This window comes from Rhipicephalus sanguineus, chromosome 10, assembly GCF_013339695.2.
Source record: "Rhipicephalus sanguineus isolate Rsan-2018 chromosome 10, BIME_Rsan_1.4, whole genome shotgun sequence".
NCBI lineage: Eukaryota > Metazoa > Arthropoda > Arachnida > Ixodida > Ixodidae > Rhipicephalus > Rhipicephalus sanguineus.
Genome location: NC_051185.1, coordinates 85,599,126 through 85,731,806, shown reverse-complemented (window position 1 = coordinate 85,731,806; position 132,681 = coordinate 85,599,126). Strand labels below are relative to the sequence as shown.

The following is a 132,681-nucleotide window of genomic DNA, read 5'->3' as shown; positions in this document are numbered from 1 at the left end:
ATAAAAGTACAATCGTGGCTAGGGCGGCTAGATGTTTTAACGCGGTAGCATTACTCGGGCACGCCCGAAGAAAAACCCGTTCTTTTTTCAAAATTAGAAATAACTACATTTTCCCGCATTCATTCCCGCAAAAACTTCGGTAAATTTGTTTTAGTGCCATAATAGTCTCGCTAATTCGAGTTGATGACAACATTAATCCCTATGGGTACCTGCCAGGGAATGGAAATTTCTTCGTTAGGTCGGGAAACTCGTAAAATCGAGTTTCGTTAGACCGAGTTTTAACTGTATATGTAATCTCACTGCGACAGAAGCATGAATTATGACGGGTACGCATATTGGTATATAAGAGGGGAAGTTGGGAAATAACTCACGGCCTCTCCGTCATCCGCCTCGAGACGCCTGATCTTGAAGATGGCGAAGGCGGTCGCCGCTGCGGCGAAAACAAGCGCGAGGGACATCAGTGCCAGCAGCCTCGGCAACGTGACCTGAAGAATCCTTGGTGCGGTAGGCATCCAGCCTTTCAGTCGAATCCTGGGGCTCATCGCTCTGGCTTTCCGTCGAACTGGTCTTCGTCGCCGAGGCACTATGCCAGCCCCTGAAGAACACATTTCGATATTGACCAGGTATAGACTATATGTAGCTTATATAGGTGATGGGATTTACTGGATATAGGTTTACTGCGCGCAAACGACGTGCATATATCGTGAAAAAAGGTAAGGCTTTCAGACACGCACGCAACTAGGAGGGAAGTAGACAGCACATACGCCGACTGATGAAGTGAATAGCGCGCTTTGGGAAAAAAGGGAGGTAGAATCATCTGTGCATGTTCAGGAAAGTCAGCGCCAGCTTGACAATCAGGCACACGTGCTGGTCTACGCGAGAGTTAAGTGTTTAGGCAGTTCGTTTATCGTGTATGCAAGGTTAATCGAATGCTGAATAACGTGTGTGCTTTGAAGTTTTGGGGACATCTGTGCGTGGCGCCATCTCTCAGCGGCAGCAGCGCCGTCCTTCTGTAACTGAATGGGAAAGAGGGGGAAAGAGTCATATCTGACGAAAAAAAAAACTACTAACCAAAATGGACTCCCGGTTATATGCAGCAGAGACCCACTGGAAGATTTTGGTAAATTTAAGTATCGCACTACAAATTGTGTGGCTTCGCAGGACAATCAAACACCGCCACGGAGGAAAGAGGACTGAGGAGGGGCCCTGACGTCACTCTCGGTGAAGCTTCGGCGAAGCCGGAAGTCGGCCATATTGACTGAGCCGATTATCTTCTCTTGTTTGGGTGCGAACAGCGCAGTATAAACCACGTCGCTCTCCCATGCTCGATTGGGGTGCGCAACGCGCTTGCCGTGGCGATCCGAAACCAACTGAACGGAATTCAACACGCTGGGCCAGCGTGATAACGCTAGCGAAATAATTTCGTGCGAGTATTCTGTTCTTGCGCTGAAAGTTTATATGAGCATTGCAAATTAAACCGTAATATCTTGCTTTTATTAGCTTATGTGAAAAAAAAAATGATTTATCGGACTACCCAAATTATTGTTCCTATGACCAAGCGCCAGCAATTTGGGTAGGCTTTTTTAAACACTTTAATTGTATGCTGCTGTCTTTGTTTTCCTCTGTTAGGGCTTTCAGCCACAATGCGAGCTAGACGCGGCGATAGCATACGTATCAAGTCCGCGCAATCTCACAGCACCTAAGAATGCTCAGCGATGACCGGCAGAACTTGTACTTCACGTACCGTACGTACATTCCGGCATATAGATCCATGGGTAAACCAACGGCGGTTTACGAGCATAAACACATGTTTTGTTCATGGCTTGAGGAATCGCTTTAACTTACTGAACAAGCCGGCCATGCAACCGGGAAATCTGGCGAGCAACAGCTCACCTACAAGGAAGCAAGCACAAGAGTACGCCGCGATCTAGATACACTGACTACGACGTGCGGTGTCAATGTATTTACGACATCTATTCACGCACTGTACAGAAAACACGAAAACATGATCGGCTGTGCGCCGCCATCTATGTTTGCATTCCGTCGCTCACGCGGCGCCCGGTCACCTGCCCGTGTTCCACGTAAAAGCTCACCAGCGCCATCATTATGCCACCGCTGACCTTGTACACGGTGCGCGCGTGCGAATGACACTTTAACGCGGTTACTCTAATTCCGAGACTACATGTGCACTGCTAGAAGCGAACATCGTACGCATAACAGAAAAGGTGTTTTAATACGCACAAGCAAGTTGTTACTGTAAACATGTCGAACACGAAGCTATACATATGTGATGTCCTCATTTCATCTTGCGAGGCGCAAATGTTTCGTCCACTGTCACAAGCAGGAACATTACACAACCGTCACTGACCTGCAAGGCGTTCGTCGTGGTTCGTTTCTATCAGTGGCTCCGTTCTGTCATGGTGCCCGATTTCGCTAAGCACTTCAAATACTTCATCCTGCTTCATCCGCTGCACGGTACGTGATACGCTCTCGTTCCACGCACTGTTGAGACCCCGTGACTACCAACAGGTTTTGTAAACGTTCCTTGGTACAATAACCACCGGTTGAACACTGCGTAGCTAACGCTGCACCAAAGAATTACACCATGTCCCGCTAAAGGGGACCATGAGGCGATGCGAAGCCGGAGCACTTGCACGATCGCATTCCGTTAGCGTTCGTTGGGCATGCTACAGACCTCGGGCATGCGCCTCGCGTCGTGGAACTCGAAGAGGAACACTACGCGCGTCGTCTATTCCCTCTAGCCTGGCCGCTAATTCTCACAGGGCGAGCGGGGGACGCGGTCGACAGGCGCGCGAGAGGGGGGCAGCGTAGGAGAGGAGAGAGAGAGGGAGGGGCCGCCCATGCGCTGGCGCTCATCGCGGCGCTGCGAAGGAGAGAATTTCGGCATGTCGAGCCCGCATTTCAGAGGAGTCAACCGAAGCAAGCGCTGGACTGAACACGCGCAGCGCTGTACCACTTGAAGGAGAGGAGACTAGAGGAGGAGAGTAGCGCATGCGCCGCGAGAGCAGAAGCGAGAACGCAGGAGAAGCGCAAGCAGGCGCTGGTAGATAAGTGGAGAGGGTAACGCGCAACTCTTGGAGAGAGGGAAGGAGGAGAGTTGCGCATGCGTGGTGTGAGTGCGGACTACCAGGCCAACGCCGCGGGAGATACCCCTGAGCATGAGATGCTTCGCATCTGAAACGAATTTTGTCCGCCACGGTTCGTTACGAGGCCTACGGAAGCGCACATGCCGCCGCGGCTACACCAACTACACTGCACAACACGACGGGACACGTAACCATAGCAAGGCACCATTGTGCCCAGTGGATATGGCCGCTAAGACGTCATTTCCTCCGCACTTTTCTCCCAGCGCGCGGGCTGGGCGGGGTCCTCTTTTGAGTTCTTTCCTTCCTCCGTGAACACATATCATTAGAAACGCATGGTGCCCCATTGTAAAATATAAACACTATGGGAATCCGCGCGGTCTGTATTGCAAAACTAATTTTACCATAATGTTCAAATAAGTATCTGCTGTTTAAAGAACCGACAGTCGTTTTTGGTAAATAGCTTTTGTTCGTCAGATATAGTTTTTTTTTTCGCATATTTCCCACTCAGTTACGGCAGGCCCCCGCTGTCACCGACTACAGATAGTGAGTGCTACGTGCACATCTCCCCAAATTCCTGGTTGTGCACTAACTATCTATATATGCGAAGCCTCAAGCATTCCGCGCATCATTTGTTCTTGCGTTGGGAGAAAACTGCGAAATGATTCGTCAAATTTTGCCGTTCGCTTTGAATGCCGATAATGCAGCAAAGAATTAGTTGGCGATCCTTCAGGTCAGACAACGACCTTTTACGCTCCATTAATGTCTGTTTCGCCTTATAGGCAACGCGTGATGCATGCAGTGATGAATGACGGGGGCTGACCATTTTTGAGCATGCGCAGATAAGGTTTGTGTCTACCTTGTATTACGCCAAAGTGGATCTTTTGAGGCGATAGTAGGCGCTTCTGATGTGTGACACACTATCCCTGTGTCCATGTCCGCAAGCCTTACCTTCTCCAAAGATGACCCGCTTAGACTGCGGCTATGAAGCCATTCCTGCCAGCATTACCTTAACCCATATATCTCCAGTGTCCTACATATAGGACGCTTTTTTGATGCACTCTAACATCGCTATTTCTTTAGCTGATGACTAGCGCCATCTACAGCACATCAAGCAGGCCCCATTCTCAACGTATGCAAGCCCAGACATTCCTTGCTTTTCATGCTGCCGCGTGGCGACCACTTTCTCCGAGCAAACGCGTGCTTTGTGTGAAAGACGTCATGGATAGGAAGAAGTGCAATGTCGGTGTGCACGCGAAATGCTTCAAGGCTTACCACGCCCGCACATAGCACCCCTAATGCCCAGTGTCCTATACGTGTTAGGCGGCTTGAAAAACAGTGTTGCGTTTACGTGGCAGTAAATAAAGAACTTGTGCTTTCTTTGAGGGTAGAAGTAGACCTTTTGTGAAAAAAAATATTTGTTTTGTCAATGTTTCTGTGTTTGGGCATATATGGGTTAATAGTTGCTTCAGCTTTGGGAAGGGCTATGCGCTGTCGAATGAGATAGACCTGATCGCACGTTTTGATGAAAACACGTTCAACAGCTCAGTAGTCAGGCGTTCGAGATATATGAACTGAACTAACAAGACACAATTGGATACGCGACAATACTTACACTCCTCGAATGCCGCTAGCTGAGAAAAGGTGGTCCCGAATCGATTGCATGCTTGCTTCGGTTGGGGATGCGCTCCTTGTTCTTGTCCGAAATATATGGCACCTGCCCACTACGGCAACGGCTGACGCCTTGCTTTCTTGCTTGTTCCTCAAACCTTGCTACTACCCACTAATAGGAGACTGGCCAAGAGGAGGAGGAGGAATAAACTTTATTAGGAAAACCAGCCAAGAAGCCGGCGGTTAATGTAAATGAAAACATTGCGTGAAAGGCAAGCAAGTGGCAAAGCCACATTTCTTTTTTGTAAATAAGATAATGTAATTTTAGTGACACGGAAAAAAAATAAAATAAAATATTGAAGATTTCTACGAATAAAATATTATAATTCATAATACACGGTCAAAGAAACTTTTTTTCGTTTTAACCCGAAGCAAAAAAAATTACAGGCACATTGCACTAAGTCACGCAAAGCTTCGCACAGCGAAGCAGGGACCCATCGCCGCTTGTAGTCCCCGTCGACCGACACGTCTATTTTCGAGATGCGCGGCTTGCTCATCGGGACTACGCAGCTAGGCTAGGCACTATAGAGCTGAGGTTGCGCGCGATGTCTTCGTCGGTGGGCGTGGCTTAGGTACTGCGCATGCGCTGCTTGGCCATGCGGTGCGGTAACTGGTCACTAGACGACGCGATGCTTGCATCCTCTTTCTTTCTATCTTTCTTTTTCTATCTTTACTTCTTTTTCCCTCTTTGATTGATGTTCTCTGTCTCTCTTTCTTTTATGCCCTTCAGGCACAGTGTCCCGCATACGTGGACACAAATTGTTTTTGCGTGTTCAGTCGATAAGTTGTCACGAAAGAGCAAGAAACACGCACATATGAATTAATTAAACGCTCGTCGTATTCAGTGTGCTTTCACATTGCTTTAACGGTGCAGCGTGTTCCTGCAGAAAATCCGTTTTCTGAAGGCATTACGATATTTGACGAGTAGGCTAGCGTGTTACGTTCCGGAAGCAACGTCAAAAATATAATTTTCGTTGGCTCACAGTGAATACAACCAGTATCAAATTGCACACGTATTTCAAATCTGTCTTTTCATTCTTTTCGTGATAGTGTAGAGCACGAGTCACTTCAGAATGAACTTATATTTATTTAGACTGTAATTACAAGTAATTACTGAAAATGTGCATTTCGACATATTACCATATTCTCTCCCTTGCAATACAATATAGAATGCCTCACAAGTAATTTGTGAAGGTTGGACGCATCTACAGGCATTGCAGGAATTGTGTTAACCCATGTAATATAGCGTTGCAGAACATAAATAACAACCAGTCATCACACTACGCTAATTAGGCTACGAGTGTGTGGTTTAATGCTTCCCACCCACTGCAAAGTCTCAGCCATAATCCTTCATTGTCATCAGCCACATACATCATCAACAAAGTCCACATAATACCTTACAGATGTGTAGCGGGTACCTCGCTTATCTGCAGAAAGACGGTTAATGGCGTACTGGGTGCTGTCCTACTTCAAAAAAAAAAATAAGGATTCATGGCGTAGTCAATAACTTGCGGAAAGTAAAAAGTTCAAACACAGTTGGCCTTGCCCCAACACGAAGCTGCGCTCAGAATTCGCATTATGCAGTAGCGTAATCGTCGGTGAATTTTTTCTGTCTGCATTTCATTCTCTCTTTCTCAATTTTTCTGCGCTACGCTTTACGCTCTCCCCTCCTCCTTATCATCATATCTCTCATCCTCACGCTCACTTTTCTTTCCCATCTGCTTGCTACGCAATACTCTAGGCTTCTAAAGCAACTTCGAGCCGCGGGACTGCTCTTATCGCAACTGGGGGCATCCACGGCCACAACACTGCCGCCCCCGCTTCCGCGCACGAGCAGAGCTCTCGGATTGCATCTGTGATGCGTCACAATGTGACTATTGCTGACAAGCAGTGCTCTGGGCCGAATGACGAGCGCATGCGCGCACGTGTTTCTGCCGCCGCTGCCGCTGGCAAATCCGGCGACAAACCGCCATCGCGGGCAGCGTCTGCCCCCAGTAACGCATAGCTCGGCCGCGCGAGCGTCGCGCCCAAACATGAGCTTGGTATCCCTGTACAAGGCTATGTGATGCTCTGCTAGCCTTCCTGGAAGCAGAGTGGTTAAGACGCTAGCCTTCGGATGGAGGGTACGCGGGTTCGAATCCCGCCTCGTTGATGACTCTTTTCGCCAAGAAATTTGGTCTTTCTTTATATATTTCTTTCTCTTTCTGTTTGTTTCTCTCTTTTCTTTTTTTTTGTCTCTCTGTACTCTTTCTCGGGTAGCCGCACAGTGGCACGTACCCGTTAAGATGATGATATGATGATGATGCAAACTTTATGTGGTTCCCAAGAATACGCAGGAGACTGATGGTTTCTGCGATCGACTCACAAGCAACGATTTGTTAAACAGTTTCGCTGTTAGTAATGGTTACCAATGAATTAACAAGGTAATCTCTTTGTGTAACCCAGGAAGTCGCAGAACGCCCGCAACGTTCCTCTTACTATATTCCAATGAAGCAGCCTGAAAGGAAAGAATATTTACAGGTACTCGTGGGGTTAGAAAGACTTTTTGAAGGAAATGTCGAAGTGTTCTTTTTCTTGATTTTTGGCTTCATGGGAGTTCAAAAGAAAGATGTGTAAGTGAAAAAGTCATAATATCATTGGAAGTACAAAATTCAAATGAGTAACATAACAGCCTTGCTGTGAATAAAAAAAAATGCGGACTTTGCATTCAGCGCAAATGCAGTCTTCTCTATATTTCTTTTTGAACTGAAGAAATGTTTTCTTTTACTCTCGCTGCACTTAAGGACCGGTAACGCAAATAAACAAGTGAGGTAACCACGCTCGTATTGACTTCTACGTGAAACAAACGTGCAATGACCACTTTGAAATTTCGTCCCGTTGGGAAGCTTTCATCAAAAATTCACAAAAAATTACAAGGAATATTTAAGTTCTCGTAAAGATGGGCGCTTTCTACGCCCACATAACAAAATTTAGTCTAGTGTGACTAAGTCCTTGGGTTAAAATTAATCACTTTTGCACTCTCTTCCCAATATTTGGAGTGCTTGACAATTATTGATATCGCATTTTAGACAAAGAAATCTAGAATATATCTTCGAAGATGTAACCCAAGCTTTTGTAATGCGTATCGTGGTAGCAAAAAAACATGGTTGATCCCTCCGTTATAGGAATCGGAATAACACGAAAGTAAAACGTGCCCTTATAGAAGTAACTGAATGTTTACTGTAAATTGATATAAGAGAGTTTGCACAATGTATGCTGATGTCTGACAGCTATAGCACCGTTTAACGTGGATACACGCACTTTGATGCTTGGTGGTACATCTCCATGCCGACGACTAACATCCATGTTCAATGATTAAACAAACGCTTGTGGTAGCTGTAGTAGTTAACGGTGAAAGCGTAATCTTGAACCAGTTGTGATAGCCGAAGAGCGTCGCATATTGGTCGCAGATCTTGGTCGCCATCCTGCGGGCATGTTAATATGTGATTGAACACCACGGCCACACTAGATGGAAACGCAAAGCGCGTCGTGCCGCTCCGGTAGCCCGGCAGCAATTCTTCTCGGGGCGAGCGCGTACGCGGGGAACGCGGTCTGACAGCCAGGTGAGGCAGACGCGCGTCGCAGAGCTATTTTAGTTTGATTAGCGTGATGCTATGAACGACGGCCGACGCTTTTACGACGCTTGCGTTAAGGTCGCCACCTCGCGATGTGTTAAGGCATTGACAAAATTGTACTTTTATTGAAAACGCGCCGAATGGGACGAACGTGTAACGCGTTGCTGGTACTAATCGCGGAAGCCACAGTAATGATGATTTACTCTACTTTGCCGCTCCCAGAGGGCGACACCACCCCGCCGACCGGGAGAGTGGTAGCTATAAAAGGTACGTTTGTAAAGCTTCTAGAGTCTGTGAACGTGGCGCAGTGGATAGCGCGCCCCGCATCTGTTGTTGCGGACCCAGCGGTCGTGGGTTCGATGCCCGTTGACGCAACGTTTTCTTTGCCATCTGATCGTGTACATTTTTGACGTCATTTCCGTGACGGAAATACGTCACTAAAATCTTGGTGGACCCCGGCATAAAACACTTTCGTGTTAATATAAAAACAAATTTAGTTCAAAATTTTTTTTCTTGCCTCCTTCTATAGTGTGCATTAAAGACTAGTACTATTAAAGTTCACGTAACTATACCCGGCCCCCCTTCCTTCTACTCTACGTGGAGTATTATCTGCGCAAAATTGATCGTTGTTAATTGAATGGTTAACCGAAGTCGCGAGAGGTGGCTTATCACGTTGGAAGCAGTGCCTTGTGTAGACGCATTTTTGCATGTGTACTTCACCCGCACCCGAAGAGAGGCTCCCTCAAGGGATGGAGGCAGCCTTCCCGTTAAAACTATATTCGCTCCACAGGAACACCTTCGATTTTTTTTTTTGGGGGGGGGGCGTAATTTGCTATTTGCGCCCTATTTGCATGCTATTTGTGCGTGACCCTTATTTACAGTAACCAAACGTGGTGTGCAGGTTCACTAATAGCCTCACCAGCAACTGAATTTTCTGAAGGCATCCACTACTGTCTACTGAACCTATTTGACCCTGCAGCCAAAAGTTTCTACGATCAATTTACGTAGCAAAACGCGTAGTCTTAGCGCGAAGAGTTTTTGTACCAAACAACAAAAGGAAGGTACACAGCAGACTCTATATATGTGGAACATTTACCGACATACTCATACCGAATTCAATTGTACAACGCAAAATACAAGACGAAAGACGAAGAAGCACACACACACAGCGCTTTCTCTCAACTGAAGCTTTATTGTGTAAGGTACAGGCGTGAGCGTGTAACGGCACGCGCAAAAAAAATGTGTTATGAGCAAAAGAAAAAGAACCCGATAGGTACCACAATCTCTTGACCAGCTGTGCGTGATATTCAGGGATTCACGCTAACATTCTACCCGAAACGTCTGTGCTGGCAGTACGTGCCCGGGCCGCAGAAGACACTATTGCCTAAACATAAGCTCATTCCAAAGTGATTAAAGATGGGTTGGCTGTATCTTTGATACGAACGGCCGTATCCAAATCATGCGTAGACACAGTGCAGAGCAGTTGTTATTCTCAGATCCAGAGACTGCAAAAAGGCAGGGCGGTCAGATTATGGAGTTACTAGGTACTGCGAGAAGGTGGCGAGATGGATCAAACAGTCCGGCCAGCGCGAAGACACAGATAAAGGTCAGGCAAGCCCCCACTGCCCCATGTTCACAAGCTGGTGCAGAACGTTAACAATGGCGCATCCAGATATGACGTGACAGCGATTCTTACGGCTCCCAAGGAGCTGGACAGTATTTGCGCGCGTGTCAAGCACATGGCAGAAGGCAAGATTAAAAAGAAAGGTGAATGTGCTGTGAAACACAGAAGCCCGTTGGTACTGTGTGCAAGAGAAGTAGTTTACAGGATCCCTTTCTCATGCGGCAATAGCTATATCGGAAAGAATGAAAGATGCGCTAATTTAAGACTACAAGAGCATGGGAAAAGAATGATCGATTATCAAACTTGGTTGCTCAGTGCAAGAAGCATCAGTGCAAGCCACTGTTTAATTGAACGCAAGTGCTACATAGGCACAGTGACACGAACAAATGACTCATCCTAGAGACTTACAATATTAACAAAAATGGGGCGTAGTGCCCAGCCAGCCGTGCATCTCCTTAAGCAATGAAGAGATTGAATTCCTGAATATCACGCACAGGCGGTGAATAGATTGGAATTCCTCTCGTGTTCTTTTATTTGCTCATAATCAATTTCCTTTGCGCATGCGGGTAACGTTCACGCTTGCATTGTATGCGATAAACCTTCAATTGAGAGTACAGCGCTGCCCGTGCGTTCATAGTCTGTCTCGTATTTCGCGTTGTGCAATTTAATTCGTTCAAGACGAACTAGCCCGGCAGTACTTTCTGTTAACATAACGAAATAAATGACCCACCGATTTGTGAACCTGATTGACGAACCACCCGAGTTTCTTGAACGGGCGCAGATCCAAGGGCGCGAGCGTTTTTCTTTGCATTTGTCACGGTAAAATTCTGTCCACGAAAGCTGGGTTAAACCAATAACCTCGTTCGCAGGAGTGCACCAGCAATTCCAGCGTAAAAAAATAGGCCTTGTTTTACGTGCCGGAGTCATGATAAAAGAGGCATGTCCTTCTACATAACTAATAATTTTGGCCAGCGGAGGTTCTTTTGAGTGCACTTAAATTTAAGTACGAGGATGTTCTTCGATTTCTCCGAGTGTTTAGTCCGCACCACTCAAATATAGCCAAAACAAAAACGACAGCAACGTTTTAAAAGAATGATATGACGAGTTCAAGTCACTAAAATTTTATTCGACAACAACTGCCAAACCTTTACAGTGGCATGGTAAATGGGCCAACATTCAATACACAAGTCTCACTAAAGAATCTGCATATACCTCAGTTGCATGCTTACATAATCGACAACATAAACATACACAGTTACTTAAATTGGGTCATAAAAAAGAGAAACCGCTTTGAAATACCAGCTTGAAAACTGTTGCTCAGAAAAAGCGGATACAAACCTGCCAAATGTCAAAACTAGCCGTCGCTGGTCGACAAAAACTTCAAGGAAAAAACGAATCAGTTAAAACGTCAACACGTGCATTCAATGCAGGAGTTACACATTCAGCTAAAAGTCAACAAGGAACCGCTCTCACAGATAAAAGTACAGCGTCCCGTAAAATACAAAGCTCGCTTTGCGAGCACGCGCACGTGCACGCATTTTGTTGGAACTATCTATCGGTGGTGAAATCAGATATCCCAGTGCAGGCCGACGTGGCATAGAAGCAGCCATGCAGTTGACAGGGCGGTTGTGAGCACCATCAGCGGGAAACCAATCCTTTAAAGAAAGAGATATGGAAGGTGAATCTTTGTACGGCATAGTTTCTGCGCTTGCGTAGAAATCAGATACAAATGATTTCATTGTTTCATAATAGCGCAAGGTGCTACAGCCCACATGAATAAAAAGGTCTCAATTTACAGCATGCGAGATTATTATATTATTGCTTATCACCGACTTCCTAAAAAAACGGTTTCTGCGCAACGATGAAGCAATGAATGAGACAGCAACGACTTACAAATTTCTACGAAAAACGATTAGCAACCCACGCCTCTAGCATCCATCCTGTCATAGCTCAACAGATTATCGGCGTAAAGAAACGTGACCGCTGTAGCGAGCGAAGCGATTTTTATTGCATATATTAATTCATCGCAAACCGAGCGGTGAGAAGAACGCGTACAAATGCAGAAGCCGTCTGCTGATCCCTGCCGAGATAAAGCGCGCGCGACCGCGCCCGGCCGGCCGCGCCCGCCGTGCAATGGATGTGTGCAACTACATCCAAATGTTTACTCTCATGAAATCTGTCCGGGGAGTTATCAAGAAATGGAACGTCTTTTAGCATTGTCTACAACTTCTACCAGGCGTGACATACCTGAAGAACTCGAAGAAACTGAACTTGTAGCCATGTTGTTCCGCAACTCCAGCGCAGACGACGTTGGCCGAGGCTCCAATGAGGGTCCCATTGCCTGCGAATAGCAGTTATTCATTTACGTTACTCACTCCAACTGTATTTTAGTATGAGCATTAGGTCAACATTGTAGTATATTAGTACTAGGTTGCAGAACGTGCTTCAAATATTAAATTTGCAACGGAAAAATTAGACGTGGCTAATAACAATGCAGCGATTCTTTAGACTTGTTAAACCAAAACACGTACTCTGCTTCAGATGTCGAGGCACCTGTAATACCTTTTTCGGCGTAGAAATGATTTAATACATTGCGTGGCGCTACAGGCACAGGCAGACGAAAGGTCGACGACCTCTTGGTCACTTGAGAGTCTACGCTGTCATGTGTCCTTCATTCTTTTAGTGTCCTTGCATTTGCGCCATGTTCAAGATGTTGAATTTGCGAAACACGTTGCGTGTTTCCACAGTTTCTGGTGACTCGTGCGTAAACTAGTGGAGAGGCATGCGCCACCGCCGCCGGGATGGCTTACTGGTTACGGTGCTCGGCTGCTGACCCGAAAGACGTGGTTTCGATCGAGCCACGGCAGTCGCATTTCGATAGAGATGTGGCAAACTTTTCCTTTTGTCTTTCAGCCGCCTCTAACACCACCTCATGCGTTAACCAGCGACTTGTCAGAAGAAGCAGAAAAAAATTCACCGCCATATCCACGAAATAAATGATGTTAGAGGAGCTTGCTCGGAGATGATCGGGTAACCCGCGAATCCTCCGTACACATTCCCCTACCGTCATATATAGACGTGACAACGTTGTTATATATGCATTACACACACAATGCTTATTTAGGGTTGGATGCAATATACATTTTGATGAATTATATGTACATTTGGATGAACTGTAAACCTTATATATACACAAGAGATGTTTTACCAAGTTCAAGAAGGGCGTCCCTCGATTAGTTCGGAGACTGGTTTCCCTTTAAATATGATTGCTTTATGGTCAGTAAAGTAGGTTGCCAAGGGATCATCGATGATGGGACGCAATGGAAAGTTCGAGAAGGCAATATCGATACAGGTGCCCCTGATGGTGGTGGGAAGTTTGCAGTCGTTCTATACGCATCGGAGAGCGTAACGTGACATGTGTTGGACTAGCCGGTCGCTTTGCTTGACGTCAACGTTCAGATCTCCGACGAGTACGAAGGGACCACGTTTGAACTCGGTGCTGTATCGATGCATTGCCTTCTCGATGTACTTGGCGACGTCTCCTTGTGACTAGTTCGTGCCAAGTACATGACCATGACTACTATCGCGGATGAGAGCTTCACAGCGGCGTGCTCCCCGTTATGGCTGCGGCTTGTTATTGGCAACGCAAGATCTTCCCGAGCTGCTGCTGCGTTGCGAGCCCGTCGCGCTGCTGCCTTGGCTGGGGTGTTCATGCTGCGGAGCGCCAAGGAAGAGTGTTCACTTAGTGAGCTCCCGGCGAAGAGAAAGGAAGCGAGCCAAACGAGAGGTGCGGCCCTCGAGCAGTCACCCAACTAGTGCTTGCGCCGAGCGAGGTATGTACCGATGATAATGATTTGAGACTGATCCCTTATGTGGCGGCGCGCCATCTAGTGAGCGTTCTTGAAATCACCGGAGAGAGCGCAGCTGCGCTCCTGGCGGGACCAATGAGAGGTAGTGTACGCGCCCTACACGGACTAGGCGCGAGCATAAGAAGCTTGGAGAGCAAGCTCCTAAAAGTTTGACACACCTCCATCAAAATGCGACTGCCGTGGCCGCATCACACCCACGTCTACCGGTCACGGTGCAGTCGAGCACAATGACCGGTAAGTCACCGCGGCGGCCATGGTACATGTATTTCCACTAATGGAGAAGGGCAGTGCTTTGGACTAGTTCGTCCGTCATAACACTAACTGATGCAGCGTGGAGCAAGCCTTCTTCACAAGCTTTGTTCACCAAGATAAGCGTATGGTTAAGTGAAGCACCAAAATCGAGGAGCGAAATGTGCGCGGAGGGCCGTGCCTAATTTGTGCACAGGATTCTCTTCAGACATAGTCCTTGCTATGTGGGCGAAACCAGCAGGTGTATAAACCATCGTCAGTGACAGCATGAAAAAAAATCACACCACCTCCCACTAAGGGAACCATGTGGGGATGCGAAGCAGCGCATAGGTCGACTTAAATTTCCGTTCATCACAGGTACCTTGCCCGATGTTGACGCGTTCTTGCAAATGAAGCACACCATGAATTCACTGTAGTTGCTGTTCCTGTTACTCGTCGTGAACACTTGTTGGAGCACGCCACGCGGGTTCATCGCGCGTCTGCAGAATCTCGTTCCCCGAAGCCATAACATGATTGCTGAGAGAGTGTAAGGGGGAGAAGCGACAGCGTCTTACCCAGCCTCTTACACAGGACCGAATGCGCTAGCAAGGTCTATCCAAATAGGTCGCGAAGCTTCGGGCGAAAAGCGGTTCAGATCCTATTGTCAGCGACATCAGCATGGGGAGTTATGGGAGTAGCGATTGAAGCGCGACTAGGTGTGGTGGGAAACAACACTAATAACAAAAAACCTAATTCATTCACAACAAAATAATATTTATATTTTATGACCGAGATTTATTTCAGAATAACATTGTATTTAGATCCAGTGTACAAAGAATTCATGAAAATGTATATGCATTATCAAAAATCTTCTTATAGCGCCCTCTAAAGAATGACACATGCCATTGCTCTGCGACGCAGTCCTTGTAGTGTTCGGAAAGACGCGCGTAAAGTTCGTCCTGCGGCGACACACCCCCTCAGGTGTGCTGGTGTTTCGCACTTGCATGCGTGCTGTGAATTATTGTGGTGAGAATTTGATTTTTGTGTGCGCGAAAGTTGCGATGTGCCGTTTTCATCATTGGTGAACGTGTTGGCTACGTGTTCACCGGCACGAGGCGGCTAAACATTGCACGCCGAACGCTTTCCTCGGTACTAGCGGAAACGATGTGGTGTTCCAAGGATGCAATAGCAACACGCGTACGCCTGGCGAGCCCTCTCTTCTAGATAGACACCGGGGCAACGGTTCGGAGTAGTGTGCTTGCTGGATTTTCATGGATCAGTATTCCTGCTGCCCGGTTTCCTTCGTGAACATGCGGTGCCTACTATATTCCGGTTATCGGTGAGCAGATCGCTAAGTTATCTGTCGCGCTACGATCGCTACAATTCGCATGTCTTGATACGTTACACGGAAGGTTATTTATCGGAACAAAAGGCAAAACATAGTGCACGTAGTGTACGCACCTTTTGTACTTATGACATTTGTTGCTCATTGTGTAGGGTGTGTTAATTGCTTTATTGTGACCATTGAATAAAACTGAAATATTAGTTCGGCGTGACCAGGCGTCATTTTCTTCTCGTTAGAACTGAAGCACGCATGCAATGCGCTCTTTAAGTCCCCTGCGCATGTGCGAAGCAAATAAGCAACGCTGCAAATATGAATGTACGCTGCTGCCTACGTTATTCACGCTGTGGAAGATCACACGAACGCAGAATAAAAGCTCAGAGAATAAAGTTCCTGGTAAAACCAAGGCGAATTCCACGACGGTACACTTAAACACGGCTGTTTATTCACGGTCGATACTAGTTTAGCTAGCGTTGGCTTCAAGCGCATTCGCCAGGGCTTGCCGGCTCGCTGTAGCGCGAGTCCTTAGTGATCAGGGGCCTAGGAAAAATATTTTGAGGTCAAATTTCGCGCTAGTGCCAACAAAATGACGTTCACTTTTTTACCGGATATTGCGTCACATCCGCTTTATTTTTTTGTTCCGCCGGAAGTGTTCCCTCCTCACACAGATGGCGCCAAGCCCCATGAGCAGCTGATGAGCAGCCATTTTCTGAACGTATGGGCTTCTATGGAAGCTTCGCTACCATTTACATTTACCTTGGCGCTAGCGCGTGCCAGCACACATGGTTTTGTCTGCGTTACGCCAAGCTAGGACAGCATACGGCAGCCCGGGCCTCTAAAGTGCTCTGCACGTATCATGATCAAATCGGTCGAATAACTAGAGGAAGAAGACTTCTCCTTGGCGCAAGCGCACGCTCAGATGGCCATGCTAGATGGGACGGTCGCCAATGGAACCGAACGCAGCCCAGCGCAAAAGCTGCTTCGCATCTAAAACGTTCGGAACGGAATAAACTGTTTCCTGAACCCTTCATTGCAGCGCATTTGAATGAGCAGCCGTGTTCGAGCGCGAAAGATTCATTTGAAACAGACATTTATTTGCATTAGCATCATCGATGAAAACCAGCATGACACGTGAGACAGGCACACGTTCATGACTAAGCATCGACTGTCGTATCATAGAGGGAATTGGCGTTTTTAGACAATGCCAGCGCGATGAGTTGGCGAACGATGGGCCGTAGTGAGATTTTTCTTAACACCGAAGCTGTTTTTGCTGTCAGTAATTTGTGCTGCTTTCGTAGAAACTATCATCAACATGAACCAGAACGCGCTCTCTGCATTCTCTTTGGAGTGAAGCTGTTTAAACTATCGGTAACTTGTGCTCCATCGTGCAAAATTTCGCAGGTGGGTATGTGCCCCAGGAATTGGGCAAGCCCCACTACCGTGTACAGCAGGTGGGAGTGTTAAACGAAAACGTTACAGAGAGAGAAAAGATAGAAGATAAAAATAAAGAGAAAGAAAGAGATGGAAATAAGAGAACGAAAGCGCAAAAGAAACTGGAGAGAAATCAAATGAATAAGGACATAAAAAACAAAGAAAGAAAGCTATAGAAATGAAGGGGAAGAGAAAAATAGAAATAAATGGAGTAAAGGCATAAAAAGATAGAAAGCCATAGAGATAGAAAAATATAGAAAGATAGAGACACGAAATAGAAAAAAAAACAGACAGCTAGAGAGAAAGAGAAAGAAAGAAGCAGAGAGAGAGATAGAAAGGGAAAAAAAGATAAAAAGTGCGAGCAACAGTAATAAAGAAATAGAAAGAAAGATAAAAAATTAGACAAGCGACAGAGAGAAACAGAAAGAAGAAGAAAGAAGGAAAAAATGAAGAGAAACAAGGACGGCCACCCAGCTGTGCTCTTCCTTCAGGCTTGGCACCACTAGTTCGAAGCCACCATAATGTTTTTTTAGGTCGCAGTTTGCGCCGTTTTCTATATCGCAGTATAAACTTCCGTGCCAAAAGATGAAATTTAAGCTGGCTGTCTTGAATTTTATTTGCCGATCTGTCTTGACTTTGGCTCACGCTAGTTCCCTTATTTTCGTGAAAGTGATTGCTTTGAGAGGACGTTGTACAGTAGACTTGTCAGTGCGAGAGGAAAAGTAACGCTTGTATCAAATGTCCTTACCTCCAAGGCAGGCTCCAAAGGCAAGAGCGTAGATTAGTGGCCCCAGCTTGAGGCCTAAGTCGCTTTCACCAAGGCCATTGACAATTTTAATCTGGAAAAAGAGTCCGCGACATGAGTACAGCTTAGATACATACAGGGGACACTGGCACCTCGGTATATCATTGTAGCCAATAGTTGTACGTTTAACGTACACGCAAGCATTGCCACTGCCGTACAAACTACTAATTTACACGAATATTCCATATAACTATATCAGTATTCCGCGGAATGACAGCAGGTCTTGCTCGTTGCGAATGGAACGCCAGATCCGATGACCTCTTTGTAAACGACAGCGCAAATATTCTCGTAAAAGTTAGGCATGCAGACAGGGAGACCAGGAAGCGGCAATGAGGGGAATGATATCAGCATGTTTCGTGATGACCAGCCTGCAACTGTTGAGCCTGCAAGTGATCGTAAGTGGGCGCGTAAAAAACAGCTGGGTGATAAAATATTATTATTACTTCCCAGAGCGCGCAATGTAAGAAGCATATTCAAGCAAAGCGCGATCATTGAAACAAGCATCTGCGACATCTATAGAGGGAAGTACTTGACCAGAATACGCCCTGTTTAGGAAATCGAATCACGAAATGCACCCACCATGACAGTCGTGAAGGGTATGTTGTCCACGAAGGAGGAGGCTAGTGCGGAGACCCAGGTTATGATAATAATTGAAACAATAAGTCGCGAGTCATGGTGCACGCTACGAATCCAGTTCTGGGTCAAGTGTCCACATAGAGCAGAAGCTTCAGTTCGACAAGTGCCTGAAAAGAAAAAAAATAACAACAATAATAACAATAATAATAATATTAATTGTTGGAATTTAACGTCGCCAAAACACGATATGATAATGAGAGACGCCCTAGCGGAGGGCTCCAGAAATTTCGACCATCTAGGGTTCTTTAATGCGCACCTAAATACACGCACACGGGCCTCTAGCATTCTAGCCTCCGTCGAAATATGGCCGCCGTGGTCAGGATTCGATCACGCGACCTTCGGGTCAGCCGTCAAGCCGCATAACCACTAGACCACCGCGGTGGGTAAAGTAAATACAGGTCATGGAACAAGCAAAAGACATAACTGTTGGGGTTCCACGTCCTCAAAACAACAAGCAGAAGACAGAGCGTAATAATTTGTTTCCTTTATAACCTCTAACAATTGTTTTTTCCTTTATTATTCTGCGAACCTCAAATTCTATATTACAGTGACGAAATAGCACCCTGGACTGGCTTTCGAAACCAGACAGCACCGCACGCACCCATCGCTCATGGGTAACTACGGGTGGTTGAGTAACGGTAGCTTAGTAACACGATCTCACATACCCTATGTTATAGCGGCGTAATGTTCACCCCTTACCTCCATGACAACAAAAAGGGCTCCGAAAAATATCAGCGTGGTCCACTCCACGCGAGCGATTACGGCGTCCAGCTCACGTGTGTCAGCCAGAACCATGAGCATCACGGCTCCAAGAATTGCGATCCATCCTAAGGGTGCAGAAAATGTGTGTTTAACGTAAAAAAAAGTTCAACGTGTAATCTCCACACCTTATCTGAAATACAAGCTCGACGTCTTCGATTCTATGCAGGTGGAGCACAACTGTCTTTAGAGAGCAGCTGAGTCAGGAACGATAATATTTGTTGCACTCCAAAAGCCACGTTTTATCGAGCGTGTCAAATATCTTATGCAAACCAATACACCTGTAAAAATTTAGGTTAATTTGTAACAGAGTTTACTTCATTCATTTTTTATTCATATGCTCGTATTTCAGAAACGAGCATGCTCGTGTTTGTTATCGTTGACTAAAAACTGAAGCAATATGAGGTGCCTAAGTCTGTGACCCAACGCATTCTATAGACTGTGTACTATAAGCTTGCCGGAAACATGTATTGCAGGCGCGTCGGCTTTGTGGAAGCTTTGAAGGGGCCATGACACGGTCACCCACCGAATTGCGGTTTTAGGCGAAATCTAGAAGTAGAGGTTATTGTGCCTGTGCATGTATGAAAAATGTACTGTAAAAGAATATTTCATTGCAAAAAGAGCCCTAGAAGTCGCCGGATATAAACCCCGCCCACCGCCGGCGCCCGCCATTTTGCCATGGCATGTGTGACGTCATGTGCTTCATGGAGCGGAGCCGTCGTCTTCTACCAAAGTTTCAGCCGCTGCAAACCGTCCCATTTTCAATGCCGGACTAAATTAAGCTCTAATAGCTCCATTGTACGCGCAGCTGACCACGAAACAATGTAGTTCACCGGAATACAGACGCCTGCAAAATAAGCGACATTTTACGTCATGGCTCGCGAGTGTTTAGCAGACCACTGTTACCAGACACTCGGGCCGCTCGCATGTTTATAAAAATGCTCGTTATTATACAAGTTCTCGAACAAATGATCTGAAATTTCGCCAGCTTGTTTGGGAACACCCAAGGGTTAACCAACATAACAGATATTGAGCGAAAATTGGGTGTCATGGCCCCTTTAGTAAGTGAACTATTGTATATGCATTTCAGAGCTATGCATAACATGGCCAAATTGGGAGACTGATATGCATAAACAAAAAAGAAAAACACCATGTACGCATTGCTTTAATGCAAGATACTGTGTACCACGCCTACGCTTCTGAGAACAACAAAATGATTTTTTGTTCATTGTACAGATAACCTGCAATCGCGGGTATACACCGATAAATGGGAATTTAAAGAAAACTGACCGGAACCGTCTTTGTGGATTTCTAACAGTTTAACTTCACCGTTTACACGTAAGTAAATAAAATTTAGTTGGGGTGATGCAAACTGGATAACGGAATCTTCTCGAGAAGGTAAAAAAAATAAGCATGCTAATGTATTTGCCCCATTGAGCTTTTTTACTGCCACGCATGTTATTTTGTGTTATTTTACGAATGCGATGAAGATACTGCTAAAATTCTTCAGGACAACAGACTTGCTCTGGCGGTTATGATTAATCGTGGTATCGTGTGCCCCCACAAGATTGACGGAGTGTGTGGTGTGTGTTTCCCTCTCTATACATTTCATCACACTCCTAATTTTCAATCCTCTCCCATCCCTTTCCTCAATGTCGGGTAGAATACAGGTAATGCTAAACTGCCTAACATGCCTATCATGTTCATTCCGTCCTTGTTCTACATGCAACCAAGGTTTACGAAGCGCGTTCCTGCTCACTTCTGTTCTAAATGAAAAGCTTTGGAGAGGTTGACGAGCATATCTTCTCGACTACTCCACTTGATTACCTTTTGCAGAGCACAAAATAATGGTTACACAAAACCAAAGAAGAATTAATGATAAAGGCATATAGCAAACTGAAATCTTAGAGCCAGTACTTCCAACGTATCTCAAAGCCAATCAGTTTCATATGACCCATGGCCCACATTAGAATATGCCGCGTGCACGTGCATCATATTAGCAAAAAGCCTTTTAAAGGCTCAAACTAGTGGGCCTTTTAAATGTGCAGACCAAAGTCAATGAAGGCGTCACTCACCAAGCGTCAAGTGAATTGAGGGTATGCTCTGGAGAAAGAAGAGCACGATGACGGAGACCAAAACGACGGTTGACTTCACCAGAAGCGCCGGTTCGCGAATCCTGTACTTCTCGCTCAACGCGCGCAGGTTTTCCCGGAAGTCAGCTTCCGCCAGCCTGCGTTACGCAGCAAGAAGCTCATGGGCGCCTGTTATGGCATCTCGACCTAATGTCCAGGTGATGAACACTAAATGGTTTGCCATCCTAACATTAAATTAGCCGCGCAGTGATTAATGTTCACGCAGAGTTCTTACTCTAGAAGTGGATTCAAGACGCACGAGGAAAATGCCAGAAGGTTAATGGGAATTACATCTGGTTTGCTATAGGCGTGCGTACGTGGGGGGCAGGGGAGGCGCCTCCCATGTCCCATACATCTACTCAGCTATGGCCACGCAGGTATTTGACGATAATGGCGGCCCAAGGGCCCTGATGTATGTTGCATTCCAAGAACTGTTTGCTTTCCACCTGTACTTCCGATCAGGAAAGCCTGGGTCCAAAAGCAAGCCATTGTGACAAGCACGGCATCGCTGAATTTTCACTGTTTTCATAGATTGTGAAGCAGGTTGCCCTTTGGGCTCCCACAAACGAACGAAGCGGGGGGGGGGGCTGCGATTAAACTCAGCCCCCCCCCATCTAATAGAGAACTCTGCGCGCGCCTATGTGGTTTGCTTGGTTTGCTACCCAACACTAAAGGGGAGGGGAAAAGAAATGAAGGAAGAAGCACAAGCGGACACGCAAACATACAGTAAAGGGAAAGGTGACGAACAGGATCTTTATATTTTGTCTATAGCCATTCGAAGTGTAGTATTGGAGCAACAAAAAGCAGAGCAGACCGACGCCCAACATTTGTGATGCCTTTGTCTAAAATGCGCGTGTGTGCTCACATCACACGAATCGACTCGTTCTACCCCCCACTATCCTCTAAGGATACGAAATCTAACGAAGAATATTGTATAATTTCTTGCGCGCCACTATTTCGGGTGCGCGAAGCTCAGTCACCGTACGAATGAAGCTTAAAAGCGAATGATATTTGATTTCATTTTAACACACTCCAGGGCTAAGGATAAACATAAGAAATAATTGCAAGTAATGTAAAAGATGTGGGTTTGCGAGATATTACTTTAACAATTCGCGCACCGGTCAATCTGATTATAAGGTGGACCATATGGGGCAGTCCGTATTAATATTGACATCAGGTAGTTTTATTAAGATACCTTGACTAGAGCGAGTTGGTTCAAACTAAAAACAAAATGCAGCATGACTTAAACGACAACAGGAGCGACATAGTCACAGACGAGCGCTCATCTATATCTGTGTCTCCTGTCTTCGACTAAGCCGCGCTGCACTTTATTATTAGCCTGTTCCGATTTATTAGCATGTTCTTAAATCTTTGCGCGCACACGACTTTTCATTTGAGCTCGCACGGAATGAGGCTGCAATGGTCGCGTTTGGAAACGAAACCTCAAAGTCAGCAGAACAGCGGTAAACGTTGACTGTGTTACCGCGGCGAGGGTTTAGTTCGAAGCTGTAGCGGGAAGAGGAGGAGAGCGGAAAGAAGAGACTGTGTGCCCTCGCCTTTCTCCCTGATAATTCGCGCTGAAACCCTGAAGTGAAAGGGAGTGCCAACTAGTGTTCCAGTATATGCTCCCACGAGGGGCAGAGTTCCACATAGGTCACTACTTTGTTCCAAGGTTACGTGGTAGAGTGACTCATCGCACGCGCAGGAGCCAAAGTTGGCACGCGTATAAGAGCTTATCCGCCACGCTAATTGGTACGGTGGCGCCAATTGCTCGGCTGCACTTTGCAACTGGCAGACGGGAGCCACGGGCATTGTTTCCGCACGCCATTTCGGAGGTCACGACGGAACGCGGATGTCGCGTCGTGTCGTCGAATCTGCAGCTGCCTTTTTGAGCCACGCTGCTGTAGACTCGACGTCATTTTGTACCTCGTGGAAGTACCAAGAGTAACAGCCCAAGTAAAAGACCGGCTCAACTCTGCTCCCTGCGGAAAGATACACTTGAACATAAGTACTTAGAAAAAGGAGAAACGTAGGAGGGAGCGTCATGTAATTCCGATACTCTCGGCAAGGCAAGCTCCTCTGGCGCCACCTCTCCCGGCCCCTGAGCTGTGCCTCGTGGGAAGGACAATGCTCCCGCAGCGCCCGCAGCAGGCGGTAACCAAGCGATCCGACGTATAGCAGCACTTGCCTGTCACGTGACCAGAACATATATCACGCATTCTTTTTTTATCACTAAGCTGCATGACTGTCACGGCACGCTCCCTCCTAGCTTTTCTTTCCTCCATGACAAAATACCAACTATCCATAAGCGCCATCCTTTGAGGATGTATTGCGACGTTAAATCTCGCGGACATGATTGCCCGATGACTGCTTTCCTTGGTCCGGCAACAGTCCGCTCTCCTTTACTCCCCCTCCCTCCCGCCAACGGCACTGCCCGATTTTCCCTGATAGTTTGCAGAAATCAGAGCCGTCCCTAACGTCAAACCAACATTGTCCACTCCACTTACATGTAAGAGGCAGTCTTGCCGCCTGCAGGCGTCCGGTCCGCGATCGCGCTGGGTGGCGGTGGCAGGGTGGCGGAACGGGCGTAGTGGCTCCGCTTGCTCTGCTGACGCACGAGCTTACGAACCTTCTTGCGCAGCACGTGACGCACGTGAGTCTCGTCGCGCGAGTACTCTGCCAGCGAGAAGACGGCCTTCTGCCACACCTGGATCTCGTGAGCCATCTCTGCGCGACCCCACAAAACACGAATGCAGAAATCAGCAAAGACGCTCGCGAAATAATGAAAGCCGAAAGTGTCCGAAGTTTGGGCGATGAGTTTTTTGGACCTCCACGCCCGATAAAGGTCACCATTGTCAGGTGAGATGCTAATGTTTGTACTTGAGGCTACTGACACTCGCAATTCTAAGCGGAAACGCTTAGAATTAGGACACTATTTCCGAGAAGGAATGCGGTATCGTTGTTCTGCATTCATTAACCTAAGTGCTGCATGTATTTTGCATGCATGCGCAGCCCGCACTTTCAAGACGCGAAGTAGATCGAAGGTTCATAACCACGCACGCTCATTCTGAACGTCTCGGAATGTTATGGCAGTTGCGGTATTCGGCGTTTTGGTTTCGCTGACGAAGTTCGTAGAATTTCATCACACGGCTAAACTTACCGGCAACCGGTTTTTTGAAAATATCAGAGCGGGATTGATCTCTTCAATTTCACCATTCCACCTGTCTCCTCTAAAGAAAAGGTAATTATGTAAATTCTATATTTACTGCCGCTATTTTTGGTGTTATCTTCGGATGACGCTTAGTCACCTGAGTTTGGTATTGACATGTGTGCTAACGGAAAGTACCTACTCAAGCCTTGTTGACGAGACTCTGGCTTCACTGTTTGCCTAAGCTTGCTGTGGCAAAGCCCATCTTGCAAAACCTTGAAGCCCAACGTTTTCTAGTTTGCATACTGTGGCTATCTCTTATAGTTGTTGCGAGAGTTATTGCACCTGCCACTTCACTTATGCGGCGAAGGTGCAACACGTAACGTAAGACCAAAACACCGGACATTTGAAACTCGAGAGGGAAAAAGGTTGCATACCTAAGTAATCTGAGCACTGTGCCAGGCGAAGCTTGTTGACGTCCCGGTAGAAGACACGCAGGTAGATATATGCCCCCAGCGCGCACAGTAAGACGCCGGGAACCATGTGCGCCGTGAACATAGTGAAGGACACGCCCTGCGCAGTGTTTCAAGAGGGCAGTCTGCTTGCTCGTTCCGTCAAATATGTTGGTTAGTAGTCCCAAGTGCACTATGTATATTGAGGACCTCAACCTTACGCGCAGAGACACATTCAATATATACCCACGCACACTTTTTTCCTGACCGGGTATCACCGGCTAAGGCTCACACACGTTATCACTCGCCACAAGCCTCGTCTGGTTGCATCGGATCGGTCGGCACCTTCTGAAATGTTGTCGAATGTTCTAATCAGATTCTTTGCACTATGCGAATGGTGAAATGCAACGTGAAATGTACGCGAGTGCTAGAGATTATACCTACCTTCCCCAAGCCTTCCTTCCCGCTAGAGCCTGCCCTTCGGTGTGTTCACAACCGATTAAAGAACAAAAGATATCCTACAGGAGTCTTTTTTTTTTTTTAGTGAACTGCGCTCTCAGCGTTTCAGCATGCTAGCTTCGGGTCTCGGAAAGGTGAGCTCTCGAGAGAATAATGAAAGGGCAGAAAGCGTCATTTCTCCCACACCTTTTCTTTTTATCTAAATGCCCCTACGAGAGGAGAGTAATAAATAATATCTGGGGTTTAACGTCCCAAAACCACGATTTGATTATGAGAGACGCCGTAGTGGAGGGCTCCGGAAATTTCGACCACCTGGGGTTCTTTAACGTGCACCTAAATCTAAGTACACGGGCCTCAAACATTTTCGCCTCCTTCGAAAACGCAGCCGCCGCTACGAGAGGAGAGTAGAGTAGTCCTTCCTCAAGTTGTGTACGGCGCGTACACGGTACAACGCGAGCAAGGCTTGTACCTCTTCAGCTTGTGCCCCTTCAACATTTCGTTAAGCTGGTTTCATGGCGCAAAGCCGCCCGGGACTATCATGCACCAGATAAAGGGCGATAATGTTTTGCTCTCAAATGCAGCATGATCTTCAGCACTTGAAATTTATTTGAAAAACATGTTTCATCTCTAAAGATGAACAAGTCCTTATGGGGTACCAGTGAGTCCTCTCCTGAAATTACCATCGATTAAGTAGTATGCTTGACTTGTAGAAGATATTTTAAGGCCTATTAGCTGCGGTAGTGTACGCGGACAAAAATGAAGGAAGTTGCGAGTCTGCGCGCGTCCTGTCTTCCGTCGTCTTTTTTTCGTGCTTACTAGTGCAGTTAAAGGGATATTCAGAGGGGGGGGGGGGAGAAATGCTCGGGGAGATGGGGGATTGCGGATCAGGTGACCGCGACGTCACAGATTAGCGAGTGGGCGTGACCCCCACGCGCCTCCTCGGGGGAGAAGGGGACCTTTCCCCGAAAGGACAAACGATCCCCCGCTGGTGGGGGATATGGCGGAATTTCGGGCTCTTGTTTGGCCACATTGTTGCACTTGCTCCTGCAGAGAGCGGCAGCGGGTGTACAGTCTGCAGCCACATGGTCGTCTGCAGCTCGTCGTCAGAAGCTCGTCAAACGGGTGGTGCAAGCCTCCAGAATAGTCTAGTAACACTGGTCTCCCCCTCCGTTCGCCTCGTCCTTGTGAGTGGGGGGCATTTGTGGAGACTTCTCCTCGCGAGCTGACATCACTAGGTTCCGCCTTTATCCCCCGAATATTTCTCCCCTGTCTGAATACCCCTTAATATCCTTTAAAATGAATGAACCAACCAGCCCGACTTGGTGCTCTACTTCAGTGTAGAAGACAGCCGCAAAAATCTCCAGCGTGCACGAGCAGCACATTTTTCTGTGCGCAAGCGCAATATGGAGACAATCATAAAAAATGGTTTCGTCGGCATGCGCTTTGTGGTCATGACCGTACTCTCCCACTTTACGCAACTCTTCTCCCTCACATAGCCCTGAAGCACAGAAAAATCCACCACTCAGGCCCGCTAGGTAAATATATTCGCGGCTGGTTTTTTTTTTTTTTGGGGGGGGGGGGGGGAGCTTTTTTTTACATCTCCAATAACGGAAATTATTAAAAGCAGAGAATTTTGGTAAAAAGCGCGGACTGACCAGTGAGCGAACGCTGGCGTTGGATATGATGATCACGTTGGGAGGATCGCCCACTGGAGTGGCCGCTCCACCGATGTTGGAGAACACTACGAGGATGATGAGCACGTTCTTTGGATCGAGGTCCATCACTTCGCACAGCCTGTCGTGTCAGTGTGGGAAAACGAGACCTTGCGTGTTAATGCCGTGTTAACTAGAACACATTATGGCGTACTGACAACGGCTGGCAATTGCCTTCCTCAACAATGCAGCTGCGTAAAAATGTTACTTTTTGTACAAAATAAAGAACACGGATGTCATGAATCTAAAGAAGATAGAAGATCGGGGAAAGATACACGCACAAATTATTAAGAGAACATAACTAGAACTGCAGCGGCATTCTTTGTTCGACCATTTCTTGATACGGAACGCTTGGGAGCCGCGTAACAGGCAAAAATAATGGCAGAAAGTTATTTTTCTTTTCTTTTTGTAAAACCGTTACGACCTTGCAGATTCATAATATCTGGGGTTTAACTTCCCAAAACCATGATATAATTATGAGGGACGTCGTAATGGAGGGCTCCGGAAATTTCGACCACCTTGGGCTTTTTAACGTGCACCTACATCTACGTACACAGGCTTCAACCATTATCGCCTCCACCGAAAATGCAGCCGCGGCCGGGATTCGATCCCGCGACCTTCGGCTCAGCAGTCGGGCGCCATAACCACTAGACCACCGTGGCGGGGCCCCTTGCATATTCATAAAACGTACTGTAGGGAAGCAAATGGGATTCTTCTTTGTCTGCAGAATCACATCTTTCTTTTCCGACGAATAATGGCCGAGGTTTTAAGTTCAAAATCCAAGATATGATTATGAGGCTCCCCGTAGTGAAGTACTCCAGATTACTACACCGGGGGTTCTTTAACGTGCGCCTATATCAAGATTACAGGCTGCTCTTGTATCACTGCTTCTGATTTGCTCTCTAGCTCTGTTCACTATTCTAGGAATATGAAAACACCTGCGTATACCTGTGAGCACTTGGAACGCGGATGAAGACGACACTAAATATAGCGCATCACTGATCACCGGCCACAAATGTAGAGTAGACATTCTTGGGTACTTCGGTGAACTACTTGTTATGCTATTCAGAAAAAAAAAACGTACAAATCTCAACGGCTATTGCTTTTTTACATTAATACCTGAGACATTGTGCTTTATTCATAATCATATTATGTTAACAAAACCGTGTGTCGCACCAGTCACACCTGCCCATGCCGACATTATTGTACTTAGCAAACAAATTTTGAAAAGACTGCAGGCTTCACTAAAGTTCCTAAAAGAAAAGTGACCAGTGTAGCACGAAGCTACAAATCAAATTTTTTTTCTATATTTTTTTCATATTCTGTACCATAGAAGAGCAGGTGACAATCTTTGATTTGTGCGTATTATAACAGTATGACATAGCAGTTTTCGTGAAATTGAAAGCTCACGCACGTGCTACTAAAGCATGGACCCAAATGAAGACCATACGGCTAATAATAATCCATGTGAAGCATTTATGCGTGACTGATATGGTGCACGAAAGTTTGCCTTTTGCGACATTTTTCAAATGCTTTATGACAAGGTAGTGTTGCAGTACAGCAGCAGCGTTTCTCACTTGATAGTGACTGGTGTCATCAGCAGGATCGTGGTGACGTTGTCCAGGAATGCAGAGATGACAGCGGTGAACGTGCAAAGCATCGTCACCATGGGCCAGATGTTACCATGAGCCAGTCGGTAAGCCTGTCGAGAAAACCTTCGTAAGCTTTAACATGTTCAATTCAATAAGGTAGCCTTGAGAAAAAGAGAATCTTTTATTGAAAGGCATATAACTTATCCGACAGATTGAAATCGCTGACATCCTACTCTACGTGGGTAAGAGTAGTGGAGAAACAGGAGGAGATCCGCGCAAAAAGAAATAGTTAAAAGAAAGAAACAGACGGTCAGTTTTCTGCCTCTTGAGAGGGGACGTGCTTTGGTAGCGTCGGTCGTTTATTGTGTGCGTTGTCCCAGAATGAGAGCACAAACTTCGCTGCATGAAACGTAATAAATAATTGTTCGGGTTTTAGGTTCAAAGCCACGATATGATTCTGAGGGACGCCGTCGCGGAGGGCTTTGCAAATTTTGACCACCTGGCGTTATTGAACACGCACCTAAATCTAAGTACACAGGTTTCTAGCATTGCGCCTCCACCGATATGCCACCGCCTTGGCCGGCATTGAGGGTGGCAGTGCAAGGTAGATTTAAAGTTTGTCGAGCGGACCGATATTATTCAGATATGTAAATAGAAATTTCATCGCACGAATCAGAAAATTAGTGTCACGTCTATTCGACTGCATGACGAAATAATGATAGACCCGCCTATAGGAATTGACAGAGTTGTTACTCGTGTTCAGCTTTGTAAAGCCTGTCAAACTAAGCAAGAATGCTAATTGGCTGATATTGACCACGCGCTCCAAACCACTTGACTTAATGCATTGCTGTGAGCCCGAGCGGCTCCGTAAATCTGCCCCCCAATCTTTAAAAGAAATTTCCAACTACTGTAATTGTTCAGGTAGATTGGGGTCGCACAATACGTGCGAAAGAATAGATGAGTCGACAAAATTAAGGACGAATAGAACGACATGGTCTCATGTTCAGCACGCATGTAAGTCAAGCTCAAGAACGACTTTTGTAGCCGTACGCGCGCGGCATAGGATAATTTTACATGTGAAATATAATGGTCACAGGAAACAAGCCATTAGATGTGGTCCGAGACGGATCGATGCCGATCCACTACGAGCGCTGAGTTTCACCTTTAAGACTTGACTCGCACAAAGTCGTGTAGCCACATTTTGGTCGCATGTGCATTGAATTAAACAGAGTTTTAATTGAAGTTTATTTGTCGTGTATTTTTACAGACGTGGGAGCAGAGGGTGAAGTCTATATTACCTGACAAGAGGCTTCTACTCCTAATTACGATTTGGCACGCCGGCCGCTAAGTATCACAATATTAGAATATGACAACCATACTTTGGTATTACCGAATAGCGACACGAATTGACAGTCTTTTTACACAATGTGAAATAACCCATTTTGTTCATTGTTGTGGCCGAAAGGTGCTCTTTCGGGTAACTCGCTCGCTGCTCGATTTTTCAGACACCTAGTTTTTGGGGTGAAGGGCGGAGAACGGCCGGTAAATAACTACATCGACGAAAATGAACACAGAACTTTTGGGAAAGACGCCTTTAGCGTTCTTTACGTCAGCACTTTGTCCCTTTCGTCGGTATGGTTATTCATCGCCAAGAATTTTCATCCCAGATTTCTACAACTCGTCTACAACTCGTCTACAACTGTTCAACCTAGAATTGTCACAGCAACTAGACCAGCTGTTCCCGCTTCTACAACGCCGATTGCTGCTGCTAATCGAGCATAGAACACACACCAATTTAGTTTGTGCTGAAGTTTTTCTTTGACAATTATTCGAAACTGCCCGATCATGGGTTTATTACAGCAGGAGCAAACGAAGCTGAAAATCATGGAATTCCGCGACAAAGGAAGTTCCAGACCTCGAACGTCACTATGTTGCCACAGATTTAAACACGCAAAGGAAGATGGTTCACCAGCACAGCAGCGTAATCGAAGAAACCCGTTTCGCAGAGGACGCCGACCAGGATCATCATGCCAAAGAGGAGGCATAGCGTCTCCACGTCCAGCCACGATACCACCTGCGCCAGACTCGGCCGCTGCACGAAATAACGAGTGGTTTAAGCCCTCCATCTTATAAGGATTTTGGGGGAGCGATTTTTGCAAAGTTATTCGTAATAAGTAAAGCGACTTGGTTCTATTATATATGGTTACTTGCGCCCCTAACCACGTAGGACATGAAGAAAGACAAGCACAAACTCAAGTGAATTTAATACGAAGGCAAAATACATTTGTACACGCATGCGTGACGTAGCGAGATGCACATGATGGTATCTACGTACGCAATAACTGCAAAAAAAAAAAAAAACAATCAAAGCATAACACACTCGCGCAGTCACTATCAAATCAAAATGCACCGAATGCAAGAAAACATGGAACACCGAAAGATACGCCAACAAGAGACCTGTCAAATGATCCCATTCGACCAAACTCGATCCACACTCGATAAACAGTTGTCGATTGTGGCTTTCGCCTCTCACCACTCTCTCTAAGGTATGTCATCGCCTTTTTGGAAACGTTTTTAAGTTTTGACCTTTACAATTTTATTTTAAACGGGCTTATAAAGATCGTTTTAAATGATGTTCATATGCAGAAAAGAGTGAAAAAAATCACAATGGGATTTGTTATTGACACAGCATTGCACAAACTTAGCCTTTACGCGAACAGTCATAACTTGATAATGGAGCGCCGGAATTATCTTTTTGTTACAAAGGTTGCCAACTTAACACACTGTGCAATGAACTAATATGTTTGCCATTTGATGATTGGGAATCAAGTTACAGTAAAAATACCAACGAAAACATAAAAATTGGTGATTTTTTTTTCTGCAATGCTTGAAATAAAGCATTTTTACATCTAAAGTTACCTATCGTTTTTATTGATCCTAGTTCATTGCACAGGACCGTAATAAAGGAACGAGCATACAGAGTTTCTTTGGAAAATATTCATTCCTTATGAATTTACAACTGTTTGCGCAACAAAGAAGTGCAAAAAATCATGTTTCGAGAAAAACGAGTTTGTTTTCCAGTGCTTGTACAAACAGGATGATGATGCCCTAAACAGTTTAAATCCACCAGGCTCATTGCTAAGGCCCTCCTTAGATGCCATGAGCTCTTTTTTGGCTTTTGTTGCTGCCTGTCTTTTCATCCAGTGTTGTTTTCCTTCGCCAGTCGACTGACGCTGGGCTTTCCTTACACGGTATTGGTCCCTAGTGTAGCATGCTACGATAGTGTGGTGGCCAGGTTCGATGCCTGTTTCTCTCAAAATAGCTGCTGCACCTCTATGGGCATCACAAAAATGGCAAACTACACGAAAATAACAGCAGTAGCATGAAGCGCGCGCAAAGTAAACAACAGAGACGCTCCTAGCTTCACGCGTTCCCCTTACGGATATTTAAAGCAACGTTTGAAAAAACGAAGACTTACAAAGCTGCCTTTACATAAGTCGATACTTATCAAACCAAAACATAACAGAAAACACGCAACATTTGCCGCTGATGCTCGCTAACTTATCAGTTTCTGTGACCACACAACACTAGTTTCGGTTTCGCAACCGTTCATCACAAGTTCGTAAATTGGCTATAACTTCGGAACTAAACAAGATAGAAACAATTATTTCGGCAAAATATTTTTGAATGTTTGGGGATTCTTGGAATGTAAAAATTAAGAAATCTGTTTTTTGGAAAAAAATGCGTTTTCAAAGGTGGTGACTTAACTCTCTAAATGATATAGCCTAGAGCAACAAACATGGCCACATTCGGTCATGGCATAGAGTTAGTAGGTTGTATACCGTTATGCCGTATTATTCTCTCGTGGGAATTTTTAGAAAACTTTCCATGCCTTGTTTTTGTCTTCTCGCACTAGGTTTAAAAATATCAGACATCACTCATTTTCTCTTACATGCTTAGCTGTTTTGATTTTCGATGTACCGAAGTCGGACCGTCTTTATTCATGCACAGTGTAAAGGAAGCGAATAAAATAAATAGTAAGTTATCAAAATATATTCTATGAATAGCGGATTAAATACGACACCGGCTTTCATAGAAGGCAAATGAGAAAACTACGTCCATTTTGATGCAATACAGTACTTTTGTCTTCTTTACTGCGCCGCAGGGTTCAATCGGGAACTAAGGTTCTGCCGATAGAGCTGAAGCGCCTGAAGTTTTAGATGCGAAGCATCTTATAGCGAGCGGAGTTCGAACCGGTGGTGGTGGTGGTGTGCGGCGTGCGCATGCGGCTGCGCATGCGTGTGCGGCGTGCGACTGCGCATGCGCATACCCTCCCCACACACCTCCTCTCGTCTCCTCTCCACTCGCACTCTCCACTCACCCTCACCCCTGCCCCTCTCCAATCTTCCTCTGAAACGCAGGCTAGACATGCCGAAATTAGATTTAGTTCGGCGTCCGCAAGAACGTACGGACGCAGCCTGCCAGCCATTTCCTATGGCAGGCTGCGTCCGTACGTTGTTGCGGACGCTAAACTAAATCTGTCCATTCTCTCCTGCGCAACGCCGCGATGACCACCACCGCATGCGCGTCCCCTCCCCATCTCTACCCTCTCCTACGCTGCCGCCCTCTCGCGCGCCCTGTGAGAATTAACGGCCAGGCTAGAGGGAAGACAAGACGCGCGTAGCGTTCCTCTTCGGTTTCCACGACGCCAGGTCGGTAGCATGCCCAACGAACGCCAACGGAACGCGATCGTGCAAGTGCTCCGGCTTCGCATCGCCTCATGGTCCCCTTTATCGTGAAATGGTGTAATTTTTAAATCATCCGCGTGCTTTGTTTAGTTTTGGGAACGAAGGGCCTACCAACGAGGCCATACAGCAAGATTTGGCGGCCATGACATGTCTGAAAATTAATTTCAAACCGTGCATTTAAGCAAGCGATCGACAACTTTTCATTCATCGCTGCGACTGTGTCCTCTTTATGACGCCCGTGAGGCTAGGAAATTCAGAAAGATTAGGTGCTGTCCCTTGAATCTGACTGCCGCGCGTAAGATGAGGAGCGACGCGCAGGACACTTACCTGACCCACCAAGCAGAGTGAACCGACAGCCATTGTGGCCCCAATGAGAGCAGCCAGAGTCCTGTGGACCAGCTGAGGAGAAGAGAAAAAGAAAATACACTGAAACCTCGGTGTTACGATTACAGTTCATACGAATTTCGGGATGATACGAATTTTTGGTTGGTCCCAGCCAAGGCCCACTGGCTGCAATGTAGTACGGTTGTTGCGAACCAATTTTCACCCAGCGACGTTTGATACGAACGTACGCTACCGCCCAGGTACGAAGAGGTGCTGTCTGCGCTGTCGCGGAAGACGCGCCAAGCACGTGCGAGCGCGGGAAAACAAGCGTAAAGTCCCTGACTTTAAAACAAGCGTGGGCATGCGCGCCGCACCGTCAAGTCGTCAGAATCACGGTGTCACAAAAAAAACTTTTCTTACGGTCAGAATAAATCTTCAGACACACGCCACGGCCTCCGAGATTGCGTGCGCGAATCTTTGAGGCTCTTATGCGACTCCGTGTGCCTTCGCGTTTAGATTACAGAGGACATTAGCGCGATGATTTTTTTCTAAGGCGTCGACGCGGGCTGCTGTCGTTGTAATGTGTTTACACGTGCCTGCCTCGTGCACCATATATCCTATGAAAGATGGACGAGGACCGAAAGAAGGCGACGACGGTCTTGGCGAAGGAGTCACGCCTCACGTCAACATTGCGCACCGATGATGTCGCACTTGTGCGGGCACGGCCGTAAATCTCCCAAAAAACATCCCCAACATTTCCGCAATAACAAAATCATAACACAGGACCGTGGTTTTGTAATGTTGTGGCCTTGATCCATCGCGTCAAAGCGCTTCCTTGGTTGCTTTTGCTGCAGTACTTCGGTGTCTTGCGAAAAAGCATACTAAAATTTGGAAGGGGCTACTGCTCTCGCGGATCACAACCTGCCTAGTTCGTTAATTAAATACGCGCATACGGGCCGTATATTTACGAGTGCTGTTATGATTGCCGACATCTAAAAACTGAACTGATAATCATTCTGGGTTCTTCCTGACGTTGCTGCGGCCCTGAAAAACAATAAGTTAAAATGTACGCCAGCTTTCCTTTGTCGCATGCTAATTTTTCATGCTTTCTGGTGATACGAATTTCGGATGATGCGAATATTTTTGGTGGTTCCGTGAGATTCGTATCACCGAGGTTTCACTATATGTGTCAAGATCGCTTAGCGTTTTAATGATATACCTCATTGCATTGTTCGGGCAGCAACTCTAAACCACGCAAATATTTTGCACAGCAAACCAATATTTAGAGGTCATTTAACCGAGCAAGAAATTGAAGAAATGAAAACAAAATGCAAAAGTAATCCAAAACATCAAGTGAAATACGCTGAACTGCCAGCTGTGATCAATGATACGAAATTACGTGATATGAGCGAGTGTGACCTCAAAAGGAGACCAAGCAGCAAAAAAAAAAAGGCAAGCGTGAAATCAGCTAGACGAAAACTCTGCATAGAAAATTCCATGATGTGTGACCAGGGGCGTAGGCAGAATTTTTTTTTGGGGGGGGTGGGGGGGTGGGCACCTCGATCTGAAGCGGGGACCGAGCAGGCAGATTTGGTCGGAGCGTCATTTTGCGCTCTGTATGCTATGACGAAAAAATTCGGGGGGAGGGGACGGGTAAGTTGTGTCACCCCCTGGCTATGCCACTGCGTGTGACAAAGATAAGCAATAAAATGTTATTTCAATTTGATAATACAGTGCAGATGGCACACTACTTCCTTTCAGAAATGTAGTCTGCACATCAGGTATACAACCGTCTAAAAGCTACCGAAGAAGACGTCATAATAGTAGATATGGTCAAGGATGGAGATTTACTTTGCGAGAACAAAAACACTTTATATATGTTTTAATAAGCAAACTCACCTCGAACACGATGAGTAAGTAGAGCACAGTCAGTACCGAAGCTGCCAGGAATACGCTCAAGCCGAATTCTACCTCTGAAGGCTCCAGCAGACTCTGAAGTGGGTAGGAGACGTCGGGCGGACTACCGTGAACCTCAACCAGGAGATCAGGAGTCGTTCTGGACAGAAGAAGTCGCATCATTTGAAGGTAAAAGCTTGCTCTACACTTGATAATGCATTAAGTTATACAATCGGGGAGGAGAAGTCCCCTAAGACAATGTACCACAGTGTGAGACGCGCAATAAATTACTTGCACGTCATCAGTCTGTTAGAATGTTCCTTCCCCACCCACTATCTTTCTGCAACTGACAGTAGCGTTGCATGGCCTCCGAGATCGGTCCATGTTTGACAGATCGACGATATAATTTGGTCACGTCATCATGCGAGGTCATGTAGTGATGCCATCGTGAGACGTGACGACGTCGTCCTGATGACGTCTCAGACCATACATTTACGCAGCAGGCGACGTCACTTATCGCTACGACTCTTTCCTGTTTATGACATCACGATGTCGTCGTAATGACTTTTTCATACACGATTTTCACGATCTGTAGCGTCATGTGAGGCAAAATGACGTGTGATTTGACGTCATCGCTTGGTCGTTGAAGGTCACGTGGATGTTTTGTGAGGAGCTCGCCAAGTCGAGGAATTACACTTAAGGTCTGACGAAGGGGAGCGCCAACACAGCCGCCTAAGGCTCTCGCCTTAGTAAGTTACGTTCGTTCACACGAAGCTCAATATACTCTGAAATTGCTTCAGAAGTATTGGGCTAGCCACACTCGTTACTACTGATCTGATGCACAGAAGTCCTGCGAAAGCTCTCAAGATCAATTTGCCCTTACGCAGCCACCTCCCAGCCGCTCATTAGCCGATATGGTAGAACAATGGCACAGGTAAGTCTAACGCTCTTAGGCAATCTAAATCACGGCATAAAAAAGTGAAGAAAGATCTTCAGAACGCCGTCGCTTAAGAACGGGTTACGAGCCTCTCGCTTGACCGCAAATCATCAGGCGCTGAAAGGCAAAAGAATTGAAAACGATTAACGCGTTTACTCACTGATATTCCGTCACAATAAACTCCTCTTTGACGACGAAGCTGATCTCAGCGATGGCATCTGCGGTCGTCGCCGTTGGAATGCGCATGATCTGCGAAAGTTTCGACAGTGACCCGCTGGAAGTGCCGTTGGTGTCGGTTACCAGGGTAACAGTCGTGAAGACGTCCGTCATGTTGGCGAGAGAACGATGCAGAAAGGGGCCTCTCAACGACAGTTGAACGGGAGATTGCCAGTCGTCCAGATGAATTCCTGGTGCGGCCAAGTATGTGAGGGACTATAGTAAAGGAAATACTCAGTGCTTCTTGGATCGACGTAAACTTAAGACAGCATGTCTCAGGCGGTACTGTACCAAAGTTGTATTAGTAACAGCAATATTTGCTTAATAGAAACGAGGAATACAGAGATAAATGCCTAAATTGGCACCGCATTGGTGCTCTGGCTCCCGTGGATAGTGACAGAACGCCACTGAACATGTAGTTAAGTTGTTCAACAGGATATAAAGAAGGTAACGGGTTCCTGCAAGTCTCGCATAGCAACTTACAAGTTGAGGACAATGCAATAAACGTGTATGCAATAGAATATATTTCAAGACCATTACTACAAAACAGAAACAATTGCATTTTTTGGTGGTTCCGTTGCTGTCGTAATCAAGTATTCAGGCTGGATGGCGTATATGTGAAGTCTCGTAGTAAACAAAAAACATGGTTGATCCTTCCGCATAGGAATCGGAACAACACGAAAGTAGAGCGTGCCTTACGGAAGTAACTGAACGTTTACTGTACATTGATTTTACCGAGTTTACTGTAAATCAGGAAAACGACACGCCGATGCCGACTGTCTTTCTCGGTCTCCTGTTAAGACAGCAGCCCAAGACGACGACGGCACGGCCTTTTTGGGAGTCGTTGACACTGCCGCTTTTTCACAACAGCAGCGGGACGATCCTGAACTGCTACCGCTTATTCATTACCTGGAAGGACGAACCAGTAGCGTGCCGAAATTATTCGCAAGGGGGCTGACGTCGTACTACTTGCGCAATGACGTATTTTATAAGAAGAACTTCTCACCTACCGGCAGCAGCTACTTACTCGTCGTTCCCTCGTCGCTTCGACGTGAGGTTCTACACGCCTGCCACAACGAACCGAGCGTTGGTCACTTGGGCTACACCCGGACATTGGCGAGGATTCGGCAATACTATTACTGGCCGAGACTTTCTGCGGCCGTAAAAACTTACGTGCAGACATGTCTCGATTGCCAGCGTCGCAAACCGCCATCCGTCAAGCCAGCCGGTCTGTTGCAGCCTGTCCAAGTGCCGACAACACCATTTGCACAAATCGGCATGGATTTTCTGGGCCCCTTCCCAACGTCTGCTACCGGAAATAGGTGCCTAATCGTCGTCACAGATTACCTCACCCGGTACGCCGAGACGGGCGCTTTGCGACGGGCAACAGCACATGAAGCGGCGCGATTTTTTATCGAAGCCATCGTTTTAAGGCACGGTGCTCCTGCAGTAGTTATCACCGACAGAGGTACTGCGTTCATGGCCGAGCTTTTGGACACCGTTTTTCGACTAAGTGGTACCGCTAACAGGAAAACAACGGCGTATCATCCCCAGACGAACGGGTTGACTGAACGTCTCAATAGGACCCTGGCTGACATGATAAGCATGTACGTAGATGTAGAGCACAAGAACTGGGACGACATTCTACCCTACGTCACGTTCGCGTACAATACGGCACGTCAGGAGACCACTCGGAAGACACCCTTCAGTCTTGTTTACGGCCGTGAAGTTACGACAACATTAGACGCAATGCTCCCTCACGAAAACGATGGCAATGAGATGGACGCTGAAGAGTTTACACAGCGAGCAGAAGAAGCTAGAAAACTTGCCCGGTTGCGAACCACCCAACAACAAGGCTATGACGCCAGACAGTACAATCTCCGACACAGACCCGTCACATACAAAGTGGGCGACAAAGTGTGGGTCTGGACATCTATTCGTCGGCGTGGACTCTCCGAAAAGCTATTGCGAAGATACTTCGGACCTTACACAGTTATCCGACGCATCAGTGAGGTCTACTACGATGTTGTTCCGGACGGCTCTCAGAGTTCAAAGCGCCGAAAACATTCGCCAGAAATTGTTCACGGGCTTCGGATGAAGCCATACTTGCAGTGACTAACTGCGCAGTTTCTTTTTTTTTTACCTTGCTTTCTGAACGTTGAACATCGGGGCGATGTTTATTTTTAAAGGGGGAATAATGCCGCGCGTATGTGCCAGTGGCGACGGCAACGAAGCAGCGCGAGTGTTTTTGGCCCATCGCGGGGACGAAGAAGACGTGGCAGTTTCTCTGAATGATAAAGCGTGTTTGCCTGTCGTTCTCCGTGTCCTCGTCGATCCCACGTCGTTACAATATTAAGTAAGTGAGAAACAAGATACGAGTATGAGACACGCCATATCGGGAGTCTCCTGTTTAAGTGACCAAATGGCTTTCTAAAAAAAGAGCACTCAGGGGAAAATGGAAGCCTGAGATTAAAAAAAATTGCAGTGGCTTAGCTCGGCTATGCCAGGATATACGTAGCGTCAGCAAAGGTTGAGCTGATTATTCTTAGCTTTCCAGATTGTCTCGGATTATTAGCCTTCTGTTCATTCTTCGTACGCTGAACCGCTAATTGCCAGGCAACTACTTCGGGATCCGATTACATAGCTTCCCGGCTCTTCTGCGCCGTCGAGCAGCATTTGCGCTCTCCTCCATGGCGTTACCCACCTTCAAACGCCAGTCAGAGGCGCTATCAAGCGGCCCCAGCGCAGTGTCAGACGGCGACTGCACAGCGAAGGCGAATAGCTGCGCGCGCGCCGGCGCTACTGTGTCTATGGCTACGACGTCACTCCTCTCGAATGCAGCGCAAACCAGCAGCGGCGACCCGCGCGCGGCTGGCGGAGTCTGCGTGCGCGCCTGCGCCAGCGTGTCTGCCGCGCCTACGACGCCACTGTCGGAGAGCGCGTGAGATGCCAGCTCCGGTGACCCAGCTGTGTGACACCACTGATCCTCGCGCATGCGCAGCACTGCTCATGACCATCCACGCGAAATCGGCTCCGGCTAGGCAAGTGTAGCTAACGCAACAAAATTCGTAAACAGGGCTTGTTTGCTGGAGCCGACGTTTCGACAAGCTGACTTTTGAAGGCTGTAACTGCTTTGCAGTTGCAGCCTTGAAGGCTCCGCTTGTCCAAAGGTCGGCTCAGATGACTTTCTGTAACGTTTACGCGGACAAGTCTAAGCACGCGGACATTTCGCCTTTCGCGCCCATTGAAATGCGAATGTCGTCGCGAGAAATCGAATCTCCGCCCTGGCGCTGAACAAGCCACACCCATAGCAGATTACCTATATTTGCATCTAAGGAAAATCGAGAGTTCTGGTCGAAAGGATACGGTGCGATCCACTGCCACTTGTGACGTTGAACTTGCTGCCCTTGGTGTCTTCGTCCGCTTCAGGAAATATGCCCATCAGGACCTGAAAACGAGAGGTTGTTACAATGATATTGTTTCGTCCATCTGACACTTCTCAGCCACCTTCACTGCCATATCAGTTGAATATTTCGTCAAAGCTTTAACCATTTCACGCACTGAAACTGCCGAGTTTAGACAATGGTTATGCTCGTTTCTGTGGACTGACACGCAGGTGATTCTGGCCTTCGTAAAACATTCGGCGGTGATATGCTTCGCGTTGTATTGTCATAAAACGGTTATGAGCTTTACCTCCCTGCGTTGTCTATCATCGCTATAAAATCACTGCACGTTCTGTATTGCCGTGAAAGGCGAATATGTTTGCCCTATAGGTTTATACTCGAAGCATGATCGCTAACTTTAGACCAATACCTTAAAAAGATGTTCGAGCGAAAGCTCCCAAAGCCTCAAGCCAGTGCTCCTTCTGACTTCAAGTTAATTAGGAATGAGTGCTTGTTGGTTTGAGAGAGCTCACAGGTGAAGACCTTTCACTACGTTGAAGTACGTGTGACTTGCATTTATCGAGGAGTTGAATGCTTAGACTGTCGAACAGGCCCTGCACGGTGAAATTGACCGTCTTAACCCCTCCACTGCTTATGACGAGCTGAGCTCGTCATGAGAAATTGTCACTTTTTTTGCTTATGACGCGCTGTGTTCGTCATGGCTCTTCACCAATGTTTCATAGGGCTTTTCAAGAGCCCAGCTCGACAAATGGTTTTTTCCTATTTGAAATATAGATGGCAGCACGAGTTCCGTTATTGGCGCTTTTAATGAATGAGAGTCTGCTGACTAAACGGCGAAATGCACGCCTTTCGTCTCCCGCGCGTTATAAACGAACATGGCGCAGTGCCGTGCTTTGAACGCTACCACAAAGATGGTAGTCTCATTTAGTTCGTAGCATACTATCGAGGAATACTACATTTTGTCCACGAAAGTCAAATGGAACCGATACTTTCTGGAGTTGCGGAAACTGCTGTCGGAATGCCCATCACATGCCCCAGGTATGGGGTACTACTAGACCCGCAGCCAGGAGGGGGGGGGGTGTCTATGGTCTGCTAAAATTGAAAAGTTGCAAAACTAGCGTGCACCGGAATCCCACCTGGAGAGGATGGTCGCGTTTCATGACGCGCGCTGGCTTAGCTCCTTGCGCCTTTGTCATTCCTCCTGCGTAGCTTCCAGCGTGCTCGTCGGGACGAGAGAAGAGAAAAAGCGCTTGAAGCGTACGACAAATCCCTGTAACACCGCTCGCTCCTGACGAACTCCAAAAACTTTTGCAGTGATTTATTCATGAGGTCATTACCTCTGACACTGATATTTGATGATTATGTGGAAAGGTGTTTCAAGGCCCCTTTCAGCTTGTTCGACGTATGAGCAAAGCTTTTTTACGGTATCAAAATCTGACTGACAATGGTAAGACAGCAGAAGTTACGCATCACTTTTGCTGCATTTCTTGTTTCTACTACATTACTACCTTAGCACGTTGCGAGCACTGAAATAAAAAGAGACAAATGAAATACAAAAAAAATGTCATGCTTTCTCTGAAAAAATCCGCATGCATCGCGTAGATTTGTGCTACAAACGAGTAAACACCGCTTTTCCCTTTCATAACACTTTCTCCAGCTGGCGGCATTGCGCTGAAATGAGTAGCCAAATTATGTGGAAAACTAACGTTACAGTGTCTCACAAAAGGTCGTAACCTCGCTACGTACAACGTTTAGTGAAACAAGAGAATTATCCCCTACGTGGACTTTCAGAGCTAACTGCAAGCTAGCTCCATTGCATAATGAAAACTCGCAAGGTACCTTATGCACGTACCTAAGACGACTGCAAGGCAAAAGTCTTCTTTTTTTTCTCAGTCGATGTACTGATACTGTCCCGCCAACCTCCGAAAGCTTTCTGTGTCTAGCGTGGTTTTACACTGCCTCCGGGATCGGAGGCACCTAACGCTGTTTTGCACTGCCTCCGTCATCGGACCACCTTTGACCAAGCTACGATGTCATGCGGTGACGTCATCATGTGACTTCATGGGATGAGACGTCGTGATGGCGTCATAGCGACGTCGCAAACATTGTGAGATCAAGATGACGTCACATGATGACGTCAACACGCCATGATGTCTTGCGTTACATGTGTTGACGACAGCGACGCGGGACGCGGGTCAATTTTCGCGTTTGATGAGGCATGTAAGGCTTTCGCCTTAAAAATTTGCGACACCCTTTCGCTGAAAAAATGAGCCTTACAAATATGTTTCGTGCAGTACCATGAAAATATTAGACTAAATGATTCGCGCCTCTAACTTTGCGCGACGTTGACAAAGCCTAATCTGACCGTGCATTATACTACGGTTTAGGCGATGCAAGTCTCAAGCGAAGTTCTATGCCTCCTTAAATTTTCTTGCCTCTTTTTGTGTTTTGTTTGTCCTATTTGTATATAGCGGCGTTTTACTTTTCCATCCCAACGGTGGTCCTCGGTGGAATTTAATAATAAACAACGAGCGATGTTTATTTTTCTAGCGCACTTCCTCAGTATGACACGCACCCCGTGTCAGTATTCACAACCGTGCATGCCTTGGAGCATGGTTGCGGATGCTCAAATACTGCATGAACACATTCAATGGTTTTTACACTTAATGCGAAGAGATATTACAAGGATTTCGCTGAAAGCGACCCCCCCCCCTTCCATGAAGTATGTTTGGTTACCCATAATTGGATTACACATCGAGCCTGCCAATTATCTGAATGCTACTCTTCGTCTTTGTTAGCATCGCGGAAGTTTCGTTATGATTAAGGCTGTGTGAGAATTCACGGTGCGATTTGGCATCGCTAAATTCTGGCCAGGAACACCAATAGTGCATTAACGAACCACCCGCTGCCTACAAGAAAGCAGCAGGCCAAGGATGTCAACTGTAGGAAGTAATATAATGTGGATTACAGCTGACGTAATTTTTTTACGTAATATGGGACATTACTAAGTACTCAGGTAGCCCTATGCTGTCTGCAGATGTTTCGTAAACATAGTCGTTGACTTGATGATGACTCCCAATTATGGCATTACTTACCGGTTTCCGGATTCGTAGCGCATGCAGACAAATGGCATTCCTTTTTTCTAGTCACGTTGCCTTGGGTTTCTTAATGTTTTTATAATGTCCTGTCATAAGAGAGTCCCTCAGGGTGGTACCTACAAATCATGTTTTCTTTATCGCAGAACCTGTAAACACACCACCTTTTTATCATTACTTAGCGTTATATCGTTTCATTAGCTGCAATAGAATTATTACTAGAGGCACTTAAGTTAATACTTCTTTTAGCGACTGGTCTTTTTCCGATCGAGCAGTTCAGTGTGCTCCTTTAACAACGTTACAAAGTACTTGACTACACGTTTCAACTATTCGTCCTATTTGTCTGTGCGTTGCTTGTGTCTACGTTTTTAACGCGATGACGTTGAAGGGCTCGTTTCGCTGAAGTTCCGGCGGTGACGGCGGCGTTCTTAGTTGTGAGCGAAAAATGGGCGCTGGTAATTCAGCGAAAATTCGAGACAGATGCAAATAAATAAAAATGATCCGTCTGAATGAGAATCGAACCCAGGCCTTCTGCGTGCAAGCATGTGTTCTACCACAGAGGCACGCCAGTGCTCGAAACTGCTTCGCAGACTGGATCGGATAAAGCTTTCCAGAAAAACGCTTTAAGAATGTCATTTACTATCGCGCTCAGTATGAGTTACATCATGCGAGCGCGTGACAGAGCGCTCTGCAAGGTTGTACAGTGGCGCCGATCATGGCATATTTTCTAGTTATCGGGAGAGTGTTTGGCTGCTCCTGCGAGAGCACATCGCCCCTACTCGCTTGCTTTCACCCTCAAAGTTGTCATTTTCGGAGCTGATATGACCACACGGCAAAACGAGGGCGAGGGTAAAGGCAAGTGGAGGCGATGCGCGCTCCAAGGGACAGCCAAACTCTCTCCCGAGAACTCGAAAATATTCCATAATCTGCGCCACTGTGCAACCTTGCAGAGCGCTCGGCCACGCGCTCGCGTGATGTAGCTCATACTGAGCGCGATAGCACTAGAAGTCTCCTTAAAGCATATAAAGTTGCGTGGGAGAATCGCACCTGGCGTCAAAACATGCGCAACGAGCGGGTGGTTGAAAGCTGCCCACCCCTTAGAAGGTGTGCAGCTGGGGCCTCGCTTCTCCGTAGAATGACGAATAATGGCTTAGTAGGTGATTCCCAACTTCACAAAAATTGTGATTTATGGCGTAGTGGGAACCTTTCTAGTATACTTTTATTGTAGCCCCAGAGAGCTTGACGGGCTCTAGAAACGCCGCTCTTCCAGCTTTCGCTGTGACTGTGCTGCGGTTTCAGCGCAGGCCTGGCGTTTTCTTTTTGGTTCGTTGGACAAGGAGCGATTTGCCAAACAGCTACGCTGCTAACAAAACACCAAGGCGGAGCAATCGCCTGCATATTTCGCAAGGCTAGATCCGCCTGCAACATACAACATCCTCCTCGCCAGCGTTACTTTGAGCACATAGCCCTGAACACGTCACGTTGAACACGTTACTTCGACGCGGCTACAGTTAGAGAGGTACCGTGAAAGTTTACCTTGAAACTGTTCCTTGGAAAAAAGAACTCGCAGCATCCCTTATGCATTCGCCTATAAGACGACTCGCAGGCGAAAGCCGTCTTTTTCTTCTCAGTCGATGTAGTGTTTCTGCCGCGCCACCCTCTGGAAGCTTTCTGCGCGCCTAACGTTATTTTGCTCTGACTGCAGGGTCAGAGGCATTGCAAACTTTCTGCACTTCACCTGGTTTTGCATTGCCTCCGTGATCAGCCCACTATTGACCAAAGGACGATGCCATGTGGTGAGGTCAGCAGGTGATGTCACATTACGTGACGTCACAAAATTTGGCGATCTGTGACGTCATGTCGAAGTCATATGGGGACGTCAACACGTGATTTTCTTTTTTGCATGATCACTCGTGTGGACGCCACCGACGGTCAATTTTCGTGTTTTGTGAGGCATCTGTCGGTTTCTGCTTCACAAGTAGTAATAGTAAAAGCTCTTCGGAAGCCACCTCACCACAGCAGCAAGGAGGGCGACCACGAGGAATGACTTCATGAAAATGTGGCCCGCTTCCTTGATCTTTCTGCAACCCCCGAGACCGCAGGAGAAGAAGCCAACAGTTCCCTTTTTCGATGGCGGGCAGAACGGGTCCAACAGCTCGTCATCGCTGAGACAGGATGACGGTGAGCCGCTGGGCAAGCGACATCGCATCGACGTCGGCAGCGGAGGCGGGCCACCTTGACTCAGCGGAGTCTTCTCGTCCGACGACGTAGAGCCGCCGCCAGCCGCCGCCTCTGGGCTAATGCTGCACATCAAAAAACATGAAGGCCGCAATTGGTGAACATTGCAAGAAAACACTGAAATATAGTCAGTGTGCCTTATTCAGGTCCCTAAGACGACTCGAACACCAAACCACCTTCTCAGTCTCGTTGAAATGCAGCGCTAAGACAGGACGAAGGACGAACAAACCACGACATTGTTTAACAAGCAAACGTGTTATATTCTCCACTCAGCTAATATATACCATCTACTATATCAATGAAAGAAGCGAAAAAACAAAAAAAATGAAGGCTTGTGTTATTGAGATAGTGGTGGAGTGTATACATGCTGAGTGGAAAAATAAAACGTTTAGTTGCTGTAGTCAGCGCCGTGGTTTGTCCTTCCCGTCTTCCTAGCGCTGTTATCTATCTATCTATCTATCTATCTATCTATCTATCTATCTATCTATCTATCTATCTATCTATCTATCATCTATCTATATCTATCTCTATCTATCTATCTATCTATCTATCTATCTAGCTATCTATCTATCTATCATCTATCTATCTATCTATCTATCTATCTATCTATCTATCTATTCTATCTATCTATCTATCTATCTATCTATCTATCTTCTATCTATCTATCTATCTATAGATCTATCTATCTATCTATCTATCTATCTATCTATCTATCTATCTATCTATCTATCTATCTATCTATCTATCCGCCTACGACTTCGTGCTCTCCTGGTCGCTTGGTTAATAGAATGTGCACCAAAATTGGTATGGCGTAACATGACTGTGTGACAAACATAAATGACAAGTCATAACACGAAAATCATGACACGAATGTCATCTACAGCATGATATACATGCTACGCTCATGGTGCGCTGGCGGACGTTTCGCTAGACTGATATACACCAAAATTGGTATATTGTGACGTGACCGCGTGACGAACATAAATAACACTAGTTAACATGAAAATCATGACACGCATGTCATGTACAGCATGACTTACGTGCCACGCTGATGGTGCGCTGGCGGCCGTTTCGCTAGCTTTATATACAACAAAATTGGCATCTTGCGATGTGACCATGTGACGAACATAAATAACACGAGTTATCATGAAAATCATGACACGCATGTCATGTACAGCATGACTTACGTGCCACGCTCATGGTGCGCTGGCAGCCGTTTCGCTAGCTTGATATACACCAATATTGGTCTCTTCCGACGTGACCGTGTGACGAACATAAATAACACGAGTTATCATGAAAATCATGACACGCATGTCATGTACAGCATGACTTACGTGCCACGCTCATGGTGCGCTGGCAGCCGTTTCGCTAGCTTGATATACACCAATATTGGTCTCTTCCGACGTGACCGTGTGACGAACATAAATAACATGAGTTATCATGAAAATCATGACACGCATGTCATCGCTGTTTTCTACTCGTAATCATGAACCAAGAAGCCGAAATGCGTACTGCTTCTCAGTCGATTGCATCGACACCCCTAGCCGCTGAAAGCTTTCTGCGCCCAACGTGGTTTCGCACTGCCTCCGGGAACGGAGGCATTGAAAGTTTCGTTCACTTCACGTGGTTTTGCAGTGCCTCCGAGATCAGCGCAGCTTTGGCCAACGGGGATGCCATGTGGTTACGCCATCACGTGGTGATTTTGGCGTCACTCGTGTTGACGCCGCCGACGCCCGCTTCTCGCTTTTTATGAGGCATCTAAGGCCTCATAAAATACACGCAACATCGATACTCGCAACAGGATGAGACACGCGTCCGCTGCAGCAAAAAACTTTGATTATATACTCAGTTCGTATTGCGGAATACCAGAATATTGACTCAATAAAATGCGTCGCCGCTATCTATTCCCTACAGTCTCCGAGTTTTAGAACGCTTGCACCTATTCAGTGGTCAGCGGTAGAGATAAGAGACCTTGGGGCACCGGTTAAAAAAAAAACAAAAAAACACAGGGAAGTTATGGATGTAGCAGGAGTTTTTAACGACACAGGTAAATAAAAAATGAAGGCTTCCATCCAGAGAAAAAGAATCGTTGAAATATAGCCAAACGCTCAGCTACGATAGGTGAACTGGCACATTATAAAATGTAATTTATCAAGGTGCATGTTTGGGCTAGTTGGTACTCCATTTGAACATCTAAATACATTATAAAATGTATTATAATGGCCATTATTACCATTCTTTAGAGGGGATATGACGCCAATTGTGAACACCTAAACCAAGTTTTCTTTAGGGCTGCGCACGAGTTCCTTTACGCTAATATTGCGCTTTTTTAACGAAATCGGAAGTCCTTCAAAACAAAAAGAACCCACAAGGTCCTTTATGCGTTCGCCTAAGATGGCTGGAAGGCGAAAGCCATCTTTTTGTTAGTCGGAGCATTGATCATACCCCACCCCGTCAGAAAGCTGTGTGCAATTAACGTGATTTTGCACTGCCTCCAGGATCGCAGGCATTGCAAGCTTTTTGCAGCTCACCTGGTTTAGCACTGCCTTCGTGATCGGTCCACCTTTGACCGAGTGACGATGTCGTGTGCTGACGCTACATTGTGACGGCCCGTGATTTGACGTCAGTGATGTCACTTTGACGTCGCAAATTTTGGCAATTTGTGCAGTCATAATGAGGTTATATGGTGACGTCATGACGTGGTGATTTTCTTGCGTCACTCGTGTTGACGCCGCCTAGAAGGGACGCCGACGGTCAATTTTTGGTGTTTCATGACGCATCCGAGGCTTCGCTTCAGATGCGTCAGATCTACTCACGGCGCTCAAAGCGCCTAGATTACTACGTTTTTAGTCCGAGAATAATCGTGACTGTCCAGAGACTTTAGGGTTATTCGTGGTTTAAAGCGGAGGGCTCCCGCCTAACTTGGAGAACTCGTGTTGTTTAACCCATATATGCCCAGTGTCCTACATATAGGACGCTTCTTTGATGCCCTCTAACATCGCTATATCTTTAGCTGATGACTAGCGCCACCTACAGCACATCAAGCATGCCTCATTCTGAACATGTGCAAAGCTAGACATTGCTTGCTTTTCATGCTGCCACGTGCCGACCGCTTTCTCCGGGCAAACGCGTACTTTGTATGAAAAACGTCATGGAGAGGCAGAAGTGCAATATCTGCGTGCACGTGAAATGTTTCAAGGCTTACGACATCCACACGTAGCACCCCTAATGCCCAGTGTCCTATATGTATAGGACGGCTTGAAAAACAGTGTTGCGTTTACTTGGCAGTAAATAAAGAACTTGTGCATTCTCTTGAGGGCATAAGTACACTTTAAGTGTAAAAAAATGTTTTGTCATTTTAACACGAAAGCGTCTCATGCCGGGATCCACCACGGTTGCACTGACGCATTTCCGTCACGGATATGTCGTTGTAAAATATAAAGACTAACATATGGCAAAGAAAAAACTAAGAAAAAGTTCCGTCACCGGGAGTCGAACTTACGACCTCTCGATCGCCAGCGCGCAGCGCGAAACGACTCCGCCACAGACGACATGTTCTCTGCTATGCTAACGGTGAGCTATTTATGTACTCCATTTGCCGGCGGCTGTACTCAGAGATCGGCGGTACAGCGTGTTTTCGTTATCACTAGCGAGATGGCACGAAGGGCTCGAAGAGCGCGCTTCAAAAGTCGTCCCCCAGGCGGATTAGCGCGCGCCTCGACAGGGCGTGGTCGCTCGTGCGGGCGCTTATCTCATGATCTCGGTGGTTTGTACGTCTTGTGCTCTGCCTGCAAGTTTCCGTTGAGAGCACGAAGGTCACCTCGCTCACTGCAGCGGCCGCGTTTGCGAAAGGAGAGCGCTGCTCACACAGAAATAAGTTACAACTGTGACAGTTCGCGCTCATCCTGTGTATGTTCGTTCCGCGCGTTCTTTCTGCTTGAGCAGCGCATTGCAAGTATCGAGCGGCTTGCCGTTCTTCGCGTAACATTACAATATGATGCTGTAGCATTCATTCCTTCGCTCTTGGGGCGAAAGAATGCACAACAAACGCTCAACTAAGTCTGTGAAGACACGTTTCACATTCGTGTTATACCGATTCCTATGACAGAGGGATCAGCCATGTTTTTGTTCTGAGTTTGGGCATATATGGGTTAAGGTCAGTGCGACGTAGGGTTACAGAATTTTTTTTATGCACGCCCGTGTTCGAATGCCTGACATGGATAAAACAATAGGGTGCAAGACTTGCCGCCGACATACCACCATTGGATGTTTCGTAAGAGCGTAACGTATGCCTTAAGGAAGTTTTACCATTAAATATTCGGTAAATCCCACGCATTGGGGGAATCAGTTTCATGCGAAGCAGTCAGCGACTAGCTGTATATGCTCCCATTTTTTTGCACCAAGCCTTGTAGCAAGCCTCGTTTTTTTTTTCTGATCGCAGAAAGGCCGCATGAAAGAACGAGAAAGGCCGACCGACATTTGTTAAAGATCGATAGCTTAACGAGAATGAACACTGATAGCTAGAGCTACCTTGCATGGAATGAAGCGCAACGATGAATGCGCAGAGTAGTATGCGCATAAAGCACGGACAGCAAAGTACATTTTAACACAGTACAATATTAACGCTAAAAACGCCACCCCTGCTCGGAACACGCAGCGCAGTCCCAGCAAAGGCTGGATGCGTGACTTTTCTAGAGCCCCTTGTAAACTCCCTTGAGGCGATCACGGCAAGTACAGCTGCAAGCTATCCACTACGCCATATGCAATATATATCACCATCCTAAGAAGAAGGGATAAGTCCACTCTGCCATTATTCGTCATTCTTAAGAGAAACGAGGAACCCACTACGCGCCTCGAAGGGATCTTGTGCACTTTTTTGATGACGCATGTGGCTGATGACTGCGAATCATGGTAGAGCCCTTTGTAATGAGCAGGTATTTTTAAACCACCCACACGTTAAGCAATTCGCATTGTGTGTCGCATGGCGTTGTTTTACTCTTCTACAACGCTATATTCCGGGCCCGACATGACGCATGTATACGCGCCTTTTGCGAGGCACTTTCGAGCGCCGGCGTGGCTCCGTGGTACAATAGCAATACCACGCACAGGACCATGGCTGAAGTCCCACTCGATCCATGGTTTTCTTTTTTTAAATCGAAGAATTTCTTAGCAAACCAAAGGCACATTGATCACTATCCACCCACCCATCCATCCATCCATCCACCTACGTCTGGGTGCTCTCATGATCGCCTCCTTAAGTTGGCTGTAGACCAAGACGCGCATAGGAGGGTAAGAGGGTTTTACAATATATGGCTGTTGTCATGACATCAATAACATGAAAATGCTGTTGTGTACATCGACAACACTTTTCATCGAGACACCTGTGGCACATACCCGTTAACCACGGGCCGCCGTATGCGGGTATGTACCACAGGTGATTGACAGCTTGTATCTGCCCAGGAACGGCGACAAAAGCCATTGGTAACAAATGAGAGAGCGTTAAGAAAAACAGACATCTGCACCGTTCACCCGATGAATGCAAAAAAATAAAATAGGCCGCGTATATGTGTGCTTCGCTGCAAATGTCGTCTAAAGACGATAGAAGAGGCGCTGCGTGAGATATGGACGCCATCTGGCAATACGTCGGGAAACATGAGTGCTGTGTTCCGGGCTGGTAGTCCCGGCGCAGCAGCAGGCGAAGACCGGCGGTGACCAACGCGACCGGTGGGGACGCCAGCGAGCCCGAACACGCGGTTTGGCGCGAAGCGCCGAAGCAGAAGAAACGTCCGCACTCAACGAGTACTCTCCACACACTTATTTACACGTCGCCTGGGTAAAACAGGAATGCCAGACCGGCACCCCATGGCATTCGTACATTGCAATACTGAACCGAAACCGAAACACAACAATGAGCTCGTGCAGAGGGCACGGAGGAAGGAGAGTTTCAGCGCAGTCGCATTTTCAGCGCAGCTTAAGAAACTAGGATCTCTAGAATTACTTATCTATGTATTTTCTATTAAGGGGACAGGGTGAGCAAAAATATTTAAAAAAATATTTTATTCTTTTTGCGCAATTTGAAATCTGCGGCCTTTTCTGAACCAGAATCAGTCATTTGGTTGTTCCAGCGCGACTTTTTTTGTGTAAAAATGACATATTTCGGAACCTCTGCGGCAGCCTGCCACGTCCTTCCTTACGCTTCGCTGAATGCACACGTGGGCAGCTAAAAACGCGCCAAAATCAAGGCGACTAATTGTTTGACAAGTTTAGTGGTAATGCGATTTGGTCTGGAAACAAGTGCTTCATCAGCCGAGTCCATGTTTAGCCGCAGCCGAAAGCACTTTGCGCGCGTTTTTTTTTTTTTTGCGCGTGTTTGCGCGCGTTGTTCGCAATGTGCTCTGTTTTCGGTTTTCAACCTGGTGTGATGCCACGATCGAAGAAGGTGCTTAGGAAACGTCGCTTTTGAGGCACTCACATATTTACACATGGCCAACGGATACAAATCCACCCCACGGCCTTTGCCCGAAGGACGCCGACACCTGATGCAAATTCAACGAAGCCCACTTGATTGGTGAACCATACGTTCAGAAAGAACACCTTCCAGCATCTGTTCTTGAGGCTGTGAAGCCAATTGATCAGCAACTTGCTAATCCTGAATTACTTTCTAAATGCCTCCATGGGAAAACTCAAAACCCCAACGAGTCGTACAACAATGTCGTGTGGGAACCCCTTTCAAAAAACGGGTTTCTCGGACACCAAACATCGAAAATATGCACTCTTGATGCTGTGTTCACTTTTAATGGTGGTAATATAGCCCGTCTGAATGTACTGAACACCATTGGAATCTCAGCAGGGCGCTAGACAGTGCAGGGCCTACGCACCCTTGACCTGCGTCGACAATACTTCACTGACAGGGCTGCACAGCAGGCGACAAAGAAGGCTCGCCAGGCAGGACGCCTCAACACAAAAAGAATTGATATTGGTGATGAGTATCTGGCTGGTGCCTATTGAAAGTGTCCTTCAATTGGCGGTTATTTTGTGGTACTTTTGAAATAAAGCAGATTTTCCACTTTAAACGCGATTATCTCAAAACATGCTTTTTTGTACTTCTGTTCCTTTATCTCAGAAACCGCCGTATCTAGGAACACAAATTTCGGCCAGTATTTAGAGAACGTGCTAGGGCATATACTGAAGCAGAATGATTCTTGTGTGAGGAAGTGCTTTTCCGCAACACGACATCCAATACCTATTACAGAGTAATAATGAAGTACGTGATATAAACAAATTTACAAAATGCTAACATTTAAATTTTCAGTGCTAAATATGCTTCAGTAAGAAGAAGAAAGGCTTATCATTACAATGATAGCAAAAGAATAACTAACTTTTATGGTTATCTAGAAAAAGGTACATAAACTTCGCCTAAAATACATGGCGGGTATATGGCTCACCCTGTTCCCTTAAAGGAACACACCACCTAATACTTAACTAGTGATCTTGCGCCTCAGATACGCGTTAATATTTGCTTTTTGATCAACAATGTACACAAGTATGAACCTAGTCAGCCGTTCAAGATGGCTGGCCCTTGAGCAAGTGGTTCAACTTTGGCCGGGTGGCTGAATCGAGTGACATGCAGACAAACACAAAGACAGACAGACAGACAGACAGACAGACAGACAGACAGACAGACAGACAGACAGACAGACAGACAGACAGACAGACAGACAGACAGACAGACAGACAGACAGACAGACAGACAGACAGACAGACAGACAGACAGACAGACAGACAGACAGACAGACAGACAGACAGACAGACAGACCAAAATTACTTTAAGTTCCCTCGTCTTTAAAGGGACACTAAAGAGAAACAATGAATTGATTTAGATTGATAAAGTGTGCTCGGAAAACTCTTGCAGTTTATTTCACCACCATAGGTTTATTATTAGAGGAGAAAACTAAGTTCAAAGTTTCATTTTTAAATTTCAGGCCAAACTTTGTAATTTGTGACGTAAAAGGTTTCAAAGAGCATTTAACGTACTTTGGCGCCACTGGCTCGACGCAATTTCCACAAACGCGTTATGTCAAGTCTCTGGCCCCCTCAGAGGACAATGTACTTCGATTTAACCGATTAGGAGCTACGAAGGCCCAAGCAGGCGCCGTCAAAAATATGTGACGTCACGGCAAATGGTGCGGGAATTCCAAGGTGGCGTCGCCACCTGTATTTTCTTTTGCGCGTTTTCTCGCTTGATAGGAGTCTTCTCGCTGCAAGCGTGGTGTTTTTGCTATCGTCGAAGACTACTTTACTAATGCGAGAAAAATCGTTTTGCTCCTTAGTGTCCCTTTAAAACAGGATCCCAGCAGGAATCGAACCGAAACATTCTGCGTGGCAGTAACGTATTCCACGACACAGCCACGCGAGGTCATGAAAATGCTTTGGAAAAAGACCCTATGCAGGCGTAACGGCGGTGCAACGTAAATGGTGGTTGCTGTGCTGGCCATTTAATTTTGTAACTAGGCAATAAACATTACACATGTACTCTTATAATACAGGCGTCATGTCGGATTAATGTCAATTGTGGCTCCACTGTTGGCTCCGTTTTGGAAGCACTGCAAGAAACATTACATTTGTATTTTTATGATTCAGCATGCTACATTTAAGCGTTGCTCGACTCCGGAGGAATACGCTAACGAAATGTTCGTATCATATCCACATCGCACCGTAAAGTGCACTTCGTGTAGGCGACGTTCCTGGTAAACCCAGGATGTGAACACAACTACTCCACTTACAAAAACACGCCGATCGACCTTGCAACGCTTGGCTCAAAGCCAAGAAATGCAGCATGGAATAATGTATTGCAGCATGGAATGCACCATGAAATGCATCCAAGAAATGCAGCTTGCTGACTGCTTCGCATGGAACGGATTCCCAAAAGGCGTGGGATCGGCTGAATTTGTTTTGTTGTTTCTCAATGTGCGCGATAGCAGTTACAGACACCAATGGCGGCGGCGGACAATTACGCCACCAAAATCGGCTGTTCTGATCTCATAAGAGCTTTCGGTATAAAAATGGATAAGACGAACCCTAGCTCTTTCACATTATGCTGTAAGTAACTGATGATGCACATACGCGCAGCAACGAACGCTACAACAGTACAAGATGCGTAGTTTCAGCGGCCCCTGTTTGAAAAATTTGTTGCCTTTAACTAATAGTTTGTTGCCTTTAACTAATAGTTTAACCTATACATATTGCGCGCGCGTCGACTGCACGTGTTATTAACGCCTTACATGGGTGACATTATGCGAGACCGACACTAGAATGCGCAGACGCACGAATGAGCGCTTGAGGAAACGTCGTCTGTCACACTGCTGCAGGAATAAAAAACGGAACATTTGCGACAACTCATCGTTATTGCTTGCTACTTTTTTTAAATTCTAGTTTTCTTGCGCATCAAATACGCGTGGTTTCCTTGGCTATATATATAGTAACATGAAAGAAAGCTAAGGAGAACGTACATCGGTAGATCGCGGTTTTTACTCGCACGCATGGTTTTGTTCCCCCCAATTTTGCTTTCCTTCTTTTTATTGCGATAACAATTTATGGGTACTCTCGGCCAGGTGCACTTTGCCCTACAGGGCGTCTTCCCCTGTGCGCGCTGATCTCGTGAGGGGAGTGGTTTGTATGACTCTTGCTTTCACTGCAATATCCGTGCTGAAGTTACAGAGCGTACGAAGGTCACTTCGCTCACTGCAACAGCCGCGTTTGTGAAAGGAGCGCCCTGTTCAAACAGAAAAAAAGCAACAACTGTGACAGCTGTTAGTTCGCGCTCCTGCTGTGTATACATAACCTGCAAGCATTTCACACCGCGGAACTCGGATACAATTTCGGCATGCGCCGCCATCAGCAAGCACATGGCAGCAGACGACACCGAGTCAAGCAGCTCTCTCATTTCCCGTCAACGCCGTACGTCACAATGGCGATTTGTGCGATATTAGATGCGAAGCAGCTTATAGCGGAGTCCAATCCGGTGGTGTGCGGCGTGACCACCCTTACTGCGCATGCGCATCCTCCTCCCTTTCCTCTCCTATCCTACGCTACCCCCTCTCGCGCGCCTCATTCTTTCGTGTCCAACGTCGCGATGAGCGCCCTCCTACGCTCTCCCCCTCTTGCGCGCCTCATTCTCTACTGCGCTACGCCGCGATGAGCACTAGCGCATGCGCGTCCCCTCCACCTATCTCCTCTCCTACGCTTCCCCCTCATGCGCCTGTCGACCGCGTTCCCGGCTCGCCCTGTGATAATGAAAGGCCAGGCTAGAGGGAAGACACGACGCGCGTAGCGTTCTTGTTCGCGTTCCACGACGCTTTGAATGGATGGATGCAGCTTACGGCGCGGGACTTCGCCCCAGTTTATGAACCTGGTGAGCCAGCTCCTAAAAAAGATTACGCCATCTCCCGCTCAATTGAACCATCTCCCTGCTGCTTCGCATCCACACATGGTTCCCTTTAGTGGTAGAAGGTGTAATTTTTGTAGCGTTAGCTACACTTGCCTAGCCTCAGCCGGTTTCGCGTGGCTCATCATGAGCCGTGCTACGCATGCGCGAGGGTGAGTGCGGAGCCGGCATCTCACGCGCTCTCAGCCACCGCCGCTGCTGGTGGCGGAGAGCGAGAGGAGTGACGTCGGCCGGGCAGACAGACTGGCGCCGGCGCGCGCGCCTCGCCGCTGCTGCTCTGCGCATTCGAGAGGGGTGACGTCGTAGCCATGGCGCGCGCAGCTATTCGCCTTCGCTGTGCGCTCGCCGTCTGACAATTCGCTGGTGCCCCCTGATAACCCCTCTGACTGGCGTTTGCAGGTGGGTAACGCCATGGAGAAAGAGATCGCAAATGCTTCTCAACGGTGCAGAACAGCCGAGAAGCTTATGTCATCGGATCCCGAAGTAGTTGCCTGGCGATTAGCGTTTCAGCGTACGAAGAATGAACAGAGAAAGGCTGAACGTGCTGCGGAGACACTGGAGGAAAGGGAGGAACGTCTAGCAAAGCGGCGTCGCCAGGATGCTGAGCGACGTGCCCGACCATCTCTGCAGCAGCAACAACAAGACGCCGTCGATGACGTCAAGGCTCGCCGATCGACTGCCTATACTGTGAAACTTGGCGAAAGCGCCAGTGCGACTCGGACCTTCGAGACGGACTTCGTAAACACGCCGTTTGGATACGTGTGCGACGTGTTTCAAAGATTATGGCACATGAAAGACCTGACGCCGCTAAGTAGTGCCATGCGTGAAACGTTGAGTTTAGTGGCGGCGCCTGAGTGGGGTGAAACCGTGGCGCGGGTTTGTACAACGTGCAAGAACTTTCTCGTTAAGCAGAACATTCCGCTCTTTAGCGTTAATAATGGGTATCGTTACCCGGCCATGCCGCCAGGTTTACTGGTTCTGAACGATGTGGCCGAATGTGTGTCATTAAAGCAGCAGTAAGCATGACAGTCAAGCTAATCCTAGACAATCTGGAAAGTTCAGAATAATCAGCTGAACCTTTGCTAACGCTACGTATATCCTGGCATAGCCGAGCTAAGCCACCGCAATTTTTGACTGCCGCACGAGAAGTGTAAATCAGACAAAAAAAAAAAGGACCAGACGCGGGGACGTACTGTTTGCCAAAGGTGATCGCAAACCCGTGTGACCGCACGAAAGAGCTCTCAGAGAAGCGGAGCACATGGCTTATGCGCGCATAAACAGGAAGGACCTCAAGACATTGAACAACGTTCGTGTCTTCGGGCGTCACTTCATAACAGGCAAGTTATGTTTCCAGATCTCGTGCGAAGTTGTTTCACCCACTACGTGCGACACCATGTACTCGGACACTGCAGACACGGAGGATCCGAGTTCCCCAGTCATCACTGCTTCGCTGCAGGCTGTTTAATGTCGTGAACGATTCTCCTTCGTCATAAGCGCAAGGCAGACGATCAAAACACGCGAACTACGCTAAACAATCAGCCGCACGAACGTAAACACGGCACAGTCACTGAGACGTATGTACTCTGCGATGGCGGAAGAAAGACAGGAACTGACGTCACATGCAAGTTATGTATACCCGTGCTTTCGTCTCCTGCGGCCTTCATGTTTGAGCAACACGATTTAAGTGTCGAGCTGAGACGATTAATAGTTCGCACTCGCCCTGTGTGTGTTCTTTTCGCGCGTCCTTCTCGCTGGAAATTTGGAGCTGCTTTCCCTTCTTCGCGTTACATTACAATTTGTTGCTATCGCATTCATTGCTTCGTCGTTGTGCCTAAATTGACTCTTTATTTAAAGAATAATACAGGGCGTGCATTGTTCTGAAAGGGACAGCGTGGCAGACGATGCTTGCACTAGCGCTGCTTTGTGCGCATGCGCGTACTACTGCTGGACTCGCAGATTATCACTAGCGTAAGGCGCTGATACTGCATGCGGTCGGCGCTCGCGCTGTATAGTTATAAATGCTGGAGGCAGTAAATCGGCTACACGCTATTTCTGACGCGTGTGCAGCGCACTAAATACCTAAAGAAATAGCCTAGACGCGATTACGACAGTTCATTGAACATGGTAGCTGAAACGAGATAAGGAATGAGCGTTTACGATGGCAAACTTTTTGTGTGGCGGAAGAACGGCTGCGGACGTCGATGCAGTCGCACCCGCTACCTTGCGGTAACAGTCTATCGCATGTGTTTGGACCGATAATATTTGCTATGGCCAAGCGTGATAAGATCGCGAAGGCGGACTGCACATGAATATCTTGCTAAAAAAATAGAGGTGGTGGGCGATTGGCAACAAGACCAATGTGAATCAGGCTACACAAGACGGCCCTGCAAAGCAACACTACGTCAGTCGAACATGAAGCGTTATCACTGACATAGCCAAGAACTGACGGCTTCTTTTCATGATGACGGTACGCGCACGAATATGCTGGCGTGGCACTTCGTTAGACGGACCAAAGGCCAACAGAGGAGCAAATATTTGGAAATATTGTGAACGGTTGCTCAGGGACCCTTTTATTGCAGTAAGGCTACGTAATGAGCACAACATTCAGCCTAGAAATCAAAACACACGCGAAAATCTGACTTGATAACGATGATTCCGCCCCCATCGAGACGCGGCTGCCGTGGTCTGTCAAACCCCAGCCCTCGTGCTTAGCGGCGAAGCGCCACAGCTGCTGATGACCATGTAGCGGCGTAACGATCGACCACGAATACAGGAGCGTCCCACCATAGCAACTACACTATGACGGCGGGGTCTTTAAATCCGCACCTGTCAGGAAAACGTGCCAGCCACCACCGAGAGTCTGACCCGCAGCTTCGTTCCCAGCCACACGGCGAAAAGGCAGTTGAGTCACCGCGGCTTCATGAATCTATACCACTGCCGCAGCAGGCTATTGGACACGGTGACGAAGAAATAAGACTACAACGAACCAGAAGAGTACCGCATCAGGATTGTTGGGTACAAATTGATATGAACTGGCTGGGTGGGCGTGAGCGCCGCAGAAGCACTACCAGAAGTTTACAAGGGTAGTTGCGCTTCTATTATCCCTAATGAATCCATAAAAATAATTGTTGGGATATTGCGTTACGAAACCGCGATATAATTATGAGGGAGGCCTAGTGGACGGCTCCGGAAATTTGGACCACATCGGGTTCTATAACGTGCACCTAAATCTAAGTAGTACATGGGCTTCTTGCATTTACGCATCCATCGAAAATGCAGCCGATATTCGATTCCGCCACGGTGGGGTCGTAAGTCCAGCACCATAAGCACAAGACCGCCACGGCGAGTCAAACTGAATCCAGAAACAGCGCGAAGGATACGAAGGCCTCTCTTGTTCGTGCGCTTCACGCTGTTTCTCGATTCACTGCAAGAAGTCATGACTGACCTGTCGGCCTTGTTGATAGACCGTCTCCTTTTCTTCCTGGCGGTCACTGCGGTCGACGCCACGCTGCCGTATGTGTCACCCGCCATGCCGTTGACAGCGGAGGTCCGGGTCGCGACGCCTCTCGATAGTACCGAGCGCTCTCGGTCGCTGCTTTCACTGTCCAGCGTGGCGAGGCTGCGTCGGAGGGCCCAGAAACACGTTCCAGGAGAAGAAGCCGCTGCGGCACGCCTGGTGTTGGGCGGGTCATTCATGATCCCTCGCTGCGCTGCTGCCATAGTAGTACGCACTCGGTCGATGGCTCGTTCACTGACGGCTGATGCGACCTCGCAGGACCATCCCGGGAAAAGTGCAAGCGAGAACTACGCATGCGCCAACTTGTGACGTAGGCGGCGATGGCGCGCTTTACCGCAAGGAGCTAGGTCAACGTAAAGCGGCGAAGTGTTATTTCGGTGCGTCCAACGCCAACCACGAAAAAAGTGTAACGAAGACAAAAAAAAAAAAAATGCTGCTTTCACTTTATCTTAGCGCCAACTTAATATTGAGCCCTACGCACTACCGTCGGTGGCATATATTACGTGCCATAGCGTCGTCGACGTTAGTAACTCCGCGTTGAAGGATAAGATAGCCGCCCAAAGACGCTTCGTTCTAAGCGCGCTACCCAGGGCTGGGCAAAGATACTTTGAAATTGTATCGCGATACGATACAAGATACTTGGGCAAGAAGTATTTGAAATACAGATACAAGATCCTGCTGCATTAATTGTATCCGATACGATACTTTGCAATTGTATCTTACGATACTTCGATACATTCGCAAATTTGCCATCATAGATCTATACAGGGTGATCCAATTTACCCTTGATGATTTTCTTACAATGCCCCATTTGCAAATAAGTTGTGTGGACAGGTGGACGCAAAATGAGAGGGTGATTTTCGCTGCAAGCCGCCCAGTTAATATGCAACAATGGACTTTTTATTTGCTGCGCTAAGCGGGCATGTTTGTATGGAAAAGTTAGAAGCAGTCGCTTTTCTACACAGATCATCATGAAAAAAATTCTAGCATTTCCGTGGTCCCAATTATCCAGCTGCAAACTTTAATTGCGGTTCAAATGATTAAGCATGCATGTTTCTCCGTGATGTGACGCGTAGTCATTCCTTGATATCACCCGCTGGTAATTAAAGGATAACCGTCATCTTTGCCTAAACGACACAAGAAACTTCCGCGGGATTTCGGAGCGTTGCTTTGCGCCAGTCTGTATATTGCCTCGTGTGCGTAATCATGCGAACCGCAATTAAACTTCGCGGCCGGACATATAGGTGCACGGACATGTTAGAAGAATTCTTGCAAGTGGAAGTGCGTAAAAACACTACTGACTCAACTTTTCAATACAAACATGCATGCCCGCTTACTGCAGTAAAAAAAGTCAGTTTCGCCGCAACGGCGACACAATGAATACGATAGCAACTAATTGGAATGTAACGCGAATAACGGAAAGCAGGTCGAAATTGCCAGTGCGTCGCTCGAGCACAAAGGACGCACGAAAAGAACGCACACAGGACGAGCGCGAACTAAATGTCGCAGTTGTTACTTATTTCTGTTTGAACAGAGCGCTCCTTTCGCAAACGCAGCCGCTGCAGCGAGCGAAGTGACTTTTGTACGCTCTTTGACTACAGCGTGGACATCGCGGGGTAAGCACAAGAGATACAAACCCCCGCTCCACCCCCCGCCCCCCCCCCCTACTTTCCTCGAGATAAGCGCACGAAGGCGACCACGCCCTGTAGGGCGAAGAGCATCGGCGTTCGCAGGAGCGGGGCGACGACCTTTAAAGCGCGCCTCGCGCACTTCGCGCCATCTCGCTGGTGAGTAAGAAAGCACGCTGAAGAAAATGGTGTATATAAATAGCTCGCCGTTAGCATGCTGAAAGACGCGCGTTTCGGAGCGAGAAGTCAGCCGTTCGATTCCGCGCGTCGGAAAGTATTTCTGACTTATTTTTCTTTGTGGCTTTTATATTTATATGTACACATATACATATACGGTGCATGAAGGCGGCGACGGCAAAACCAGCCGAGGCTGTCCATATAATTGCTATCGCAATAAAAGGGTCAATGTGCAATCTTACATTGTTAAGTGGGTGGATGTCAGCGATAATTATTATCCCACTTTGTGTCGTAACTCATTTGGAAAGGTGGTCTTCACGTACCTCTCCGTGGGGAATTCTAAGAAAACCATAAAGCTTAATTCTGATCACCACCTATATTTTAGCATCAAATGTCTATTCGCAAAAATGTTTGCATTGAAAATTTTTTAACTGCGATCAACTTTGTGTCACTTGAACGAAATGTATGTTAGTATCCCATAAGCTTTGTATTTCTTGCTTAAACTATAATAGTGTCATTCTGAAACAACCTATTTGTGTTGTTTTAGGTGCTTAACGTGGCAGCTGTTAATACACTGCGCTGTCAGTGCTTTCTGCTTCTCGCTTTCGTAATTGGCGGGAGTCGCTGCTCTGCTTGCCGACCAGCTAGGGTTTGTCATATAACTAAAATCACTTCAATAAGAAGCCTCCGAGCGATGGCGAAAATACCGGTGTTTTGTTAAGGCCCCTCATGTTTTGTACTTTGTCCGTAAAAGCACTACCGCATCCGCAACACCGGATCACCGGACAGATGTACAGCAGCAACAACGCTGGTAGCGACATTTCTGTGGCGTATCGTGTATACGTAGAGTACATAAAGCTACGCTGACTTTTCACATTCTAATTATCTGCTGGCGTAAAATTCTCGTTCGCGACATACTCACTAACGTGCAAACACGTGCAATGTTTTAACATTCATTCTTCTACGACATAACATACATGTTATGTCGTAGAACTATACAAACGTCTCAGACGTATTGTATAGTGTCACAAAGCGTCGCAGGACACCGCCGCTATTCACACTATTGCCACTTAGGGCTCCCATCGTATGGTGAATATTAGCAGAAAAAAATTGAGACCTAAAAAAGAAAAACAAATATATATCCAAGTAAAATAGAAAGGCGGTTACCAGATAATCACGTTGATTTCGAAATGTTAACAGCGCATAGAACGATTAGGAAGGGACGAGACAACAGAGGTAAAGAGCGCCAACTTGCCCAAGCGGCAACCCTTGCGATCACATTGAATAATAACAGAAACACGGCACAGGCGGAACACCTAATGGCTATCACAATTAGGCATGAATTATCGTGCCAGACATTAGAAAACTGATTGACTATGGAAAATGTCATAAAACAGCTTCGTGACGCTCATGAAAAAAACAGTGCATTTGGTATAACAATGCTTCTCGAACCTTCTTCCTAACATCTTGAAGGAGTTCATAATGATTTTCGTTACTATAATTGAAACTAAATTTCACTGTTTTATGAAGTAATAAGTAGGATGTTTGTTACTCTATACTCCAGCCACCCCTGTATATCTTTCTTCAACATCACCTTTACATAGCAATAAACTCGAGTGGAATGTAAATAATCAAACAGCAGCAGAAATGTCGCACACAGTTAAAAGTAAGAATAAAGCCGAGAGTTCAAAAACATATTGCTTTGAACAGAGGGTAAAGAATAGGGAGACATAAGTAGTGAGTGTCATTCAAAAGAAGGACAGCTAAGAAAGCGTCACTTATTTGAAAAAGTATTTGAATAAAGATAGCAAGTCAAAATTGTATCCACGAGATCCTTCAGATCGCTGATGTGCGAAAGCCACGAGAGAAACGCCATTTTTGGATTCTCCAAACATCGAACGAAGCATTACGCAAGAGAAAATTTTATAACGACTCTACCGCGACACCAAAATTTGTGCGAAAGACGCCGCACGCATGGGAGTACACAGCACAGCAAGCGTCACGGCAATGTCACTACTAAAAAGGAAAAAAAAATTATGAAAACAAAAGGTCAACATGACGTAGACGTTTTCGTTTTCCTTCATGAACCTACCCGCCCATTGTCGCTCCTGCAAAGTTTATGGCGGAAATTGTAATCCATGACTTCAGAGGATAAAAATTCTAGCTAAAAGTAAGGAAATATTACCTCGTGAGCTTTCGGAAGCTTTTTTTATCAAGCAAGGGGGTGATACCTGTGTCAGCACCACTTCTGTTTCCTTGCACGCAAGCGAATACAGATTACTAGATAGGCAATCATAAGCAGTTTGCGTTTATTATCTTCTGCCTTGAATGCGCACGCGCCCAGGATCTTCCGCGTCGTGTGCAGCGTATGTCTATTTTCAATGAATTCAGTTGGAGTACAGCGCCCGCCCCGTCATGTCTTTCTGTGTGCTTGTGTTTAAAGTTTGGCGCTGAATTCTTTTAAAAGAAAAATATGCATACCCAACGCGGAGACCTCGTCGGCTGCCTTCGCTAGAGAGCTCTAGCGGAAAGATCAGTGAATGTCACTGCTTTATTCATGTGCCTCAGTGGCGGCCGCATGAGCTTGAGAAGCTGAGTTCAGTCAACGTTTATTGTTTCGCGCGGGATGTTCCGATGGAGTATCTTGTATCTTAAGATACACGATACATTATTGAATGTATCGGAAATACAGATACTGATACACCTCTTGCGAGACGTATCGCGATACAGATACAAGATACCCAACAAGTATCTAAGATAGTATCTAAGATACATGTATCTTCGATACTGCCCAGCACTGGCGCTACCTCACCAGTCTGACATGATATACCGAGTTTTCACAATTAAGCTTTATGATTTTGTTGAAACTCAGCCAGGGGAAAAACGTGAAAACCACCTTTGCAGATAACTTATGTATTCAGGGGGGAGACAAAGTGACGGCTTAATTATGGCTGTCAGGCGCTCAAACCGCATTTAATGTAATACTTTTGCCATGTTATCCTTTATGCGTTCTGTTAGTAGGTGTTTCGATTCTATTTCTCGTGATATAATCTTATGTTATCACATGCGTTTTTGATTATATCCTGCCTCTTGTACCTGTCCTGCTTGGACCAGTTCTTGGTCTGCAGTATTCAATAAATAAAAAATTAAAAAAATTAACTAAGATTAAGTAATAAACATTTTAATCAGTGCAGCAAGCGCGCATATTTGTATTAAAAAGTTGGAGGGAGTCGCGTTTCTATACACAGTTCAACTTGGAATAATTCTTCAAGCATGTCCGTGCCGCGAGATATCCCGCTGCAAAGTTTAATTGCGGTTTGCATAATTACGCATGCAAGATGGTGAGGATCGGCGCAACGTTTCTCCCCGATGTGACGAGCACTCATTAGTTGCTATCGCCAGCCGGTAGCAAAAGGGTAAGCGTTATCATCTTACTATATGCCTTCGACCCGTTGTCAGATTAAACGCCGCACGCGAGTGCCGCGCCACATCGCGGAAAAGCTTTGCGCCAGTGCTCACTGTCTTGCATGCGTAATCATGCAAACCGCAATTAAACTTTGCAGCGGGATATCTCGGGGCACAGACATGCTACAACAATTCATCCAAGTGGAACTGTGTAGAAACGCGACTGCCTCCAACTTTTCAATACAAACATGCCCGTTTACTGCACTCATTAACAAGTTCATTATTCAATCTTAGTAAATTGCGCGGTGGACAACGATCATTATTGTCTCACATTGTGTTCCCTTGGTTAAAAAGCTTATCAGCAAAGGTGGTTTTACGTACCTCCCGGTGCTGCATTTTAACAAAACCATAAATATTAATTTTGAACACCCGGTATATCACTTTCACGATACGGTCGTTAAACACGGTTTCATACAATAGAACTTTTATTTCATTTGTTACACCGAATTCCCCGATGAATGGTGTCGCATGACGTGATAGGGTGGTAAAAGAAATAACGGCATAAGTGATACCTTTCTTTTTCTTTCATTATTTAGGTTAGAGTGGTAACACGCCATGGTAGCTTAGCGGCTTAGGTGCCGTCCTTCTTAGCTGGAAGGCGAGGGCTTGTAAAACGTAATCCACTGCCGCATGCACATATTCGCATCGAGGTTCTGACGCGTAGTTCGCTGCGGTGGCACAGTGGACGCGGCGCTCGGCTGCTGACGCTAAGGTTGCGGGTTTCGTGCCTTCCAGGGTGGTCACATTTCGACAAAGGCGAAATGCTAGGGGCCTATGTTCTGTGCGATATCAGCGCACGGTAATGAACACCAGATAGTCGAAATTTCTGCAGCCCTCCACTATAGCGGAGGGCTGCAGAAATTTGCGGTTTCGGCAAGTAAAACCCCAGATGTTAATATTCTGGAGCTTAAAGACCGGATCCTTTTCTCAAAAAGGGAAGCGGAGGAGAGAGGGTTAATGGTAGGCACAGCCCTCAGAAGCAGGCTCACTGAGTGTACTGCTATTCTGACGATTCTATATCTTAAACTTTAATAGGTGCGAGTTGGCGCAAGAAAGGTGGCTTCGCCGAGAATGATACGCTGGAAAACACGGTTCGCACAAGGGCTATCTGGCGCGTGGAGTAACCTATTACATATAGGCAACACAATAATAATAATTCCTGAGATTTTACGTGCCAAAACCACGATAAATTTATGACGCACGTCATGGTTGCGGGTTCTTGAAATTTTGACCACCTGGAGTTCTTTAAAGGATCCTAAAGAGCAAAACAATTTTTCTCATATAGTAAAGTACTCTTTCACGATACCAAAAACACCACGCTTACCGCGAGAAGACGCTTAGTAAGCGAGAAAGCGTGCAAAAACAAAATGTAAGTGGCGACGCCACCTTGAAGTTTCCACACCATTCGCCGTGACGTCACGTGTTTTGACGGCGCCTACAAGGGACTACGTAGTTCCTAATCGTTAAAAAATGAAGTACATTGTCCCCTGAGGGGGTCTTATACTTAACATACCGAATTTGGGTTAATTTTGTTGAGCCAATGGCACCAAAATACGATAAAGACACTTTGGAATCCGCGACGTCACGGCGGGGGGGGGGGGAGATTTCGGCGCGAAATTTAGAAACGAAACTTTGAACTTAATTTGCTCCTCTATTAAAGAACCTGTGATGGCAAAATTATCGACGTTAGATTTCTCAGAGCACAATTTATCGATCTAAACCGATTCATTGCTTCTATTTAGTGTTCCGTTAACGAGTACCAGAATCTATAGTCGGATATAACTTCAGAAGTCCGCGGCATTTCCTCCTCAGTCCGCGGCATTTCCTCCTCAAAGGCGGATGCAAACAAACCCACACCAATAGGCGCGCACTACAGAGTGACGTCATGAGCCGGACGCGTGGCGACTCCGCCTTCAGAAAACATTGCCGCGTGCTTGAGCGGGACTATTTATTCAGTCGCGTAGGTGATAGGCTGGTGCGCTTTGGTCGTCTGGGCCGGGCCTCTGCGGACTTCAGTTGTATCCGACTGTAAGTACATGAGCCTGCGGCATTTCCCCCTCCGTCGACAATGCGAGTGCGCGGCAGGGATGAAACCCACGACCTTCAGGTCAGCAACCGAGCACCGTAATCACTGTTCCACCGTGGCGCAGAGGCAAGAAAGCTTACATTGTGGAAACATGGCTTAACGAGGACTCTTAGTATGAGTGCTCTGAGAGAGCAGCATTTAAGGTTTTGACTGTGCATTGGAAGTAGTGTCGTGTCAAGCATTGAAGTGTGCTGATTTCATGATTAGATTAGACAAACGCGAACGTATGTTTGCCATAATTATAATAATAACAATATTACCTTGGGTTAATGTGTGCCAAGATCACGATATGGTTATGAGCCCCGCCATTGTAGAGGGCTTCGGCTATTTCGACCATCGGCTGTTCTTGCACTGACATCTATAGTTCATGTGTTGCTATGTGAAAAAACAACTTCGACCCCGCCAGTGTCTATTGGGCTGGGATTGGCATGATCAATGAACGCCTGGACTGCTCCGGTGTGCCTGATGTTGCGAAGACGTTCATGGCATACTGACCCGTGATTCACTAGCCAGTGCAACTGCGGTGAAGCTACCTTCGGAGAGAGAACTGTGCTAACTAATTATTAGATGCGAAGTATCTTATGGCGGAGTTCAATCCGGTGGTGGTGGTGGTGGTGGTGTGCGGCGTGACCACCCTTACTGCGCATACCCTCTCCCCTCACCTCTCTCTTCTCCTCTCCCATTGCCCCTCTCCACTCCCCCTCTCCACTCTCCCTCTCTTCTCCACTTCCCCTCTCCCATCCCCCTTTTCACTCTTCCTCTGAAACGCGGGCTAGACATGCCGAAATTCTCTCCTGCGCAACGCCACGATGAGCACCAGCGCATGCGCGTCCCCTCCCCCTCTCTCTCCTCTCCTACGTCTGTCGAGGACGTTCCCCGCTCGCTCTGTGAGAATTAACGGCCAGGCTGGAAGACAAGACGCGCGTAGCGTTTCTCTTCGCGTTCCACGACACGAAGTCGGTAGCATGCCCAACGAACGCCAACGAAACGCGATCGTGCAAGTGCTCCGGCTTCGCATCGCCTCATGGTCCCCTTCAGCGGGAAATGGTGTAATTTTTTTCTTTTCATAAAATGATCGTGCACTATCAGCTTCTTCATTGTCATCATCAGCCTGACTATGCCCACTGCAGAGCAAAGGTCCGTGTTCCGCCAATCAACCCGGTACGGTGCTTCCTGCTGCCACATTATACCCGCAAACTTCTTAATCTCCTCTGCCCGCCTAACTTTCTGTCTCCCTATCGCGCGTTTGCCTTCTCTTGGAAACCAGTCAGCTACTCTTAATGACCAGCGGTTATCTTGCCTACGCGCTGCATGCCCTGCCCATGTTCATTTCTTCTTCATTTCGACTAAGATGTCCTTAACACCCGTTTGTTCCCTTGACCCACTCTATCATACTCTTTTTATCCTTTATGGTTGCGCATATCAGTTTCCTTTCCATTGCTCGCTGCGTCGTCCTCCGTTTAATAAACAAGAGGAGGGGGCGGAAGGCCTTCAAAGTGGCGATCTCCAATACCAACTAAGGGCTCTCTAAAGGAACCGCCAAAGGGCGGAGGACCATAGTCAGGGGCGTAGCCCCCCCCCCCCCCCCCGAAAATTTTCAGTTTTGCTTGCGGATATATACACGCACACATACAAACGCACGCACGAACATAATGTATGGTTGAACCCCCCCCCTGAAAAAAATTTCTGACTACGCCCCTTACCATGGTCTTCCCGCCCGAACGTCCGCGCGGTCCGCAACTACGACGTAGTAGTTTCTTAGGCCCTGAATAAGATTTGTTGACCGAATCACTGACACTTGAAAGGGGAAATGCGCTAGACCATCACGTTATCTTCGCATCAGAGCGTGTGGTAGGTTTTAGTTTTCCCGCTCTGCAGTCAAAGTTACGGCAGCACAGCCGCCCACGTGCCCAGTGAGCAAAAACTTCCCCATACCAATTATTTTAGCTACATGAGGTCCAGCCCTTACTGCGGCTGGAAATATGCAGAAAATAGTTTCAGGGAGAGTTAGCTTGCTGATGTTGGCAGCGGTAGCTCGCAGAGCACTTCTTAGAGCGTGGTCACGTGTTCGCTTTTATCCTCAGCTTTGCGCATTGTTTACAGGTCTTTATGAATAATCTCAACGCTGCGACAAAGAAACTAGGGAATGGCTAGATCAGGTGTCTGTTCTGAAACTAGTATCCCTCGACATCCCTTGCATCACGTCTAAGAATTATGACTCGTATTTGCGTCATAAAAAAAACCTCAGAGAGTTCGTGCTCAAACAATGTAAGCTGTTCAACATGGTATCCCTTGTGATGAGCTGCTTCAGCTTAGGGGCACGTCACTTCATCATCCAAATATCCCAGAAATGCGCATAAACCATGGGCCTGTTCAGCCTATACTATCCACTCCTTCAGACGGCCTGCGTTGGCAACCCTACAACAAAAGCGTTGCCACAACTACTCTGAATGGGGAACAAAAATGCAGCAATTCGCAGCAATAGCTGCACGCGGTAATAGTACTTTCTGAGCCGGAGCGGACGCCTATCGTGTCCATCTGTCGATGCGATTAAGTGCTTTCCATCAGTCCTGGTTAAGTGTAGTCAACTGAACGCAAAGACAAAAATTTCTCACTTGCTTGGAGGGGCAATAACATCACCCAACATGCCTTCCCCATGTCCACCACAATATCCTCCATTGTGACGGATGACCTTCCATCCCTATGGTGGATTATGGTAATGGAGGATGAATGAATTTTCAACTGGCAAATGTTGATGTGGTGTTTTTATTGTTACTTTAAAAGAAGGATAGCGCCTTGGGCTTAACGTGGAAACTCTGTCGGATATGTCCCTTTAAGAATACCTTGACCGCCTCTACGAAGAAGCTAGAACTGTGCCTTAAGAACTGTAAAACACAGAAGGAAATATTGATACATAACATTTTATTAGGAAGGTATAAAGAATTTCATTCAGGTATGATCTCATAAAAACAAAACTGCTATTTCACCCCTGCGGCTCATTAGATAAGTGCCCTGCTCATTGCGGTGTCCTAAACGAAAGACTAGAAAGAGCGATGACATCAAAAAAGGCCTAAATGAACAAAGGTTTGATTTACCGATGCAGAATGAGCCAAGTCAATATGGTAAAAGTGAAACAAGTTTTAGTATGACACAGTAGCAGGACGGTAGTGACTTTTGAAAAGGTTTTTCTGGTTTAATTGCGCAAGAGACCTGGAATTTCTTGAGCACGCCGGCAGCAGGAATTAAAAAGCGCAATTGCGTTTGGAAACCCAACTTTGCAGAAGTCAAACAACGCCTTAAAGTCCTTCTATAGAAATGTCTATGCGACTGACAGTAGCAGACTACTCATTTTACTACAGAACTGCAGTGCATGATAACTCTGCTTGGTGAAGAAACTCTAAAGCCAAACATCTCCTTTTTATTTGTAGGTCACGCACTCCAGCACCGCAAAGCACGTAAACAAGAACACACCCAATGTTTAAAATGGGGCGCTGATACTGTGTTAACGAGATGCCGCTCTCATGGAATTGACAGGGCCGGGAATCCTCGCTTTGGTCCTTTAGGTCTCGTCCACGTAGCTCAGTTTGAGATAACTGTAAACGCGCAGAACAAGGTCTATTCCGGGAGTTTCCAGTGTGGGTCGCCCCCTGAGGTCTCGCTCACAGGCTACACTGTGCTTGACGAGGCCGGTGTAGATGAAGAAATGGCAGCGAGCCGAGTGCGGGCATCGCGTATCTTCGCGAGCGCATCTTCCTCGGGCAGGTTGAAGTCTAGGGTCAGCACCTTCGTCAGCGAGTGCGAGTGTTGCAGTTCTTTGAAGGCCAGAATGGCCCTTCTTTCGTTGCAGCCGTTGACGAAGCGGGCGGCCTGGTGGACGTTCATCTGCGCACCGAAGAAGCAGCTGTAATGACCTGAACGAAGTACACTTAAGCCTCTCGCTTGGAAGAATCGAGCAGAAGAGAGGACCACCGCACGCGTTCATGTCGTTCGTCTCAACCGTGGTTCCAGTCGTTGATTTTAAACAACGATTTTAAACAAAGCGCTTTGTGGACGACTACCTGATCTTTGCAGCTGAAGGCGGGCTTGAAGAAAGAGCTTTTCAAGCTAAGCAAGTCTTTAGCAAATCCCGCCTAGGCCTCAGTTTTACGACTGAGCTTCCCAGTAACAACGAGTTGCAGTTCCTAGACATTCGGCTTCATTTTGATTCATCCCGTAAATGCTGGCTATATCAACCTAGGTCTCAGAAAAGTCCCCTGAATTTCTCATCTAGGCATTCAAAATTAGTTAAGATTGGAATTGCTCTATCGTGCATTGATGCTGCGGTGCGGAAGTCTTGCGCGCATGAAGTGACGGAAAGTATGCAAATGCAGTTGAGCAGGCTAACTAAATCTGGTTATCCATTATCTATGATTGCAGCAACCTGCAAAAAACTAATTAAGAAGTTTAAAATGAAAGGCACACAGTCACCCCGAAATCGCGCCATCGAGGGTGGGGGCTTTGCGGTTATCCCGTATCAGCATAAGGTAGCCCATAATTTGAAAAATATAGCTCAACGCTACGGTGTGAACGTTGTGTTTTCGGCGCCTCAGAAAATGTCGCGATTGTGTGCCAGGGTAATGAATGCCATTGACAAAACACCTAATTACAGCCCTTTTGTTTGCAGCATTGACCATAGGTCCAGGTTTGTCCCATGCGCCTGCGCAGTAGTTTATGAATTTCCTTTTTCTTGTGGGCAGGTGTACGTGGGACAAACGGGCAGTTGTTTAAATATTCGGCTGAAAGAGCATCTTAGGAATTGTTCTACAGATGGCTACTCGCACGTTTCCAAACACTGTAGGGAGTGTAAAGTAGGCAGCAACAAATTGTGCCAACTGCTTGTGAATAAAACCAAGATTTTGTTTAGTCACAAGGACCGGTGCACACGCGAGTTGTTCGAGGCTTTCAAGATTAACATTACACGGGGGTGTATAAGTGAACCTTCTGTATCGCTTGCCGATTGTGAGCTAAAATATTTAGGTGCCACTTTGTGACGTAGACATATCTGTGTCCAATGATCTTATTTCATCAAATGTTAACTGTGTGTATATGTCATCCTTCAAACATTAAACGTTCAGTTGTGAGTCTGCGCGAGTCCTGTTTTCCTCGTCTTTGTCTTTGTGTTTTTAGCGCAGTTTTAGTCGTCATTATGAGTTTCGGATTGTCGCTCTAAATAAGAACACTGGTGTCGAGAACCATACAAATAGTTTTGTGGTACCTGAAAATGCATGGAATATATCTTTAATGCCGCTGCCTTTAAAACAACACTTTCGGCTTCGATATCGATAGGGCGGCTTCGCAGTGACGTGTCATCGCAGTGTGACATCACGGGGAGACAGCAACTGGCGATGTAGTAGCGGCAGATTCGTCATCTGCTCGTGGTGCACGCACAAAATGATCAGTGAACTATGGTCCAGTGACCCCGACAGCGATTTCTGCGATTTAGGCTGCATGCAGGACGCAGAGTTCGCAAACTCAGTAGAGCTGTGTTGAATCGTCGGAAGAATGTCCACTGCGGTGGCGCTGGCTTCCTATTGCTCAACGACGAAAAGTTTAAAGTTAAAGAAAGATATTTTATACGTGTTGTCTGATTGGCGTGTCGAGAGCGTTGACTCTGCGTAACAAGGATAAGGAAAACGACCCTTTTACGATGTCTCAAAATCGTGTCAGTACTCCTTTAACACGAGACATTTGCTAGTGATTGGCTCAAACGCGGTACAGTATACACACAAGGAATCGCCATGAAAAGACTTGCAAGCACAGCCGACATGCACAGTGGAAGCTCACCATGTTACGTCGCAGAGTTGCCTTGATGGCGAAATCATTGGCGTAGTTGTAGCCGCCCACTTTCACTTCGAGAGATACGAGCGCGCGGTTGCCTGGAATGGACACGCTTAGCATGCGGCAGATTGGTCGCACTTGTTTCGCACCCTCGTTGTCGTCCGTGAAGGCAATGGTGAAAAAGTTGATGCACTGGTTGTCTCTGACCAGATGGCCCAGCGGCAGCATGACGCTGTCGTCGAAAGTGAAGTTTGATATCTTGAGTACGCGGATACTGTCATTGCGTGCGAGCGCATTGAGCAGGTTGTCACCGTCTTCCCCGGTTAGATCGGTGTTCAGTTTCAAATGTCTGCAGCGAAGAAAAAAAACAAGAACCAGGGGTTCAGCTAGCAAGAAGAACTCGGTCGGGCATTTAGCATTCGTTGCGAACTCACAAGATCAGAAACTATGCGCTACACCTTATACGGCTAGTGCATGTACGTACGTGTGTACGTGTATATGTACATGTGTGTCGTGAACAATAAAACCAGTTGGTAGTCAGCGCTCGTGTCGTCCCTCTTTGCTTTCCGTTCCTCGGTTTTAAACCTTTCCTTCAGCACTACCGTGCTTGCGCTACAAACCCTTTCACTATGCATTTTAACCAACTAGCTCAAATAGCCGTTCTTCTTATACCGCTAGTAACAAGTTATTTTTTAACAGCCAAGGCCTTCGCCGTCCGTTGGAGAAGAGCATGTCACGGGCACGTCATGCACAGAAGCAGCGCTTGCAACGCTGCTTGCGTTGCAGTGCAGCCGTGACAGTAATACAAGTTTTGGGCCAGGGATGCACTGGAACCTTACCGTAGCGTTCAAGTGCGGCCGTGAATGAGCATATTGTTGCCTCATAGCTTAACATACAGCGTCAAATAAAGGGCAATGACACAACACAGAAATACTTAGAAAAGACTTGCAAATTTTAGAAGTACTTTGAAAGCCTTCCAACAAAAATAACATCTGAATGCAATAGCCTGAAGAAGAGGGGGCATCACCTTCCCTGTTTGGACGGCTTTCACGGAGTGGAGCTGGCTGCATTTTTTGTTTTAGTTTCTTGTCTTTGAAAGCCACTGTGCTAATTAAGAAGGGATAACTGGCAGCCCACTTGCCAGAAGCGCTTACTGAGCGTGGTTACTTCGGTAAATTTGCTGCGCTAAGAACAACGGGACAAGGAATTGCGGCACAGTTTAATCGAAGTGGTGCACACAGGTCTTCAAGGTACCGCTTTTGTTTGGGCCAGTTGGTGCATACTGGAACGCTTAGCAGTGCAGCGCGACTAGACACGGGCAAGAAAATTTCAGGTCCGATCAGTATTCAATAGGCTTGCTAACTTACAGATGACGCTAGCGGGAAATATTCGTAGGTTCTCGCACAGTACTCGTCTTTATACAGCAACCCGCCAACAGTATAATCGGGCTTTGCTTCCGCTTGTCCTCGGTGCTCTTAGAAACAGAGGTTCCGTCTCGACTGAGTAGTGGCCTTGATAGAACGCCGCCGCCAATACCCTATCTATTGGTCGACGGTTCTATAGTCAGGTACAGCTTAAGAAGTCCGGAGAGCCCCGCTCAGATGATCGATGCGCTGTAGCCGACCGCCACCACGACTAAACAAAGTTTCACTCATGCACTCGATAACGTTCCCCGAATTTGAGGTCAGCGGCCGTCCGGCACATGACGTCGTTTTAGAGTGCTCGCCCATTGGGTCAGGCTTCTGGAGGCCCCTGTAACTTCGAACCCGCACGCTACGCTCATCGGGAAGGACAATCCCTACCCAGTTTCACTGACGGCTGTAGCCCCAGTTGGGTCATCTGCACCAAGGCTCCTCTGCAAAGCGATCCAAAAGGTCAACGGCTTTTATGACATGAAGGCTGGTTCCCTTCACTTTAGTGCGCAGAATATATTCTAGACGTTGATGTTCAAACACGGACGCAAGAGAGAAGTCATGACAATACAATACGGCGTTAATAATAAGCTTGAATAAGGTGGCCATTTGGGAAAGTTGGTGAATCTTCATTTTAACACAGCGCACACACGCACGAACACCGAAGATTAAGGAAAAAACCGAAGACACGAGCGTTCTGTCGTCGGTTCTTTCCTCATTCCGTGTTCGTGTCTGCGCGCTGTGTTAAGATGAATACGGCGTTCGTGCAGTCCTGACTTTTCTCTTGTGTCCGTGTTCGCATGTCTACCGTCTTTGTGTCACAAATCTCTACCAAGCAGCTCAGCGTTCTGTAATTATAATATTCTAGGTAATATACTTTCTCTCAGGAGTACTCGTCTTGTCTGCCACATAAGCTCTGCAATGTTATTCCGACAGGCTCGCCCAAACTCTTCTTGTAATTCGTTACCAGACCAGCGAGGCAGTGTCGACGCAGCAAGCGAGACAACGTGATTCCCCTTTGACCTTTTAAGGCGAATGTCACGCTTGGAAGACTGGACAATAGATTTCATGGCTTCATAGGACCAATGTCACCTGGACGACGTCATCGACTCTCGCAAACGTGTACTTCTTAAGCGCATTGTCGAGTGTCCAACCAACAATTCCGTCCGGAACTATCTCATAAATGGCCGCTTTCCTGCGCGGTAGCTCCTATGTTAGACCGCATTATGCACAAGCCTTCAAACTATCTACTCCAATGAAACAACTTTGTACTGTCCAACACTTGTGCCAGTAATTCCGATATTTTGCTCATAATTTACAATAAAGTATTTCTTCATTATAGAGGAGCAGTGATATGAAATTTCAGGCCTCAGATGTGGCCTTCACTTGGTCGCTTGATATGCGTAAGTTTTTTTTCGCGAAGTATCAATGGCGTCCGTCACGTAGAAGTTATTTTATTTTGAGGGCGAACAGCGTACGAAGGCTCAGCGGGGCGTTCAGCACTTTGCGGCATCAACAGTACTGTGAGGCGTTCAGAGGGCTCTTCTCAACGTCTCCAAAACTTGGGCTCTGCCTCCCAACCATTCTCCGCAGCGAACAGGGGTAGACGTAGATCATTGTCGTGAGTATGTTTACTTCAGCAACGTAACGCGACGTCAGACATTTACGTCATCGGCGAGCAGCCAACCACCCAACAAAAGTTCTTTTCACTTGTTGCCAGTGTCGATCATTCGCACGCGTTATCCAAGCGTTGTGCGAGTCACTGACGAGGCAAACATGCACGCGATGCGAGCGACAACTGCGCGGAGAAAACCGCAAGGCCAAGGTACAGCTTCGTATTCCGGATAGCCAACGACGTCATGATACATTAGGGTGATTGTTGAAAGTGCTCTGAAAGCTCTGAAAATTGATGTGAAATAGGAACTAAGCATTACTACTAAATGAAGCAGCCAATGCGTGATAACGAAGGAGAAACGCGACTTTCATAGCTGGTTGTTCTCCTTGTAGGTCTTTAAAGGCATTGAAGTCACCGCATTAAAGCATGGTGAGAGCACTCTCAAACAACCATTCCGAATGTGCCATCAGTGCTTTGTCGGACGACCTCACTGCTCCGTCAGATTCCCAAAACAATGTTACGTCACATACCGGGGAGGAGGACTTGCCAGGCATCAAAGAAGGACGCGGGAATCGTTTAGTGAAATAGAATCAAAAGTAAGAAGAGTCATGCAACTCTCTGGCACTTGCCACGTATTTGACTCTTTTAGGTGGTAAGCCACTCAAAAAAAATTTAGGAGCAGCCAGCGTTGAAATAACTTCCTTCAAAACAAGCATGTCTCATTTAACTTAACCCAGCCATTCATAGTGCAAAATACTGATTATTTATTTTTGCGGATATTATCTTTGTCAAAAATTGCCTTAAAAGAGGTAGTCACGCCAGCCGTAATAAGTGTCTAATGGGTGGCCTAATTCAGTAAAGCTTTGGCATTTGTGTAACGAAAGGTTGGAGCTGCGCAATGAACTAGGATAAATATGTGGCGAATATCCAGGAAGTAATGTTAAAAACCAAAAAGACGAGGAAAAAGAGCCAATTTAGACTGAACCTGTTTGGAAACCTAGCTGTGAATTTAAAAATATTCTGTAAATTTATTCTATTTCACTGCACAGATATATACGTTGTAACCTATCATACAAAATTTCAGTTCGAAGTACACACTGAGAAAAAGTTATGAAAGTTGGCGTCACATGACTTGGAGCAAATTTTTACTTAGAGAAAAACGAAAACAGATTTCAGAGCTTGCAAGAGGTGTGCGTCCCCCCTGTGGCCCTTTTTAGACATTTAAAAACAATCAGAAACACAAAGTTATATTTATTGACATCCTCTTATGAAAACAGTCAATAAAATTTATAAAGTATTTTGAATATTATTAATATAGACGAAACGACACTAACTTTCCAAAAAAAACACAATATGATTTCGATTTAGCTTACGAGCAAGGAGTATGGAAACCTTGCTGGAACTTGCAAACTAATGATGATAGGAGGATAAAGTTTGTTGCAACATATTTTTGAATATTTGGGCGTGCACAAAAAACAAAAAAAATCAACCTCGTGAAAAAAATTAGACTCTTGAAGGTGGCCTACCACCTTAGACATGTGAACTCTTTTAGGAAGTCATCACACCCTCGTCGGAGAGCCAAGGAGCCAAAGAGTGTTACCGTGTCTCTTTAAAGAGTCATCTAAGTGGCAAGCCAAGGCTAACCTAAAAAAGCAACACACATTTTTGTTGACTTAGAATGTAGAGCCTCCGCGCGGCACGCAGCTGACTTTTCTACGAATGAGGGAGCTTGTTGGGGAGGTGTGTCAGAACATCGGGCTTCTTTAAGGTCCTTCTTAAGGCACCTTCGGACAAAGTCACTGCGTGCATCACTAAGTTGAAGCAAAGCAGACATTCGCGAGTAAATCTTGAAGTGCTCTCGAGGAAGTATCTGTAAAATGACGATACCTCAAGAACCTCGTTGCAGCCAAGGTATCGACCAGCTTTTGAAGCACAGCATGATTCATGAGGTAGCTGCATTCCAGTTTGGCTTTGTAAATGCTGCGGCTGGATGCCACGGCGTTCAGCAAAACCGTAGCGTCGTCGGTCGCCCGCCTATTAAGCTCACAGAAGACAGAACTGGTCTTGCACAATTTAACGCCCTCAGCAAAGTCGACGCCGCTTGGGTCATTCCAGGAGATATCCAAACGAGAGGAAACTTGGAGATGGCAGATGATGTTAAAAAAGGGGTCCATCACGCCGGTGGTCTGCCTGCCTACGACGGAGAAGGCAAGCGTTCCGAGACTGCTGTTCACCTGCAGGGACAAGTTAGACACCGCAATTGCGTTACGCAAAGCCATAGGTAGAGCCAAGGAAAATAATTTTTATTTGCCATCACTCGTAATGAACAGATCTGAATCGAGCACGTTGACGTGTAACAAGTGTCACGGGAGGAAAAACAGAGCAAAAATGACTTCAACGTATTGGAAGTTACAGCTTCAGCGATAATGTAGAGAAACAGTAAAAATTGGCGAAGCATGCCCTAAGCTGCGCAAGTCTGGCTGTTTCAAGTCTCGCTGTGTCAAGGCTCGCTGTGTCAAGGCTCGCTGTTTTAAGCTGCGCTTTTAAACAGCAAGACGACAATTTCTGAAGACTAATCTGGTTGCTTCTAGGTTGTTTCTAGACCTTAGCTAGGTGATGCAAGTTTTTAGGTTACCTGTCTCTTTCAGGTACGGTGGTTAGCTTCGTTGACCAACAACTCAATTTATTTTGCAGTGCCACCTGGCTGTTGTCAAGCAACGAAAAGTTTACTTATCCCCTTTAGTCTTCTCTGAAGGTGCGCCAGGTGGTGCTGGTCCGCTAGGGGAGCTTTTTGTTGCTGAGCAACAGCCTTAGAGCCAGCATGCCACTTCCCGCGCTGGATACCTAAAGTTCCCACGTGCGCAAAGCTATGTGAACTTAGACGGAACCTTTCTTAGATGTAACACGCAGCGCGAGAGTGTATATTACTGGCTGTATTGGTAAAATTGTGCCGTGGACCAGGTTGATAGCGTATGACGATATTTTTTATGGTGGCCAGCTACACTAACCACCGTGCAAGAAAGGGATTAGAAGTGGTGTCCCAGAATTCACAGGCGAAATTAGATCTTAAATTGCCAAAACGCCTCCTTTTGTTCGATATGAAGATATTCCAACCGACGCGAACAGCTCTTCTGGAGGCGACAGTTCAAGCGATAGTAAATATGGCCAGAAAGGGCATATCCGTAATCTCATCTGACGACGAATCCGTGATTCTACAAGTTACTGAAAATGTCAGTGACGCATGTGACACGGAAACAGAAGCAGATTCTGCACTCACAGTCCAAACGGCTCCGATCTGGAGTAAAAAGCATCGGATGTCTCTACTGATAATATTTTCATGACTGCGCACTGCCACGTGACATTCTTTATATGAACAGTACTACCCTATTTGATATTTTCATCCTTTTATAAACGCATGAGCGAATTTATAAGATTGCGTTCGATAATAATCTGTGAGCGCGAAAAAAAGACAAGCCCTATATTCCATCGGCCAACAAGGTGCTTGCAGCGAAGCGAGGATGCGGGAAATACAGCCCCAAAGGCACAGCCATCGATAAAAATTTGGCTGCGCCAAGCGTCAATGTGCCACTGTGCCTTCAGAATAGAAAACTTTTCAAAGGGGAATGAGCTGCGTTTCAAAGGGGAAAGCGCAAAGCGTCGCAAAGGAGCACAATTAAAATATGTACTATGCAGAGACCCTTTCGGCACGGTGGTCAGCAGCACTGATCTCCTCGTAGAAACTATTACAACCAGCATTTTTTTTCATGTGTTCAATATGTTCTTGTAACCATTTCTGACAATTCTTGCATAAAAATTGGATATTGATAACAATGACAATTTTTGTGCTCCAAGGAGTTTTAGGTCATTGCTTGGCTTCAGCTGGTTGATGCTAGGTTGTTTCCACGCTGATTCTCGGCGTATAGAGGTTCGTCGAGTTAAAGCACAGACAGTCACAGACACGGCACGGACGTCCAAACTCAAGAGACAGGCCCTCGCACTTAAACCAAGCGTTCGCACATCTCATAGGTCTACGGGCTGCTTATTCTAGTTGTAGCTAGGCAGAACTTGTTTCTAGCAAGGTTGAACTCGATAGAACTTCGCTATATCGAGGTTAAGCTTGGGCTGGCTAGGTTGAGCTTGTCGATATCGAGGTTGACCATGGCAGTGCCTAGGTTGAACTTGATTATATCGAGGTTAAACTTGATGTGGCTAGGTTGAACTTGTTATTAGCTAGGTTCGGCCGGGGCTACACCTAGGTGGTTATTCCGGTAGGCACATACCCGTTTATAATAATGAGTTTTCTGATAGGCCGCACAGTGGTACATCTTCGTTTTATGAAAGGGAAAATAGACAACCACCCGTTTGCAGCACGAAGCCACAAGGAAATCCATACGGATTTCTCAGAAATAAAGCCTCTTAGCTGCCGAAAAATTCGTCCTGGTCCGGGGATCGAACCCGGGACCAACGCTTATCCGGGGCGGTCGCTCTACAGTACTACAGTGCTGCAAACGGGTGGTTGTCTATTTTCCCTTTCTTAACCCTTGCGCCACCTTGCGGGTTTCCGCAGAATAACTTTGCAATATGTGTTCAGTTGCTTCGAGTTGTCGATGGATTCGCCCTCGCGCTGCCAATTGCTAGCTTCCTGGTTAGCTCAATTGGTAGAGCGACCGCCTCGGATAGGCGTTGGTCCCGGGTTCGATCCCCGGAATAGGACGAATTTTTCGGCAGCTAAGAGGCTTTATTTCTGAGAAATCCGTATGGATTTCCTTGTGGCTTCGTGCTGCAAACGGGTGGTTGTCTATTTTCCCTTTCTTAACCCTTCCGCCACCTTGCGGGTTTCCGCAGAATAGATTTGCAATATTCGTTTTATGACAATAGCTTTCTTCATTTCTAGTGGACCAGTGGTGCGTAGTGGGATTTACCCATTTTGTCTGGCACATACCCGTTTATGATGATAGTTTTTGCGTAGGCGGCACAGCACATACCGTAGGACACACAAATTACGGCTAGCTTAAACAGCTTCGATGTGAAAACTCAAAAGCAAAAATTCTTCACTTGTTTGGCCATTAAGTAGTGTTGGGAGCCGAGGACCGCATTATTTAGGTGTTCACTGGTTGCATTGATGTTAATTTTTCACGTAATAACGTCCGGATATCCTCCTTGCAGTTCTCGGATAGCCACTCTTGTACAAGGTCACTTGAGCCATACATAGGTGAAAGCATCACATGCTTGAAGAAGCATGGACATAGGGAGAACACAGGAAAAGCGCTAGGTAAGTTTATTGCATATATATAAATATATATGGAGTTTTTCTAAAAATTACACCATTTCCCGCTAAAGGGGACCATGATGCGATGCGAAGCCGGAGCACTTGCACGATCGCGTTCCGTTGGCGTTCTTTGGGCATGCTACCGACCTCGCGTCGTGGAACGCGAAGAGGAACGCTACGTGCGTCTTGTCTTCCCTCTAGCCTGGCCATTATTTCTCACAGGGCGAGCAGGCATGCGAGAGGGGGGCAGCGTAGGAGAGGGGAGACAAGGGGAGGGGACGCGCATGCGCTGGTGCTCATCGCGGCATTGCGCAGGAGAGAATTTCGGCACGTCTAGCCCGCGTTTCAGAGGAAGAGTGGAAAGGGGGATGGGAAAGGGGAAGTGGAGAGGGGGGAGGGGAGAGGGTGAGCGGAGAGGGTATGCGCATGCGCAGTAAGGGTGGTCACGCCGCACACCACCACCACCACCGAATTGAATTCCGCCATATGATTATTTGATTTGTATACATACAAGCACAAGGACACAGATAAAAGAGGGAGAGAGCAAGCTGGCAACTGCCACCAAGAGGGGCACAACGCCTGCCTGCTCTTTCGGGAGGAGGGAAGAGACAGAGGAAAGGAAGTTAGGAGGAGAAGAGAAAAAAAGATAGGAAAGTGAAGAAAAAAAATTGACGAAGACTTGGACAAAAATAGGTAAACACACACACACATACAAAAAAGGAACGCTTATAGACGGGTGGCCAGATCTGTTTGGTCCATAAAGGTCAGCAGAGCTCGATGGGCCTGGTCGCGTCGAGATACACAACCTCTCGGAAAGAGGTAATCGTCGATGGTCGCGCATTTAGGTCCGAGGAATTTATATTCCTTAATCAGTAAAGCCCGCTGCGTAGCAAACGCGGGACAGTGTATTATAAGATGCTCAAGTGTTTCACATGAGCCACAAGCTGCACACAACGGACTGTTCACACGTCCTTGACGGAATAAGCGTTCGCGCACCAATACTGAACCGACTCTTAGTTTATATAACAGTGCTCTGGAACGACGAGGCAAGCCACGACCACGAACACGGGGAGGAAACGATCCGTTCGCGACACGCTGGTCTGGGTGCTGCTTTAGGAGGTGGCGGCGTATAAGCAGACGAGCGCTGTCCATCATAGACGAAATTTCCGGGCAGTCACAGTCATCATGATTACAAGATGAAGCGAGGCGATCAGCCTCTTCATTTCCAGCAATGCCCACGTGCGAAGGTATCCACTGGGCAGCTAGGGACATCCCGCGTGAGAGAATTTTGTCGGCTGATTCTACGATACTGCATAGAATAGGGCTGTCGGCCTCTTTTCCGGTGAGTCTGCTAAGGGCACCACGAGAGTCTGTAAGGATGACGACTTTCGATGTAGGCAATCCTTCTTCCACGTACTTAAGGGCGACATCGATCGCTGCGAGTTCCGCAGTCACTGATGATGACGGGTGAGGTATTTTACACACTCGTCTGATGTCTGTCAAAGGACAAAAGAAAGCTGCAGAAGCGCCGAGGCCGTCACTGCGTACAGATGCGTCCGTAAATACTTTAACGTAATCTCCAAATTCTTCAAACAAGTGTGACTGGGCTAATTGGAATAGTGCTGAAACAGGTTGGTCACACATTTTGCGTATTCCTGGAATTGACAGGTGAATGGGGAAGATGCATTGACTATGCCCTTTCGATGATGTCACAGAGGTGGTTTTGTCAGAATTGCCAGTAATGCCAGTAAACAAAGCCGCCATTTTCCCCATGCGAGAGAGCGGGCGCCGAATCAGCCTATTAACGAGTGCTTTGCCATCTGGGGCGCGGTGCATGCGCTCGATATGATGTAACGCTCTCTGGTCAGCTTGTAGCCTTAGGGGCCACTGGTGTGCTTCACTGAGTAATGGAATAGATTGGGCCTCTCGAGGTAAGCCAAGCATGACTCGGAGGGCAACACGATGATCTCGTTCCAGTTGAGACATTAAACCAGGCGCAACATTCAAGATACTTCGCATCTAATAATGCACGAAGGTGACGCGTAAGTGACCCTTCCAGTTGCCTTGAGTTCACTACGTATCTCCGTCACTTGCACAACAGTGCATTTTAATTTTAAATTCGTCGTTAGCAGCTCCACTTTTTGGGCATACGTTATCGAAAAAATATAATTTTTCCCTTCCCACGAACTCTAAGTGTACATGCGCGTGTTCACAACAAACAACAGCAATTGGCAGTCAGCACTCGCCATGTGTCCCTCTCCCGTCCGCTGGCTTATTTCGCGCTGCATTTTATCGATGAAATCTTATGAACTAGCTCGCATCGCGACTTTTCAGCAACAGCTATCCCTGCTGCGGAAGCATGAGTGGAATTTTTTGTGTCGTAAGCTATCCAAAGTGCGTTACGAACATGTCGCAGGAGAAGCAACATATAATTCTAAAAGTTTTACTCCGACTTAACACAACAAAATAGAACAGAATGACATAGATGTTTCTCCACCTATGCGGGTGGCATCCTCAGTATACACTAGCACCAAATGAGCGGAGGTCGCCTAGTTAACTGCTAGTCACATATGTCCCTGTAAATGTGCAGTAGGGCGCCGCGGTTGTTGCAAGCCGATTTGTCGCGACAGATGAACAACGATTCCAGGAGTTTTCTTTGCCCCCAAGCTTTGTTCCCGAGCCAGCGTCGTCACATTGTTGAAGTGGAAGATATGCCCTGTGGTCCAGCAGTGTTTGACGAGCTCTGTCATGGAACGCGTGGCATGGGTGGCCTTAGCGACGTCCCCTTTGAGTTCTTTGGGCCTCGCTGATCGTTTCCTGCCTGTTTCGCCTATGTAAACAGCGTCGCAATCTCCACAATGCACTTTGTAAACAGCTCCGCCTTGATCATTCGCAGGTGTCCGGTTCTTGGGCTTAGCGAACACGTTCCCAAGGTGTAGTGAGGCTTAAAAACGGTTTCTATGCCCAGCGGACGCAAGGCTCTCCGAACAGAGCCTGATATACCTTGAACGTAAAGAATATGCACAATGCACGTCGTCTTTTCCCGTGGTGCACTCTTCGTTCCATTTCGCATGTACTTCTCGGAGTCGTTAATAAACGTCCTTGAATTATAGGCTCCCCAAGCATCGCTTTGTGGCGCTTCTGCTCTTGACAGGCAGCACAATCGTCGGCATAAAAATATAAACTGCGGGCAAACGACGCGCGTTTTCCGTTCTCTCCAACGCGCCACCGCTCGCTTCCGTGTACGTGCAGAGCTGCGGTGCACATGTGGCGCCTCAGAATGTCCCGCCTGCAGTGCAGCTTCAGAAAGATCGTCAAGCTGAACAGCCACTTCCGAAAAGCGAACTTGATAAAAAGGAAAAAAAGGCTCGTCAATCACGTTTACGGTGAAGAGCAGACGATCGACGACAACGACGCCCTGCTCAAAGCGAAATGCATTTAACAAGTCGCCATTACACCTTGCAGGACGTGTACCTCGAGGTAAGTCATTCTGCCATGTTAAAGATGTGTGATGGTCCATCTGCACTCCGAAATGAAGCCGTGCACGCTATCGATGTTCTGCGTTGTGGACTATCAATCATAGCATTGTTTTGATTGGCATGCATTGTAGTAGCAGCCGTGTACTTTCGTGAACAAACTTTTGCGGCGTGTGCAAAAAAATTATACCGTCATATCGCACTTTTTCCTGAGAAGGTTACAGTGAAGTCTTCCGTGCCGCTGAAGCGTCACCCGCCGATTAAGACGCGAGGCAGCTAACTGAGTTTTAACCACTGTGAAAGCATGATGAACTGGTCGCCTCGTTTTTTCGGCACTCGTGTCATGCTTGCACTCTTTTTGTGTGAATATATCGACTTTACAGGCGTATAAAACTTGCTGCGCGGACTAGCCTAGAAAATCGCACAAAGTCAGAAGGTGGCTGCTGCAAGGTCGCAACTGCGAAGCATGTGTTGAGTGCCAGTTCTATTTAGCAGCCTAAATAGATATCACCCTTATACAGTGACAAAAACAAAGCATACCAGCATAACGATGTCAAAGTTTGCTGAAAATGCACAGACGTCCGTTCCTGCGTGATAACGCAGCCTTCCCGACGCGTAAATTGCAGGCGGCGAACTTTTGACAATGTGTCGAATTCAGTTGAATTCAACCAACCGCGGAACGCGAACGGTATAACGCGAGTGTGAACGTTCAACAACGACGGGTAGGTCTCACGAACACAGGGAATCAAATACAAAGTTGTTTCACCTACAACCGTAACTGGACTTTCACAGTGCGCGAAGACAGCGAGTAATCATTACTGTAGTCGTTGCGTACATCCGCCGTGTTACATACTGATTGAGTTAGTGGAAACGAACGAAAGCGATGAATTGAGACAGCCAGAACAGAAGGCGAGACAGCACTGTCAGCTAGGACGTACTTGATTTTCTTTACTGCGGTGATCCACGCTTGTCGCCTTTATTTCTCGTGCGGCATGCCCAGGAACCTGTACAGTATCACAGGTGAATCGCTTGCCTTGGTGTTGTCTGCACTGTTGTGGCAGGCCATGACACAGCAATACTTCGGACCTCGCCTCCGCTTCCGCGGGGTCGCTTCTGCCAACGCGGAAATGCAGCTTCGCACAGCAAGCCTCCCAGTTCAGTGTGCCAAGCTGTCGGCACCGCATTCCAGTGTCTCGCACCGATTGAGCAATGCGCGCGCGCGCGCGTTTCCCGCTGCCTACAAACAGGCTGAATCGGCTGCGCCTGCCCCCAGTTTCACCACAGCTTCTCTCCTGAGCTGCAGCGCGGCGCTGTCGTCGCGTCGTAAACTTGAGCTTGGGTTCCCTATGCCTTCGTTCCAGTGCACCAATCACGTTTTCCACTTCGCGTAGCCGCAACTGCTGATTAGAGCATTCCACATCACAATGTGATATGAAAGTCCTCCCGAAGGACCTTTGGGTTAGGTCGTGTGATGAGGCTGAAAGGACAAAGAATGTAGCTGGCGTAACAAGAAGAAAGTGTATGGTGTCCTGTACCTGCCTTTGGAACGTCGCTATCGGAAATTCCAACTAAAACACCAGCGTGCTGAACATATACAACATCCGTGTTGTTGTGGACACACAGAAGAACTTGGATGCAAGATTTTTCGTAACGAGTTTGAGCAGTTCCCAGCGCGTTTAATGCGATCCTGTACAAATAGTTGCGGGCCGGAGACAAGGATTTCTGAAGTTCGGCGTAATTGCCTTGACTCTCGCTTTTTTCTCGCAGTGGGGTCCGGATAACGGCCCCGGCGCTTGGCTCCAGCTCAATGGAAGTTGGCGAGCAACAGGAGCTTTTAGATGCGAAGCATCTTATGGCGGAGTTCAATCTGGTGGTGATGTGCGGCGTGACCACCCTTACTGCGCATGCGCAAACCCTCTCCACACACCTCCTCTCTCCTCTCCCTCCTCGTTTAAATAAAAGGCTCGCGTTAGATCGTACACACGCTCAGTCACTGCGCCGGTGTCACGAGTTCCAACGTCAACGTCGGCGCCAGTTGCAGTAATACCTTAACGCCTGCCGAGATCGCGGAGCAGCGGAAGGCTCGACGCGCCGAAGCGCAACGTAAATGTCGGCAAGCGGACCCTGAGCTCCGGGCTAGGGAGGCCCAGCGCAAACGACAACGTCGGCGGGAAACTGCTACGGATGAAACGCGGGCTCGACATGACGAAACGCTGCTTTGCATCGCCTCATGGTCCCCTTTAGCGGGAGTGGTGTAATGTTTTAAGCACTACATGCTTAAAAAATGCCACACCGTACATCTAGGTGCCAGCGTTTAGGAGAGCCTAAAAACTATTTCCGTACAAATCGTAGCCCTCTCTTTGAATGCTGCCTCAAGTGTCAGACAACACCTGGAGTCTGGGCTGCAAATGGGCGAAGGTACATATAACATTTTTACACGAGTTTACTCAAGCACTTGCTAAGTATAACTGGGACTTGCCTGCATGGCCTCGACCATCTCGCACAACGCGCCCACACCGATGAAGTTCTGCTTGACGTCTAGTTTCTTCAAACGGGTGTCATTGCGCAGGTTCAGTGCCGCAGCGGTCGCAAACGTCTCTCGCAGGAAGCAGGCGGACACCGTGAGGCTGAGCAGGCCACCTGCGCCCAAACATCATCGTACGGTACAACTGTATTGCGTACAATTTCTACGAACAATTTTAACAGTCCGTGACATATTAAACTCTCCGTTACACTCGAAGGCGAGAGCCTGCTGCGTGCTTCTAAATGTATTCGCTTGTACAATAGGGGACCCACGACTTCTTGCTAGAAGCAAGAATCCGCAGGGTACGAGACAAGCAAAAAAATTCAGAGGGTTTCTTATGCTTTAACCTAAGGTGGTTCGAAGGCGAAAGGCACCTTTTGATCCTATCGATCCTTCCCCGTCTGAAGGCTTCCTGCACCTAACTTGGTTATTCACCATACTCGCAGAAATCTGAAGCTTTCTGCACGTCACCCCGTTTTCCGCTGCCTTCGTGATGGGCGCACACTTAACCAATTGCGACGATGTCATGTGATTATCTCTTCATTTCACGTCACGTCATAGCGACGTCAAGACTTCGTGATGACGCCATAAATTGCGGCGATTTCGTACGTCATGGTGACGTCACATGGTGACATCATAACGTAGCGACGTCACCACATGACGTTATTAAGGCTTTCGCTTTAATAGGATAAACTGGTATTCTCAGTCCATAGCATTGTTCATATTGGGCATTTTTGTTGTCCTGATTTCTTGTCTTGTGTCCTTGTCTGCACGCGTATACATTATTTTATCATGTATCCGTACTAGCCAGCAAAACACGCTGTCGTTTGTAAAGCGGGTTTGTTTGCCGGAGTACTGGTGCTATTTATTAGATAGCGTAACATCGGTACGCAGCGGCAGAACAATTTTCGGGAGTCAACGCGACAATATGACTCACAAAGAATTAATTGTCGGCCTAGTTGGTCGTGCATAACTGCCTGAGATAAATTAGCGCAAGAGATAATACGACGAATACAAAGAACACAAGCACTTGTCCTCGTCTTCTTTCTTGTGTTCGTCGTATTATTCCTGACGCTAATATGTCTCAAAAATAACAATATCTAGGGTTTTACGTCCCGAAACCCCGATATGGTTATGAGGGACGCCGTAGTGGAGGGCGCCACAAATTGTTCTATTTATATTCTAAATACTACAGATAACACCCCCTATACTTTCCTTTGCGTTATTGTGTGGTAGTTCTCATTATTATCGTATCTTACAAAGAAAATCGAGCCCCTAAGAGTCATCTTCTTTCCTTCATTTATAGCGATCGTCTCGTTCTGGCAGACTTGATTCCTTCAGGTAGTAAGACTTTGATCTGGTCGAGTTGGTTCATAGAAATGGGAAGGCACAGCGCTCACGTGTGTTGCGTGTTCTTGTCCATTGTCTCAGTTGCGCTGTGCGTTCCCATTGCTTCAGGTAGTATGCGAGGGATTATTGGTCAGCTTCCAGCTCGTAAAAGGATCACGTGCTACGTGACGCCAACAGGCAGAAAAAAGTGTTCCACACTCGACGCCATGTCTGCAATTGGCGCTGACTAACACTCCGAGATTTAAATGCAGATATATACCCCACAAATTGGACGATTGGATGACCGCCGCCGTTGCTCAGTGGTAGTGCATCGATCGCGTTATTCGAAGGTCGCAGGTTTGGTCCCTGCCTGCGGCAAGTCATCCTTTCGTCCGCTTTACTTTCTTCACATTTATATTCTAATACTACAGATAACACCCCCTATACTTTCCTTAGCGTTATTGTCTGTTAGTTCTCATTAAACTGTACTGTACGCTTCACAAGAATAAGGACACCTCTGCATGTGCCCTTTCTATGGGCAGTAAAAGTCTGGCCAACCGTCACAGCCTACGCTAAATGAGCTGCCTTCTTATAGCTCGTTGCAAACTCTCTGGGAGTCTATCTCGAGTACACTGCGAAGTATCCACTGCGCCACAATTGATTTAGCTAAGCAACACTGTACCCAGCACTCTTCGGTAAAGCAATATGTTCTACTACGCAGCCACGCGCTTTGTTGATGCTGTGGCTGGCGATGATGAATTATGGGTGAGGCTTTTGTAATGGGTGGGCAGCATCAAACCACCGACGTGTTAAGCAGTTCACATGGTGTGATACCTGGTGTGATTGTGCACTATTCTACGCTTTTGCAACGCAACATACAGGGCGTCCCAGCTATTACGCAGCACGATTTAAAAAACGAGAAACGTCGTTACGCGAAACCCACCAGGTACATATTGTTCCCATAAAATGTAGTAGCCACGACCGAGTTCTTCGTTAATGAGGTTTAGTTAAAAATTCCTAATTATGTTCTAACTCAAGTACTCACCTAATCATTAAAATGCCAATGAGGCATATGTAGGCATGCTCAAATAACATCTAACTGCGCTATTTTCAGCAACGTACTAATTATGTGCTCTTTTAGGAGCGGAGCTCCTTATAGCATCACCTTGTCGGTCGTCGCTCCATCCGGCGTGCCCCCGCCGTCGCGTCTCCCGTATCATTCAATAGATGGCGCTGTCCCTAGATGTGCATGCAAACTGCAGTTGGGTGACAATATACTATACTCGCGGACAACTTTTCTTGGCAATGAAGCGAAGGCTACAGAGCCAAATCGCGAATATCCTACCGCTCGTGAATGTAGTCCCACAATTGTGTCCGTATTTTCTGCGTGAGGTATCAAAAATACTCCTTTATTTTCCACATGTGCCCCTTTCAGACAGGACGCAGCTCACACCAGCGAGATATTTTCATTTGTTTTGCTTTACACGTTTTCACTTTGCGTTTTTGAAGGCGTGAGAAAGTGGCGCCTTTTACGTGTACCTCAAACGCCGAGCGGCGTCTGCGTCGATATGCAACGCTGATTGCGCGTAGCCATCACTTTGCACAGGGGTGCGAAACGCGCGCCATACCGGACTACTTCGCGTAGGAGTACATGTGCAGAAGCTCCGCCCCCGTAGCTTTCCCTTCATTGCCAAGAAAAGTTGTCCGCGAGTATAGATGGCGTTGTCCCATAGAGATAGAAAAAAATAAAATAAACTAAAACAATGAAAAATAAAAAAATAAATAAAAAAAGTAAAAAAGAAAAAAGAAAAATGGAAAAATAATAAGTTATCAAAATAAAAAAAGAAGAAGAAAAAAGGGAAAAGGAAAAATAAAGCGGCGTATCGCTTTGATTACTGCTGGGCAAAACCACTGAACATTTCACGGTGTAACCATGATTGCTTCAGGAGCTTCGCCCAAGCTCTTCATCATCACCAGTGGATATGCTGTAATTTTTTTTTCCGGCTGATAAAGAAAGCACGTGAAATAGGAAACATAACACATGACTACGCTCTCATCCGCAATATGTGGGAGCGTAGGCCCGACTTGCTATGTCACAGTGAGCCTGTTTGAGGGCGGTGCTTCCGGATGCGCGCTGCAGTCTAGCCACGTGCCAATTATCAGAGTTGGCGGGCTTTCTTTAGTACCAAAAGGTCAGCACGCAATTACAATATTGAAAATAGCGCATTTAGATGCCATTTGAACATGCCTACATATTCTTCATTGACATTTTCATGATTAGGTGAGTATTTGCCGAGTTAGAAACATAATTGGACTAATAAACTAAACCTCATTAACGAAGGATTAGTAGCGGCTACTAAGATATAATGGGAACAATATGCACCAGGTGTGCTTCGCGTAACGACGTTCGTCTTTTTTTAATCGTGCTGCATGACAGATGGTATGCCCTGTATACAGAGCTGCCTGCGCGACTTGTCGCCCGAAACGAAGTCTCAGTAGGGTCTTTTTTCGAAGCAGTTTCAAAGAGTGGCGCGGCTCAGTGCTGGCGTGTTTCACTTCTACGGAGAATGCCTGGGTTCCATCTCTGCCTCTGCAATCATTTTTTCTCTGATTGTGCGCAATACTATAAACGGACACAGGCTGCGGCGGCGGCAGTTTATCGCGACCAGATCAGCAATATTGCCACCAAAACGACCGAACGTTCTTAAGATAAAAAGAAATCAGTTTCACCACAAGGGCGAAGCAATGAATGCGATAGCAACAAATTGCAATGTTATACGAAGTAAAGCTGGCAGTTACCTCTTTCAGATACAGTGTCGCGTAACTACAAAACGCTAGCAGCGGATTTCGTACAGACTTTTCGCGCTGAGAACGCAGCATGTAGAAGGGTATACGAGCCATAAACTTATGCCTGCCGAGATAGCACGCACACCAGCGATCATGACCACGCCCTTAGAATGAAAGTTCACAGCTGCTGGGAACCCACCTCCCGTCCCCCGCGTCCCTTCATGTTCGCGTTTTAGGCCTGCAGCGAAGTTGTCTTAGTTTACCATGTGCAATCGTCGTCGTATGGTAGTAGTAGTAGGCCTCACGCTCATCACGTGACTTGAGTGGGGAGGTGGGGTGTGAATAAGAAAATAAATAAAACGATATGATTGTGATGACACTAAATGATGATGATGAAGATGATGATGATGAAAATTTCATGCTTGAAATGATGGTTATGATGCTTGAAATCAGACTAAGCTGTCTGAGCCCACTCTGTACCACCGTTGTAATAGTAGGCGTCACGCAGGTCACGTTAGCGGAGTCGGGAAATGAACGAAGAAATAAAACGAAGCGCGCGTATTTTAAATGTAGTGGCGGATTAACGACACCACGTTATCTCGCTAGCCAGTGACATACATGCACTTGCTAGCAGCTTCGATGGGCGGTGTTTTCACGGTGTATAAATGGCTGAATATTTATACACAAATTTAACCTCTTGTCACCTACGCGAGTAAATTAGAAAGAGTGTTTGCCTCCGATCAGGGATGCATAGGCTCCTTCCACAGCAGGGTCGCAACCGAAGCAGCTGTAGAATCCAAGTTCCTGAAGGCTTCTCGACGGCGAACCTGGTCCTGGCAACAAGTTTTCGCAAGCTGGTGGAGACACCGGCGGCCAAGTCAGGTCGTTGGCCATCTCCTCGATATCATGGGCTTTGATGGTACACGAGTTGATGCGTAGACGCCTCAGACTCGGGCTCTGCACTGCCGCTTTCAGGAGGGCTGACGGGGAAAAGTGTTCCACCCCAGTCACCTGGCGAGAGTGGACGCAAGATGTATAAAAAAAAAGATGGTTCATCCCTCCGTCATAGGAATCGGAATAACACGAAAGTAAAGCGTGCCCTTACAGAAATAACTGATTGTTTACTGTACATTGATATGAGAGAGTTTGTACAGTCATAATGTAGTTCAGCGCAAAAGCTGGCAACAGACAAGCGAGAGGACTCCAACTCGCCCAACAAGCAACGTTGCTGAGTTTGTACAATGCATAATGATGTCTGGCAGCTATAGCACCGTTTAACGTGGATGCATCCACTTTGATGATTAGTGGTAGATCTCCATCACGGCGACTAACTTCCATGTTAAATGATTAAACAAACCATGTGGTAGCTGTAGTAGTTAACGGTGAAAGCGTAATCAGAGAACGAGGTGTGATAGCCAGAAGGAGCGTCGCATTTTGGACGCCGAACTTTATGGCCATCCCGCGGCATGTTAAAATGTGTGAACATCACGGCCGGACTAGAGGGAAACGCAAAGCGTGTCATGCCGCCCCGGTAGCCCGGCCGTGAGCGGGCAACACGGTGTGAAAGCTAGGTGAGGCAGGCGCGCATCGCAGAGCTATTTTTGGTTTGGATTAGCGTGATGCTATGAGCGAGGCCGACGCTTTTACGACGCTTGGGCTAAGATCGCCAACTCACGGTGTGTTAACGCATTGACAAAATTGAACTTCTATTGAAAACGCGCCGAATGGGACGGACGTGTGACGCGTTGCAGGTTCTAATCGCGGAGGCCACAGTAATGACGAATTACTTTACCGCTCCCAGAAGGCAACACCACCCCACCGACCGGGGAGTGGTAGATACAAAAGGCGCGTTTGTTAAGCCTCTAGAGTCTGTGACCGTGGCACAATTCACGGTATTACAAACGCTATTGACGGTATCACAAAGGCAGGGTTGATAGGGTTGATAGGCTGAGGTTAAGAGAAAATCTTGGCTGTCAGTGTACCAAGTTCAAGACAAGTACTCATATACAATCAGTTGGGAATATTAAAAGGAATAATTGTGCAAAAAATCAGTTGGCAACGTGTTACACTGTCTGTAACACTGAAGACGAATGCCTGCTGCCCACTTGCTCATACATTTCGCAATACATTAGGGGACCATACTTTGCACAAGACAGTGTGCCGCTGCGTGAGAGACACGCATTACATAACCTTGACGTTATTAGTCGCTTGATTGTTCATCCACTGAAAGCGAGAAAACATCCAGGTACGACGGTCAACCCAGAAACTGGTGCGTGAAAGCTGCGCTATAAAATGCGAGCCAAATGTCGTTTTGTTTGTTTGTTTGTTCTTTTTTTCATTGGATGGACCCACGCTAGCGAGGTACACCCCTTACAAGAGCTTTGATGGTGCCTCCGGCGGCTAGTTCTGTCCCTATATGGAACTTCGACGGCAGCTTCATGACAAGAAAAAAAGTTTTCCATGGCCATCGTATTCCATAGACACAAAGAAGCTATGCGAAAGCCTAGATGTCCATGTGTTACGCACCAAAATCACTGTTTCATTAGGAGGCGTGCTGCCTGACCAGTACATTGGTGTGCGTCTAGATCTCATTAAGCCGATGTTCTTGCATTTCGACATACAGAAATTTGGCCACCGTGACTGGTGTTGGAGCCTGCCTACTTAAGGTTACAAAAACAGCACAGTAGCCGTCAAGATAGCGTGTCGGATACCAACAACCCCTGCAAGCACAGCTGTCGAAGTGGAACCCGTAAAGTAGCGGAGGAATGTGTGTCTACGTGCGCTGAAGCAGAGTTCATCAAACAAGTAAATTATGAAGTTTTTTAGAAGCTCCGACGGCTGCGGAAGCACTCATCGCACAGAAGTGCACTTGGCGCCGCAGCACATTCTCCTTTCAAGTGCGCTAGATAAGCATACTTGGACTGTGTTGCTAAAAGATACTGACGACCTCCGCATTCCAGAAGCTTTCTCCACTTTGTTTCACATCAGCTCAAGAAAAGCTATAGCTACACCGCCTCTCGGCAAAAGGGGTCACTTCGCGTGTACGATAGTCGGCAACAATTTCTGAGAAAAACGGCATCAGTGTCAGTTGAGCGCCGACGCTCTGTTCTACTAGTGAAGGACGCACTTCGATTCGAAGGATGATTGAGAATGTGCCGGTAGGCGGCGTATACGGTTGTTTGGTTTAACAGGCATAGCGTCCCAAAGAGGCTCGGGCTATGAGAGATGCCGTAATGGAGGCATCAGGATAATTTCAACCACATGGGGTTCTTCAACGTTCACTGGAATTGTACAGAACACGGACCTCTGGCATTTCGACTTAATCGAAATGCCACCGCCGCGGTCATTATCGAGCCCGTGTACAGGTCGCCAGAGCCCTTGTCGAGCCGTTCTCACGGCTTTGAGCCCTGGCGAACGTCCAGTGTTTCTCTGGGTAATAAAATTTCAATTTCAAATATAATAAATTTCGGGTTGGAAGTCGAGCACCGGAAGTATACGCCACGGCGGTGGCTCGCGAGTTCTACGAAGACACGCGAATTCAAGGAGCGATTTGCAAGTGATGTCACTTTAAGATGCGCAACGGAGCATATTACTTCATTAATCGTGAGGATGATAGGCTATACATGCAAGGGGCCGCAAAATTAAGTGCGAAAAAAAAAGAAACAGGCGCCGTTAGAGCTGACCCCACCAGCGGCACGAATGGCCTCATTGTCTGTCACGTTTGTGATTTTGCTAAGCTGCCTTCGAATCACTCCCAAAGCAATATAATGATAATATCTGGGGTTTAACGTCCCAAAACCACGATATGGTTATGAGAGACGCCGTAGTGGAGGGCTCCGGAAATTTCGACCACCTGGGGTTCTTTAACGTGCACATAAATCTAAGTACACGGGCCTCGAACATTTTCGCCTCCATCGAAAATGCAGCCGCCGCGGCCGGGATTCGATCCCGCGACCTTCGGGTCAGTAGTCGAGCGCCATACCCACTAGACCACCGTGGCGGGGCACACTCCCAAGGCAGAACGTGAGGCGCGTTCTTCTAATCCCACGTGCATTGACGATTTGTCATTTGCAAAGTGTGTATACCCAGACATGAACTTAGCGAAACTCGTGGTAACGGCACCATGCGTTAACAGAGAAAGCTCCTAAATAAAAACTTGTAAAAAATGTGTATGGCAAAAGGCGGCTCTCTAGCGTTGGTTGCATTTTCTGGAACAACCTTCCTGTGAAATGAGACGAAAGAAGCATTTTTCTGTCACCCTGACACAAAATTACAAAAATCTGTGTTGATGTTTAAATATACTTAGAATACGCTGTCAGCTACCTGCGTAGACACGCAAGAACTTAAAATGGGCGTTTTGTACGTACATATCTGGAATTTTTAATGTATGCATCCAAATTACCTCGATGCTAAGGGTCCGGGTACTTTTTGTGTATTTGTCGCATTCTGTGTATTTCCGGCAAAAAAAGTGAGATTAGAAAGATTCAAAACAACATTTTCGGAAACCGAAGGTGGCACCTTGTGCTCTTGGTGTGACCGGGCCGCGTAATTCCCAAGCGGAGCTGGTCTGCAGCGTCTCCTACTTTAGCACACAGACTAAGGTTCATCTGCCGGGGTCTAGCATGCATCGCTAAAAGCATTGACAAAATTTGGGGAAGTCTTGAGCTTCCCCTTGAAGAGTAGAACATGATAGCGTAATGAGGTCCCGTTCGCATCGCCTTCTGAAATGCTAAACGTTTCGTTTTTAAATATTTAGCCGAAATCCCCGCACGTCACATCGCAGATTTCAAAGGTAATTTTTAGTGTTTTGGCGTCATTGGTTCAATAAAATTCCATGAGACTGCATATTAAGTGTGTGGCCCCCTCAGGGCTCAACGTACTTCATTTTTAGCTAGGAGGAACTACGTAGGACCCAGTGGACACCTTTAAAATCTATGTCGTCAGGGTATTCGGCGCGGGAATTTCAAGGTGGCCTCGCCACACGCACTTTATTTTTGCGCGTGTTCTGCCTTACCAAAGGCCTTCTCGTGGTGAGCGTGGTGATAACTGATTAATACGAGAAAACTGTTTTTCTCTATGGTGTCCCTTTAAAGATGTTTGCTTATTTTAGCGAACATGAGGACAGCCCTTCTAGCCCGGTCGTACCTTACCTCAATGCTTTCGATGGCGGTGTGGTTGCGGACGAAGGTCGCCAGGGCTTCACCGTTTCGTGCCCTCAAAAGCGTATAGCACAGACGCAACTTCTTGAGCGTCCTGTTCATAGCGAGAGCTTCCAGGAATGTGCCGGGAATGTCACCAACGGGCTGAAAGTGCACGCACAATTTATTTTCTGTGGCATCGTGCAGTGAGGCATGGCAACGACAGGCTGTTTAGTACAACTGCTGCAACTGCTACCGCGACAGTACTCAACACAAAATCAAAATGGCGTGATATGAACTTCCCGAGTAAATTGGTAACTTCAATATTGTGCTAAACATGCATCAGCTATGATCCATCATTCGCTCGTCAAGGACTATCCGGCGGCTCATTTAGGCGTCAATATGTCCTAGTATCACCGAAGAAATATGCGTGCAGGATAATTGCCCTTAAGAGATACAGCGCTGTAACTGGTACAGCAATGACAGTAGGAGCTGCTGAGCTTGGAAAGGTTATGTTGAATTCAATGTATTTAAACGTACCCGAGCAACTCAGTGCACTGACATGGGCTAGTCGGTCACTGACTCGATGAAGCGTATTTAAAACGCATCTTATTACGACGGGTTTCTCCTCCTGTGCCTAATCTTTCTTTGTCCCGTTGTTATAAGGAACTCTGCCTATGAGAGGCGCTGTGTTGTTGGGCTTCGGCTAGCTTAGACCACTTGGGGTACTTTGATGTGCAATGAAATGGCACAGTACGCGATCCTCTAGCATTTTTTTTTATAGAATGCGAGCATTTCGGTTTAGTAGTCAAGCACCGTAACCACTGGTGAGCTAGGAATTATATATACCAGGCAAGGTAGAACTCCGACAAGCAAGCTGTCTCCCTTATGTGGCTGAGTATTCTAGAGCCCTTGCTATTTCACGATTCGTTTATGCCATATGCCAGAGTATATTGGAATCCCACCGCACAGTTTACCAAAGCACGCCTGCGCTTCGTAATTAGCCTCTAATTTTTTTTTTCACTAGTCTCGATTCCGTGAAGATTCTACGACAGCCTAGTACACGACCTCTCCATTACCGGTTTTGTTTTGTCTGTCAGCAATGCCTTCCAAAGAAAAATATATAATGCGGAAGCATGCCACTGTGTTCCACATATTTTCATGCGGGGTACAAAATTTGCATTCATGAGTCCATGCTATGCGCCCAGAATGAGGAGTTCCTGGCATAAACGAGCGTTCAAGGTTTCCCCAACTCAACATGAACAACGAAGTGATGTACTGTCAATAATAATATCAAAGGTTTAACGTCCCAAAACCACGATACGATTATGAGAGACGCCGTAGTGGAGGGTTCCGGAAATTTCGACCACCTGGGGTTCTTTAACGTGCACATAAATCTAAGTACACGGGCCTCAAACATTTTCGCCTCCATGGTGATACACTGTCACGTGGATGTAACCGTGACGAGGGCGGTAGTAAGAGGGGTACATACAGTACCCTTTAGCGGCGAACTTTTCAACACAAAACGCAGAAGTTGGAGTACAAGCAATGCTAGGCGCAGGTTGATAACGGCAAACACAGTCCTTGACTGTCATCATCGGTGAAAGAAGGCGGCCTTTATACATGCCTGATGGAACCATTCCAACGTTATCGCGGCTGCTTTCGTTAGTTTATATTAAACTGTGATCGCGTCGTGCGCGCAATCTGATCAGAGTGCTCTGAAACTGTCGCGAATGTCCCTCTAGCTTCCGGCGTGGTCGGCACCGAATGGTAAGACGTGCGACAGTTTTTGTAAGCGAAGTCTGGACACATAAATAATGTCGTGTAAGCAAAAGGCGCATAAAAACTATGACGAGAACTACCATTACGCGCCGATAAGCCGCTAAAATATCCAAACCCTATGTTAACAATTTTGTGCAATCACCTAGAGCATAGCGCCTCTAGGAATTGGACAGTTAGGAGGGGAACAAACAATGAGCGATGAACTTGTCCAACCCACGACTAAGAAATTCGCCCAACGAGAAAGCGTGTGAGAGAACGTGAACGCGAATGGGCTGCGTTAAGTCTTCACGATCAACCATCCTCGAGTTCCATTGTGGAAAATCTTCAAATGCTGTTATAAAATCACGCGGCGAAAGTTTACATCGGTGTCCAAGAGGGAAAATCCGATTCGAAGTATTCTTCCGATTATCAGTCTGGCTACAAATAGGAGGGGAGAGACACCTACTTCTCCCGATTCATCGGGCTTCATTCGAGCTTTTAGACAGGCATCAGGTTGTCATGGGTTTTGAGTGGAACGCAATAGCAGGCTTACAGATGCAACACATCACGGTATTTGCGTTACAGGTATAGTAGGACGCACAGTGCCAGGCATTTCATTACGAAAACCTTATGGGTCCCAATAGCCAGAGAATATGCTGAAAGAAGTTAATGTGAGAAAAGTCAGAAATGCAAAAAAGAATACCTCCACATTATCCATAGAGAGAGTGGTGATCGTAGAGCTTTCCTGCAGGAAGTCTGCCAACCGCTCAGCGCTTTCTCCTTCGAAGTAGACACGCGAAATGCTTAAAGACTCTAGGGATCTCAGAGTGGAAATGGATTCAGCCCAACGAATGCATTCAGCCCTTGGAACCTGCAAAGACAAAAAGACATGGACAAGATTAACTCGCGGAAAATTCACCACTCCTGCTCTTGAGAAAAAAAGAAAGTCATCCCCACCTGTCTCGTCTCGAGCAATGAATATAGTTTTGTATCTTGTTGTAAAAGAAAGGTGTTTCCACGTGTTACTTAAATTTGTGCTCAGCTTTCCCCGTGACACGACTGAAGCAGGCGTTCAGATCCACTTCACCTCATCTGGATGCGTTCGAGTGAGGGCATGAATCGATTTGAAGAGATATGCTATGTGAGCGTATTTGAAAAGCACCTCTCCAACCCTCGAGCAACAACGAAAAGTTCTGCTCTCCCCCTGTATAGGGTAGCATACCGGTTATTCCAAACTGGTTAACATCCCCGTCTTTCCTCTCTCCGGTTTTCCTTCTTTCCTTCCGCTATCCGGTTCAGGTAGGTTCTCTCATTTGTCGACCTTGATAAAACTTGTGGTGAATATGGGCAGGAGTAGAGGTGTTACGCAAACAGCTCAGTGATGGGCGTCGTCTAGGAGTGCTGCATTAGTCTGCTCAGGGAACAACTTTCCAGACTACCGACATCCGTTCATATGATAACCGGGTATGTTGATGCAAGCCTCATTACAACGTTGGCGCAGGTACAGGCGTCAGCTGGGTTCTACATTAGTGGGAGAAAAGTGTCACCCTCCCCCCCCCCCCCCTCCTTCTGTCGAGCCCGAAAGTATACAAGCTGCATAAGAAAGCTGCGCAGAAAAAAAAAACCATAGCTAATCCTTCCGTCATAGGGATCGGTATAACACAAAAGTGAACCATATATTCACAGAAGTAGCCAGTTGCCTGTTTATTGTACATTGATGTATGAGAGCTTGCAGAATGTCTATTGGTGTTTCACAGCGATAGCATTGTTTCACGTGGATGCACCCACGTACACGCCCAGTGGCACATCTCCATCGCAATGACTAACATCCGTGATCATGACTTAACCATTGTAGTAGCTGAAGTAGTTAACGTACACACGGTCACCATAGCGTGAATCTCTCACAAAGATATTGAACATCTCTTGTGCCACTGTGCCCAATTTGATGAAGATCGCCGGACTCTCCAGTGTGCCTTGAATAGACTGGATGACCGGCCCTTTAAGGAAGCAAAGATCTTAGGAGCCTGGTCGCGCAGCATATCAGCCCAGAAAGCCACACGGGCCCTCCTGCGGCACTTGAAAAGAACCTTATTGAGCGACCGCCTGTGAAATTCGGCACTGTGTGTGATGTGACATGTGTCTATCCTCTCTCTCTCTTTTAATCCTCTATTCCCCCTCCCAATGTGTAGGGTAGCAAACTGGACGCATTGTCTAGTTAACATCCCTGCCTTTCCTACATTCCTTCTCTCTCTCGCAAAGATAGCATCAACAAGCACGTAATGAACAATGGTATTCAATATGCACTCATTCAAAGCGTCTTCATCTGACGAGACAAACGCCAAAGCATGCGCTCCCCAGTAATAGCGTAACCTATGCTTGTGCTCATGCATACACCACAGCTCTTCAGGAACTCGAGAGGCAGAGCTCTAGCTTGAGCCATGAACGCGAGAAGGCGTTCCGCAGATCGCTGACATCTCTGAATGGACGAAATGACTCACTGCACGACAATCGCCCGTCGACGTGTCGCTTATTGCAGCAGTTTTATTAACCTGCACTATCGCACTCAAAGAAGCAGCCTTCGTAGAATCGCCGTTGGTGCATGTGTAAGCTGCACTACTCTATCGACGAGTCGTCACACTAACACGACGCGAAAGGCAAAACACGTACTACGTCGTCACCAAACCTAATCGTCGCGTACGGCGCATTGCAGCGACCGTCGAATTGCCTACAATAATGCGTCGAAAGCATCCGTTGCGCTGAAACTACGAAAGCGCTCCCTATCGGCACTTGTTAGCGTCATGAAGCGGCACTTTGCTTCACCGCTTATAGACGGCGACACCGCCCCGCCAACATCACTGTAAGACGAATGTTTGAGAGATATAAGGCGCGCTTGTAAAGCCACGTGCACGTGCGTCGGTGGCGCAGTGACTAAAGAAAAGATAAAGTCGGTGGCGCAATGGGTAGAGCGCCGGGCACTTGTCGTCGCAGAACGAGAGGTCGTGGGTTCATTTTCTAGGTCATCCAAAAGAACGAAACTTTTCTTTAGGTTTTTCCTTGTCATCTGTTTGTTTGCATTTTAAGAACGTCTCCTCCAGAAGTGATGTCAGTGAGTCATGGTGGAACAGGCATAAAAAGCTTTCTTGTAGAATATGAAGCGATGAAGCGCTTATTACAACGACCGCCGCCTTTTGTCCGCGGCTTTCCGGAGGAAAATGGGGCAATCAACAGTTCTATAATGCAACGTCGGGGGTCCTCGGCAGCCATTGTCGAATATTTTTGTGGCTATAACCCTGTATATTAAACAATGACGGGGCTAGTCCGATTAACTAAAGATGAGGGATACTTGGCGGTCCTGTTATATACATAAGAGGGGGGGGGGGAGCTCTTTCCACTCCTCTGGTGCGTACGGCTATGCATATAGTAACACGTGAAGTTCTATTAAATTTCACATCACAGCAAAAAAGAAAACTAGGTTAGGTTTGCAATGGCAACACCGCGTCTGGCTTGACCCGGCCGCAGAGATTTATCGGCTATCGCAGCTTACTCACTTCGCCCACTTGACAGCCTTTCGTCAGCTGGAATTCCAAGTAGGTGAGGGCAGCCGTTCCGTTCTTTATGGCGTCCCAGAACATGACATCTTGCAGCGAGCTTATGTCGAAGTCGATAATGACGCGCTTCACGCATCTGCAAGAGATAAATCACGCCTCTTACTCGACAGTCAGTAGCAATTTCTTACATTCAACACATGCCATACGAGGGCAGCGGAAATATTGAAAAGAAAGATGTCTGCACGGATGCTACACTTTCGTATTCCTGTCGGAGTGCACACCGCCGGATTTTCTTGCCAAGTGCATACAATAGCAGCCCTAAATACTATCTGCGTCTTGATCTAGACATATAGCATAACGCTGTAATGAAGCCTGCGCAGGCAAAGTTAGATTTACTCACTGTACCTACCCCTCAGTCCACAGTTAGTCCAGCTTGATTTGCCCCTACGCATATTGAAGCCAGGTGCGCCCACCCTCCGCCCATTTCCCGTGGAAAAGGACAATTTGCGCTTCTGCGAACAGGCTTGCCTTCAACCTTCCAAAACAAAACTCCAGTGGCGTCCCGAATTCCCTCCTTTCCGTTTTTATTATCTAATCTACAATGCGTTCGCCAAGCATCAACCGCGTCAATTCTCCTGCAAAAAAAAAAGACAAGGAATAGCCATGCTGCCAACCTGTGCTGGCGCAGTAGAAAGTGTATGAGTAGTGAAACTCGAAGCAGATCTGAAACTCTGGGCTGACCGAGCTCGGGCCATGCAAACCCAGATATGGTCAACTCGGTCCAAGCGTGCTCCGACAGCTCGAAGCAGCCCCTGGCAAGCAGTTGATTCCATGGTTCTAGATCACCCGAAAGCCAGCACGGTTTACCGGGCTCCCATGTGCACGAACGATCGTAGCGTTGATCGGGGTCGCTTTCGTGTCGCCGTCTGGTGCCACCACTGGTGTCGCCGTCGCCGCCGCTGTCGGGGTCACCGCTACTGGCCTTGCCAGCCTTTGTAGGGTCCTGAACGCTTCTATGGCCATGACCTGCGGCAAAGGTGGATAGAAAGAAAGATGGCGTTCTTGTGTAGGTCTTGGTGCAGTTCTATATTGTGCGCCTAATGCAGCTCCACTACCTTGAATTCTGAAGAAGTACGTAGCACGGCCAATCCAGCGATTTCCTTGGCAATTGCACGCTTGCAAGGTGGTGGCACCTTCTCTTGCGCGGAAAGGGTATGAGCCTCATGTCACAGAAGCGCTTTTCGCAATTTGAGGGAAATTATTGCAATTATTTCTTGGTTATTTTTGTAGTTTTACAATGTCTTAGACCTTGTTAGTTTATTCTGCCCTCGTTTTGAGCATTGTTAGCCTTGTTCTAGGCCTGTATTGACCGCCGCGTGACCATGCGACCTGAGACGGTGGACGACAAGGCGACAATTTCTGCTTTCAGACTCTCATACTGTGCCACATTCTGGTGGGCTTCTTATATGGCTGGTTTATGGAATCTTCGCGTCCCTAAGCGAATGGGGTAGGCTATAAAAATATGCCGTAGTGGGGTGCTCTAGGTATTTTCGACCACCCCGGTTTCTTTAACCTGCACTTACGTCGCTCACCAGAATGGTATTTAGCCTCTCATCTATATTGAAAAGCGACCTCCGTGACCAAGATCCAGCCCGCGTCTTTCGGTCCAGCATCGGAGCCCCGAGCCAAGTCAACGCGGAGGCCTGATTATAGAGTACGAGCTCTATTTGTAGCAAGCAGTCGTACAAAACCCGATACGAGATCGCAGTAGCAATGAAAGGTGATAGAGAATTTTGGTTTGTCCAAAGCCGTCTTGCAGTTTACGGATACCGAGTCAGCGGAGACGTCTACAGGAGGAACAACGCTGGTAGCAACATCTGATGCTGCAGAGCCAACCCAGAAGCTCACAGGGTCAGTAATGTAATCAGTTACGTGTTGATCCTAACTGCTGGTGTAAGGTATTTGCAGCAAGATAATCACGAACTTGTAGAACATTGGCCATTTTTGTTTCCACGATAAAATTGCAGAAGGAAAACAAAATTCTCAAATGTATTCTGTTTGGAGAAAACGCCTCCAGGTGTCGTTCTCAGCTTTACTACGGCCCTACATGGCTCCAGGACTGTGGTATTCGCCAAGAGTTAACCGGTTATAGATAAACGAATACTCTCCGTTGGTGGGAGCTCGCAGAGACGAGAAATACATGTGAGAGAGTAGAGTGACGCTTATTAACGCGTAAAAACAAGTGCACCTAGTGCGTTGAATAGCCGCTTGAATGACATTACTTGATGTTGTTTAACACCTCAAACCGACAGAGTGAATGACAGATGTCATAGTGGGGGCCAGCAGATAACTTCGACCACCTGACGTTCTTGAACATGCACTGAAACCGAGCATTACACGGGCCTGTCATTTCGTCTACGTTCAAATGGAGCCGCCGCTGTCGGTTTGAAAACCGCGTCTTCAGGGTCAGCTGTCGAGCGCCATAACCACTGGGCCACCGTGGCCGCTTGAACGTGACAGGGCGCAGCCTTACTAAACAGGAAGAGCGAGGAGAGCTGAGGTGCGAACATAAGATGTCTGCGTTTGTGTGATCGGATCGCCGATCGTGCTTCTGTCGCCAGCAGGCGCAGGAAAAAAAAGCGGACGAGTGGTCGGTACCACATGAAAGAAGGAAAAGTGTCATCCTCTCACGTGTAGCACGAAACCACAAAGAAAATACAAACGCTTTTATCAGAAGGCTGACTTCCTAGTCGATTAAAAATTCATCATTTTCCAGGAACTTTTGTTCCCCTTGTGAAGCAATGGCAAATAATGCAATTACAAATATCTAAAGAAGCGCGACATCCAATAGACATTCCCCCAGTGAATCCATGACAGTTATTTAATACCAGGGCGTTCGACTGAGCTAGTTTTGTAAATTGTCAAAACGCACAAAAAGCAGCGGTAAGCACAAGACGCAGTGAAAAGAGAACGACGGGACAGGCTGGTGTGACAGTCGCTTTTAGCCAGTCATGCGTTCGGTAACATTAAAGGCGCTACACAAGCTCTGCTTTAGCGCGCCTTTAGGTTCAGCCGTGGTCAAAGGAGCGGCTACAGCTTTCCTTCGAACCACTGGGCCTGCCCCACTGCCATACCCCAAAAGGTGCAGCCAGGATTTTATTGGGGAAGGGGAATCGCTATAGGCCTATACCGTAAGTACAGGTGCCCACAAAATAATTCGGAGCTCCGGACCGGTGACCGCACTTGGGCGAAGCACACCCACGGAAAAATGCAGCCATGATCTGCGCGTGCGCGGCAACCCTAGCCAGCAAGCCTCGCTCCCAAGTGTATCTAGGTAGGCGTTGCCTTGCGTTAAAAACTATGCTGTTTGTACCTCTTAGCGCTGCGACAACATCTGGGGCGAGGGGTGGAGGGGGGCGGGGGGAAGGATCGAGGCCTGTAGGCTGCAGCGTGCTCACACTATGCAGCAGAATCTCTAAACGCACGCGTAATCCTTGAGACGCGACGTTAGTCAACTCTCAGTTATGAACTTTTAGTTCCCTCTTATTCAATAATGAAATAAAGTGAAATCTTAATTAGTCTTAATATGGCGTGACCAGTCATATCACGGAGTCTTCATAATGAGTAGTACCAATTACTGTTCGCTGCACCTAATTTCATGGTATTATAGGTTACTGTATTCATTTAATTACTAATATCGGTTAGCACACTTTAATAAAGGTGTCGTCTGATGTGCGCATTTTTATCTCGTTAATTACTCTAATTTATTTAGAATATTCTTGGGACTCTTGAATGACTCTTAGTTACTTGGCGCTTAACTGCATGCTTTATTGAACAGCAGAGATGTAGTATGCCGCTTTCTGATTTTTGCTACTGCAAGTATTGTCGGCCACGGGCGATCGGACGGTCACATTCAGCCAACTAACGAACCAGTTAATCATTTCGCTTTGAAAGGCGCCGATGCCAAATCACGCGCATGCACGGGCGCGTATTCACCAACCCGTGCACACGCGCTCACAGCGCGTTTTAGAGACCGCATCCGCACAGCCCCCCCCCCCCCCTCCCCCCTGTGAAACGCTAAATGGCACCCAATTAACTCTATTCCATTGAAGCAAGGCAACACCTACCCAGATGAACTGGGGAGCGAGGAGAGCTTCCTAGGCATATCGCGCATGCGCAGACCCTGGCACGAATTTGTCACTGGAGCGTTCCGCCGATGAGTGGCCAACGCTCCGGCACTCCGAATTATTTTGTGGACACGTGTACGTGCGCGTCTGTGTGTATTCATAACGCGCACAAACTGAAGCATATCACTGTGGAAAGGTTGAGTCTCTCCACCCCCCCCTCCCCTCCTTCGTGATGGACTTCTTTAGCCTAGAGAGGAGAGCGTAGAAATAAGAGAGAAACTGATAGTTCAACTCTCAAACATGCGCAGTAGCCATTTCTGAGTGTAGAGACAACATATAAGGCGTTTTTGTGTCGCAATAAACATCAGTTGGAAGTAGCACTCTGTGTGTCGTCTTCTTGTTCCCGTCTTTGTGCGCTTAACGGTTTCATAATTATCAACGTCATTCAAGGCTACCTTTCTTACGCTTGCACGTCGCATTGACTTGTACTCGCCATTGTTATATGTCGTTAGAGTTCGTGCGGTTCACGGTCGGATTCGTCGCGCTGGCCGTGTTCTATGCAGTTAGCTCTTGCACGCCTACAACTGCTCGTGCCAAAATAATCGCATACGTTGATTGCACGTCGGTGGATGACACCATTCTCAGCTCCACGGTTCTATCCGTCGGCTAGATCGTGGCTCAGTGTGCCCATTCGTGCGCAAGTAACCAAGTTTAGGAGTTTGTGAAGCAGGAGTCACTTTCTTCGACGATCGCTTTCGGGGGTGCTTTCACTTTCGCGATGTGTTCGACCGTCTACGAGCCACGGTTCTCCGACAATAAGCCCGCAGTGCTACATATTCGCTCGGAGAAGCGGACGCATCCTGTGACAATCTCGCGAAGGTATCGCCAAAAGTGATCGCTTGCCAGGTGTCGGCCGTGGTGGCATTTATTAGAATATGACACCGCATGCGCTCGAAAAACTTTTCGTGTCGCTCGGGCATGAGTGAACGCTGCAGGCAACGTTGCGCGATTTATTCTAGAGTAAGCGTTCAAATAAAGTTCAATGTTGCTAACATTTTTTTTCCTGTTTTTCGGCTCTTGCGTTTCCCGGCTCTTACGTTTATCCCTTGTGGCCTTCTTAAAAATGTGTCGGCGGGGTTATATTGTATAAAGTATATTTTCTCTAGTTAAGAAATGAAAGAAAGGGAGGTCAAAACTTAGACATATTAAAATACATCAATACGAAACTGTGGCTATTAAGAATGAAACTGAGAATTTGCAACAAAAACAAAAACAATATGGGAAAATAGGAAATTCAGGAGTAAAAATTGCTTCTATAGCTTACATCGCTTTGGGCCTTTAGGGACTGTTGCGAAGCATTTTAAACGTTCTCGTAGCTGTATCTAAAGAACAAAGCCCTAAAACATAGTAAACATGACACATATAGATCTTATCTAAGCATGGGGAAGACTGCATTATAAGTAATTTTGCGCAAAGTAGGGTTTCTTTTAAAGGAAATGAGAAACTGCTACTCTTTGTAGTGGACTTCGCAAAAACAATTTGGGAAATATGTCAGACCAGCTCTGTCTAAATAAAAAGTTGGATATAGAATTTGACAAAGTAGTCTAGTGCAAGCGACCTGAACTGTTCGTGTTCAACATATTATACTATTCAACTGTTTCATGCGCTGAAATTCTAAAGTGTTCATTAGTTACTGTGCACAAAGTTCAACTATCACCATTTGCCTCCTAAATCTAGCATTTACAAGAAATTTAAATGTCGGAAATACTTTATAACCGGGTCATTCAGAGACACCTTTGCTAATGTATGCACCATTGCCTTCAGAAATAGGCCTTCGTGTTCTGGAAACGAAAGTGTTGTAATCAAGCTGACGTGCACTGGAACTAATGTGTCGTGCCGACCATACGTCGGCAAACTCACTCAGATGAGTCGACTCACTCAGATTCAGATCGAGCCGCGAGTGTGAGTCTGAGAGTCCGGCTGAGCACTTTGTTGGCGAGTTTGAGTCAAGGCGAGTCCGGACAAGGAAAATTTTAGTGAGTCTGCTTCCGAGTGAGTCCAGCTCAGGAACATTTTGGTGAGTCGGCCTCAGAGTGAGCCTTAAGCACAAAATATATTTCTTAAGTGAGTCTGAGTTAGGTCAACCTTTTATTACCGACCTATGATCCTATCTACTAACCTGTCAGCATTACTATTAGCCTTATATCGGCTTACGTTTATGCTCAAATCTGTTGACACATGCTTCAACGCACCAGCGTTCATGCGCCAGCTGAATGTTTGTTGATCTGAAGCGTGAGTTAAGGGGAAGGGAGGAAGTCATGACCTGCCCCCGCAAACTCTTTTACGGGACGTTCTTGATAGAAACATCTCGTGTAAATCGCATATTTCACAAGAACGTCCTCACTGCATTGCATCCACTCATAACTAGTATTTAAAGGTAAAAGATCAAAAGGCGCATCCTACAGCACTGATTACGCGAGATATTGGCATTAAAGAGCATTTACACCATGATCCGAAAAGTTAATTTTACGCCAGCGGACTGATGAGTCGACTCACTCAGGCTCGCTCAAACTCCGGTCAAGCCGTGAGTCATAGTCTGAGTGAGTCCGGCTGAGCGATATGTTGGTGAGTTTTAGTCCGGGCAAGTCCGGCTGTGTAAAAGTTTAGTGTGAGTCCGAGAGAGTCCGGCTGAGGAAAATTTCGAGGAGTCTCCGTCCGTGTGTGCTCTCAGAGCATAATATGTTTCTTCACAGTCCTGAGTGAGTCCCAATATTTTTCCAACTTATGGTGATGACTACCTAGGTTTTGATGCCTTGCGAGTCCAACTTCGAGTGGCGTGGCCGAGGTACCATGCGGCTTCTCGCATCGTCCGTAACATTCCCTCACTGCAGCTGCTCGCTCCTACATTTCATTGTAGGGGACTTGAAAGCCATCATTCGGCTTCGGAACGTTTGCTTTCCGAAAAAGCAGGGGTATAATCTCGAATACAGCGCGATTTACGTGCCGCCTTTATTCTGCGGCTTCCCGATGACAGCGGTGTTAAAAGACAGGCCAGGTTTTAAAGGATAAAATCCGTAAGTATGAACATTTCTTCCCGCGATCTTCATTGTTTGTGTGTGATGTGTACTTGCGGTAACAATGAATTGAATCCGATTGAATCCGGTGTGATTTTTCGCATTTGCGAGCCCTAACGTACTGAACATGTTGGCTGTGGCGCGGGTCGTACCACTACCCCATTCAGTACTTTTGGCTCCGCTAAGGCATACTGAGCATTCAAGCTTCGCTCACACATGACAAGGGGCATGCGCAGTCATTTCCCCATCACCGAGTGCTGCACGTGCTGCACCGTCCAAATGTGCGGTTAGACGACGCCGTTAGGGGTTACATATCGAAATCAACTACGTACTTATCGTGAGTGAAACGCATTAACAGCTTCGACGTAAATTGGGCGAGAAAATATCAGGGAAACTGAAGTTACGGGATTTGGTGGGGCCACGGGTTGTTGACGGAAGTCCCCTGGAACTTGGCGAAGCTCGGAGCCTGACACCTACAGGTCTGGACGCTGTCCTCGGTCTTCCTCCCCTCAGAGCGCGGCGAAACTCGATTGTAAAAATTGCGGTGATTTCGTCCGCCGTTGGGCAGTTCACCCTGCACAGACTGGCGAGCAGATCCATGTACTCCGGGGTTAGAATGCCAGGGTCGCGAACCTCCCTCGACGAGCTCGCCATTTTTTTTCTGTAACAAAAAAGAACGCATCTCGTCAGCAGAGTTAGCTGTATGCAACACACATTCCTTTGCGACACGGAGTCTTCATTCAGAGGCTCGACTTGCTTTTGCCATTTCTGTGCACTATGGGCAAGGGAAATACCGCAAACATAGAGCTAGTGCTAAATTAGGCATTCGTGTTTCTTTGAAATCTTTTGTCACGTCTGATTGAAATATCTTGCTTCAGGCGATGGTTTTGGCGGAGGCAACATCGTGATTAAGGAGATGTTAGACGCGGGCCGTTTCGGCAGGCATTTCAAAATATTTGTTTTTACCATTTTAGTAGTAGTCGATATTGATTCCTATTTTTTTACCTTTTTAGGAATCACTATCGTATGTAATTTGAGTGGATGGTTAGTTGAATCGGTTTATAAAGAAATATATTTATTTAGTTATTTCATGGCCCCTTACAGGCCCCATGGGGGCTATTGAGTAAGGCGGGCAATACACAATATATGGGAATTGTGAACGAAACGGTGTGTTTCTCGCGCACAAGAAACGGAGCGGCTTTAAGGCACAATCTTCGCGTACATAGCTGTGGCGATTTTAAAAACGAATTCATATAAAAAATATGTTTGCAACGCAGCTCGAAAAATTACAGAAATGAAAAATACTACCAAGGAAGATATAAAAACAAAAAGAAAAAAAAAACGTGACTGAGTGTACAATAATGAGATAATTGTGCGCGCTATAACTACAAGTGATATAAAATAAACTAATTTATTTTAGCACTGATGTGATACTTTATCGAGGAAAACGTTTCATGTAACGTTGCCACATTTCACTATTACCTGGTTATGAACGCACGACCGTTGCGGTTGTCCCTAGCAACTAAAGCGTTGGGCAGCTAACACGTCGATTACGGTCTAATCTTTGGCACTGCGCATTCCGATAGAAAAAGAAAAGCTAGTAATACGTGAGGCACGCACACGCGAAACTTGGTTTGCGCCCCACCCCCTTTTTTTTATTGGCAGATATTCATAGGGCTCCTGTAGTTTTGATCTTCTCGTGCGGCTTCATACTGGGAATCTGGGAATAAAACTACTCGGAACTTAGCGTTCTCTGTCTTCTTTTGGCCGGCATGGATGTACAGTTCCGGTCATAATTTTACGGACCACGGGAGCGCGCGGCAGACTAAAGTCACTGGAACGGGAAAAGTACCGCGTTCGTTTTCTCTTCGCCGCCGCGCCCTTTCGGCGGCTTCGCCACATATATGGTCCAGCTCGCTCACCTCGCTAGTGTCTCCCTGCCGCCGACGCGCTGCGCTTTGAAGGGCGATTGTTTTTATAGCGCCAAGAAAGCGTGCAGGAACATTACGACACTCCGTGTCGTTTTGGCACTTCATCGCAAGCCTGTCAATGCATCGATGAAGGCCTGGGTGCTGCGCTTTTGGGTGCAGCAACTTGCGGGAAACGGGCAAAGACCTCTTTGCTATTCCGAGCGGGAAAAAGGATGCCAAGCGGCGGGCTGTGTGGCTGCACAGAATACGGCGGGAATAGTTTGTTCCCACGGCTGATACCCGCCTTTGTGAGTCAAGCGCTTCATTGAGTATTCGCAGATGTTGTTTCGGGGAATGTTTGCGTCTCCGGAGCACTAGTGCGGCTTGTTTCGCGTGGTTGCCGCAGAAGGTTCATGCACAATAACATTGCCGGGCAGCTGTTATGTTTGGCTTAAAATTGACGCCTTTGGGCTCACATATAACGATCAGTGCGCCATGAAAACTGACTGCTACATATTGGTGTTGCGTGACGTCACTGTATGAGGAACGTAAATAACAGGTGGTACCATAAAATAATGGCGCGTATGTCATGGAAAACATGATTTACATGCCATGCTCATGGTGCACTCGCGGCCGGTTCGCTGGCTTAATATGCACCAAAATCGGTATTGCGTGACGTGACTGACGAACATAAATACCACATAAATAAATTACGAACATAAATGACGAACATTAACACCAGGTGGTAACATGAAAATAATACCACGCATGTCATGTAAGGCATGATTTACATGCCAAACTCATGATGCTCTCGCGGCCGCTTCGCTGGCTTGATATGCACCAAGATTGGTAGCGCGTGACGTGACTATAATTGTGCCCTTTGTGTCAATCCGGCAGATCCCACGCATTTTGGGAATCAATATAATGCGAGGCAGCCAGCAAAGAGCTGCATATATCGCCTCATTCGTCTTTGAGGCAGAAGAATTCATTCATGTCATGACATAGGCCCGTAGTTAGGGGAGGGGGCTAGGGCCCCCCCCCCTCCAAAGTTTTGGTGAAGTAGGCGTTTTTACCAAAAATAAATAATGAAAATGGGCGTTTTTCTAGTCAAGGTTTTGAGCAAGTAGACCCCCACGAAAAAAATCCCTGGCTACGGGCCTGTCATGACATCTAGTTCACTATATATCGCACGGTTGTCATGCATGCATGGATGCAGACGTCTAATTTATGTTCGTCACCCACTCATGTCATGTCATGTCAAATTCGGTATACATCCAGTTAACAAAACGACCGGAAGCGCACAAAGACAGTGTAATGTAAACCATGCCGTACATGTCATGCATGTCATGATTTTCACGTTACCATCAGTCATTCATGTTCGTCATACAGTCACCTCGCGCTATACCAATTTTGGTGTATATCAAGCCAGCGAACCGGCCGCGAGCGCACCATGAGCGTGGCAAGTGGTGCTGTACATGACATGCAAGTCATGATTCTCATGCTACCACTGGTCACTAACATTCGTCATACAGAAATATCTCGTCATATCAGTTTTGGTATATATGTAGTTCATTGAACAACCGCGAGCGCGCCGAGACCTTGTCATGTAAATCATGTCTTACATGGCATGCTTGCCATGAATTGCATGTTATCACCAGTAACTTGTGTTCGTCATACACTTTTGTCGCGTCATACCAATTTTGGTGTGTATCAAGCTAGCGAAGGGGCCGTGAGCGCAACATGAGCGTGGCATGTAAGATCATGGCGTACATGTCATTATTTTCATGTTACCACCCGTAATTTATATTCGTCATACAGTCATGTTATGCCATACCAATAAATTTGGTATACATTCCATTAACGAAACGGCTAGGAGAGCACATATTCGTGGGCGGGTAGATTAAATAGATATATAGATATAATAGATAGATAAATAGATAGATAAATAGATAAATAGATAGATAAATAGACAGATAAATAGAAAAATAGATAGATAGAAAAATAGATAGATAGAAAAATAGATAGATAGATAGATAGATAGATAGATAGATAGATAGAATAGATAGATAGATAGATAGATAGATAGATAGATAGATAGATAGATAGATAGATAGATAGATAGATAGATAGATAAATAGAAAAATAGATAGATAGATAGATAGATAGATAGATAGATAGATAGATAGATAGATAGATAGATAGATAGATAGATAGATAGATAGATAGATAGATAGATAGATAGATAGATAGATAGATAGATAGATAGATAGATAGATAGATAGATAGATAGATAGATAGATAGATACTACGTTCAAACTCGCAGAAATTCGCTAAGAAATGCTTTGCACTTAATAAATGCCGACAGCCGAGCGCGTAAATGCCGCGCAGTTCGCATTTCTTTATCGCGTTAGTACGCGTGCGTACGCGTGCAGGCAAGTGAAAACTGCCGATGTTTCTTTCCTAATCACTTAGAGAACAAGGGTATGCTTCTTTCGGGGCTGCAAAAGCGCACGCAATGCGTAAAACATGCGTTACTCCGCGTGAAATCAACACCACGCCGCCGCAGCTTCGGCCACGCTGGACCAAATATGGCGGCGGGCAGGACGGTCGTGGTACTTTTCCCGTTCCAGTGACTTCACGGCAGACATCACCGAGGCGCCTTCTCACGGCTGCTTGAGAAGCTCCAGAGCGCGCACTGCGCACGCGCATCCTTGTTTACCCGCCGGCCTGCTCGTTCGCTCGCTTCAAGGGCGCGCGCAACAAAACGCCAGAGAAAGTGCAAGGTGCCGCTTCTGCAGTCACCGCAGAAGCCCGAAGCCAGGGCTGGGCAAAGATACTTTGAAATTGTATCGCGATGCGATACAATATACTCAGGCAAAAAGTATTTGAGATACAGATACAAGATACTACCGCAATAATTGTATCCGATACGATACTTGCCAATTGTATCTTAAGATACTTCGATACATTCGCAAATTTGTTATTATAGATCCATATAATGCAGCAGCAAACGCTAATGCACAAAAATGTCTGCTTGAAATTTATTAACTGTGACCAACCTTGTATCATTCGAATGAAATGTCTGTTAGTATCTTAAAAGTTTTGTCCTTCTTGCTCAAAGTACATTAGCTCAATTCCGAAATAACTTGCTGGGGTTTGTTTAAGCTGCTTAACAGGACACCTCTTTATAAACTTCGCTGACAGCGGTTCTTGCTTTTTTTGTAATTGATGGGAGTCGCTGCTCAGCTTGCCGACCAGCTAGCGGCTTTCCATCTAATCACAAGAACTTCAATAAGAAGCCTTGTCACGATGGTGCAAATACCGGCGTGGACATTTACCTTGTCCGTAAGCCACCGCTAGCCCCGCCACGGTGGTCTAGTGGTTATGGCGCTCGACTGCTGACCCGAAGGTCGCGGGATCGAATCCCGGCCGCGGCGGCTGCATTTTCGATGGAGGCGAAAATGTTTGAGGCCCGTGTACTTAGATTTAGGTGCACGATAAAGAACCCCAGGTGGTCGAAATTTCAGGAGCCCTCCACTATGGCGTCTCTCATAATCATATGGTGGTTTTGGGACATTAAAACCTAGATATTATTATAGTAAGCCACCGCTACGCAATACTGGATCCCCGGACAGGTGTACAGCAGCAACAAAGCTGGTAGCGATATTTTTTATTACGCATAGTGTCATAAAACAGAAATGGCTGTTCATATTGTACGTATATTCTAGTGTAAAGCGTTCGTTATCAATATACTCACTAACGTGCAATTTTTGAACAATTTTTCTTCAGTGAAAGAACATGTGCAACCAGGAAACGCCTCAGACGTATTGTATTGTCACGTGGTATAGTGTCGGATATGAAGGCGGCAGTCAAATTGTAGAAACGAAGCTCTTTACTGACCTAACTTGCGCCAAGAAAACTAAGTAACTGAAAGTACGAGCAAAGCACGCTGCATGCATGGTGAACATTCGTCGGACGTCGATAATCTGATCATCGGCGGAACGCGTCGTCTTTCATACGTCACGGATCAAGCCTTCCAGCGTTATCACTGGAGCTCGCGCAAGCTCCCGATTAAACTAGGCTACTCGCGTCCTGCGCGTAATTTTAACACAACAATTGGAAAAAATTGCGAAGCATCCGAAACATTGCAGCGCGGCTTGCGCTGAGTGATACTCAGTGCTTTTGCGGTTTAAACCCAATCAGACCAAAATAAATAAATAAGAGCGCATGGCAGTATAGTTGCACAAAGCATAACAGGACACCGCCGCTATTCGCGCTATTGCCGCTTACAGCTCCGATGATCTGGCGACTATAGTAATAGCAAAAAAGAAATCAGGGAGGTCTTAAAAAGGGAAAAAAGAAATTATAAGTAAAATAGACAGGGGGTTTTGTATCAAACATTCACTGTGAATAAGTATAGAAACCCGATGCAGGCGGGACCACTATTAGCTATGCCAAATAAGTATGAAGTATCGTCAGCTTACCTGTTAAGGTAAGACAAAAAAAATTAATTGCCTATGCAAAATTGCCTGAAAATACTAGTTGGGACGCGCATGAGAAAAACGGTGCATTTGGTATAAATGCTTCTCGAATCTCGCATCTAACATCTATAAGGCAGCTCCTAATAATTTGCATTATTATAATGCAAACTCAATTTCACTATTTTATTAGGCGGTAAAGTAAATGGTTTGTGCTGTATACTCAAAGCCCGCCGCGGTGATCTAGTGGTTATGGTGCTTATTACAGTGGTTATTACAGATACAGATACTCGTTTTGCGAGACGTATCGCGATACAGATACAAGATACCCAAAGAGTATCTAAGATAGTATCTAAGATACATGTATCTTCGATACTTCCCAGCACTGCCCGGAGCGATTTGGCTAAAAGAAAACTTTTCTACTTGGCTAAAACTTCGTCCTGTTCTGGACAAATTTTTCGTCAGCTTTCAAGATTTTTTTTCTTCATTTTTTAACCCATGTGGGTTTTTGTTGTTTGTGCTACAAACCAGTCGCTGCAAGTTTTTTCTTTCATAGTGGATATGAACGGGCGCATTATAGTTGCACCGAGCACCGCAAAAAAAAAAAAATACAGCATGCTTGCGTTCCGCGAATGGAAGCTGCTGGGTAATCTTATCACACATATAGATTTTGAGACAAAGTGACGCAAAGCGTATTTTCCACGCTGCGGAGTGTCTGGGCACAAACCGTAGAGTGCGGCGCGCACCGAGCACTGCCAGTACAAGTTACGTATCTTCGTCACGATATCATCGCTCGGTGCTTGCGCGGCGACTGCAGAAGTGGCACCTGGCGATTTCTCTGGCTTTCCGGCGCTCGTGCACTTGAAGCGAGCGAACGAGAAGGCTGGCAGGTAAACAAGGATGCGCGTGCGCAGTTCGCGCTCTATGCAGCCGCGAGAAGGCGCCTCGGTGCTGTCAGCCATGCGTTCCCGTGGTCTGTAATATTTTGACCGCCACTGTATTTTCGTTTTCCTTGGTGCGCTGTAACCATTTGAGAATAATACATCAACCCGGCCGGTCATTCACACTAGTGGATCTCTCGATGGGTAGCCTGAAGACTTGACCACATTGTTGTAAAAAAAAAAACGGAATATAAAGTGCGGTGAAACAGAAGGGACGCAGACATCGGCAACTGTCACAAGTGAAGTATCTGCCTTGAAACAAGGCGTCGTCTTTAAAGTTTGTGATTTCCGACGCGTGCTCATGTTAGAGCGGGAGTTCAGGAACTTGAAAAACTAAATCCACGTCTAATGTTGCAGAAAGCGCACACGTGAAGCAAAAGAGAGAAATGAAAATACAGATACTTTCGAATGCCACAGCCTTGCAACGTGCAAATTCACAAATTAAGCATACCAAAATTTCTTTTGAGTATTACGACAAAAGAGGAAAGAATTAGAACTCCCTAACGAAGAAATATTCCCCGATTCCAAACACGAAACAAAAAAGCGGCGAGGACACAGCTTGATTATGAACAAACGTAACTATCCCAGTGGCAGCTGCCATAGCGGTCCAAAATCTAGAAACGCCAATGCAGTTGCAATCGTTCTCAGCATCACATCATCTAAGAAACACAGCTTTCCTCTGGATTGGTTCGAAAATGGCGCGTGGATACTTATGCAAAACCCATTTCTGCCTTGGTGGTGCTCACTGCCTGGTTGGTTGGTTGGTTGTGCATGGTTTTTAAAAAGAAAGCGCAGCTTGCACTTGTGGCTCAAAGCTGGAACCACTAGCGGAGCTTGTGTTCGACCTAGCTTAGTTTTGCTAGCATTGCCAAGCTTTTCCTGAGACGCTAAGTTTTTGCTTGTAGTGCTAAGTATGCGTAGACTGTGCTAGACATTTCACGTGACTAGCTGTTACATGGTTTATGGCGGGGACATGTCACGTGACTAGCTTTCACGCCATGTGGCGTGATTTTAATCGCGTGACAAAATGTTAAGTGATTTTTAGTCACGTCACTACATGTTGCGTGATTTTTAGTCACGCGAGTAGTAAGATGATGTTCCATGATTCTAGTTACGTTCCTGGTTACTTCATGTTACGTGATTTTAGCCACGTGAGTGTTACGTGGTCTTTAGTGACGTCACTGGACGTAACGCGATTTCAGTCACGTGACTAGATGTTACGTGATTTTTGCCACGTGACTAGTTATTGCGTTATGCTTCGTACTAGTGGTGCCACGCCTGAAGAGAGTGCGGAGCTGGGCGTCCTTCTTTGTTTTCTCGTCATTTTTCTATTTATTTCTTCCTCTCTTTCTTTTTCTTTCATCTCTGTTGATTGCACGTCTTTCTTGTCTGTTTTTTTTCTCTCTCTCCACTTATCGCTTCGTTTCTCTTTGTATCTTTATCTTACTTTGTCTTTCTCTCCTTTTTCCCTTTCTCTCTATGTCTCTCTCTATGCTATGCTTTACTCTCTCCTCCTCACGCTCACTCACTTCCCTTTCCTACCACCTTGCTATGCTATACTATGGGAGCCTATGCCACGCTCTGCTAGCGCTGCCTGGATAGCCGAGGGGGTTGGGGCGCTCGCCTTCAGATTTATGGGCACGCGGGTTTGAATCCCGCCGCCTCAGAAGAAATTTTCTTTAACCATGATTTTCTCTTTCTTTGCACAGAAGTCACAAACAATATGTAAAACGAGAGAATACATGCTAAGTACACTTTGCTCAACACAACATTTGTGTCAAAAATAAATAAATAAAATAAATACCTAATAAATAAAACAAAACGTAAGAGCACAAGTGCTTCTAAACAAATGCACGGCAGGTCATTATCCACAAGGAAAAATGCATACATATGCACAATAGGGGAAATAACATGCGTTTTAATGTGATAACCTGAAAGTGAATGCTTTATTTATCAACACCCTTTTTAGTTCTTCCTTAAAAAGGTCACGCATGGCCTCCGAGTTTGCGCGCAGGCGGGTTTCTCTCCGGCCGTCCCATCCTTGTAAGGACATATCAATCCGTCTGTGGTAGTATTTTTTCCATTAATGTGCATTTCATATCGGCGCGAAATGCCTCGATTTGAGAAATACAGCGGTGTTCTAGCGTCCTTCCTTTCTCGAGACGTGTATGGGTGGAAACTGGGCTAATTTTCGTCGATGAATCCTATTGTCCTCCTATTGTGACATCATTTTACTATTTGATTGCGTACAGATATTTGTGAGGTGGCCAACCCAAGCATGGTTACTCTCTAGAGAGAAACGCTCAAGATAACTGAGTGCTCTGGTCATGTCAATGAAGTAGGGTCATAAGTAATTTTGCCGGAATATTGTTGCAGGCTTTGATTAACCGACCTACGTTTACTACACGCCGTTCACAGTGAAAGTACCTGAGTTGTCTATTTTGTTTATGATTTGGTGGCGCCATGGCAATATCAAGGTCACCTACGTTTACTGTACTCTCGACTGCATATAAAGGGTCGCACATGCAACAAAATGGCGTCCTTCTGAAGGAAAACTGATTATTCATCCAGGAAGAAAATTGAAAAAAAGAAAAAGCGCTAAAATTTGACTGCTATGTGACGCCCAGTCTTTTATGTCAGGTACACCAAATTTTGAACGCGTGTTGCATTCTTTCAGAGGGAGCTAAAGATTTACATCTTCGTTTTTACAACGCCTAACGTGTCTGCTAAACACCGTAAAACTCACAACGCAAATGGATGAACATACATGAGTAAAACGCGCCTGTAACCTGTCCGGAGCCGTCGCAGCACCGACGACGTTCAGTCTAGACTTATGGCGACCGCCTCCCCCCTCCCCCCTGCCTCTTACTTCTGCGATGCGACAGGAGGTGGTTGGAAAGGGAAACTTGGGAAGCCTTGCTAGCGAGTGCGAAGCATTGTGCGCTATGCGAACGCAGCATTCCTGCCAGTCCCGGTGGTGGTGGTGGTGAAAAGCATTTATTTACAAGGAGAGGCGTGGGACCTCTTTAGAGGTTCCTACAGACTAGGTGGAGTCTCTATTCCGGGACCCCATTGGTTGAAGCCGCCGCCCTGGCTCTCTGTACCAAGGTCTGTTGGGCCTGAAGGTCTGAGCAGCCGAGCAGGGCCGCCTCCCAGTCCTCTCGGGTAGGGTTCGGGTGAGGAGTAAGGGCTGAGTTGTTTTGACAGGCCCACACCGTGTGGTAGGTGTCCGCCACCTCCCCATAGTGCTGGCACTGTCCTGTGACCGTAGGGTCGAAATGTTTTATGATTGCAGGACATAACATTGTGTTAGTCTGGAGTCTTAACAGGATGCGCTCATCTGCTTTCTTCAACCCCCTTGCAGGAGGAGGGTAACGGCGATGAATTTCTTTATAATATTCCAGAATTTCCCTATACCGGAGGAGAGGGTAACCCTCTCCGTCTGTCTCCATTGGGATTGACGGAGGAAACCCGGAAATGAGCGCTCGGGCAGCCGCATCTGCAGCCTCATTTCCCCGCAATCCCTGATGACCTGGAGTCCAAATAATACGTTTCAGGTGAGGGTCCGCGTCCCTTATGCAGTTTCGCAGTATTTTGTAGGCTAAGGGTGAGATGTACCCTGCCACGTAGTTGCGACACGCGCCCCGCGAATCCGTAATAATGCATCTGGAATTACTGTGAGAGGCCGCAAGAGCAATGGCGACCTCTTCAGCCTGTGTTACAGTATACGCCCTAAAGGTTAGCCCATCCACCTGTGTTCCTTCGTGAATAGCAGCGGCTGTGTACCACCCCTCAGGGTTTGGGCCAGCAACGTCCACGTAGTAGACACCGCTCTTCTGTCCATATTGTAGCTCCAGCGCCCGAGCGCGCGCCTCACGTCGTGCGGTGTGTTCATCTCTGTCCATTTTAGTGGGGAGAGGTCGAACCAGAAGGGCTGTGCGCCACAGTTCTGGTACCCTGACCCGCTCCTGTAGGTGGAAGTCATGTTTTATATGCAGTCGCGCAAGTAGACTTTGGCCAGAGTTTGTTTGGGCCAACCGTGTATACTGGTTGAGGAGATGGGCTTCCCTAAGCTCCCGATATGAGTTCACCACACCCAAAGCCTTGACAGCGTCGGCGACATCGCGAGGAGAGAGCATGCCGAGTGCCGAGTTTAGTAGGCTCAGTTAGCGTTCCTCTCCAGGGTGCGCTCGACTTTATTTCTTTGTAACGCGCTCATGCTGGGGCGTTTGCACGGTTACCTTGCGTGGGTGCGTCGCTGCCGTTCTCCGAAAAGGAGAGCAAATTTCGGCGTCGCCGCAATGACCACACCGCGCTACATGCAAATCTGTTCTTGTGCTGCTTGTATCATGATTATTACTGCTGTTGCAACCGTGAATACACCGCGGAGCTTCGAAAAGTTCGGTTTCTATATCACTGGCCTTCCCGAACGTTCATGCGACCTGAACTATCAGAAGTTCATTTCAATTTTAGTTCTCCTTCTCCTTCGCCAGCGCCCCCATACTATACAGGGCGCAACCTTCGAAGTATAGTGCGTTTCGGAGCACATGCGGATCTCATGCAGAGGCATCGCATTCTAAGTGCTGTAATATAGGAGGCGCATATCTACAGCGAAAAAGCGCATTTGAAAATAAATAGGCCCCAGCATGCACCTTGCTTCTCGTACACTTTGAGCTGACATTTACAAATCATTGGTAGGTTATATAAAAGCGTAAAACCATGGTTTCCTCGCCTCATGCAAGCCGCGCCAACACCGCGGCAGCCTTTCCGACCCTCGGCGGCGAGCGCCGCGGTGCGCAGGGGGAGCGGGCCACGCCTACCTCTGAAATTACACTCTCCTTGCAATTGGGAAGGCCGGAGAGAAACCCGCCGGCGCGGAATATCGGAGGCCATCATTCAAGTATCAAAAATAGCGTTCTGGATCGTCACGGCCACACGGTGTTATGCGTACTCGCATGGCGAAGATGCGACGAGGCGAAGAGTTATCTTATATGCACTTACGAACTCCTCCGGTTCGACATATTTCATCTATGACCAGAGTTTCTCTCTTTACCTAAAGAGTCAATTCCTTATCCATGAATAAAAAGGCAAAAGACACTAAAGGCAAATATTAAGTCGACGTTGATTGTTGAAATAGCGCTCCAGAAACCTTGTACTGCTACTTTTGTGCCAAGGAAGTGCTTATTTTGAAATAAAATCACGTTTTAGTGGTCCGCATCGCGCTAGCGCTCTTCAAATCACCCGCCTGAAATCAGTCTTTCACACGTCACTGCTGCCGTGCCCAACGTTGCCCGCCTTTACTGCGCGGCGGCGTGCAATGGCGGCGTGCGCCATTCGGGCATCCGGCAACATCACATGCATGCGGCATTTTGTCGAACTTTCTGTCAGAGCGACTTTCACGAGCTCGCAAAACACACGCGGCAGTACGCGATATCGAAACTACCAGTGAGACTGCCGGGCGAAGCGCAGTTCGGCGAAAACGGAACCTTTGAACCACGCGCGCCGTTCCCCACGGCAACGCTAAAAATGTTCTTTTTTCCATGAATCCAACAGAAACGAACAAACAGATTTTATTACGTCTCTTGTTGCATGAAAGGTTCTTTTTTATTGCTGCTAGATTGATTACTAGTGATTAATTGTAGGCAGACTCTCATACGTCGTCGGGGTCATTTTCAAAACGTGCTGCTCGTGGCGCTCGTCGTGTGATACGTTTAGCTAAATTTCTCGGTAAGTAGGGCACTGCTGTTGACAATATTGCCGTTTCAGACGTTGTCATACATTGAGCTTTCATAGTGACACAAATTGTTTTTTGCCTTTAGTGTGCATTTAACGCCTTTCCCTAATACCTATGCAGGAAAATTGCTTTGTTTCCGTCGCGTACATGCCTCTTTCTTGCTCGGGACACGCGCAGTTCGCACGCTCCCACACCACATCTTCAGTGCAGCGTGAACTCAACAGAAAGGGGAACACTAAATTGCGAGAACAGTCCGATTTACGCTGTCTGAAAATTGCTGAATGCGAACATGATTTACACCACCGCAGTTCAGATTTATTTATTGTGCAACTTTTACAAACGCCATCAACGGGGTTTTGGCCTGCTTTTCCAATATATAATTTCTTTCGAGCGGCAGCTGCGATTTCAAACTCGAAAGGTGCGTGAGCAGTCGATAGTTCATTGCCGAGATAAGCATAGGAAAACGATTTCCACAGGCGCGCGTGTGAACGTACCCACGAGCGAAACGTGGCGATAACGGACCTGTCAAGCGAATATAATAATAATTGTAGGGTTTTAAAGTCCCAAAACTACGATATGATTTTGAAAGACGACGTAGTGGAGGGCTCCAAAAATTTCGACCACGTGGTCAAAATTTCCACCTGGCCAGGCGAGTGTATTCGACCCACTGGTCACGCAGAAGCGAAAAAAATTTACTATAGAAATTCACCCGCGCTCCATCTATCGTTAGCTGCAGCTGACATATCGTGTTCAACGCTTGGCGGAGCTGGCGTCAGTCGAAGCGGGTCGAGGCCACGTTTCGGAGCGTTCGAGTTAAGCGTGCTGCTGGCTGTACTGCCGCTTCCACGCCTGTGAAGAGCGTGCGAGCAGCTGCCTTTGTTCTGCGGGGCGACACCTTGCGGCGTTCGCGGGGTTTGAAGGTGCCTGAAGGGGTGTGCCCAGTAGCATGAAAGGCCTAATAGGCATGCAGATCTGCGCACATTGCTTTAAAGCAGATGATTTAGTTAAGCGCCCTTGTATTGACCGATGTGTACCTCAGCCGAGGTTATCACTTTTTCATGTGACCGCGTATCTTTGAACAGCGAGAAAGCACGCATCGTTGGTACAGAAAGAATCGGGCGTGTGTTATCATCCCAAGGCGTCTATCCTTCGCATCGGGATGCTGCAAGCGCTCCGAGGTCGAATGCAATTTCGGTTAAACAAGGGCGCTCTTCAACGTTGCCTCTCATGCATAGAAGGTCCGAATGCCTATTAGGCTGCGCATGCGCCTGGGCAAACCACGTCTGACCCCGCAAGTATACCAGAAGATGTCGCCCCCCCAGAGCCAGGCCGGCTGTTCGCGCGCTCTACACAGACGTAGACGCGGATGCAGGTAGCGTCTACGTCAGCGCCCGCCTTGTATCATTTGTTCGTGTTGTCTTAAATCTTGTGCGGCTGCTTTCAAGAGCATTTATGCCGCAGTGCTGAATGTCCTGCGAGAACCAAGAAGATCGCAGTCCCCAGAGACCTACGCCCCACGGACACCACCGCTGCAAACGCCCCGCAGGAAAAGAAGCGGCACCTGCTCGCTGCCCGACAGCATACAATCCCAGACTTCCCACGGTACATACTCTGGGTAACGACGAGTTTTACGGTAATCGATATCGACTACGACCCAGCCTTGTACACCACTTACTGAGAACGCAGCATTCCAGGCAACATAGACAACTGAGCAAGGCAAAAGCCACTGTTTGTCGCAGACTACATAACCAGTACGCGAGCTTTAGGAATACTCACGCGCTAGATGGACACACCTCTATTGTCATTGCTCAACTGTTTCCAAAATGTAGCAAACATCCTGCAATGCATACATACCGGCGTACCTCTAACGCATGCGACACACTCAGAAGGATGTTGCAGAATTGCACCAGGTAAACGAGAACATACCTTACAAGCTATCGAAGAAACGGGGATCGAATGATAATGGCGGTCCTGGTGGGTGAGAAAAGTCTAGTGGACCGGGCACTGGTATTAGCTAACGACCTTCTGAACTGAGATAACAGTCTACATATGATGAAAAGCAACTTAAGACCACAAACTAACCTTTATTGCTCCTCTTCAGTGCACCGAATAGCAGTTTGAAAAAGCGATGCAAACAACGCCCACCCGCTATTTTGTAACAATTCAATTACTATAGGTGATAAGCAATACTTAAAAGTTACGAACGCACGCCCAGCCCAGGTTTAGCTGTTTTGATGATGTAATTCATCGCACGACACAGGTTCGTTTGGCTACAGTTGTTGAAGTAGAGCGGCTGGCTCTCTTTCGTCTCCAAGGGGCCTATATATGTCAGCGAAGCGAAGTTAGCACTTCGGTTGTGTTGCTAACTTAGCACGGTCACTAGGAAATGTCAAGTGCGGCCATATAGCGAAGCGAAATTACGCTATCGCACTTTTATTAGGAGACTGATTACAGAACTTCTACTACCGCTCTGGAAAAAACCAGTACTCCGCTCGCCTTTCGCTTGACATTCGCATTCGAATCCTCCCCAGAACAACTTGAATAAAAAGTTCACTCTTCATATCAAACTTGCCAGAGGTATGCCGATGAAGGCAGTGCTTACCTTCGGAGACTTGCGATGTGGCTCCGTAGATGTCGCAAATGCTCGGTCAAAGAGCGTTCACTTAGAACTTCTCGTTACGCTGGTTTACACCTACGGAATGGCACACGTCTGCAAGCACGTCACTGTAAACGTCACTGCTGACGTCAACACTGAGCTGAGCTGGAAAGAAATGTGTTACTATCGGCAGTTCCTGAAATAATACGATATCTCAGAGTTGCGCTCATCTGACCGCGTGCAACAATCTTCGTGATAATGCGAAACGTCGCTCGCGTTATTCAGCCGTTTCGGCGAACTCGTGGATTCAGACTTGAGAAGTCATCTCGAGAGAGGTCTCTTCGATACGCCTGCGCTTTCTGAACTATTTATCGATTGTAATAATAATGTCTGGGGTTTGACGTCCCAAAACCAAAATAGGATTATGAGAGACGCCGTAGTGGAGGGCTCTGAAAAATTCGACCACCTGGTGTTCTTTAACGTGCACCTAAATCTAAGTACACGGGCCTCAAACATGTTTGCCTCCATCGAAAATGCAGCGGCCGGGATTCGATCCCGCGACCTACGGGTCAGCAGTCGAGTGCCATAACAGCTAGACCAGAACTCTTTCTGGAGGGTGCAATCCAATTGCAGCGCAGAACAATGGCAGTAAAGAATCTTCAAGATGCGTGTCCACGCTAGCGCTGAACGTTTATATTCCAAATTAACATTACATTGCAAACCTTACACGATCCTTGCTCGTCGCATTTCGAGCCTTTTCCGCATCGTGTCTTCAGACACGCCATAGTGTCGTGCTCGTCGTGTTGGTTGCTGTTGTGGCTACATCCATATTCGTGGCTCTTTTAACGCATCAGCGTTAGAGAGCTCGTTTCGCAGAAATTCCGCCGTCGATGACGGCATCGTTTGTGAGCGAAAAATCGTCCGTGACCGAAAACCTGCGCTTAGGTTTCTGGTCCTTCGCTTTCTCGGCACCGGTGACGAAGAAGCGAATAGCCTTATACACTTGTACTTGAACGGTCGAGTCTGTTAACCTGCCCGTACGCCGCCTCTCCAGGTCCCGGCGAAGCTCCCCGCACAGCCATCGCACGATGTCCTTCGTCAGCCGGTACCGCAGTTGAAACAATTGATCGGTCATCGCCAGGGCTCAAAATTAGGAGGGGTGCGGCCCCCCCTACGTTTTTTAAGGAGGGGTCCGGCTCCCCCTCGGCAGTCCGACGGTGGTACTGCGGCACCCATTTGACAAGAGCTAGAGTTGAATTTTTTGGCAGTAGTGCTTTGTGCGGGGAAATTATACTCTGCAATTTTCCGAATAATGATTTAATTGCGACTGTTTGGTTGACGGGGTGTCAGCAAAATAGAAGAAAACAGGTATTGTCGTACTGCTGAATGCACTTCACTGAGACATTGAACACCAAGGCAACGGCTCCAGAAACCACGGGTCACCACCCTGTTCGACCGAGCGTCTTGGCACAGCATATTGTTTCACAAGGCACCTGAGTGTGAAGCTACGAGCTCGTGAATCAGTAATGATTCACCTTGGTCTGTTTAGTTTGCCATTCAATTTTCATTCTTTTAGTTGTGCATCACAAGTCTGCTGCAATTGCAAAGACGCATGTATTTTGCCTACTTTATTAAGCAAGTGGTAGTGAAAATAAATATAGCATTGTCGTGCCTGAGGTTCTGAACCCAGTGAGTCAACTAATGTTACTTACTTTGATGTCACATATCTTTAAGCCTTTACATCACGAGGTATTTTGAAAAATTGTTCCCAAAATAATTTCATTTTTTTGCTTGATTGGATCGACACGTTGAATAATTGCCCGAAGTATTTTCGGAATAATATAGGTATTTGTATAGTATTCATAAGCATTTGTTCCGTTCCAGAGATAGTTGGCTTCACTGCGCTGTGAACATCGCAAACACCTCTCTTAACGCTTAATCTGTAGCGCACATATATATATATATATATATATATATATATATATATATATATATATATATATATATATATATATATATATATATATATATATATATATATATATATATATATATATATATACATATATATATATATATATATAGTGAGATCTCGTTGATACGATTCTGCCTAATACCAGGGCTGGGCAAAGATACTTTGAAATTGTATCGAGATACGATACAAGATACTCGGGCGAGAAGTATTTGAGATACAGATACAAGATACTCGCGGAATAATTGTATCCGATACGATACCTCCCAATTGTATCTTAAGATACTTCGATACATTTGCAAGTTTGCTGTTATAGATCTATATAATGAAGCAGCAAAGGCCTATGTAGAAATGTGTTTACTTGAAAATTTCTGAACTGCGACCAGCTTTGTTTAATTTTAACAAAATACCTCTTTGTATCACAAGACACAAGATACAAATCTTCTTGCTCAAGGCGTATTAGTTTCATTTCTAAACGACTTATTGGGATTTGTTTGGCTGCTTAATATGACAGCTCTTTAACTGCTGCGCTGTTAGTTGTTTTTGCTTGACACTTGTGTAGTTTATTGGTGTCGCTGCCAACTGGCCTACTTGGCGACCAGCTAGCTGGTTACCATCTACTTGCAAGTGCCTCCGCACGATGGCGCAAATACCGCTGTGCAGTCTTACCTTGTCCGCAAGCGTATTGTTTTCGTAATACCGCATCTACCGACAGGTGTACAGCAGCAACAACGTTGGTAGCGACATTGTTTGTGGCGCGTCGTGTACAGACGATGAACTACATAGTCCGCGCTCACAGTTATTTGAGGGCATAAAACTGCAGTGATTTTTCATATTTTACTTACCTGCTGGCGTAAAGCGTTCGTTGGCAACATATTCACTAACGTGCAATCTTTTACCATTTGTTCTCTGAGAGAACCTGAGCCGCCAGGAAACGTCTCAGACGTATTCTAGCGGCACAAAACGCCGCAGGTTATCACTGCTGTTCAAGCTCTGCTTACCTGCGGATTTGTAACAATAAGAATACTTTAAGGTGACCTAAAAAAAGAAAAACGAATATATTTAAGTCAAATAGCAAGGTCGTTCCGTATTAAACAATCAAAGTGAATAAGTATACAGGGTGTTTCGCGTAAGTAGAACCCACTATTAAAAAAACAAGTGGTTAACCGCCGCTGAATGAAACCAAATGTATTTGGTTTGCCGTCATGTGGCACTCGTTATGGTATGTTTTGTACTAAGCTTAACTGGTTAATTAAATAAGGTCAATTATGCGATATTGCGACATTTTTAATATTCACTTTAGGGCCAACTGCGCTTCGACACATCGTAGAGCGAATTTAAAAACGACCGACCCAATTTTTTTGGCAGCGTACATGCTGCATGGTGAATATTTTCGGGTTTTTAGAGAAAGCCCGCGAAATATGAAATAAAACACGTTCGCAGACAGTTAAAAAATAAAAATAAAGCAGAGAACGTATTTTAGTAGCAGGTTACAAAAGACATATTACAATAAACAGACGGGCGAAAAACTATGCAGAGGACTAGGTAATGTATGGGATGCAAAAAAAAAAAACGGAAGACAGCAAAGAAAGCACTTGTGATAACAATCAAATTCGAATAATTTAGCAGGAAGAACAAAGATACAGTACGTCAAAATGTTTCCTGTTACGTAAATGCTTGTTCTATTGCATCTAACGTCAGCACTAATAATGGGACGGTTGTTAGAATCTCTTTTGCATGTAAGTCGATCTGATCGTACTATGTAAGTCAAGCTTGCATCCACAAGATCTTTCAAATCGCTAATGTGTGAAAGGCGCGACACGCAAAGCAGCCCCATTCTTGCATTCTTGAGACATTGCAACGAAGCATCACGCAGGACAAACTTCGATAGTGACAGTATTCGCCACGAGATCGGGCTATAAGTGGCAGCGCCGTCGCCGTGTTAGCGTGGATAGGCGGTCGGCGGCGCGTATACAAATGCACGCAGCGGCGCTTCGCCGTAGGCGGTTTGAGTCGATTGTCGGCGAATAAAGTGCGTTGACTACAGCCTAATGGTGCTTCTCTCTGACGCCTCTCTGACACGTGATAGGGCCTAACGTCCCTATCACGTGTCAGAGAGGCGCAATCTGCCAATCAATGGGGTACTAGCCTTTGGTCACAGTAATGTTTTGCACTGTGGTCGATGTTTTTTCTTGCTCTATTTGGACGTGTTTAACTTGTGTTCAGCCAATACCACAATATAAAGAGCGTTGCGCGACTGAGCCCATTAGGTATTTCTTGCTTTGGCGGCTACAAAACAGAGAGCCCGTACTTCTGCGTAATTAGATAAAGTAGAACTTTGCGCACTCTGCTTTTCTGTTTGCATGAATACGCGTGTACCACTATAGAAATGCCTGGTTTTAGGTCTCTTTTACCGGTAACCGGCCTTTGCAGATGCTAGTTCATGCTTTGCGGTTTCATAATGATTTCAAATTCGCCAACACTTTAAGAGGCGGTGTCGCTAAAACTCTACATTCACACCTCGACATTTTGTACCTCTTTCGTTTAGGACGACGGCAAATGCACTATGTGATGTGCTTGAACGACAATGTGGCAACCTCATCGAAATTATTTTGTCGAAAGGACGGTACGATGGTTCGACCTAGCGCCATACCGACACGTGTATGCATGCACTCACATACAAGTCTCGGAAGGGGAAATGCTTGTGTATATCGTGTAGGCGTAAGTATAAACATTTGTTGCTGTGCTAGCACAACGGAATAAGCTGTCACCTGAGGACGAGCATGACGTACGCACACATGAGAACACGGTGTGGTGAGCAGACGACGCAAGGAGCCGTCCACACCGCGGGGTTTCGTCCGCTCGCCGCTAGGTCTCGCGGCCAATAGAGGCATCAGAATTTGTGCAAAAGACGCTGCACGCATTGGAGTGCGCAGCAGAGTGCAGGGTCTGTTAACAAGTGTCATGACATCAACACAACTAAAAAGGAAGAAAACATCTAGAAAAAAAAAAGGTAGGCTGCGCGGAGACGTTCGCACGCTTGTTTTTGTCGCGATGGCTTGAGCGCCATCACATGACTCTGCTCCACCAATAGGGACGCTTAAAGATCATCGCCTGTGCTCGCTGGAGCGCTCTGGCGGAAATATACAAGGATGTTACTGTCGACAGTTTTATTCAGGTGGCTTAGTGGCAGCAATATCAGCTTGAGAACCGGAATTTCGGCCGACGTTTATTCTTTCGCACGGTGGTGTTTCTATAGCAGTATCTTGTATCTTAAGATACACGATACATTATTGAATGTATCGGAAATACAGATACAGATACTCGTTTTGCAAGACGTATCGCGATACAGATACCAGATACCCAAAGAGTATCTAAGATAGTATCGAAGATACATGTATCTTCGATACTGCCCAGCACTGCCTAATACGTATTTCAGCCTAATACGTTTTGTGTTACTCCCGGCCAACATCCCTTGGACATATAGCATTTCATGCGTTCAATACCATCACATTTTGGGCCAAAGTTGGATAATACTACCGCGAAAGTGGATCTTGACCGATATATCTAGAAATCCCGCGCTTATTCTACGGTATGCCAGCTCGCATTGCGTTCCAACAACCCTCGATCTGCGCGTTGTAGTTTTCTTCGATATATATATACATATATATATATATATATATATATATATATATATATATATATATATATATATATATATATATATATATATATATATATATATATATGTGTGTGGGTGAAAAGAAGTACTCACGTATGAAATGTAGTTTTATTAACGTTTCGGCTGGTGGGCCACCCTTCGTCAGAATGAATGTACTGCCCGTTACAGACACTATAAGTGTGTAGCTACACACCGTGGTGCAGTGCAACACAATCAAACGTGCTGCGCATCGAGAGCAACAAGTGCAACAGGTGCAACGATGCTGCGCATCGAGGGCAACAGGTGCATCGAAGGCAACTGGTGCCCTCGATGTTGCCCTCGCAGCACGTTTGATTGATGCGCAGCCCGTTTGATTGTGTTGCACTGCACCACGGTGTGTAGCTACACACTAATAAATAGTGTCTGTCCCGGGCAGTACATTCTTTCAGACGAAGGCTGGCCCACCAGCTGAAACGTTAATAAAACTACATTTCGTACTTGAGTCCTTCTCGCCCATCTATCGTACCGGACCCATCGATCTTCATACCCAAAGTATATATATATATATATATATATATATATATATATATATATATATATATATATATATATATATATATATATATATACATATATATATATATATATATACATATATATATATATACTTTGGGTATTAAGATCGATGGGATCTACAGTTGAAACCCGCAATAACGAAATTGGCGGGGAAAGCAGAAAATTTCGCTCTTACGGGAATTTCATTGGCGCGAGAATGCAGCAGAAACGACATGAAATTTACGAAAAACACATTTTATTTCCAAACGTCGGTAAGTTTGCTTTGGCGGGCCTTACCATGCAGCATTTCCATGCCTCTCGACCGGGAATCTCGTATACCACGGCACAAAGTTCTCCCCATGCACTGGTCAGTGACGGCGGCACCGCGAAGTCACCAGTACCGTCATCAAGTGCGCCTACAGGCGAACCTTCTTCTGGCTCCGCTGGATCAGCGCGGAATCGTGGACAGCGAGCTGCACGCAACGCCGAATTCTTCGGCAATGTCAATTTTTTTTCAGCCCTTTTCCACCTCGCTGATAATTGCAGCGTTATCTTCCAGTCTGATGAACTTCCCCTTTTTCGATGGAGGCGGCATCTTCGCAAGCAGCGAAATCGGACGAAACAGTCGCAACAACCAGGTTCACGTTGCACCAAGCGGCCAAGCAAACGCTCCACAAATGGCTCCACACACGCGAGCATGTGCGCGCAAAGCCGACAAATCCAAGCACAGAGCCAAGTCAACGAACGAAACTCCATGAGGAATGTGGATTTGGCTACGTAGTCCGCGATAACGAGCAGGTGTTTCGGCAAGCCGTCATCATCATCATTGTCGCCAGCTTTATGTTTTTTTGTAGACAATGATGGCGGCTTCTTCTCAATAGCGCTGTAGCGATAGTTTTGCACAATTTAAGTGTAGCATGACTGCATTTCAGCAGTTTTCGAATGTAGTTGATGTTGCGAGAGTAGATTATTTGCGCACTCGTGTTTCAAAAATTTCTTTAATGAGGGACTGCGGTATGAATATCTTTCGTAGTCGCGAGTTACGAAAGGCATTGACTCCTATGGGGGTTCGCCCGTGCTCCGAAAATATTTCGTTGCGGTGAGAATTTCGCTCCCTCGGGATTTCGTTATCGCGGGTTTCGGCCAATATATATATATATATATATATATATATATATATATATATATATATATATATATATATATATATATATATATATATATATATATATATATATGTATATATATATATATATATGTATATATATATATATATACATATATATATATATTAGGGGTGTGCGAATATTCGAAAGTTTCGAATATTCGTCGAATATTACATTCGAAATATTCGTATTCGATTCGAAAATCGTGTATTTGAAAAGTTACGAATATTCGATAACTTCGAATATTCGAAAATTTCGAATATGCCATTCGATTATCATGCATAAAATAACTCGTCTTCCACATTTCTTCTGCGATCGAATAGACAAAAACGTTGCCGAGAGGAGCGATAAGCATCGTAAATACACGGAGGCACGATATCTGCCTGCGACGAGCGCCCCAATACGTATGATTTATTGCTGGTGCATCTCCGACGTGCAGCACTGTTGGCGATCATGTAACCATACATTTTCAATATTATGCGGCCGTAACGTGCCGCACTACCACTCGTTCACTATGCGGGACCACTTCTGAAGAAAGACAGTGACCCATGTGACTGGTGGCGGACTGTAGGCACCTTCAGATACCCCAGTCTGGCAAAGCTTTGCCCCATGTACCTCCCTATACCAGCCACTTCTGTTCCAAGCGAGCGTGCCTTTTCAGTGGCAGGGTGGGGAGGGGGGGTTGTCTTTGTTAGAAGGGAGCGCCCGCTGCCTGATCATGTGGAGGAACTCATATGTCTTCATGATAACATCTAGTCATTACTTTCATTGTGCCGTGATATTTGCTTGTGTTGTGATGTACAAGCTGGACATTGTGTTCTTGAGAGAGCAGTGTAAGTTGTGTTGCCAGTCAGGCTGTTAATGTTCTTTTTTTCAAATAGCTGCATGTTAAATAAAATATTGTTACTGTGGAAGCATTTTTCCTTTGATATTCGATATTCGATTCGATATTCGAAGGTGGATATTCGTATTCGATTCGTATTCGAAAAATTTGATATTCGCACACCCCTAATATATATATATATATGTATATATATA

At 46.6% G+C, this 132,681-nt stretch overlaps 2 protein-coding genes across 2 annotated transcripts; both read right to left on the bottom strand.

The window, feature by feature from the left end:
* Positions 1-11,134: 11,134 nt before the first annotated feature.
* On the bottom strand, positions 11,135-59,671 carry LOC119372206 (P protein-like). The gene is given in 18 exon segments (XM_037642683.2): positions 11,135-11,668; positions 12,261-12,354; positions 17,632-17,722; positions 18,268-18,401; positions 18,404-18,431; positions 19,024-19,151; positions 21,159-21,313; positions 23,723-23,942; positions 24,801-24,936; positions 26,930-27,068; positions 28,564-28,688; positions 30,548-30,670; positions 33,654-33,725; positions 35,550-35,706; positions 36,644-36,890; positions 40,066-40,147; positions 45,213-45,501; positions 59,326-59,671. Coding segments are annotated over 18 exon segments (2,583 nt in total). The 5' UTR covers positions 59,601-59,671; the 3' UTR covers positions 11,135-11,580.
* A 10,292-nt stretch (positions 59,672-69,963) lies between these two features.
* LOC119372205 (uncharacterized) lies at positions 69,964-107,745 on the bottom strand. Its single transcript, XM_049420144.1, has 10 exons — positions 107,736-107,745; positions 102,104-102,455; positions 101,430-101,565; positions 98,585-98,752; positions 96,133-96,285; positions 91,717-91,993; positions 86,822-86,982; positions 77,485-77,831; positions 72,577-72,919; positions 69,964-70,635 (listed from the first exon to the last, which is right to left on the bottom strand). The coding sequence occupies exons 1-10, from the start codon at positions 107,743-107,745 to the stop codon at positions 70,420-70,422; spliced, it is 2,163 nt and encodes a 720-aa protein (XP_049276101.1). The 3' UTR covers positions 69,964-70,419.
* Between the last annotated feature and the right edge of the window lie 24,936 nt (positions 107,746-132,681).

Excerpts from the sequence above, each read along its gene's own strand:
- LOC119372205 (XM_049420144.1), bottom strand. Across the intron at positions 98,753-101,429 it reads AAGGCTGTCAAGTGGGCGAA|GTTCCAAGGGCTGAATGCAT; the intron begins GTGAGTAAGCTG and ends TTGTCTTTGCAG. Across the intron at positions 91,994-96,132 it reads CCGCCATCGAAAGCATTGAG|GTGACTGGGGTGGAACACTT; the intron begins GTAAGGTACGAC and ends CACTCTCGCCAG.